Raw genomic sequence first — 144,179 nt, 5'->3', positions numbered from 1 at the left:
TTGCGAGCGATCGCAAAGTTTCTTGGCGGAACGCAAACATTTGTGAGAAAATGCAAAAGCATGGACAAATATTTTTTTTCCTTCACCATGTCATATACTGTATATAATAATAAAAAAATTAAATAAATAAACTAACAAGTGACAAACATCTTTATGCATACTGCATGCATACTCTTCTTTACTCTGCTGAAGGGCTGTGCTAATATGAGCATTTGATTGCAGGGTAAATTATGCCAGCTTTGACAGGACCCTTGCTGCTTGTCTCCCAGCAACCCTGCAAGGCCAGAGGGAGACTTTTAACCTCCTAGATTCTGTGTGGCCGGATTCAATGGCTGAGTACCATAGAGTCTTTCACACTCTTTTTACGTTGTCCTCTGTGTTCATATTTTAATTCCAGCCATTGTGTGGCAAACGTGGTGCATATTGTTCCTCGCAATCAACTGAAAAATCAAATGCTGTGTAAAATGATACTTGCTAACCACATTTTTTCTGTAAAACTGTCTGTATTTTAAGTATGTAAATGAACAATTTAGCATTCTGAAATAATTTTAAATTAATTAATATTGTATTCAAAGGTTTTGGTGGTAAAATAAAGCAATAGGCTGGCATTTGAGCTAAGGACTTATGAATACAAGGCAGCAGTCCAACTTAGAGCGTATTCAAAATGCACAACAAAGCACTTGGACCACATGGTTTCTTACTGTAGTGCAATAATATAAACTCTGGCATGGCCCCAATCTTAACACCACGCAGTGCTACTTCACACACACTTCATCTTTACTACACAAAAGATAAAACACTAAATAAACAATACTATATCAATACATGTCAAAAACGCTGCCCCACGTCCATTCGCCAAATGTTTTACTAATATCAACATGCTACAATGTCAGCTTGATGCTAGATATCCTCAGCTGTGCTTGATCACATATCATAAAATAATTTAGTTCTCCCTCATGCACCAGTTGCTGCATAGTATTTAATTCATGGTAATTTGCTCCGCTGGCATGCCTCTCTCTGCTCATAGAGCTAACACAAGAGTAAAACATGCAAAATTATTAAGGACAACATTGTCTGGGCTGCAAACCTGACATATGCTGCCCTATTTATCTTAGATGTCACACAGTAACCATTTCTGGAACAGGAAAAACAATATGTAATGGAAGTGAAAGGGGTCAATTATTTGAAGATTTAAAAGCAGAAATGTGAAGCTTACAATTTATAAAGCACTTACATTAATTATTCTGCTAAAACGTATTTAAAAAGTTGTACATTTGCATATAACTTTACACACAAAAAGTTAGCAAATTATTTTTTTTACACTAAAATCATGTGAACTTACTTCCATTGTATTATTATATTAGTGTAGTGTCTCACCAGAACATAACATATGCCACAAATGCTGCATTGAGTACTAACTATTGAATCCAGAATTTTCCTTCAACAAACAAAAAAAAAAAAAAAAACTCACCTTTTCTCTGCCACTTTCTCTCTCAAAGTTTAACTGCATTTTCAGTTGTCCTTGTTCATCTGTCAACTGAAATAAATGAAAGTGTTATAAATAAAACAAATGCAATAAATGTATTTTACACTTAAAAGTGTGTTTTTAACTTCTTTGTGTACTATATAATACCATTTGAAGGGCCTTTTTGCTGTCGTCCGCCTCTGATTTCAACTGTGCTAAATTCAGAAGTAAGAGAGAACATTTGTTTTTGTTTTTAAAAAAAGGACAATATCTAGGAGAGAAACAGAGGCTGATGTCAGGAGCACAACGACAGGACATCCACTTGTCTTTGTTCATCTTTTGCATCTTGGGTCAGTGGACTGAAGCCCAGTCTTGGCCTGCATGACCTGTTCTGGCTCAGGGTCCTGACAAGCTTCTGACCTGGTGCAATGCTGTTGACACGTCCACTCACATGCACTGACCAAACACAAACCACTAAGTTCAAGGGCCAAGTGTGTGTTAATGCCAAAGTGCTTTTATTTCCTTAGAGACTTAAGACCTGGACAGCTCTTATCTTTAGTCACAGCCAATGCAAAACATTTTAGCAGATGGTTCTTCACATTCTGAATGGAGATACATAAAAGGAGTTTATGTTCCAATAAAATAGATGATATGTTTGTTTTTTTGTAGCATTTGAAAAATAGGTGTTCATGCGTAATCAGAAAAAAACAGTGGCATAAAATATTCAGACGGTTACCAAAGTTACATAAGCAATGAATGAATATCAAACACTATAAGAGATAAAGGCCTGACCCTTGAGAATACACCTGTCTTGTGTTTGCTTTCTCCTCACAGACTCCCACAGAGTGTGAGATGATAGCTATGGTCTGACAAGTGTCCTCAAACATTGCGTTTTGAATGCTAACTACATAAAACGCCAGGACAGATAAGGGAAAGAGTCTATATTTCCCAAACAAGCATTTGTGACAAATGTTTGTTTTTGTCCCAAAACCCACTGAAAAAAAAAAATGATACATACTTTTTTGTGTGTGTGTGTGGTTCAGCAAAAACCGAGCTAAAACATGACATTACCCAGACTCTGCTCTTTGGATTCCAGGACTCTGTGAATTTCTTCCAGCTCGACGTGCAACAAGTCAATGTTATCTTTTAGCTTTTCATTCTCTGACTTCAGTCTGCTTTTTTCTAGGTCCTCCGCTCCCTCGGTGCCGATCTGAAAAATGACACAAGTCCTTTTTAACTTTCCCTTTACAGCGCCAAACAAAAGCCACGCCGCTCAAGCTGCGTGGCAAATATGAGTGCCATTCAGTCACAAAGCAATCGTACAACTTTCTGCCTCCTACCATTTCCCCCTGAATAATAAAAAGCGAGAAACAAAAACCAAACACACTTAGAAGAGGGCAATCTCTTTTTTTTCTCCTTTTCTCTCTTTCGGCCTTTTCTTCTTGCCCGGAAGAAAGACGGCAGTACATTACATACAAAGCCCATAATTCATGGGGACATTTTTATTGACAGGAATAATACATATCATACTGTTTGTGTGCCCCTGTCATTCAGGTCAATTTATTCTGGAAGTCAAGGAAGGCAGCTGGGGCCTATCCACCCACAGTCTGGGCTCTGCTTTCTAACAAGCTCGGCAGAGCCAGGGTTTGAGGGGGGCGATTGGAGGATGGCTGAGCAGCCCCAGGGGGTTCGCAGAGAGCACAGTTTCCCGGGGGGGCTTGTTGCCTTTGTGCTGTCCCTCAGTAGCAGCGCTGCCTGTGTCACCAGGATCACATCACATGTCAGCGCTCTGAAGTTTGCAGACTGGGAGCCGCATGGAGCCCATCAGGTTCCTGTGATATCCACGCAGTTGGCCCTCTACTTTGTACCGCAGCAACCATTCATGCCCCGAACATTAACAGGGCTTTTGCATGCCTGTCACACTTAAGATTGTGCAGGCGTTCAAAGGCTTTCAAAGGATTTTCTTCTTTCACTTTCTTCACTCTGTCTCTCTCACTCTCATTCATAAGGAATTGCGATCATAAAGAGTTTTTGATTTTTTACGTTTGATGATTTTACTTTTTTGATAATCTCAACATACAAGTCATGGTGCCATTTTAGTCACACAGAATTAACGAAACTGTTCCGATTTATGAAATCTTGCATGTGGTTTCTTTAAACAGATTTAATCCCAGAATAAAGAGCCATGTGTTATGAATGTGACTCCCCAAGTGTGACTGTCAGATGATGATGTACATGTCATGGACCAGAGGATTACTCTATCAATAATAGGAATGGACATTGATGCATCCAGCATGACATAAATATTACTCCATGCAGGGTGGTCACTTCAGCTTTCCCTCCCTGTTTCATTGTCATCATCTACTGTTGACTGTGAGGAAGTGGCGGAGATAGTAAACTTACTGTATGGATTCATTCATACTTACTGAATTTAATTTTTCATCATCAAAGAGGAAAAAAAATTGTACTCCAACGAACATCTTTCTGCCCTGTCTGAACAGTCTAACCTTTAACTCTGGCTCCACCATCTGCTGCAGTAACAGAACTACAGGTGATTAGCCATGCGTCTCTCCTGTGGGCGTGAGACTTCTCATTAGCACAATGAACAAAGCTCAACTCCGCCGGGCTGCACTCATTTGTTACACTTTGAGTGGCAGGTTTTGTATGGCCGTTCTCCCAGCCATCTGCCTACACAAGCAGCCGTTTTGGTTGGACAGAACTCAAACACTAAGGGTGAGAGATAACTCTCTCAGGCGGAGTGAGAGGGGCATCCTATTAAAAAGGCTAATAATAGACACCTCACTTATTGGCACCTGATAGCTCATTCATGTTGCATGTAAACCCCTTTTAAAGGGGCATAAAGGTAAGTAATTGATTTCACTTTGTGGAACGCAAGAACCTGCTTATTAGTGTATGGCAATGGGGCCAGGCCACTCCCAAGTACACTTCAGACCATAATAGAGCAGGCCACTAAACAATAATTACCATCCTGCTGGTCAATATCAACACACGCTGGATGACATTTAAGCAATCAAGAATCATATTGACATCATTAATGATAAATGCACTACTGGCTAAGTAATGCTTCAGTGCAAAAGCTACCCTCAAAAAAATGTTTTATATATATATATATAGAATATCTTATTATCAATTTCAACATTGAGAATAATATTTAATGTTAATAGAAATGTTTCTAGAGCGCCAAATCAGCATATTATAACGATTTCTGAAAGATCATGTGACGCTGCTTAAAATTCAGCTTTGCCATCACATGAATGAATTACATTTTAAAATGTATTTGAATAGAAAACAGCTATTTTTGATGGCAAATTGGCAATCATATTTCACAATATTAGTGTTTTTGCTGCATTTCAGCCTTTGTCAGCATTAGAAACTTATTTAAAAAAACTTTTTTTTTTAATCTTACTGACCCCAACCTTTTGAAAATTAGTATCCATTCTGGTCCTTCTCCATTACTTCGTGTTGATACAATATTTACACACAATACAGGCCTATAGTTCAAAAAATGAAACACTATTGTGTTTTTGTGATGAATGGCATTGTCTGTACCTCATATTTCTTTAGCTGTTCACTTATACACTCAATCTTCAGGTTCTTCTCCTGGAGCTCATTAAGAAGGTCCTTTACTCTTCCATCAGTAACATCACAAACCAGATCGGTGTCTTCCTTATTCTTTAAGAAATGTGATTGTGAGATTGTGAATTTTGTAACTATAAATAATATCAAATTAAAAACAAAATCTTTGTTGATGTTCCAAACTCATTAAAAGCTTACCTTATAGTTGGCTTTGATCACCTGCATAGCATCAGAGAGCTGCTGCTGATAGCTTCTCCGGAGAACAGATAATTTCTTAAAATAAACCAGACACCAAATTGAAGTCAAGTTCAATGCAGTAGTAAATGATCATTACAGAAGAAACACATGTATTGATGAAACTTGAATACATACCTCTTTGTAGCAGTTTTCTTGATTTTTGATTTTCTCATTCATTCTTGAATAAAGGGCATCAGATTCTTCCTGCAGTTTGGTCTCATACTGAAAACCTATCATTTTCAGTTTCTTTTCAGTGCCTTCTTTAAACAAGTGCATTTCCTGAGATAAAATCAAATATTTTAAAACATATCATTTAAGACAGAATATATTGCTTTAGGTAAGAAAAAAAAAAAAAAATCAAACTACCAACTACAAATACTAATTTATTATTGAGCTGCCATCACAATATTGTAGAGGATATCTTTACCATAGTTCACCGTGAGTGATGGAACTAGAACGCATTTAGTATAGCGTTTATTCGGCTGTAAGCCTGCTAATCAATATGTTTAACTCTGCAGGCTAGAGGATTCCTTGTGAAGGCACTGTTCTTCACCACAAAGCCACCATATGCCCTCTCAGCAGGTGACCTGGACAGCCCACAGTGACGCCACTCAGAGCTAAAGTAAGAATCTTGAACTAATAAGATGAAAAGCCAGCAGCATGAAAGAACTCACTGAGTGTATCTAGCGGAATGCACTGACACAGTATCAACTTTCGGTGGGTCTTTTTGAGGCAAGAAGACAAACTTGCATTTTTAGAGATGGCTGCAGATTGATTGATAGCTGACAGATTGCTTCCTATTAAGTGTTATGAATGAACAGACCAAGCTTAAGATAATAAGGGACTGACTATTCATCTAAAGGTAGCAGATACACACCTTCATAAGATCTGCAGTGTCGGCAGCAAGAATCTTTATATTTGGCAGCTCTGATTCGTCAGTTTGGACACAGGCATCTTGTCCAAAAAACCCTGCCCTCAACTGATTGGACAGAGAATACCTGAAGAGGGAGAAAAGATCGTGTGATGAAATCGGCATAACGTTAGTTCACCGGCAAAACTTAGCTGAAGTTGATCTTGGATACCTTCAGCAACTTTACAGCTTGTTTGCAATAGAGCAGAAAAAAACTCTTACCGACGTATTTCGTCGATCTCTTTTGAAATCAGCGCCTCCTCGGCTTCATTCGCAATGCTGTTTATTCTCTTTTCTTTAACGTCCATGACTCCAAACTACAGGGCATAAAATGCAATCGCACAATATTTTTGCTACAGATTTCTGGTGCGCAAAACGGTTGCCGTAGCAACAGAAACTTAACAAGAAACCAACGACTCAGATCACACTGCAACATGAGCCGGCAATGAATAAAAAACAAAAGGTAATTTCGACTTTTTATCTCACAATTCTGACTATTTTCTCGAAATCCTGACTTTTTTCCCTCAGAAGTGGACTTTATATCTCCCAATTGCTAGTTTGTATCTCACAGTTCTGAGTCCACATTGCGAGATGTGAGAAAAAAAGTAGCAACTTTTAAATTGTTATATTCCGTGGCGGAAACAAGCTTCCATAATATGATACAGTCGTTGCACATGATACATATATTATCACATATGTTGCACATAGATTATATTATTAAATAATAGAACGATATAGAAAATAAAATATACGTTAGCTTTTATAGCTATTAAAATGTTATAAATGTTGACGGAAATGTCCGTAAAATTGCTGGATAATGTCCGGGTAATAAGCTACCAGTAGGCTACAGATTTATTTGTAGTGTAACGTTAGGCTATTGAGCAGTAGCTAGGCTATATATTAAAAAAGCTTGACAACCATGCTCAAGTGTCGTGTAAAATGATTATTGTCTCAGAGTTGCACAGTAGGCTAGTTTAAAACAGTTCACGGTAAAAATAATAATAATAATAAAATAATAATAATAATAATAATAATCGAGCCAAGGGCTTGAGCCAAAAGCATTAAATTGCTTTAATCCTGCAGGGACTAAATGATTTAAATGGGACTGAACCTGCTCCGCTTAGTAGATATTGACAAATGAAATTCCAAGTGCAATTCTGAAGCCCTTGATTAGCTCTAAACGGCTATCCTAATTCACCATGACAGCAGACGACTCTGTGTTTATTAAGCATTTCTAGTCAATTCATAGCCTATCTCAGACTGAAGACAGACAATAGACTTTGCATGTGTTTACCTCCTTAATATATTTTAAGGAGGCTGTTGTGCACTTTCATGTCTCCAATCATAAAGCCCACTCTTCATTTTCAGACAAGGAAAAGTCCATTAAAATAGATTAGTCTGCCGTAGTCTGTCTAGATGGCATAATCTCTTTGAGTCTGCTTAAACAGCATAATCCCTGATACTGAAATATACTCCCCTGCATGGTGTAAGCCTACCCTCAGTGAAGCAGTCACAACAGCAGACTCTAGGTATGTCCCCTCCCCCTCAGAGACAGCGTTGCTTCTACTGTAAGAGTCTGCCCTGGGGCAAGCCAATATGGCCCTTTAATTAATCAGTGTAGTCCTCTCAGTGGCTAATAGTGGATATTTTTGGCTCTATTTTCACTGCATGGAGATTTCTCATCTTCATTTTGTATGCAGTCCAAAGCGGTTTGTTGTTTCATGCGGTTCTTGTAATGAAGATCAATAACGTATGCATCATTGAGTATCAGTCAGGCGTAAAGTGAGAGCAACTGTCTTGGACATGATTCTTTAACACACCTAAAATAAATGTTTTCAGTGTATTTTTTTGTCTGATTGTCATTTTCAGCTCACACAACATGGGTATGATTTTGTATTGAAATGCTTGTTTGTACACAACTTTAAACTATATTGATCATACTGTGCTATGTAAAAACAATTAAATCTGCAAAGATATACAATATCATATTTATTTGTTCAGAGGGTCTCAGTCAAGTGTGATAAAGTGTAAATTCTAATTTACTTCAAATTTATTTAAAAAATAAATGTTGTTTCTCCATTTTGAGCGCAATTTATTGAAAACAAACAAACACTGTTTTATTTGTAATAAGTAGCAAATATTCAATTTAGTTCTAACATGAAATGTACAATTTCACAACAAAATTCTAAATTTAAAGATGTAACATATTTTTACAATAGTATTTTTTTTACTTTAAACCACTCATATCTTTTAGCAGCTATTAAGAAACTGCTCTGTCTGCGTCATAATGATGAGGCAGGCATAACTTTACAGAAAATGGAGGGTATTTTTTAAAGCCAAGTCAAGCAACAAATTCCCTAAGACATGGCCCACCAGCTGACAATGAAAATCAGTCTTAATTCATTTATTCTGAACCAGCACTCTGCAGAAGCCTTGGGGCCCCAGTGCGAGCCTGAGGAGAGCTATGCTGAAAGGGGTGTTGTCACATGGACTCCATTCATGGGGACCATTCTGAGGAAGAATCAAATCTAACAGAATGACTGGGGAAATAGGTGCTCTCGGAAGGGACAACAAGATCATTATATTGCCTATTGACACTAATGTATGCAAATGATGAAAATGCTTCACAGATGTATTTATATATTGCACATTTATAGATGTCAACATGACACTCAGCAACATAAATGGATAAATGTTCCAGGCTCTCGTTAGTGTGCACGCAGGGGTTCAGTTTCATGGGGCTTCTATGGATTTGCCATGCCAACAAATGAAATTAGTGTCATTGCAAACAGTTCATTTTAAGATGATTTCAGCTCATTATCAAGTCAGGAATCAGATTTGACATTACTATTCTGGTTGATTCTACTCTAAAAGCAGGCACAATCACAAGGTTGCTTTTTGCTGCCCTCCACTGGTTAAAACGTCTGAACCTGCAAAGGAATTATTCTTGCAAATAAAATGAAGACAAATAAACAATAAAACAGTATTTTTAATTTAGCATACATTTATTTTTTACATTTATTAAAAAAAAATTACAACTTAAATGTTGGCTATTTCAGACACCTACAACTTTATAAAGAAAATAAAAATTGAAATTCATTTTTTTTTTAGCTTAATACATCATTCTGACTCTTCATTTACATACTTCCTAATTAAATTGTTATCAATATGGGCACAGAAGTAGTCACAGTAATCCCCATATTTACTAAACTGTAGAAAATAGGTCAGTGGGCAGTCAGGTTTTTTTTTTTTTTGCCCCAGCAGTCAGAAATAGGCAGGCTGCCAATTAATCATTTGTCATAATAAGAAATTTTCTCTAATTATTTAATTTGTTTAAACAGCAAAAAGAACATGAACATTGAAAAGAACATTGAACACTGAAAAGAAAAAAACTGTAAAACAAATGGAATGGAATAAATGAAGTGGAAAAAAATTATTGATTTTAAAAAGTGTTTTTCTATTATTGTTTAAAGATGTTTTATTTTTATTTAATTTTTTGGAGGGTAATCTAATAAATTAGCACATACTGTGATTGACCTAATACACAGCATGCAGACAGTGGAAAAGGAACACACTCAACACAGACTTGAATGAACCCCATGGGATCTAATCATGGCCAGATTGTTGAGGAAACCAAAACGAGACATGGCAGTCCCTAGAGAACACATCACTGGGAGGGGGAAACCGTGATATTAACAAATGGCCTCTGGTGACATAAGCTAAAGCTTCCCTTCTGAATAAACAGAGAAAATAATTAGTTAGAGTTGGCAGCATATGACAGAGGTTCAAAATGGCATATGGCATAAGTTTGATTATTGCTGATGGTTTAGTCTTACCCTGTAGAAAGTGAGAACAACTAGGCTGACACAGAAATTGACTGAATAGCAAATATCGCTTATTCGCTATTAATTTTGAAAAATGTATTGATTCATTTTGAAAAATGGAGCGATTCTTTTTCGAAAATGGAGCGATTCATTTTCGAAAATGGAGCGATTCATTTTAGGAAAAGTAGCTATTCTTTTTGAAAAAGTAGCAATTCTTTCAAGGAAAAGTAGCGATTAGTGATGGATTAGTTTTGAATAAACGTATTGATTCATGTCGGATGGATGACATTAGTTTTGAATACGTATAGATTTATTTTAAGAAAAGTGGTGAAAAGTTCTTTTTTGAAAAAATAGCGATTCCTTTTCAAAAAGTAGTGATTATTTTTTGAAAAAGTAGCGATTCAATTTGAAAAAGTAGCGATTCATTTTGGAAAAAGTAGCGATTCTTTTTTTTTTTAAAGTAGCTATTAGTGATGGATATAGATATTAGTTTTGAATAAACGTATTAATTCATGTCGCGATTCTTTTTTGAAAAAGTAGCGATTCATTTTGAAAAACTAGCGATTCTTTTTTTGAAAAGTAGCTATTAGTGATGGATGTAGATATTAGTTTTGAATATACGTATTGATTCATGTCGTGATTCTTTTTGAAAAAGTAGCCATTCATTTAAAAAAACTAGCGATTCTTTTTTTGAAAAAGTAGCTATTCATTTTGAAAAACTAGCGATTCTTTTTTTGAAAAGTAGCTATTAGTGATGGATGTAGATATTAGTTTTGAATAAACGTATTGATTCATGTTGCGATTCTTTTTGAAAAAGTAGAGATTCTTTTTTTTGAAAAAGTAGCGATTCATTTTGAAAAAGTAGCAATTATTTTTGAAAAAGTAGCAATTATTTTTGAAAATGTGATTGTATTGACTGATTGTATGTAATGATGTATTTTGAATAAGTGTAAAATGCATTATGAATAAATAGCGATTACTTTTTAGGAAAAAGTAGCGAGTCTTTGAAAAGAGTAGCGAGTCTTTGAAAAGAGTAGCGAGTCTTTTTGAAAAAGTGGTGATTTTATTGATTGATTGTATGTATTGATTTATTCTGAATAAATGTAAAAATGTATTATGAATAAATGTAGCGATTCTTTTTGAAAATGTATCGATTCATTTTCAAAATGTAGCGATTCATTTTCAAAATGTAGTGAGTCTTTTTGAAAAAGTAGCAAGTCTTTTTGAAAATGTGGTGATTGTATAGATTGATTATATATAATGGTGTATTTTGAAAAAATGTAAAAATGCATTATGAATAAATAGCGATTCTTTTTGAAAAAAGTAGTGATTCTTTTTGAAAAAGTATCGATTCATTTTGAAAATGTAGCAATTCTTTTTGAAAAAGTAGCAATTCTTTTTGAAAATGTGGTGATTGTATTGATTGATTGTATGTATTGATGTATTTTGAATAAATGTAAAATGCATTTTGAATAAATAGCGATTCTTTTTGAAAATGTAGCTATTTTTTTGAAAAAGTAGTGTTATTTAAAAAAAAAGTATTGATTCATTTAGAAAATGTAGCGATTCTTTTTTTGAAAAAGTAGCAAGTCTTTTTGAAAAAGCGGTGATTTTATTGATTGATTGTATGTATTGATTTATTTTGAATAAAAGTAAAAATGCATTATGAATAAATGTAGCGATTCTTTCTGAAAATGTAGCGATTCTTTTTGAAAAAGTAGTATTTTAAAAAAAGTATCGATTCATTTAGAAAATGTAGCGATTCTTTTTTGAAAAAGTAGCAAGTCTTTTTGAAAAAGCGGTGATTGCATTGATTGTAAGTATTGATGTATTTTGAATAAATGTAAAAATGCATTATGAATAAATAGCGATTCTTTTTGAAAAAGTAGCAATTCTTTTCGAAAAAGTAGCAATTCTTTTTGGAAAAGTATCGATTCATTTTGAAAATGTAGGGATTCTTTTCAAAAAAAGTAGCGATTCATTTTCAAAAATGTATCGATTCATTTTCAAAAAGTAGCAATTCTTTTTGAAAATGTGATTCTTTTTTTTATGTAGCGAATCTTTTTTTAAATGTAGCGATTCTTTTTTTAAAATGTAGCGATTCTTTTTGAAAAAGTATCAATTCATTTTGAAAATGTAGCGATTCTTTTTTTAAATGTAGCGATTCTTTTTTGAAAATGTAGCAATTCTTTTTGAAAAAATATCAATTCATTTTGAAAATGTATTGATTCTTTTTGAAAATGTGGTGATCCTTTTTTTAATGTGGCGATTCTTTTTTGAAAATGTAGCAATTTTTTTTTTAAAGTAGCGATTGTTTTTGGAAAAGTATCAAGTTTTTTTTTTTAAAGTATCGATTAATTTCGAAAATGTAGCGATTCTTTTTTTGAAAAAAGTAGTGAGTCTTTTTGAAAAAGTGGTGATTTTATTGATTGATTGTATGTATTGATGTATTTTGAATAAATGTAAAAATGTATTATGAATAAATGTAGCGTTCTTTTTTGGGCAACATTGGTTCTTTTTCAATTCTTTTTAGCTATTAGTTTTGAATATACGTATAGATTCTATTTGAGAATATTCTATTCTATTCCTCCCTCCGCCGACTCAGAAGTTGCGCCTTCTCGTGAGGAACTTTCATTAGTTCCTGTTGTCCTTTGTTTAGTTTCCAGCCATTTATTAGTTACTATGGAGATTCATTAATCATCACAAGTGTTTGTCATTATTTCCCTCATTTGCTTTGTATTTAAGTTGCAGTTTTTTCAGTGTTCATTTTTCATTTCACATTAATGCTTTGGTTGTGTGTATTCGCCTGTGTTATTTGGATTTGGTATCTGGGTGTTATTAAAGACTTTTAACCTGATCTTCCTCTTCATCGTCTGTTTGCTGCAACCCAGCGTGACATATGTCCATATTAGTATACCGACTGCATTTTTATCTGAAATAAACGAATAACATCACCATACCACAAAACATCACAGATTAATACTAATACTAATACCACCACAAATTATGTCACAGGATGATGCCATCAATGAACTGGCTTTTGTTTAAAGGGCATTTAAACGGTCTGGAAAGGGGTCAGGCTAATTAGCATGGTCCAGTCAGCCCCTGTTGGTAAATGTCATAATTACAACATTGGGCAAAAGTGCCTGTGCATTATGATGGGGGGAAAAAGTTTAAACAAAATATAACCAGAAAAAAAACTAATTCTAGATGTATGCCTACCAGTGACTGTTTTTAGAGGGCTCTGAAATTGTGCAACTGTCATTGATCAAACTGTGCAAAGAACCTGCTCAAAGAGCTGATATCTGCTAAAACTAATGGCTTTTATACAAAAGCTAATATTAATATTATTAGTATTATGCATTGTTTGAGTAATGACACTGACACAAGCATTGTCACATGTCAGCTTTACTTACTTGTTCACTATCCAGATGACACACTGAGTTGTTCTGCGCATGTACAATATAACAGGGAACCAGTACCGGGTGTCGTAAGGACAAAACATGCAACTTTTAGAATGCAATACACAACATACTTCTCCCCTTTTACTTTTAACGTCAACCTAAACAAATAAATGCTTTTGACATCATACATATGGTTGTCTTCAGTTTAGGAACATTATTTTTTTATAAACACTTTATAAAACTGTTCTAACACTCGGGAAAGAGGGTAGACTGCCTCATTTCCCTGGCTGAACCCTGGGGATTATTCTGCACCAACATCGTGGGTTAGCCACTAAACTAGAGGTCTAATCTCTGTGGTGGTTTCCACCCTCTAGTCAGATAACAATGAAGAACAGGCACAGGTGGTGTTTCTACTAGAGTGTCTGTAACAGTCACTGGAGGAGGAGATGTATTCTCAGAGGGAACGCTTACCCAAGGTTCACTTGAAAATGGTGTGGGTAAGATTTCTGGTACCACATCCCGACCAGAGTTGATGTGAGATGTGTGTTGTTGTGTCTCCAAATCACAGGGATCATCACTGGAGATTGTCGAGGACAACAACTGGTCAACATGTCTCAGATTTTCCTTCGTTTCAAACATGTACGAAACGGGGCCGGTTTGTGCAAGAACGGTTGTGGGTACCCATTTTCGTTTCAGCAATGCTGTAGCTGGGGAGACTTTTGTGACTGCATGAGGTGTGTTTCTATAAGACAATAGAAATGTGTTCAGTCTTTGGTTTAGGAAGCCCTTACCCTGAGATCTATTTAAAGCCTTCTTCAGGGTCTGAACGAATCGTTCCGCCAGGCCATTTGTGGATGGATGATAAGGAGCAGACCTGATGTGCTGAATTCTATTTACGCGCAGAAAAGAACTCTTCAGACACCAGCTGGGGGCCATTATCACTTAAAAGCTGTTGCGGTAGCCCAAAACGACTGAAAACAGTTCTAAGCTCCTCAATGGTTTTCTCAGAGGATATGTTATGCATGACTGCAAACTCAGGCCATTTGCTGTGAGCGCCCACAATGACCAGAAACATGTGGTTCTCCAGTGATCCTGCGAAGTTTATATGTATTCTTTGCCATGGCACCTCTGGAAAATCCCATGGATTTAAGGGAGCTGTCTGTGGCATGTTCCTTACATTCTGGCACTCTGAACAACCCTTTGCTTCCTCTTCAATCTCTGAATCTAAGCCAGGCCACCAGAAGTAGCTGTGTGTCATCTCTTTCATCCTCACTATTCCCGAATGACCAACGCAAAGTTCTTTCAGCAAAAGGCTCCTCAGGGGTTTTGTGTCTGGCAGAGGTAGCCTGGACAGTCCATCTGCATTGCAATGCTGCTCAGACCTCTTATATTTGATGTCGTATTGGTGAGTCGACAGCAACTGAGCCCAACGCTGCATGCGATTCGCTGCCAGAGAGGGAATGCCAGTTTGGGGACTAAAGATAGAGGTAAGTGGTCTGTGGTCTCTGAGCAGGGTAAATCTGCGCCTAAACAGGTACTGGTGAAATTTCTTTACACCAAATACGATTGCTAAAGCTTCTCGCTCAATTTGAGTGTAATTACTCTCTGCTGAGTTCAGAGTCCTTGACGCAAAGGCGATTGGCCTTTCTTCACTGGATGGCATTACATGTGAAAGTACCGCATCGATACCATATGGTGAAGCATCACATGCCAACTGTATCGGTAGTGCAGGATTGTAATGTGTGTGGACCTCCGATTGTGTTAATGTGCATTTCACATCCCTGAATGCGTTCTCACATTTGTCAGACCATTTCCATTGTTTGGACTTGTTTAACAGTTCATGTAGTGGACGAAGTCTACTGGAAAGGTTTGGCATGAACTTTGCATAGTATGTTAACAATCCTAGGAATGATCGCAGATGGCTTACATTATTTGGAGATGGCGCATCCACGATAGCTTTTACCTTTGATGATGCTTTGTGAAGACCAGCGCTGTCAATTACGTGTCCTAGATACTCGATGGTGGGCTAGAAGAAGTCACATTTGTCTTTCTTCACCCGAAGGCCATACTCTTTTAGTCTTTGTAGTGTTGCATTCAGGTTCCCGAGATGATCCTCATCATCGTTTCCTGTGATTAACAGATCATCGAGACAACACTGTACTCCATTCAGTCCACTCAGAATCTGGTCCATGGCACGCTGAAACAACGCTGGAGCCGAAGTTATGCCGAAAGGAAGCCTCTGATATCTGTACAGGCCCTTGTGTGTCACGATGGTCAGCAGCTCTTGGGAAACAGGATCGACCTGCATTTGGAGGTAAGCTTGACATAAGTCTTGCTGAATTTCTGGCCGCCTGCTAATCCAGCAAAAAGATCTTCAATTAGCGGCAAAGGGTATTGTTCTACAGTTAAAACAGGGTTGACAGTAACCTTGAAATCGCCACAAATTCTGACTGATCCATTCTTCTTCAGTACAGGAACAATTGGCGTGGCCCACTCGCTAACACTCTCTTTCTTCAGTACACCAGTTTCTTCCAGACGGTCTAGTTCAGTTTCTACCTTTATCGCAGGTTGTCTACAAACCGGAAGGTTGGTCCTTCAATCCCCGGTTCCATCTGACCAAGTGTCGAGGTGTCCATGAGCAAGACACCTAACCCCAGCTGCTCCCGACGAGCTGGATGGCGCCTTGCATGGCTGACACCGCCGTCGGTGTATGAATGAGTGAATGAATGGGTGAATGTGAGGCAACATGTAAAGCGCTTTGGTGGCCATTGGGTCTGTTGAAAGCGCTATATAAATGCAGTCCATTTACCATTTTACCGCATAAGGAACGGGGCAAGCTTTTAAGCACTTAGGTTTACAATCATACTTAATAGCCAGCTTTACAGTGATGTCTTTCATATTTCCCAATTCATCTCCAAACACCTCTGCATGCTTCCTCAGGATGTGTTGTAGGCTGGTAGACTCATGGTAGCCCATCAGAGCTGTGTGACTACTGCCTTTCACAATATACAGTGGTAAGTTTACCTTCTGTTTGTTTAGCTCTAGTCACATCCATGACTCCCGAAAGAGGTACAAGCTCACCTGTGTATGTTTTCAAGGTCAGCTTCGCTTAAGTTGACTCCACCATGAGCGATACAGCGGCTCCTGTGTCCACTTGCATGGGAACAACCTTTCCATCTAGCAGTGGTGTCACCCAGTAGCCATCAGAATTTGAAGACACAGACATTACATGTGAGTATTCATTTTCATCAGATTCATCCTCTTGTTGTTTCCCTGTATATTCCACCTGATTTATTTCTTTTTGAATTTTCTGACATATGACTTTTATTAAACTCCACAGGTTAAGTTGGATTTACTTTCTCATTTTGCTCTTTGTTTTGGCATACACGTTCAATATGCCCTTTTTTCCACAGTTTCTGCAGTCTTTGTCTTTGAACCATCATTCCTGTACCAGATGACCACTCTTTCCACAGTGGTGACATGCTTTCTTACCATCATGTTTCATTCTTTCACTGTACACTTTGTGGACTTGACTGGACGTGCTAAACTCTTGTGCATCTTTTGCAGCCATTTCCTTGGATACACCGATTTCCATCGCTTGTTCTAGAGTTAGATTACTTTCGCATAGGAGTTGCTTTTGAATGGTCTCACTACGGAATCCGCACACAAATCTGTCTCTTATAATGTCACTCATTGTTGTGCCGAACTCACAGTGTTCTGACAGACGCTTCAGTACAGCAACAAATTATGCGATCGATTCTCCCTCTAGCTGATTTCAGCAGTGATGAGGGGTTTTGGTGCATAATGTTCCTGGAGCATTGCTACAATGTCCTTGAATGAGCTATCACCAGGCTTATTAGGCTGGACCAGGCTACGCAGTAGATTATGGGCCCTATCTTGCACCCAGCGCAATTGACTTTGTACACCGACACATGTATCATTCGTATTTTGCACTCGCGCACAGCGGACTTTTCCCTCCACAGACGCATGTCTGGAAATTAGGAAATTAACTTGCGCTCCTCCCCGGGGGCAGTTCAGCGCAAAGACATGGCGTGTTCCGGCGCAAACGTTCCCTGGTGCTATTTTGCAGGCTTAGAAAACAATTCCGCCACTGACCAGGAAAAACCTAGTCTAAAGTCAGTGGCGCGTTGCGCATGTTATTCATATGCTATTTTAAGGGAGCATGCTTGGCCATAATCAATGTAGCGTGTGCACAACACGCATGCACTTTGCTTCTTTCATCTACACACAGACGCAGCAGTTCTCATTTTTATTAACACACGAGGGAAATCATTGTTGTGTCCATGAAGATGTGAAAAAATAGGCATAAATCTAGCTTACACATTTACCCAAATTTGTATACGCCTATTTAACCGAAGCTTATTTGGGTGGGTTTCTCCCATCCCCATACAATGTCACTAAATCTCTGTGTTTACGGCCCTGACGAGAACGTCGGTCTCCTCAGCTGTAAACCGCTCCTGGCGTGCGCCTGGCAAATCCGCCATTATAATAGCAATCCGCCATGGAACAAGCACGCCTGCTCTTAAAGGGAATGTGAGATGTCACTCTGATTGGTTTATTTCACGTTACGCCCAAACCACACCTATGAATATTGAAGCTACTTCAGACCAACCCATAGTAATTTATCCCGCCGGTATAATAGCAACAGCGCCCAAGACCCGCCCACAAAATTACTTGCATTTCGCGCTCGATACTTGCGTTATAGATCGTTAAAATAGGGCCCTATATGTCTTACTGCCCATTACACTGAGAAAAGTTGGTACTAGAACCTAATCTTTTATCCCATTAACTTTGAAAAAATATTCAAACCGCTCTGTATACGAGCTCCACTGCTCGACAGTTTCATCATGGTCCAATTTGCCCCACTAGACCCGCCATTTTGGTCTATTTGTCAGTGTACTTTACCATTCACTCTTCTTTTGTAGCTGTCTCTTTTCCCTCTCGTGCCGTTTTGCGTCGTCTTCGTGATGTGCAGCTGTCGTTTCTTTCTCTGTTTGCGCTATTTCCCCAGTGCAAGGAGCTTCGCACTGACGCGCATGCGTTTTGCATAGCTTCCGATGAATGCACGCCGCCGCGATTAACAAGCCATGTCAGCTGAATAGACCTTATTCACAGCAGCACCATCTTTGATTTTTAATGGGAATGAAAGCGAGGCTGTGAGGGACAGAGATGCTTCTCTTCAATGGGCAGTAGTGTTATTTAATGTGTTTTTGGATTGTTCTGCTCATGAAACACTGGAAAAAATATCTTTCCAAGAAATTTCAGTTGACAAAAAACCCCTGACAATATAAGCTGTGGAAAATTGTAAGTAATAGGAGCTTTATACAGCTTTTTACAGCGGATGCCATTGGAAACAAGGCAAGACTATCCCTCACAGCCTCACTTCCATACCTGTCATGGCGCTGCTCTGAATAAGGTCTATAGCACGTTATTTTACAAGTATCGCGGAGTGTTTATCCTCGTCGCCAGTTTAGTTACATCGTATGATGATCAAGCATTTTCACATGGCAGCTTTACTGACTCATTCCCTATGCAGATGACACTGAGTCAGTGTCATCTGCATAGGGAATGAGTCAGTAAAGCTGCCATGTGAAAATGCTTGATCATCATACGATGTAACTCACTGAGTTGTTCTGTGCATGTACAATACAGCAGGGAACCAGTAGCCTACGGGGTGTCGTAAGGACAAAACATGCAACTTTTAGAATGCAATACACAACACCAACCCCCCCAAGTTTGCTCTTACCGTAGCTTGTCTGTAATCACAGGTCAGTGGGAGAGAACATCAGACGAATGGATATTAATGCAATCTGAGTAGGAGTAGACTTCAAAGGAAGAAATTAGAGTGGGGGAGAGTGACCTAGACTTGGTATTAGGGTCCAGTTAATTTAAAATGGACTTCTTTGGCTACCTTCAGCACACAAGGCTCAACTCACTGACAGCCCACCTACAAACCAGCTCATACAGTCACCACTAGCAGTATCTATGAGATGATCGTGTAGATAAATCTTTTTTTAAATGTCCAGTGACATACTGCTAAAGGATAATGCACATTAACCGTACATCATAACGCTTATTAAAATAGGCCTATGCATCAAATAATTAGGCTAAATATGTGGACATGAAATAAGCCTTCTGCTGAAAAAAAATATATAAATTGTCCATGACAATGTACAAAACAATCAGCCTGCATATAAACTCCTTAGCCGGAATCTTTTTTCCAAGGCTTTAAAGTAATCAAAAATAAATAAATACGTACAATTCTTATTTTTTTATGGAATATTGTAGAATTTTTTGTAAATGATTAATCCATGCACATCATAATTTTTTTAATGTAATTAAAACCAACAATAGGGCAACAATATGCAAGTGCTGCGCTTGTCCCAGTTAAGCCTCGTGCACACCGGGACGATTATCTCACGCGCTTATCGCCAGCGTTTTTCGAGGCTTTCTGTTCATAACTAAGCGATTTTCTCTGGCGATGCGCCGAGTGAACGGGCAAATTCGTTCCCTGACAGTAGATGGTGCTTATTGAAAAACAGAAATATCCCGGTAGGCTACACAAAGTGGCGCTGCGCAACTTTACGCTTCTAACACTTGTCACACAAAAGAAGAAGAGAGCCAGTTTTTTACCTTCTTGCCAAAACCATTTACACTTTTTTCTAACTGGCAAACAGAACATGGATACAAGTTATTTGTGTTCAGACACCAAAGAGAACAGCAGCTCTACATTCATCTTGCCTCGTTGCATCTTCTTCTTCATCTACTTAGTCCTCGTCATCTTCTTCTATAAAGTGCTCTGCAAGACCTTTTTGTGGTTGAGCGCTACCAAGTACTGTAACTTCAGCAGCGCAGGAACGTGAAAAAAAGCGCCAATTTCATTGGTCGGCCAGTTTTTAACGCAGTGCGTCAAACAAAAAAAAACGAACCTGAGCCTTTAAAAAAAAAAAAAAAAAAATGCTTTTACGCCTGCCGGTGTTTTGGTGTCGGTGTGTATACTCACACTAATCACTTTGTTTAGTCACGAGGCGTTGAACATTGGCAATAAGCACGCCCGATAATCGTCCCGGTGTGCACAAGGCTTTAATCTAGCACAGTACATGTAGCAAGTTTTTTTTTTTTTTTTTTTACATAGATAGGCTACTATATATAGAATAGTAATTAGTATTAAAGGGCAAGTGTTGACGAAAAATATGCATCCGTTTCTTGAAAATGGCTAAAGACTCAGCAGCTTGGGTCAAGTTAGGCAGGTCATTCCACCAGCTTGGGACAGTCAAAGTAAAGGTACATGAAAGTGATTTTGTGCCTCTTTGGGATAGCACCGTTCACTTGCAGAACACAAGCTTCTGGAGAGTTTAGGTATAGGGGTGCAGAGCCAGTGGTTGTTCAGTAGGCAAACATTTGTGTCTCGGCAAGCATTGGCCAATCAATTCCCGATGGAGAAAAATCAAGCCCCGCTTACATTTTTTTCTTGTTCAAGAAGTCGTTTCACTCAGATATACGTCACAATTGTCATGACTCGGGTTTGATTGCTTATTTTGTTTTGTTTTCTCATTTTGTTTCTGTCTCTTCCACCCGCTCGTGATCGCTCACCTGTTTCTCTTTGTTTCTTGATTATGATATATTCTTGATATAGCCTTTGTTTCCCTCTGTTCTCTTCTAGTGTACTTTTTTCCTGTTATTTTGTTAAGTTTGGGATCCCTGCTTGTTTTGTTTAGTTTTTCTTTTGCTTACGTTTTTCTCTTCTTCTCAGTTGCGTTGCGGTTGACTGTTTGCCCCTAGAACTCTCTGATCTTGGATAGCTCTCCAGGATTTGAACATCTGACCTGGTTGGTTTTAGAGTCTGGATTCTGTCTCAGTACAATGCTTGCTTGCTTGAACTGTCTTGCCATTCTGATTATCAGCCTGATCAGGGTCTGCCCCTTTGTTTGATCTCTCAGTTCGTCTGACCTCGACTCTTCGTCACGACTGGGTATTATATGCTGATGGACAGACCTGGATTTCGACCCCAGCCTGTTTGACTTTCAGCGGCTCACACTGCTTTTTTGTTGTAAAGTGAAGTTGAGCATTTTCTGCATTTGGGTCCTTCCTTTCAGAGAACGTAACATAAATAACCTTAATAACCTAAAACATAACCTTAAACATAAAGTAAACATAAAAATAGAGAAGAAAAGACTATTGCAAATTCTGTCTCATGCTAACTTCAATAGTGATTTACCTCTCAACAATCATAATGAGTAAGTAATGCAGGTCATCACCTATTAATTGTTTAGCTGACTCGCTGCGAGTTAAGATTGGATTAGGAATGACGTTGTCCTTTGGCCCAAGATGCTTGGATAGGCTCCAAGAATCCATGCCACCCTAGGAAAAGCTGTTTGGAAAATAGATAGATTTATGGATAGATATAAGCACCTGGAATGGATCATTCCCAAAACTATCAACTTGTGCCCATCTTCCCCATTCCTAAAATTAGCGCAAAACTCTGGCTGCAAATGGCACTTTTGAGGATGTAGAAAAAAAAATGACATTATTGTTATTCCATTTATTGGAAATGATGAAAAAGTGGCGGATATGCAACATTTGTCCAATAGCATCTGGTTTTAGCATTGTAATATGCCTTGAACAGAACTTAACAGTCATATCTTATTACTTTTTGTCTCCTAAGTGGTGTCACAATAAGCAGCTTGAGGAAGGAGTATATTCTAAGCAAATCCAGTGTGCACTCTTCCCCTCTTACTCGGGGAAGTCAGAGTGGCCTATTTTTGACCATGACACAGCTATGGCATTTCATCCTGAGAGTAGATAATGAGGGCTCTATTTTATCTTGTCTCTGGGTAAGAAGGTGACATTTATATTACTGTGGCTAATGGAGAAGAAACACTATAGTGACACCGTCTCCTCCCTGATGAACTCTTGCACCCTTTCACAACATGACACTAGCTGGACTATACTCAGGTACCTGTACCTGGCTGAGCTTTGTAAAAAAATAAAATAAAATCAATAACCCATAAGTAGGTTTGTAGCCCATAGTTACTTACTTCCTTTCCCCATCATTGTGCCTCCTCCCCCTCTACACACACACACAAAGAAGTACAAAGATCAGTCAAGTGTGTATGTGTGTGTGTACGTACCCTTTGGCTCATAGCAAAGGCAAACTAAATTAAGAGGAGGAAAACTCATTTCCTGATAACTTACTTAGACAATCAGGGACGGAGAACTGCCCGTTCCCCTTAAACAGAGGAGAGGGAAAGAGCTCAAAGTCATCATGGTACACTGGTTCAGATGTAAAGACAGGAAATAAAATGTTGTGTAATTATGCATGTTTGCCTGAAATTGAATGATGTTGAATATATAGATAGGGTGGTCAGAAGTCTCTCACCTAGGTTTGCCAACTTATGGAAAGGAAAATAAGGGACAATCGTGGTTCTTTATAGGAAAATAAGGGACAGAATAAGGGACACTCAAAATATTTGTACTGTACCACACAGTGCATATCATTTTAGCATCTGCAGTTAAATATGTGTACAAAAGATGTATAAAAGGTTCTCAGACAAACACATTTGGGTCATTTTGTGGAAAAATTAACCAAATTTCAGAAACTTTCCCGGCTCAATTTTTTGATTTTGTTAAAAACAATATTCTGAAGAAAGACAAACGTAAATGAAGAAGAAAGCCAAAGTATTAGGCTACATGTGATGGATGTATATCAACGCATTCTCATCCCCAAATCGTCACTTTCAGACATTCTTCAATATCCGACGCACCCTTTAGCGTCCATATGAGACGCTTCGGTTATGGGTAGGTTTAGTTCTGTGGTAGGGTTATGCGTCTCATATGGACGCTAAAGGGTGCTTTGTGCGTCAGATATTGAAGAAATTTTGAAAGCGTCAGTATATGACGACTTGGGATGAGAACGGGCTGTGTATATTTACTGAGAAATTACAGTTTTGTAAAATGGGTCAGAATGATAATTTTCACCTGAGATTTGGAGTCAGATTACAGGGGGGTTAAAATGATTTTAGAACTGCATCATTATTTTACTTGCACAGATATTGTTAGGTCTATTTAGCTAAATCGGTTGACTTAAGCCATCTTTGTTTTATTATAGCTACTGTATGCCAACAGTGACATTTTAAAAATGGGAAAAAGCACTACTTTTTTTTGCCCAAAGTTTGCATGCCTGCAACTCATATTACAAATATCTTAATATCCTTTTAGATTATAATTCTTAACAAACTTTTTTTTTGGTTTCTTAATTTTTAAGGCCGAATATGGTTAATTTTAAGTCCCAATAGGGATGTTAATGTGGCTTCATGAGTAAATTAGTACACGTTTTCAATGGTCGCACATTTGAAGAACAAATAATGTTGAAACTAGAAATGTATCTTGTTTTTTGTTTGTTTTATATCAACACAATTGAAAATTACTGAGTGCCATAAATAGTATTTTTCCAAAGTTTGTGTGCCTGTAACTCTAAAAGTAATAAAGATATCTTAATATCCTTCTATATTTTCATTCTTAATAAACTTCATTTTAAAGGCCCTATATGGTTCAATCCCATAGATACGATGTGGCTCCATGTTCAAATTGTTGAATTTTACCCATTTTCAGTATATAGCTACACCAACGGATATTACTGTATCATCAACCTCTATTCAAAACAATAAACATAAAAGGTGTATTTTTTTTTTTGTCAGGAAGATACATATTATAGATGGCATAAAATTTAAAAGCACAATAACTGAACATCTTTGAAATTACTCAGGTAGATTGCATGTTTTCTTGCGTTACACAATAATCACGTTGTTTGTAGTCGCCCAAACTGATTAGCCGGAATAAATACGGGACGATTCCGTATTATACGGAATGGTTGGCAACCTCACCCCCCAAATGATTCAATAACTCTGTAATGTGCCTAACTGAACTTCAAAATTGTGATGATGCCATTATGGCCAATTGGCCATTTTTGTTTTGCCTAACCCACTCAGAATTGAAACATTACAAACTGAAAAATAGTGTCTTGACCCTTCTCCAGAGCTACCATAGAACCATTCTTCCTCTACACCTGCGCATACTTATTTCTTAGAACACAGGTGTGTCAAGATTTAATGGGAATTTTTAAATAATACTGACCAAAGATTATACAAACAGTTAATGTATAATATAATAATATTACTGACAGTTAAAGGTACACTATGTAACTTTTTTTTTTGTTCAAAATTAACATAATTTAAATAATGAATCAATATATCATCAGTCCTTCTTCCGAAACGTGTTTTTGTCTTACCCTGATTCACTATGGGAAGCCTATTAAGTGTTTATTATTTAGACCTGTTAGGATCTTTTTTGCAGGAAATTACATACATATATTAGCCTGGCAAGCCAGACCTACATCAAGATGTTAGGTCTGGCAACTCACCATAGACACGGCTCAATCCGAGGGGCGGGATAAACGGCTGTCTTTCAAATTCACTCTGCACGCAATAGGACAGCACTTCAATCAACCAGAGCGTTTTCCCAACAGCGGAGCTAACATTAGTTGATAGATTCAACTTTTGAATCTGGCCGGCAAAACTAAAAACACATCTTCCTTTTTTAAGAATGACTTAAGTGCCGTTCTTTGCTCTTTTCTCAAAGAAAAACTTAACTCCAAGTCCTCCAGAGTCGCGGCCAAAGCCGATTTGAAAGACTGTTCGCCAGCAGCAGCAGCCATTCTTTGTTTTCAAGTAGCAGGGAACCGTCACAACTCTGTCGTCATTATGTTAAGCCCGCCCCGCCTACTCTATACACGATGTGATTGGCCTGACCCAATTTAGGTTTTTACAGCTCCGAAAGTCAACGGAGAGTTGCTAGACTACCCTGGCTGCAAAATAAATTTTGCTGCCGCTAGGGTGCGTCTAGATTTCTAGGCTATACATATATCACTCGCCCGTGCATGTCTTGTCATTAAATAGAGATCTTGTCATCATCCGTAAATAGAGAAAAGATGTACAGGCTATTTTGACGCTTGTATGGTGCAGGAGTGGCTTAGGTTAGTTGTCACAACAACGAGCGAGAAAGGTGGCGTGGAGCAAACTAAATCTGATAGCAAAAATACTACAATTAAATCAACATTGGCTATTCGGAGAAGGCGACAACTGAGGGATTTTAAATGTTGTAAAAGTGACGCAGAGATGCCGTTTTTATTACTCAACAGGTGAGAAAGGTATTTTATTGAACAGAAAAATTGCCATTTGTAGCTCTCTAACAGAGTTCATTGTAAATCATTATCTGTTGTGAAGGGTCATTTCATTATGGGTTGTTGGGAAGTACTGTGTATACCTGAAGTAATGTCTTGAGCTAAGCTTGAGATCCTTTCCATCTAAACTGGTTATATCACTTAAGCCTGGTAGTTAATGTTTTATGAGCAGTAGGATCATTTCTCTCTTTTAATTATGAGAAAGAACCATTCATCCGCACAGTCATGCAGAACCGAAGCACAACCAAAACAATGTTCTTCTACAAAATGCATACAGTTTTGGTTTTTAACCGATAGAGGGCCAAAAGTTACAGTATGTAGTCTACCTTTAATATATAATTAATAAAATATATAATGATTACATTTTATATACATATATATAAAACAGTGTACAATAGTATACAGTATACAGTAACAGTATACAGTACAACAGTATACAGTAAACATACTTACAGTATAATACAATATAAATATATATTACAATATTATATATAATATTATAATATATTGTAAACTTAAATTTTAAATGATTCTACATTTTAGAATATAGTGCTTTTTTATATTTTGTTTTATAACAAAGCAGAATTAAATGCTCATCTCCGAGCAACTGCGTGTTGTAGTGTTTTTCAACAAACTGGTTGAGTGAATGATTCAACAACTCACTTATAAAGACAGTCACTTGTTGCCACCTACTGGGGTTACAATGTAACCTGAAAAAAACTAAATAAAATAATTTAGCCAAAGTAGGCTTTACAAAGAGGTGTTACAGATAAAATGTTTTAAAAGGAAAAATGCAGTGTGGTCAATGTCTCTGTGAACTCTTCCTAACCCACATGGTAAATAATAAAAATCAGACAACAATTTTTCTCTCAAGTGACAGCACTTGACAGCGGAGTTGATAGGTAGTCTGTTCAGGCAGGATTGCTGAATGTATAGTTTTGAATAAAATCAGCTCCAGACGCTTTTGACAGGCTGACAAGTCAAACTGTCATGAGATGAGGATACACATAACAGACTACATGTCTGTTAGCTTTCATTCTTTAGACCTCTTTAGGCCTTCTCTCATGTGAACTGAGGGTGGGCTGAAAATAAACACCTATTAAAGCCATTTTATTCCTGTTCTTCAGAGAACCATGACAGCATGAACTCCCTGGACTATGTGCTTGTGAGATATTTTTGGCACAGATTAGAGCATGGTAACCCATGACAGACACAAAAAATTGCCAGAGGGGGCAGGGAGACATGGGCATCACCTAATTGTTGTGACGACAAGATACTTCAGTGCATCTGTAAGTTGAGTTTAGCACATGTGTTATGGCTATCACAGAGGGGGAGCTCGATGGTGTTTTAAGCCCCCAATGGCTCCTTAGAGGCAGCTAACCCTACCCTCAACCTTAAACCTACCCATCCCCTCGCTGCCTGGAAGGCGCCGTTGGGGGCATAAAACACCAAACACCCAGAGGGGGATGTGGATTGTCTTCTTTTAATCTGAGAAACAAGACACTGCAGGCCGTGTTTGATGTGAAATGTCTATGATATGCTTGAGTTGCATGCCCTATTACACACCAGAAATGTTTGCTTTTGACCACAATGTCATTTTACAATAGGCGGTGTTTAAAAAAACAGCCAGATGAACAGCTGAACAACATCTTCAAATCCTTCTGCGGCTAGACTGAATCCAAAATCGTTGTGTTGCTGTTGGATTCTCAAAGTATGCATCCATATTTTTGAGCTAATACTATAGCCACAAAAAAGTGTAAAAAGGTAATAAATCATTTTAACCCTGAATTAATATTTTTTTTACCCTGAAAGTCAAAAAATAAATTAAAAGAGCGTTCCTGTAACTGGGTAAAAACTGACTTGCTATAAAAAGTCACCATCTTTATCTAAAAAGAAAAGTAGCAGCATGCTGTTTATAAGTATGCCTATATTTTGCATACAAAGTGTAAGACTGAAAGTAAAAGCAATATTTGGAGAAAAGAAATTGTATTATTTGAGTTCAAGTCATTGGAAAATGCAAAACATTTTACACTCAGAAATTACTAGCAAAATTAACCATTAATTACTAAGTAACACTGAATTAAACATGAATTAAGCAATACATTAATCTTCTTTAAGAATTTGTGTTTTCCCATTTTAAGGGTTAAGGTGAACTTAGCTTGAAGCTATACTGTACTTACATGGAAATACTGTTAGCATGCTAGAAGAATATGGTATACGGAAATGGCATTGGTACAGTAGAATAATCTAATACTGGTGAATTCTCTTACTATATGCTCAAAAGTACAAAAGTCTAAAAGACAAAGAATATATACTCTTATTGGTGCCATATATAGCAGCACAGTGGTTAGAAGAACACACCATTCAATGCACCCTAAGTTCAAATGCACAGTATGTTGATGACTGTAAATATTTCAGTGCATATGTAAAAACATCCATGCGAACAGCTATAGTTGAGCACTCATCCCAATTAAAAATATTGGCTCATGCCAAGATATTTTTGTTTTAAATAACTCTAAACATTCTTGATTATGAATTGGTTCTGCACTGTATTAGTATGCATGAAGAGCAGATAGTTATTGTTAAAGATCCTCTCTTCCCTTACAGGCTTTGAAGCACAATCAGTCTCATCACTCTTCTCCATCCCTTATTCTGGTTTATTTTAGTGTAACTCCAGAGGGGAATGGGAGAGACTTAGTAGGAGGACTGCCTTCTTTGCTGCAACATTTATTGTTTTGAGTAATTTTTTTTTATTTCTTATAGCTTCAGTTTTTTTTAGTTTTTTTATAAGTCTTTAATGACCTGAACTGTTCCATTATCGAATAGCGTGACAGTTACTCAGTTAACTTTAAAATAATATTGCTCCCTCAGCTCCAGATCCATAGTAACATGATCCAGATGGGGGCAGACTTACGTCAACATAACATGAGAAAATCATCTTGGATGTGTGAAATGATGTTATGCAAGTTCAACATGAGGTGTAAAACAGAGTCAGTGTAACATTACCTCCCAAAATTGCAAACCAGAAGCATTTTGAAAGCATGACAGACAGACAGACAGACAGATAAGTTCATTCAACATAGATAGTTTACCTGTGTGCTAATCATTCAAGAGCAGTATAACATACTCACTAAATGAGGATAAGGTGGGGAGGGAGCTCCTAGCCTATCACAACCATACATATGGGAGTAAATCTCTCTCCTCTCTATCCCCCCCTCTCTCTCTCTCTCTCTCTCTCTCTCTCTCTCTATGCCCGAATGTGACTTAGCTGTGGCTCTGGTCTGCATGCACAGCAATAGGAAAGCAACTGACACACAGTGATCATCTCTGCTGGCTCCTTGGTTTAATCTGCATGGCGACTTAACACAGAGATTACATCTGCATTAAGAGCACTGTGATTCACCAGCAACTACACAAGTCAAGTTGATTAGAGCCTGATGCTTGCCTGGTGAAGGATTATTAGGAGGATCATTTCTCCAAAGCGGGAGAAGTGATTAGACATCAGCATGCTGTGCGTTTCTACATAGCGAGAGAGTTTATCAACCTCAGCTCTTCCAATGATCCAGTTTTTCAAGCATTCAGTTGTGTCTTCACTGTGCTGCCTCAAGCTGAGCATATGGTCTCCAAGGACTCCTCAACTACTTCAACTGGTTTCACTCTCCAGTATTCATCAGAGAAAGAATTAATTTGAACAGAGAACAGCAGCAAATTAATTAGTTGGATGTCAGGTTATCGGCAAAGTTTGGACAGGTGAAGGTGAGTGCAGTTTCAGAATTTTGGAAAAATCCCTAACGAGAGTGCTTAAGGAGAACCTAGAGAGATGTCCAAACCTTCACGTCTGGTCAAACCCTCCAAGCAATCCCGAAAGGAACCTCAAGGGAACCGTTCACACATGCTGGTCGTCGGGGAGAGGTTGATGAGGGCTGGCAGTGAGGGCAACCTGGTGAGATCCAGACCAACCCAGAAGTCTTCTGCCACCAATCCAGTGGGATCCAATCCAGGTATTACTGCTTCATAAATCTAAATGTTAGCACTATAGCTTGTTATTATATTGATTAAATGTATTTGTATATGTCACGCTACAAAATATTACACATGACCATGTACACGCATACAGATGATTACATTTCCGCCATTAGTTTAGATAGCTCGTCTGAGGAGCTATTGTCCAGTAATTCCTGACTGCAGCACATGAGTGCGCTTGTATAGTTTGGCTGATACCCCCTCTATATGGGGAGATTAAGACAGGGCTTTAACCCTCACTGTTCACTCTGCTGATGAGTTACATTCCCCTCCTCATCATCAAATTCTTGATCAAATCACTTGATCTCATTGGTGCTATCAAACCAGCCACTCTCAGCTAGACTCACTGAGTTACTCATGTTTTTAGAAAGTGTTTGAATATTTAGATGAACACAGCTATATTTGTAAAGCTGATTTAAGATCTCTATGCAATTTCAGACTGATTTTAATGACAATTTATGTTGATTTTATAATCTCAGCTATATTTTAATAAATGAACAATGACATCTGTGTACTTATGTGCACTGATGTATCAACATTTGGGCCCAAAAAAGATTTGAGAAAACTATGTGATGTTCAGAGAGAACAGCAGTAATGAGAAGATCTCTGAGCTGATGTCAGAACAGTTGACTTGCAAGTTTGACAGTTCGGTTATATAGGCAAAAGTTTTGAAGAACTGTCACTGCTCTAATTAGGTCAGTTTAGCAGTTTAGTTTTGCTATACTTATATTATTATTTATTATTTCATTCAAATTTTGGCCAGTTATCAGCCACTACCTTCCTTGTAATCCAAAGTTCCACAATAATAACACACATATCAAACATGCCCTTTGGTAATTTAGCTGAGTAATTCAGTCCAAACTCAGTCAGTTTTGTTGTGCCTTTGGTTGTCAGAATCAGAATGCAAAAAAGATGGTCTTCATTCATACCTGTCAACATTTGGTTTTCAAAATCCGGGAGATTTGTGAGATTTGGGGGGGGGATTTTGCTCGCTTTCGGGTTAATGTTGAGGTGACAAACGGGTTGAAATTGTATATGGTGTGGATTGTGTGAATATAATGCATTTAATACAAGATCTGGCAACTGGTCAACATTAGACAAACATATTGGTCCGATTATTCATAAAGTAGTTTGGGCCATGCAAATTATGGGACTTTCCCGGGAGAAATAATAAACCGGGAGGGGTCTGGGAGATAGGGCTAAAAAACGGGAGAAACCTGGGAAAAACGGGAGTGTTGACAGGTATGTCTTGATTTTATAGAACACTGTCGTCGAAAACGCCCTTTGAAGCTAAACGTTATGTTTGCAAGCCATTAAATGGACAGACTGGAATGATGAAACCTGCAACAATTACCCTATAATTTTAAAGCATGAATTTGATGTAAGCAATAGATCTACACATAATATTCACATACAGTATTCAGTTCATAGGGGGCATAATGCCCTACAGTAACAGCATTAAATAATATTTATATCTACTGTATAACATATATTTAAACCTAAAAAAAAAAAATTTTCTTCTCAGAATTATGAGATATAAGCTCGGAATTACAAAAAAAAGGTCAGAATTGTGAGATATAAACTTGCAATAGAGTGCTACAACCATGAAGTCAAAATATGGAAGACTAATTTGCCCCTGGTTCCCTTGAGATTTTCCTATGGGGTTTAATAATTGGGTTTTTCAGTTTATGAGTAGGCCTAAAACAAAGCCTGTGGTAAACATGATTTGACAATACTTGGACATTTTTTTCAACAACAATACCATTACACCCACCCATACCGAAAACACAAATTCTGAGCCAGTTATGCTTATTTTTGAAAATGTAGGCCTATGCATGTTTCTAACGAGTAAATAAGACAGTTTGGGGTGTGAGCAGTTTACGCTGTAGAACAAAACGTCAAATTATCAAATTATCAAGTTATGTTTGGGCTTTATTTTAATCATAATTGAAAAACCACATTATAAAACGTCATAGGAAAATCTCGAGGGAACAAGTGGCGAAAGTCTTCCAGGCTTTAATGTCATCCCTGTATCACTCTATATATTTTTGAGTAAAATAAGTTCTGTGGTAAGCATAACTTGATGATACTTGGGCATTTTGTTCTACAATGTAAACTGCACACACTCGCACCAAAATGTTCTTATATTGTAAGTTATTAGAAAAATCTGATTTTTTTTTTTTTTTTAAATAAAGACAGCTTCAAAATGTGCTTTTTCAACATGGGTGTTTAGTGTGTGTAATTTACGTTGTAGATTAAAATGTCCAACACTCTTGAAAGGCTCCATGAAGAGCCTTTAACACCCATGGAACCTTTCCATTGCACAAAAGGTTCTATAGAGTGGAAAAGGGTTCTTTAGATTATTAAAATGTTACACTGAAACAAATATGGTTCTTTTCAAAACTGTTCACTTAAAGGTATGGAAGTTTTTTCCTAACATAATTCAAATTAAAATTCATAAATCAAATCATAAATCAAATGCTCAAATTATAAATCAAATTCTCAAACTCCGCCCACGCTACTTTATTGACATTCCTCATTTGCATTTGATTTATCATTTCCGGCTTCCGTTTGAGCATTTGATTTATAATTTGAGCATTTGTTTTATGATTTGAGCATTGACTTATAGATTTAATTATGACAGGTTTATACTGGGTTGATAATGAAAATTAAAAATCAAATCCGAATGAGGAAATGAAATTGCATTTGAGCATTTGAATTATCATTTGTGCAGCCATTTTGAGAGTTTGATTTATTATTTAATATTTTGACCATTTGATTTATCATTTAAACAGTTGTTTTGAGACTTTGATTTATTATTTGATCTTTTTAAGCATTTTAATTTTAATTTTAATTATGTTAGGAAAAAACCTCCATATAAAGGTTTATTGGGGAGCCAAAATGGTTATTATATGGCATCGCTATACGAACACCCCCTTTTGGAATCTTTATTTTTAAGAGTGAAGTATTGTCAAGTTATGCTTATTTTACTCATAAATTGAAAAACACCATTATAAAAACCCATAGGAACCATTTGTGAACTAGTCTTCTGGGTTTTGAAGTCACGGCTGCAGCACTCTACTTAAAATAAAAAAGATTTATTCTTCTTAAAATAAAAAACATTTATTTTTCCATAGACTGATACTGCAGAACTGTCATTATACCAGGTAGGCTCCGCCCGCAAAACATGTCACCAATATTTTTGCAGACTTATATGATTTATACTTATTCATGTATAGTGCCTATTTATTATATCAGTCTCCAGTGACTTTCAAATGCCAAAATACCTTTCTTTCACTTCAGTGATTTTCACTCACACTGCTTAGAGAGGTATGAGATTGAAGGCACAGCCTTAAAACCACTGCCCCTGCTGTCACCCATTCCCTCTGTCGGGTCTGTTAAAACATAGATTTATTCCAGAGACAGCACCAATCCTGCCATGCTGCTGAAGATACAGTACATGACATTTCCACAGGCACAGAATCCAACACAGCGTGGACTCTTAAGAGTTCTTTCTACCCTCAGAGGCTCCAAATGTGCTGAAAGAGATTCCTCTGAAAAACCTGCAGCACCAATTTCCCTCATGAGCTGCCACCTAATTTTAAAGCCTCTTTTCTTGTGGCTATCTGTGCACTGAACTGTAGCCCATGTTTATAAAAAGAATGTATTTTTTCCTATTCAGCTGATCTCCAAATTGCATTTTTAGCAAAAGTTGCACCTGAGATTTGAGGGTTTGTTCACTAACTAATTGTAGACTACTAACTTGTGTGACAGTAGATGAGTTAGTTTCATATTAATGCCGTTTTTCCAGTAGGTGGAACGTTTCCAACAAGAGAATAATCAAACACACTGGCCTAAATGGTCCTTTCTCTTTCTCTCCTAATGGGTTATGTGCAAAAAACCTCCATATTCTGTAAAACAGGTTGCATTGCATCCGATTCAGATCACTTCATAAATATAGAGCTCTTTTACTCAAGATGCCTTCAAAGGAGCTACCAAATATGAGCCTTGTCCATGATCCATGTCCAAAGATGTCCATTGCATATGTCGATTGATATCTTCTTTTCACTAACACTCGGATTTTAAAATTAAATAAAATGGCAACAATTAAAATAGGCCAGGTTAGCTGATTATTTAAAGTCCATATATATTGCCTTCAGTTCATACTGCTGTTAACACTTTCTCTGACAAGCGGATGCGATGAGACATTAAACATAAAGCCTATTAGCATGGGAAAGTCCGATTCAAACTTGTGAATCAGTTTATTTATTTCTCCCACATGTAGCATTAGAAAATCAGAATCATTCTAAGACGGCTCATTCAGACTGACTTAACTTATATTTTCAAACCATAGATTCACAAAATATTACTATATTTATGAAATTTGCATAGCTTTTAGAGGCTATTGCATGGATAACCCCCCACCCACAAATTACCAGCCCGGCCCTTAAGTAACTTCAAGCTAGCTACTTTTTATTTGTAACTGCTTTAAATTATGATTGCCTTTTTTGTGCTAGCTTGGGGAAAAGAATAAGAAATACATTTCAAAAGAAAGTGATGGCTACAGAAGAAATGGTGAAGAAATGCAAGGCTGGAGATCATTTGGGCCCCATATCTGCTAAATTGTGGGATTACATTTTCCTTCTCTGCAACTGTGTGGCAAAAATTAAAAGTTCTCAGAAAAAAAAAGTTCCTCTAGAGTTAATGCTCATCACACCATAAACCCTATAAGAGAGAAACAGGATGTTTACACTACCATTAGAAAACACTTTAGTGACTCCAAAATGTGTTTGTTTTATCATCAAAGCTTAAAATTTCACTAAATCAGCTTACTAGTCTGCTTATTGTACACAGAAAAATTAAGATGTCTTCATCTTGCTATAGTGAACTGAACTTTGATGCTCTGTAGTTATATAACCTCCCCACATCTGCCTCTGATGCACTAATGTAATACAGGAATTAGCCAGATCTTCATGTACCGTTACGTCAGCTTAATCAGCAGGAAGCGATATGGTTTGACATCAGTGTGATCTCACACAGGATGTGTGCATGTCTTGTCCCGTTCCTCTCTGCTGCCCTGTCCAACCTAATTTTTGTCCCTGCTGCCAGCTTAGCGCTGTAGCATTCTCAGTGTTTCCACAGCTTTGGAGCAAAACAGTACAGAAAACACAGAGAATGCAGAGCACAACAACCTCTTCTAAAAATAAAAATAAATCAAATAAAATTGATTTTTGAAATTATGAAGCTTATTTTTTCCCAAAGATTCAATCCTGTGCCACTGAATTAACATTCCTGCCATTCAGTGGCACGTTCTGCATGGAAGAACTGCAGAATGCGGGTTAATATACTGGCCACTTCTGTGCAATTTTCTGATAATGATTTCGATTTTAAAGCTGCTGTGAGCATGCATTCAGTCTAATCTCCAATCGAGTTCAGTTTGTCCGTTTATATAGTTGCTGAGCCCAGGAATATCAGTCCTCACTGTTGAACCACAGATACTTCAAAACTTGAGTGGGCCAAGATCCACACTGCAGAATGCTTAGCTTGGCGTCTTCAGACTGAGTTATTAAAGATACACATCCCCCCCACAACGAAATTGGGCAATAATGAGACTTAGAGGTGACTGGAGGGAGAAGACGGCAGTAGCTCTTCCTCAGGTTGCACTATACTTCTTCTCAGATAATTTATTTCCTACTCATTATAGTCAGGAAAGAAGATTAATTTCAGACCATTTGCCAGCAGAGGCTAGTCTGTGTAAAATAGTAATTCTGTAGAGCTGATTTCAAAGTTTATGTTCTATTTTCAGTTGTTTGACAAGCCACTGACTTTAAGTCGCTCATTTTATTTTGTTTATTTTGAAATAGCCTGACGTGAGTAAAGTCACACTAATCAGACATTCACAATGTTTCACACTATAAGTGTTGTAACTGGCAAGAGTGGTGTGTGGTATTGAATGGAGACAGTTTCCTGAGGTAACACATTAACAAAGGTGGAGGTCATGTTTAATTAAAAAAATAGTGTGGTTTGGTTTGCCTCTTCTCTTTCTCTGCCGTCGTGCCGTGTATGTTGTTTCTCGCTCTTCACACACACACTCAGACAAGGAATGAGATGCATTTGGTGGTTTTGTGGCTTTAGCACCAGATAGCTGGTTTTGCTATTTTAAGGGCATTTTTGTAAGTAACGGTCATGCCAGTTTAGTAAAAGTTACAGTGCAAATTTACAAAATAGGTGACAAGGGACCCAGCATTAGAAACTTTCAATAAGGAGAGAGACCTGACATTAAAAAGCAAAACTAAATACAATATTAACATTCCAAGCTCAAAACCCTAAAAAACTGCTTCAAGGTGCATAATGAGAACAAACTAATGTACATAACTTGAGCTCTTTATTACTGCCCATGCAAGAAAAAGCTCTGTCAGAGGTCTGTACACATGCATCGAGAACAGTTTATTATGTGCATCCTCATCTGAAGCTTTAACTTTTTTTAAATGGCTTTTATTGCACAGCAATGAAAACAGAATACGTCATCTTTATGCTTGGCTGCAACTGTCCTTTTAGATAACTACAACAGATGCTGTCAAATCACAGAAGCATCTTGTAGCTGTCATACAAGGACAACACTAAATTTCCCAATGCTTCAACTGCAGCCAAACAAGCCAGATCTAATTGATCAAAAGCCACTGTTTTTAACATGACACACTGTTCCTCTTTATAGCTAGATATTTGGGTTCATGTCTGAGCCCTTGTCTCGACAAATACTAATGTTTTGAGTGCTTTTTCATTTTCTTATATATCTTTGTAACCACCTGAATCAGAGAAGTATAGTCTGTAAAATTCCTTCTGTTTTAATGCAAGTCTTGTACGATGTAGGTGATTTTAAAAGAATTCATTTTGTAGCTGGATGCATTGCATTGTAGCCAAAAGTTATAATGGGCATTTTCAGCCGTTGATAAATTACAGATTTAGATTACATTTGTCACTGGTTAGTCTGCCCAGAAAGGCTGGTAATTTGGTACTGTACACTGCCTAGTCCACAGGATAGTATTATGTCTTGTTTAGGCACAGCATTAAAAAAAAGAGAGATTTCCTCAGAGTCCCTCATTCCTGCTCTTTTAACCACCTCACCATTGCTCCCTGTCAGAAGCTCTACACAGGAGCAAACAGCAGAGGAACGATCCTTCTCAGGACCATAATGAATTTCTCCTCCGCTCATCTGTGTTGTTTGTGATGTGTGCTGTACACGCTCACTGAGAGTGTAGTGAACCATTGCAGCATGGCAGTCCAGAGGACCCTGCTCCAGGGCACAAGTGAACTAGATCAATCAGCTTGGCTTTGTCAACCTAGGAAAACCCTCCACCACCACCATTACATCTGTGTCCCTCCCTGCACTGTGCTGCTTTAAGGTGTCACATTCTTTTGGCAGCCTTTTTTTTTTTTTAAATCAAAACACTGACTGAGACAGTTCTTCAAATACATCCTTTATGTCTCCTACAAATCAGTTCATGAGTGACTCAGGGGCGTTTCCTCCGAGGAGCCAAGGGAGACAGTGTCTCCTCAAAAAAACTGAATGAGAAAATAATCGATATTACAAAAATAAAACGCAAATATCACAATATGTATAAAGTAATAATTTATAAAGTAACACTGTCCAACAGCCCATTTAGTTTAAACCCTCAAAGGTGCAATTTTCATTTCATCAGTGCAGCTAATTTCATTGGTTAAGGTTACAGTGACAGGTAGGTTTAGTGATCAATGTTTGGTGTGGGCAATCAGTACTGTGATTGGCAGACATGACCAATAAAATCTTAAGAATCGGCTGCAGGGTGGAGTTTCAGCTGAACTGGTTTGGGGGAAGAAATCACGCCCCCCAAAGCATGCGGTGAGTTTGATGGGGGGGTAATTGAGAATGAATGGGGGAAAGTCACGTGAGAGGAGGCAATACCTCCATAGCGCTATGATTGGATATGATCAGTTATGACTGGCCACCGGTGTTTGCTAATAACAAGGGTTTCTGAATTCTACATAAAGGCCCTTTATATTAAAAGTTGTTTATATTTGTTTAAGTCTATTAGTTAAATGTTAAAAGTGATGGCTTCCAATTATTTAAAGGGGAACTAAGCAAGGTTTTTTAGCTTAATTTACCTCAACTGAACAGCTTCGGAGTCACTGGAATGGTTATATTACTTTTTTCGGGTTGAATGGTGGCCGTCTCGCTTCCCCCTAGCGCCTGTGAGCGGAAAAATACATCCTTGCAACTTTACCGCCGGCCTCAGCGTCAGGAAGTATCGCATGATATCAGGTCTCGCGATGTAACAAATTGCTTTACGGCACTGCACACATTTATATGCTAGCCTTCTGTGTATCATACCTCAGTGGACATGGCTCCGTGCGTTCACCGGCTTCTTTGAAAACAAATGCACATGACCAGAGTGAGAAGATTGGAGGAGGAGAGAGTCGCCAAAGTTTTTACGACAGTGTTGTCAAATATCTTTTCCGAAGCTGTAGGGGGAGCTCTACAGAGAAACCTGCGAGCAAAAAGCGAAGAAATGGCCAAACACTGCATAGCGCCGCTTTAATGTTGAATGGCTTTAGTTACTAATTTTATCCCCAGAAATTGATGAAATGAAAAATCCATTTGACATCAGTATCAGTATTGGTACCAGTGATACTGGCCTTCATTCATAGTATTTGATAAAATAAATATTTAAAATATACCGTCATTATTGTTTCTACAATGATTTTGACATTCAGTGTGAAAACATGCTTTACAATATAAAATATATTACAAATTGTAATGTTAGGTGTGATTAAAGGTACAGTATAGCATTTTTCTCCACTAGGGGTCGCTAATCTATTTACAATAACAAAGGCGTAGATTGATGACGCAACATTTGCTAAGAATTATGGATCTTGTCGTCAACGTCAAGCCGACCGATCTAATAATGTTTATGGATGACTGAATACATCGATGTTTTTATCATGACTGTGATATAAAGCAGTTCGGGATTGCTAAGAGACAGCTATCAGCTCCAAACGCGACGCGAGTCCCTCGGATATAAAAGGAATATGGACATTTCATTCTACCGAACTACATGCAGAATTACTACTCACAGGTCAGTTTATTAGACAAATTAAACTTGTGAGGTAACGCAGCGCTGTTTCACTTGGTCTAACATTACACTATCACACTAAACTGCATTTGAATGTGTTTAAATGTATGTGTTAGTCTGTCTGTATGAGACTAGCAGTAAGCTAGATCAACATTAGAATAACATACAGATCATATTCTGACATTTTATCATTGTTGAACTATAAAACATTGATTAGTTTTATGTAAATGTGCTCACCTGTTTAATAAAGTAAGTTACATGTGGGAGCAGTCGAAGTCTCGGACGTGGAGCTCTCGTTTATATACTGTCCATGGGAGCTCTAGGCATCTCGAAAACACCGCGCTGATATTGATTCTCGTTTTAGTTCTCCTTTTTTTATCCAAAGTCTGCTTGCCATGGTCCATAATGTTTGAACGAAACAACAACAGCGTGCAGATAGACATTGCGAACTACAAAGTTGTCCGCGTCAGTCGCTTTGGTTACTATCAGACGGCTCTGGTTCATAGCTCTGGTTGCCATGGCAGCACGAGCGGAAACCAGGGACAACGCGGATATGACGCCATTGGCGGCGACAAAACGGAAATAAAGAAACGGGACGTTTCTCGAATTAAATTACAAATTTCTCCTGGTTTGAAAGTTGTTGGAGACAGTCGGGATAATGTAAGTACACAACTAAAAATAATATATAACATAGATATAGTGATTTTTGCTATTTTTAAAGCAAAAAAGTTACATATTGTGCCTTTAATTGTGCAATTTATGTTAATTTCTTTTAATCAATTGGCATCACTAATACATTGTTTTAGACAGTCTAAAACAAAACCAGACATGTACATGAACACTGAACAAAGCTGAGTGGCGCTGATTTGCAGTCAATTCTCCTTTACTAAAACCTGAAGTCTGAAAGAGTTTCATGAGTGTGTCTTGTATCCTAGAGACCTGGTGTATTTATACCCTCCTCATGGGTTAGCTTGGAAACAGAATACCATTAGTGAAGAGCTTAGAGGTATAAACTTGGCTGTGGCAGCTCTTAAGTCTCTTATTGGTAGAATAAAGCTGACCTGCTCAGGGACTTTTATCTGTGTTGTTGGTGTCTATCTAATGGTGCTGAAAGAGGAATGACTAAAAATATGATGTCCTCTGGGCAGCCCTTCATATAAATGTCAGTTTTGCCCATTGGACTGTATAGTTGGACTGTTATCGCTTTGTTCTCAGTCTTTCTTTTAAATGTTAAAAGTGGGTGGGGAGAAAGTTACTTGATATAAAAAGTGCAGTTTTGAACATTAAAGCTGCTGGTAATTTTGAGACTCTTAACATGTAGATCATATGTGTTATGTCTATCAGCATATTAGAATGATTTCTGAAGGATCATGTGACACTGGAATAATGTCTGCTGAAAATTCAGCTTTGCCATCACAGAAATAAAGTACAGTTTAATAAATATATTAATTTTAAATTGTAATAATATTACAGTTTTTTATCTATCAATATTAAAGAGAATTGTTTAAAAACACTTTAAAACATCTTAACAACACCAACATTTTGAGTGTTAGTGTATAATACAGTATAAAAGTATGTTGCAAGTAGGCATTGTTGCTTTGGCTCAAAGCCTTGTTGATTCTTTCTTTCTCGCTCTATCTGGGGATGGACAGGAAGAGAGGGTGGAGGAACCAGCTACGGAAATTGGTGATTAACTAAAACAAGCAAAACTCTTTCCAATTCATGCAAACAATGGGCAGGTGTTGGAAATATGATATGAAAAACAATGAGGGATGGAATTTTTAGCATCTTCTGAGAAACATCTTGCTATCCCACTTTATTAAGGTGGCAGTGCAGAGATCAAAATAGCAGCTCTACTGCTTTAAACTTTGTTAAAAATGTTGTTGAAACCTCTGTTGTTGTCTGTTCAGGGTCACAGGTAGGGTTTGTTGCTGAAAAACGAACCCCTTGCTGACAGAATGAGAGCTGTGCTTTGAAACGTGAAGGAATGCTCTCATTGGCTTTATTGTGTTCTTTGTCTTAAACCCCTGATGCCTTAACCTGTGTCCAAACCCTCTGGAACCACAAACATAAACACTTCTTAAATGTCTTTGCCTTTTAGTCAGTGATCTCTCGGTCCTGTGTTTGCTGACAGTTTACAAAGGTTAGTCTTACAATAGACCCTCCTTTTTGCTGCATCTCTAATTCACACACTGTCTAACTTACATACATTTCAGCTCTGAAGGGCAGAGAGTAGAGCAGTGGTTTGAAAAGTGAGCGAGACACTCGTATATTTAATAGAGGGAGGCAGTGTGAGCCTCACACCGAGCAGGATGCACATGCAAACTTTCTCAGAGGACATTTACAGCTGGTGAGTTTTTGTAGGACTGAATTACCCCTATAAATGTCAATTTATTTATAGGCACACATTTCATAAACTGTAGTTTGGGATGCTTCGGTTTTATGTTTGTATTGCTGCTTAAGAACTCCTTTGCAGATATTGAACTTTGCCATTGAGATTTATATTGCACGTTTTAACAACCACAATCAGCCTGTAGTAAAAGTGCTACAATTATTTAGACTTCAGCATTTTTGCAAAGCTTTTTGAGTGTGACATTTCAGATTTTGAAAGTTCATTTTTACATGACAAGCATGTAATATATGTTTATGGCACTAAGCGCATGTTATCATACTTAATCTACCTCACTCTGTTGTACTGTTGTATTTAAGGTAAATCCATATTTATGCACCACCATGAGTGATGAAGTATGTGGTCATGTCATATAATTCATATTCAGGTTATTAATTTTCAGGAATTGGGAGCTTGTATCATTTCAGCTGATTAATTTAATAGAATGATCGTGGAATGAAAAATTGGCAGTTGCTAAAAAGGTATCAGCATGGAGCCAAAAGTTTTCACTTTTCTTGTTCCTCTACTCAAAAAAAGTTTGAGTAGTGCTTTATTTTGGCGAACCACACATGTGCTTGTATGATTTAGTAACAGGAACAGTGTTTTGGCTCTGTCTACCTCGCTTTCAATAGATTGACATTGGCATAACGAGAGTGTGAAATGTGCAAGTGGAGTGGTGCTCACCTCATTTGCAGTAAAGATGTTATTTGTGTCATATACTTTCACACATTCTGGCCAAGTGATCGTTTCTTGCATTAGAGAGAGCAATAAAGCAGTCATCTCTGTTTAATCTAAAGTTCTGTCCTTTAGTAAGAAATAAGATGTCTGATAGCTTTATGGTCTGTTGAAAACACTGCAACTAGATGCAGCAAAGCCCTTAAAATGAGAAAACTCTTGGTGATAATATTATAACAATGAGTTTTCTTAATTATGAGTTGTTGTTTTGTTTTTGTTTTGTTTTTTGTATTAAACCAGTTCAGCACAAACTATGGTCTGTTACGGTCTGTTAAAAACACTGCATTGCAACAAATCAAGTGCTGGGAACGGTCATAGCAAAGTATCCTTCCACCAGTATTCCTACAATACTTCACTTTTGTACCTCTAGTGGTTGAAGTATAAAAAAATCTGCAAATTATTTGCGGATGAACATTATTTAGGTAATTATGTGGGTTGGGCTTTGTAGCTTTAACAACTTTACAGCCTCATTAAAGTTGCGATGTAATGTAAGTACCGACAGATCTTTTCTAATTGTGACGTACATCCAAGTTTAATGGATTATCGAAAAAGTGAAAAAGTTGAACTTTGTTCTATCTAACTGTTGTGAATAGATTTTGAAAGGGTCGGTGAAGGGGCGGGGTTTAAGCAGACGAAATTATTGGAGAAATCCAGCATAGGACACCAGAGAGAAGTTTGTCGTTTCACATGGTCTACATTTTGATTAAACATTAGGAGGTTCATTTCTGAAAATTTCTATAGTCAAATAAGATTTTCAATATATAAAAAAATGTATTGTTTCAGAATAATGCAGGATGCCATTTAACATGCTCTGCATATGAGCCATGCTATCAGTAATGAGTTGGCTATGCGCAGACGGTGTCACAGTATTGAAATCAGGGTTCAACTTCAGATATTTGTAGATTAACAGAGATTTGAGTCCTAATGGGGTAGAATGCAGGGCTCTACTGTGAGCCAGCTAAATGGTCTATGAAATAGCACTGGTTGATGAGGCTTAATTGTTGTTGAGGTTTGCTGAAATGCTGATGGCCATGCATCAGCCCAAATCTTTTGAGCCGAGGCATTTGTGTGAGTGAGTGCTGGATGGGTTGCATTCCGATGCTTTGCTGACTTAGGGAGGATTTGTATTTGACGCGAATGTGCCACCAGCGCTGAGTTAGAGAGCAGGAAAGGCTCATTCAATATGTCTAACAACAGCATCAAATGTTTGTTTAATACATTTGATGTCATTTGAAGTAGCAGATATTCATGCAACAGGCACTTGTTTTTACAGGAAGTATACATTTATTGGTACATTGTATTGTGTTTCTACATTTTATTAAAGTGCCCCTATTATGCTATTTCAAAGGTTCCTAATTTTGTTTTGGAGGTTTCCTACAACAGGTTTACATGCATCAAAGGTCAAAAAACACTTTAATTTTCTCATAATATATATTGCACATCACCTAATTTTTCAATGATTCTCAAACGACTCGTCAGATGAATCAGTCTCTCTAAATCCCTCCTTTCCGAGAGCCTACTCTGCTCTGATTGGCCATACAGCCCAGTCTGTTACGATTGATCTACCGCTTACAGCGAGTGTTGGAAACTAAACGCCCATTACCATAACTGAACTTCAGCTCAGGAGGCTTCCTCAGCTCAGTCCTAAGCGATTGTACACACTGTAAAGACAGTAACGATGACGTCGATTTTACCATATCAATCCAAACACGAGTCCGATGATGAAACATTGGAAGAACTAGTTATTCAACCCGAACCTCCATTGCAAGGATGACTTGAGCAGGACGTTTTTCAGTGACTTCTCGTTGTGAGGTACATTATGAGATGTTGCAACTAATTCCTCACCATCAGCATTAACAAGTGTATGTCCATCAACAAACTGATGTGTATATTTCTAAATTATTGTGGTGCACATGCGGGAACTGTATTAACCGTTTCAATAACGGCATGCGTATGCGTAGCTGAGCACTAATGTGAATGACTGATGTAACATTAAAATTTGCAAAACAAATCTTGCTTCCTTTATCTCAAAATAGTAAGAACAGCAGACAATCTGCATTAATCGACACAGTAGGTAAATAGTGGGCCTACAGCAGATTAGCAGAACTATTTCAGTAAGACAGTAATAATGTGAGTTAGCCGGAAACTTGCACAATATAAAACACAAAATTGCTTATTTTGAACACCCGTTAAAATATACACATCAATAATTATTCATACTTACAGGTTGTGATTCTGAGGAGCAAGATGGTCCAAATAAACTGGGTAAATAAAAAGGGTTTTGCAATCCTGCGATGAACTCTGAGATTCGAGAAGCAGTCGTCAGTAAAATGACGTGTTTGAGGGCTGGTGAAGTTGTTCGCGGACAACATACAACATAGAAGGGCATTATACAAATGTAGATTGTATATAGTGACGTAGAACTGTAACGCAGTGGGATTCGAATTACAGGCGACTCGTTTAGATGGTTCAGAGTCGGGAGACAATAACTTATTTATCGTCCACTTTCGACTTTACAACTTTGTAGAATGGTTACATTCACAAACAGCTATTACACACTGCATGAAAGGGAATATTCAAAAAAACATAATAGGGGCACTTTAAAGTTACATACAGTGAGGAAAATAAGTATTTGAACACCCTGCTATTTTGCAAGTTCTCCCACTTGGAAATCATGGAGGGGTCTGAAATTGTCATCGTAGGTGCATGTCCACTGTGAGAGACATAATCTAAAAAAAAAAATCCAGAAATCACAATGTATGATTTTTTAACTATTTATTTGTATGATACATCTGCAAATAAGTATTTGAACACCTGAGAAAATCAATGTTAATATTTGGTACAGTAGCCTTTGTTTGCAATTACAGAGGTCAAACGTTTCCTGTAGTTTTTCACCAGGTTTGCACACACTGCAGGAGGGATTTTGGCCCACTCCTCCACACAGATCTTCTCTAGATCAGTCAGGTTTCTGGGCTGTCGCTGAGAAACACGGAGTTTGAGCTCCCTCCAAAGATTCTCTATTGGGTTTAGGTCTGGAGACTGGCTAGGCCACGCCAGAACCTTGATATGCTTCTTACAGAGCCACTCCTTGATTATCCTGGCTGTGTGCTTCGGGTCATTGTCATGTTGGAAGACCCAGCCTCGACCCATCTTCAATGCTCTAACTGAGGGAAGGAGGTTGTTCCCCAAAATCTCGCAATACATGGCCCCGGTCATCCTCTCCTTAATACAGTGCAGTCGCCCTGTCCCATGTGCAGAAAAACACCCCCAAAGCATGATGCTACCACCCCCATGCTTCACAGTAGGGATGGTGTTCTTGGGATGGTACTCATCATTCTTCTTCTTCCAAACACGTTTAGTGGAATTATGACCAAAAAGTTCTATTTTGGTCTCATCTGACCACATGACTTTCTCCCATGACTCCTCTGGATCATCCAAATGGTCATTGGCAAACTTAAGACGGGCCTTGACATGTGCTGGTTTAAGCAGGGGAACCTTCCGTGCCATGCATGATTTCAAACCATGACGTCTTAGTGTATTACCAAAAGTAACCTTGGAAATGGTGGTCCCAGCTCTTTTCAGGTCATTGACCAGCTCCTCCCGTGTAGTTCTGGGCTGATTTCTCACCTTTCTTAGGATCATTGAGACCCCACGAGGTGAGATCTTGCATGGAGCCCCAGTCCGAGGGAGATTGACAGTCATGTTTAGCTTCTTCCATTTTCTAATGATTGCTCCAACAGTGGACCTTTTTTCACCAAGCTGCTTGGCAATTTCCCCGTAGCCCTTTCCAGCCTTGTGGAGGTGTACAATTTTGTCTCTAGTGTCTTTGGACAGCTCTTTGGTCTTGGCCATGTTAGTAGTTGGATTCTTACTGATTGTATGGGGTGGACAGGTGTCTTTATGCAGCTAACGACCTCAAACAGGTGCATCTAATTTAGGATAATAAATGGAGTGGAGGTGGACATTTTAAAGGCAGACTAACAGGTCTTTGAGGGTCAGAATTCTAGCTGATAGACAGGTGTTCAAATACTTATTTGCAGCTGTATCATACAAATAAATAGTTAAAAAATCATATATTGTGATTTCTGGATTTTTTTTTTTTTTAGATTATGTCTCTCACAGTGGACATGCACCTACGATGACAATTTCAGACCCCTCCATGATTTCCAAGTGGGAGAACTTGCAAAATAGCAGGGTGTTCAAATACTTATTTTCCTCACTGTATATAATTATGAAGAACTAGATTACTGGATCACAAGTCCGTGGCCCCCCTTGGTAGAGATCGTGTTCCAGGTGGGTGGGGGGAGTAGCATTTATCGACATGCAGGGCCCACTCTGCATTGCGTGCCCTGCGGGCCTGTCCGCCACTGGGTCTTTGTACATGCTAAGGATAGAAAGACGGAGCACGCATCAGGTCGAGTGTTGCATATTATTAAATGGCCTATAATAAAATGTGTATAGTGCCATTTTAATGTATTTACCTATTTATGATGTTTACACTGCAATGCCATTAAAATATTCATTATTGATGTAAAGAGTTTTATACTTCTACATTACATTTTAATTTTACTTAATACATTTTAATGCAGGAAAGACAATGAAACATTTTGCTGAGCTATTTCTTAACTTAGTTGAGGATAACAATGTATTTTTGTCTAACCCATATTTTATTTTTATTTTTTCACAAAATTTGCTGTGATATCAAACAACAATTGCTTGACCCCTACCGCCCTATTGGGTCACAGACCTCATGTTGAAGACTGTATAGGTCGAGAAAACCACTTTCTCAAAAAGGGAATGAATTCAACTCCCGTCCTTGAGTTAAAAGTTTGTATCGCCTTTATTATCATCTGTGTAAATGGACATTCACTGTCTGGACAGAAATTTGGGCAGTGATGTGCAGATTTCTTCTTTTTTTTGGAAAAAAGAAAGAATAAAACTATAGGCTATATTTTAAATGTTTACCTGTGCACAACACTAATATATTGGTGTTTATATTACTAATATACAGATGGCCAAGCTAACACACATCGACTCCAATTTTGATTTCATTGGGTCTTTAAAGGATTTGTCACTGCAAACCATGTCTGCTTCAAGGAGGAAATGACTTGAACTATGCTTTTAGTGTATCTTAGCACTCTTGAAAAAAACAAACATTGTAACTTCAAGAGTTGTGTTTGGGCCTTTAACTCAATGCTATAGGGACGATGAATTCAGCCCAGTTTACTGCTCAAAAAACAATGAAGCGATGATCACCAAAACCCAAAGCATTTCACCCAGTGCATCACGTGCAGATTCTGCACTAGCCTGCTAAAGTCTCTGTGTGTGATGTACTTTAATGAGCTCTCCCTGTGCACATGTCCATTTATATTCTGTCCTGCTCTAGAACCCTGGTTAAGCTCAGCTGAAGTTATTCATATTTACACTCCTTTGACAATCTAATGCAAGTTCGCCTCATGAATCATGCTTTTCAGAGAAGACTGCAATTTGTTCTGTGCTTGGAGAGAACAAGATTTTTTTATTATTTTTTAAATCAACTTCACCATCTCCTCAGCACAGCAGAAGTACTGGTAAAACGATGAGTTTGCTGGAACAGTCTGAAGTCATCCACGTCGAGTTTCTGTGTAACATCTCCCCTCACAAGACAGTGCCATTAACAGTTCAAAGGGGGTGCTAAGAATAAACAATTCAAATCAAATCAAATCAAGTATATTTGTATAGCGCTTTTCACAATACAGATTGTATCAAAGCAGCTTCACAGTATTAAAATAAAATAATACAACAAAGTTTGTTTCTAGTGGAATTTATTGATTGATAGAATAAAATTAAATATCCCCAAAATATCCCCAACTGAGCAAGCCAAAGGCAACAGTGGCAAGGAACCGAAAAAACTCCATTCATTCATTGCATCAATGACTTCAGTACCCTGCATTTATTGAATTTTACTTATTTAATTTTCCATTTTATCTTAAGGTCACATTATAAAGTCTACAAAGAACTAAGCACAGTATAAATTTTGCTTAAAACCTTTATTGTTACCGTATCAGCTCTTAGAATAAATTAAGAAACGCGCTTTGGGCTTTTCAAAAGTTGTGACGAGGTATTTTAAAACATGGCGCGAGAAACTGACAAAGCAGATGCAATAACGGTCAAAGACGCCTGTTCAACACATTGATCTATATGTTTAGATCTAAAACAACCTTTTCCCTTTATTTTTTTCATCACCAGGCTAGCTAGGGCGAACAAAGTGCAATCATTTATATTAAAATCTACGTTATTTGACGTTTATAACGAGAGTGAATCTTCAAAAAGATCAGTGTAGCTTACCAATAGCAGATTAATGTTACAAGAGGACATGTCTGTTATCTTCTGAACTATTCCCGAGATGTGTCTAAAGTCTGCAGTCTTTTTCTTCATATTTAATAGCTCTCCAATATGATGATCGTTTGTTGATGAGGAGCTTAAATTCTCTAATGCGCTATTTGCTAATTTCGCTATGCTAATTCAATTGACTCCTCCCCCATTGTAGGTACATTTACAACATGTAGCCTATTAACCCCCTTTTTTAGGTTTTTATTTATTTATTTTTTCATCATCTAAACATTCAAAAGGAAATATAAATAATTTAAATAAAATTACAATTTAAATTAGGCTATATAGTGTATAGACCCCTTTTCAGTTAACAGTTAGTAGCCTAAACATGGTGACGTTTTGGTGGTGGCAGAACGATCCCTCTGGCCGCTTCCCTAGCGTTAGTTTGCAAGTTTTGTTAACTTGTTTTTTAACAATGACTGGAGAAAATCCGATTTTATCTTAATGTGCAAGGTCACTCACTGTCCAGGACTGCGATTGTTATTTGCAAGTTAATTTTAACGGACAGAACCAGATTGGCTGACCCGTACACGCTCAGTCAATGGATGGACGATCTGACAGGATTAACGTTAACGCTACCTCGGTTGAGTGGCCTGACTTCTACACCTAACGTTACCGGATAGATATGCAAGGGTAAAGAGGGCATAAATCTTTAGATACCTATAACTATGTGCTGAATGGCCATGTACAAGACTTGTGTGGTACGATCCGAGGTTATGCCTAGTCAGAGCCAAGGCCAGAAGACGATGTAAAGAGTGACATTACGGTGCAATTTTAATGATTTTCTAGAAATAAAAATTCCAGAAACAGCATATTAATTTTTCATAGATTCTTGCACCCAACAACACAACAAGATGACATTTAATAATAATAATAATAATTTAAGATCCTTATTATGTAGACGAATCTGTGCTGGTTTGTATTGGCCGCCTCCAGTTTTCCCTTTGTTTTGCCACCAGCTAACGCCGTGACGTAACTGTGACGTCGGCTCGAAATTGGTCTATAAGTGGGTGGGCTGAAGCTACAACTTGTCAGCCCAGCAAAGTTGTCACAATCACCAGTGAGAGTGCCCGTCATTATCACCAGAGGGCACTGCACCCCAGACTATTGTCATTCCCTTATGAAACTACATTTCCCATAATCTTTTGCCCAGACCATCATCCATTATCACATTCACCTGTGTCTCATTATCTTGTTTACTCACCCTATAGCCTATAAGCCAGGTTCTTTCTATCATTCCCTGTGAAGTATTGTATGTGTAACACTGCATTTTTGAGTTTCCACTGGTTTCCATGTTTCTGGTTTTTGATATTTGATATTTGACTGTCCTGGTTTTCCCATTCCTGTCTCACCCTCTGGATTTGTTTTTTTTATTGGACTGATTTACTATGCTCTGACCTTTTGCCTGTCTTTTACTATGATTGTGGATTACCCTTTCATTAAAACTGCATTTGGATCCTCAACCTTCGTGTTTAGGAGCAGTTCCTTACAAAAGTGTTGCTGCCATAGTTTATACCGTGTTTTAGTTTTAGGTGAGGAGGAGAGTTGGGTTTGGCTTATTGTTAGTCTGTGTGAAATACATGGGGGCAGGAAAAACAGCCAAGGTCGAATGAATGGAAAAGCCTGTGCAAGGGGGATCTAAGTGATAGCCTATTTCCTGACTGTGTTGATGCTGGTGTCCAAGTGCATTGCCAGGTTAATGGAAGATTCCTACGCACTTCACTATAGTTCTCTAACAATACGCTCTGATCCTTGATGGAAAGCAGAGTTGAACAGCCTGAAGTTGAGTTTTAACCATTTTTTCTTTTCTTTTTTGGCTTGCTAAATTTTGGTTTAAATATGTTGTTGCTACACTGAGAGATTGATACTCTTGGCTAATAAAGCACTTTACAGGTTTCTATGGACACGGTCTACTTTAGACTGCGAGAGGCTACCAAAATAATTGCAAGGTCATGGAATTAGTTTTTCAGGAGAGGTGCATTCCTCTCAGTGTGTGAAGCTCAAAGACAGCCACATTACATTACAGACTCCTATCATTTTATTGGACACTGTTTTTTAGAAAGCTGTGCTGGCTCGATATTATCAAATATTTGTGAAGTTAATAATCAAATTTCAATTGGTGTTTCTTGTAACATAAAAAATCATTTTAATTTTAAAGTATTTCCATATTTTAGTTCCAGGTTTAACCATTCAAATTGTCATATTGAGAACTGTCAGTCTTATTAAATATTAGATGGCACTGATAGTTTTTTTGAAAATCAAAGACATTTAATTAACCAAACTGAATATACTCAAGTCATCTAACTCCTGGGCCCAGTTGTTCAAAAAGTTAAATCTGGATCAGAATTATTTGGAAATCCCATGTTTTGCTATCCAGGATCAGCTAATCCATATTTATTTGGTGCTGTTTCAAAGCAAAATTGGATCACCCTGATCCAGATACACACTTTTTCAGATTATAAGTGTCTCTCGTGATGCTTTTCTTTGCTCCCTACTGTACTTGTTCATGTGTTTTTGAAGGAGGCGTGGCTTTGGAGATGCTCTGAAGGGATCTTATGCTTTCAAAGCTAGCTCATTATTGCTAGCCTCTCCATTGCCTACCTTTAATTTGCAAAAACTCAGTTTCTTGGGAGAAACTTTTAGAACACTAAAACATTACAATACATTTTTTGTCCTGTAAAGGCCACCCATCGGCCAAACGACGGAATCCAATGGTGTGGGCGAAGGTATAATGCGTGTATGTCTCAGTGCTCCAGTGAAGTTCACCTAATTTATTAGAATTTAGTTTCAATATTACTTTAGCTCTACGCTTAATCTGACTCCAATTTCAAATGATTATCAAATTTAGATCGTGTTTCTTAGAAAATAATCATAAATATTGATTATGACTTAATTTAGATCCGATACTTTCAATTATTCATTCATTAAAGGACCCGGTATCACTTTGAGACATCACGTCGCGAATGTGCACTCACGATCACAAACTAGCCAGTTCTGAAATAGTCAGAGGATGCAGTGCTATCTATTTTACCCTTAAGATGCCGCTCAATGCTGACTCATAACAAAAGGTGTAATTTTTTAATAGTCGCAAGATGCAACGTGCTAAGTCAGTGATAGACAGAAATCAGAAGGTCTCCTTAATGATGTGCTCCATGCTCCATTCATTAGTGCCTTCAGTGTGATCTATCCTGGAAGAGATTTGGGGAAACACCAGACTACACATTAATCCATACTAGAAAAATTATTTCAGAATAATGCAGAATAAATCAAATATAACATTTTATTTGTCAGGTAAAATTGTATTATGCCACTTACACAAGTAAATGATTAAAATACATGACATCAATTGCTCAAATATGACTCAAGAGTAAGAAATCTGATGGGAAAACACTGACACTGCATGGAGGTTTTCCTGGTTACAGGTTCCCAAAGACTGCTCTGCCACTTACCCATATATACACAGACCAGAACAAAAGACTTGTACAAATATTTTTTAGAGTTGTTTTGGGTCTATTCATGTACCCCAGGGGGTAACACCTGGTTTCGGGGGAGAGGGGAGAATTATCAGATATCTTGAAGAGACACCAGCCATAGAGGAGAACAGGATTCTTCTAAGTGTTCAATTTTTCTTCTGTTCAATGACTGCAGTGAAATTAAGACCATTTTACCAATCACACTGTGGCATTTAAAATGATACCAAACATAAAAGGGAAACAACAATAGATTCAAAAGATACATAATATGTATGTAGATCTTCTTAGTGAACTTTTAGCGACTTGAATCAGGGGCAAAGGAAGGGAGGAGGGAGAGGGGGGTGCACAGATAAGGAAGGAGAAAAGTTTGGACAAGACAATGGCCTGTGCTCTTTCTTTAAGGTCTTATCTCCAGGGTGCGTTTTATTGCATGGTGAGTTTTATCTCAGGTTTTGTCTTAGCAGGAAAATCAAGTCTTACACTCCCATCTCATATTGTTCCATCACCATGTCCGTAGCCCCTCAAGTGTCCCAAAACAAAAACAAACAAATATACATGCAATAAGGTATGCAACTGTTAGGATTTTGTGATCTAATCCGATTTCAGAATCCCTTTTTTTCTTTTGAACAACCCATTTTGAAGATTTGATCCAATCCGATAGCTGAGATCCGACCAGAACTGGGCCCTGATTTCAGGGACTGTATTATTTTGAATGCTTTGAAATTTGCACTTTGTATAACTGAAGATGTGTTCAAACAGGTCAAGGAATCATAAAGTCAGTTGACGAGAATGATGGATGTGTTGGTTTTATTTTATTCACACAGTGTCCCTGGAGTTATGTAACACTTAAGACTCAGAGCATTTATTGCTAGACTATAAACAAGTGCCAAACACAGTTTAGGATTTGGAAGATAAAGCAATTCTCCCATAACAGGACAGGGAGGTAAGTATGCAAAGCTGCTTATCATGGTTAGCACAGGCGCCAACACCTATAATGCAAGTGCTGTAGCGAAAACCGATTGAAAGCAAGTCATTAAAAAGTCCCACATTTTATGACCATTTAGTTTTAGCCTACATAATACTTTCTCAACTGAAGATACCACACTGAATACTAATCACAATACACAGCAACCTGAACATACACAAAACACTCTAACCATGCCAGTTATGTCAAATGCCATAGGATGTTCACAATGCCAGTTAGAAGTTTGCAGTGAGGTAAAGTCATTTTCCTTTTCACATAAAAAAAAACCCCTTTACCCTCAGAATGGGAAGACACATAATGACCTAGCCTGAGAAATCATTGTCTCACTGTGGATCTGTAGATTTTCTTTAATCATTATTATTTAATTAAAAAATAATAATAAATAAACAATTATATATATTATTTTCTGTCAAATTTTTGGAGTCTTATGCTCACCAAGGCTGCATTTAGTTGACCAAAAATACAGTAAAAACAGCAATATAAAACCGTTTATTTTGCCTGATTACATTAGATGCTTACATTAGGGATTTCCTCGTTTTTTTCTCACATCATAGCTGTGCATCTATGGCTGATTATTCTCTCAGGAAGAAGCACACAATAAATTTCTTGTGTGGCCCTTTATATAGTAGATTTTGTGTGTCTATGGCATGTGACTGCTACCTAATTATCTCACGAAAGAAGCAACATTTACTTGCAGAGGAAAGCAAATACTTGTGAAGCCAGACCAGCAAATCCCTCAACCTCTTGAAATCATCCACACTTATAGCTTAGTGGAGTGATGAGACATTAGTCAAACACAGTTTGGAGTCCTGCGTGCAATGTGTTTAATGGGAAACTTCAGATGAAATGTCAGAGCGAGAATTTCGAATGTGTTGACAATGGCTAATGCTGTCTGTGCCTCAGCATGCCCACACCATAATGCTTAAGTTTAGTTTTGGAGATACCGTTTTGTCATCCAGTCCCATGTGCATATGCAACATCTGTGAGTGGAGAGAGGAAATCCTCTCCATAAAGTGACCTTACATGCTTGCAAAATGACAGACAATGCCTGGATTTTCTCCAGTGATTGCCTGTTTTACTGAGGAGAGTTTTCCGAGGAAGTGAAAGGATAGGGGAAGTTTTTTATTAATCCATACACTTGGAACTGGATAACATTAAAAGACCATTAAGTGGCAAGTTTTACACTGGGAGAAATTGGATGTAAACATAGAAAGTTACCCAGAGGGGCTTTTCAAGGCCACTGAAGATAATGTTAGTTAATTCTTTCTTCATCTGAAGTAATTAAAAGACAATAAAAAAAAATAATGGAGATGATAAATGGAGAGATGCTTCAACATTGACAGATTTAATAAACAAAACGGCTCACTGCGACACTAACACAAAATATGCCATTTATTCATTATCATATCTTATGGCACTTTGAGCATCACAATTGTTTTTCCGAATTTTTTTTCCATAAAATAACTACTGTTCAATAGGATTTAAAAAAAAAAAAAAAAAAAACTTTTATTCATCAAGGATGCATTAATTTGATCAAAAGTGTAGCTGATTAAAACATAATCATAACATAAACATTTAATCAATCATAGCATAAACATTTAATCAAATTAATGTTTTAATTTGATTAAAACATTCGTTAAAATTCATTTTCACAAAAGATTCATACTTCAAAGAATCCTGACAAAAAGTATCACAGTTTCTACGAAAAATCTTAAGCAGTGCAACTGTTTTAAACATTGCTGATAGTAGCTAATAAGAAATGTTTCTTGAGCAGCAAATCAACATATAATGATTTCTGAAGGATCATGTGATACTGAAGACTGAATGAATGATGCTGAAAAATCAGCTTTGCCATCACAGGAATAAATTACACTTTAAAATATTAAAATTGAAAACTGTTCATTTTAATATTCATAATATATCTTAGATCACGTAACAATTTTACAAATAAAACTAAAATAAAGTAATACAAAATCTCAACCTTACACTAAAGATCATCTGCAAATCAATTGTTAAGGATGTGCATGACAACATGTTCTCCATGTTCCTCAGATATTGTAACGTTGAGGCAGGAACAAAGCGGAGAGAGAATCCACATGCAAGCATGACTTTAATAAAACAAACAGGTAATCCAGGACGGGCAAACAACCAACAGGGCAGGAACGTGGGGCAGGAACGTGGGGCAGGAACGTGGGGCAGGAACGTGGGGCAGGAACGTGGGGCAGGAACGTGGGGCAGGAACGTGGGGCAGGAACGTGGGGCAGGAACGTGGGGCAGGAACGTGGGGCAGGAACGCAACAACAACCGACAACCAACAACTGAAGCACAGAGGTTTAAATACACAGGCAAACAAGCTAAACAAGATAACAAGGGGGCGTGGTTAACCAGAAACACCTGGGGAGACAAGAAACAAGAAACACTACAAAGGACTACAAAACATGGCACAGAACAGGAAATAACAAAAGTCCACACAAGACAAGGGGAACACAAGACAGGAATCATGACAGATATACTAATAATACTGCAGTTATTCTATGTATATATTATAGCTTTCAGAGGAGTGCAATTTTTAGGCCAGCAACAATCAGGCATTCATACATAATCACCACAGGAACAGCTGGCTATCATCAGTTATCTATGACCACTCAGCAGCATTAACCGTGGCCTTCCTCTCGGGGGCTGTCCAGATGCCTGATGTTGATCACACACCAAGCATGTTTTTTTTTTTCCTCAAATGGGTTGTGAAAATGTAGGGAACATCTCTCTTCTGGTCGGAGGCGGGAAGCGCCCTATAAAAATGTTTCATTTTTCCTCTAGTACAATTTATCACTCCTCCTCAACATACCTCATTCACAATATGTGACACTTTCTGCACAAAAATGAGAAAAATGATTTATATTCTCTCGTGCAATATATTTTACGGGGAATAAGTGCATAGGCATGCAAACAGGAAACATTTTCATCTTCATCGGTCTGACCCTCTTCAGTCTTGTTGACAGTTGACTCTGTGAAGAAACAAGTCATTTTAAAGTGTCAATTTTTTTCATATAAGAGAGCAATGGGCTGTGGATAGCTAAGGTCAGGAAAGTCATTGGACTCCTGCTAAAGAGATTTTCACATGCCTTAGTTGGCATGTTAGAGTCTGACAAAGAAAGACCAACAAAACCACAAATCTCACCATATATTGTCTTTGAGTGGATCATCTCAGGCCCTATATTTAGTCTTGTACTACAAACAGGTCACTTAAGTACATCAAGTTTGTCTTCTTTTCTCCTCAGTGAAGCTTATCCAGAAAGGGAGGACACTGGCAAAAAATGAGTAATTTGCTCTCCAATCTCTTGATGAAACTTTCTTAGATGTCATCATTAAGCATTAAACTCTTTCCTTAACAAGAAGCTTGAGACGCCAAATGGCTACCATGAGAGAGGAAATTAGATGGGTTTACTGCCTGTCTCCCATTAGCTTCCCATGATGGAATGTGTCTGTCATAGCCAATAATGAGGCAATAATTCTTTATAGTAAACCTGTTGACACATTCACCAGAACAAAAATGTAATATTGAAGATCCATGAAAAAGTCTGTTTATTAAGAATGGTTGTTTATAGTCAAGCTGATGTTTTGGGGGAGTCAGCACACGCCTGTCTTGTTGCATTTCGAACTCTGTGCCATTTCTCACTCCCCTACAGTTTCCATGAACGATGGAAATTTAATTTGCAGAGAACTTTTTACTGAGTTTTGTGCATTGCTTGCAATATATAAAGTATCATGGTACAGTATCTAAAATGTTTTTTAAAGACTTGTTAAGCTGTTTTATTGTATAAGAAAATTAATAAATAGCTCCCCTACACATCCACAACATAAGAGCATTTTTTTATCCACATGTGTATATCCAAACTGTGCCCATATAGTGGTATTTTAGTATATCTATACAATTATATTCCTAAAATAATATTTTGAATTTTTTGTTTCGGTTCAATTTCAGCAAATATTTTATGTGCTTTTATCTTTTTTATTACTTTTTTAAAAATATATTTTTCTTTAGCTTTTTTTTTCTTTTCTTTTTTTCTTCAGTTTCAGTGATTCAACTTATTTATTTCATTTACTTGCCAAGGCAACATTCCTAATTTTCATTTAACTTTAAGCTTGTCATCCAATATTTATATTTTGTTTTATTAAATGGTTTTTAATAGTTTTAGTTTTAGTTACTGACAACAACTGCATGTCATATGCAACTGTTGAATGGAATTGGCATTCTGACTCATTGCTTTGTAGAAAGTCCCCACTGGAGGGCCTCAATGCTATGCAGTCAGCCCGGGATAATAATGAGCCATCACACTGAGTGCTCAGAGACCTCTTTTGGCAAGGTGCAAGCTGATAGTGGGAAACAAATAGCCTGTTTGTAGCTTTGCTCAATAATTGCTCTCTTGGCCAACAGCTGTCTGACTCTAAGCCGGTCATTGCCTTGACTATGTTGCTTATCACACTAATTAATTGCAGGTCTCAAGCCAAGTACAGCCGCCCACTGAGTGTCCCTATCTAATCTGTATTCCTATGTTTTCTTATGCCTTTAATCAAAGAGCCAGCAAGAAGCAACCAGAGGCTGTGCTCCCATGAGGATGTGGACAGCCACAGCAGAAAACAAAGCAGCGCAGATGAGAGCGAGCAGTCAGAACCCTGGTCCCCCCGCACCGTGCCAAGGAGACACACAGTAGGAGGGCCTCGCACTGCCGGGGACGTGATCATCATGCAGTCCTACAACATGGACCATAAGAAAGAGGCCTTTCTTGAGCATCTGAAACAGAAGTATCCCCATCATGCTTCTGTTATCATGGGGCACCAGGAAAGACTCAGAGACCAGGTAAGCTTAGCTCTGAAATAATAAAAATTTTACTCTGGTTGGATTTCGAAAAATCAAGCGTATAGCGTTAGTTCTGGCAGGTCACGTTAGTCAAGCTCACATCAGCTGACTCTAAGCTGATCCACATCTACCTATAGGAATACGATGCCTATCACTGTATTCATATAAGCTCCTTCAGTATTATCAGCATCTATCGCGTTTCTCAGGAGCTAATACCCTCCTCCATCCTCAGCTCCTCCAGTCAGGATTTGGCATTCTGATTCCCCTTGAATCAGAATAAATTCTCAAATTATGTTGTACTTTAAAATCTTGAATTAAATATATTTGCAAACATTCATGTTGGTTCTGTTCTGTTTACCCCAAGAGGGGTTATTGCTGCTCTCATCCATGCTAGGCTGCATGGATGCGCAGGGAGTTCTCGCCCAGAACGGAACCATACCGCCAATCCAAACTGTATGCTAATTGTCAATCGTATTTGACGGTAGTGGTCCTGACAGAACTCCACTAAATGCTAAATTAGGTTTTCAACTTGGTCTTAATTACAAGAATATCAAAGTCAAATCAAAGAAGAAACATCTAAAAGAGATGGAAGCTATGATAAAATAATATGGCAGCAGGGAAGCACAAAAACAAAGGGTTGTCAATTATGTGAATTATTGTGGATAAATATTTTCTTTAAATTTCCATTATTTTCTCTGTTAATCATTACATTTAGTAATGTAGTAAATTCCATGACATTATATATTTCAATGAGCCAATGTATCATGCCTTGCAAGAACCTTTACAGTTGGTCCCTGAACACACATGCTCATATGATTCCATATTTCATCTACATAGCACACTGACTGATCTACACGTGTATCGCCTTACTCTTGACAGATTAAAGGCGCACTGACATTTTTATTTCTGCTAGTTTCCGCTTGACATTTTCATTGTATCTTTGATGGTTGGATAAGCTTGAGTGGTGTATAGTCATATAGCCTAGCTTAAACGCTTGCAAGGGTTATCTGAATATAGACCTACGCTTGAATAAACAATAGCTTAGTCTAATTAAGAAAAATAAATACATGTGTTTAAAACTTTTAAAAGGTTTACAATAAATAATAAAATAAATTATAAATTATAGCATATTTACTGTCTCTGTGTGTGTGTGTGTGTGTGTGTGTCACGTGAACATAAGATTATATCAGATGCACAGAGGAAATGCAATACCTTGCCATCAATTAGGCCTAGGCCTACTTCAGCTGATATCAAATTCTCTAGTATTTTTTAGTACAGAATTTCTAGTATCAGTAGTTGCTTTCAAACGCCAAGTACAACAAATAAAGCAGCACATAGGGTACAAAGAGAAACTCCCACGTGCAGTGTGTACGCAGAATTTAAAATAAAGCGCGTTACAAACCTGTGAGCGATCCTGCAATGTCACTGATGGCCAAAACGTTACTTGCCGTTGGTCAATTGCTGCCGCATAGGATTTGATTTAGAATTACATTTACATTTAATTAAATCAATATTTATTATTACTTTAATTATTATTATTAGGCTACTATATCCTAATAGCCTACACACGTTTACATCGACATGAAATTTTGAATTGAGCTGAAATGTTACATTTAGGCTATATTGTTAGTTTACTAGAGACAATAATACAGAACACAACTAAAATGGGTTTCTCGAAAAACGTTTAGTGATGTTTGTCCCTATAGGCTACCGCGATTCACCAATCAGAATTTTAAGCAGCCTATTCCAGAGAGGGTTGTGATACATTTTTATATTTAACAATAAATACCCCCACCAATAGGCTATTTCAGAACTAACCGTCGCTAGGTCGGCTAAACAACAAGGCGCATTTCGCAACCTCTTTCATTGTAGCCCAACAAGTCTTTCAGGTAGGCTAAGTTGATGTGGGTGTGTCTCTGTGTAGACGCTGATGTCACGGCTTTCAAAGATCACCTCACACTGCAGAAACTTCTGCTGCTTCTGCTACTCTCAGTCAGGAAACCAGACTTATTGCTATTGACATTTACTGTTTATTATCTGGAATATGTCCTGCTCCATTGTCTGAAGATTCAAGGTGGAAGTTTTGCATCAAGGTATTGTGAATCAAGCTAAAATGACAATTGTTTTACTGTGTCAGCAAATCAGTCTGTGTAAACTGTAGCCTAGGCTACTTGTCTCAACTTGTTCTGTTGTTAAGGATATTTGATTTTACTTATTTTGTATAGGTTTTAAGTAGTTAAATAACGCGTTAGGGGCATTAAACGAAATTATGAGCGTTTTACCTAATGAATGAACGCTTTGTCTTGCAAGTCATCGGAGTAATGCATGTGAAAACTGAACATGTAAGCAGAGAAGTCGACATACTGGTTCTCATTTGGATCAAAATATCATGGCAGTTATCATATTATGAGATAAAAAATAAATAAAAAACTACTGTCATTTCTACCCTAAAGAAATATGGTAATATCACAGTGTTTTGAACATGTACTGCACCATGGTGTTCTTTTTGAAGGACTCTTGAGTACCATGCAAATACCATGATAAAAAGTATACTGTACCATCTGATACTATCACTTTACCATGTGCCTCCAGAGTATTTTTTGGAAGGGTTTCTTGGGATTTTTTCTTCATCTTTTAACTTAAAAGTATCACTTATGCTCCCAATAACTGGTTTCTCTCAGTGCAAAGTATCTCTCTCTCTCTCTCTCTCTCTCTCTCTCTCTCTCTCTCTCTCTCTCTCTCTATATATATATATATATATATATATATATATATATATATATATATATATATATATTGCTTTTCAGCATAGTTTTGGTAAGTTTTCTTTTTGGCTGGGCACAGCCATGAGTAATATCATATCACGCCGCTGGCACTGAATAAAACTGAAGCCCATCCAGCAGGAGGGAGTGTGTCTTTCATCCCCCTTTCACTCTTTCGTTCTTTCTTTCTTCAATATTCTCCAGACCCAGAGAGAATGAGGTATGATTTATCTGACCCTGCCAGTGCTTTCAAAGACCTGGCATTAGACCAGCTCAGATGAAGCATGGTCTGTGGCCATTCATCTGCCTGTGATTAAAGGAGAGTGCAGTGAACCGTGCAACCTGCCCCCCTCAAGCCCACCCTTATGCTTTAAACTGCTGTTTTCAGGCCTCCTTCAGTTTCCTGGCATTCTGCAGGTAACGCATTCTGACAATGCCCAAGTGCCAGCGTATGTCGGCACGACTTGCTTATGCATGTGGAATAGGTAAGCAATCTTAAGAATGCGCCCATATTTATTTGATTTAATCCACACAATAAAATGTTTAACGTACAGTTGCATTATGCATGTATGAAATGATCCTAGCTGTCATGCACCATTAATCTGGGCACTTTTTTTTCCAAGTCAACATAAAAGCCTATTATTTGCTCCTGTCTCGTCTGTGCACACCGGAGCGATTGTTAGTCGACTCACAATGCAACACCTGTGCAAAGATAAGATCAAACTCATATTCATCACTTTCAAGTCTCAGCCTGGACCTTCAGAATGAACATTTTTTGGATATGCCTCCTAGTGAATTGCCAGAGGACTGTTTTCTGTCAGTCATCATAGTTTTTGACTTTGAAAACTTGTGCATTAATGTACTTCAATTTGGTGAATCTGGTGTCAGTGCAGCAGTTTAATGAAAAAAAAAGAGTGAAGATGACTTCTTGGATTCTTAGGGGCCGTTCCGGTTTGCATTTCACTGTACTGTTTTTTCCATTGGTTTTCTATGTAAACATGCTAGACAGACATCTTTGACCGTCTTTTACAGCATCTCGCTAATGACACGATGTTCTAAAAATGCAGCACTCAAGTTAAAAGAAATTTAACTTTAGAAATCCATCTCTAGAATGCCCTCTTTTATTGCCCTTTGTCTTGCATTTTTGCATTCCATTGTACTGCTTTTCCATTGTGTTTGTAAACATGCGCTAGATGGAAATATTTGAACATTGCACTTGCATCTTGCTTCTTTTGCAGTTTCTTGATCATTACAGGCAATTCTTAAAACGGGGCGCTCAGTTAAAATAAGTTTTTGGGAGAAAATTGTGTCTCTCTAGACCTTGTCCTTTTTGATTACACTCTCCTGCATTTTGCTTTTTCGCATAAACATGTTTGACTGTTACGCTCGCACTTTGCAGAATCTCTCACATGACACACCATTCTAAAAACATGGCACTCAATTTAAAACTAGACCTTGCATTTTCTTCTGTTGAAGTGCCCTGTGTCTTGGGTTTTTAAACATGAGACCTTTTTTAACCATTTTGAAACTTTAAGGGGATGTTCACACAAAGTTTTTTTATATTCCACTGCGCGACTTTTCCATTGTTTTATATAAATGTGCTAGACATACGTGTTTGAGCAATTATAACCATTACTCTTAGTATCAACTTGCATACAGAGTGTCATGGAGAGTTTTGGATCTCTAATACAGACTACCTCCTCCCAAAAGTACAGCAGTATTTTAAAAAAAATTGCACGACACAAGACCTTTAAAGTGTCTTTGCAGATTTGTTCAGTCAAAACATGTTAAGAGCACAAACTAATCTGTGGGGATGTGCAAAATAACGGTCTGATTTAAATATAGTTCTGAAAAGGTGTTTACCGTTCCGAGGCGCTTTCGGAAATGCCTGCGTCAAACGCAGAGTCTAAGGTGTAATTGTGTGCTTCTCCTCTGACCTCATAATTGCGTTGTCACCAAAACCACAGTCAAAAATGAAGCAGTGCAGTATATAAGGATTAAGTTCCTTCGGGTCATGCAGGGTGGTAATCTGACAGGCGTGCATGTCATAGCAGGTCAGGTGTGCGTGCTGACATTGTGATGAGACGCTCTCTGACTCAGTATATATGGCCTCCTGCCTGTCGCTTCTTCCTATTGCCGAGAAGGAAGCAATGACTTCCAGCCTCAGGGTGAAAACCCATCCTCTGTGAATTCAGCATATCCATCGTCCTACGTCTGCTGTCCGTGTGTCCAAAAGGTGTTATTGCGAGGACAACCACGTAGATGCACTTTGGTCTGTGAATAGAAATAGACTACAAAGGATAATGCCTGTGCCAGAGCACACTAATTGGGCTTTGTGTGTTTACTGCTTTTGTGTCACTGGAGATTAATCAATCCATTTTTCTTTTAATGCAAGCTAAATTACATGACTTAGCCGTAATTGACTTGTTGACGGTTGTATATCCCTGTGCCACGCAAAAAAAAGGAGTCTGCTAATGTGCCTTTTTTTTATTTGGTAGTCATCCTTGTCATTAGCAGTTGATTGTTTTAATTTAATCTCTTTTAAGCACATACATTAAAAGTGTGGTTGAATAATATTAAATGAAGGATTGTAATGTTATATTTTGCCTTTTTGTTCTCTCAGATGATTATTATTTTACTGATAGATCTTTGTCTGTCCATTTAGCATTTCTCCACCATCCTCTCTGACCTTTCGATGGCCTTTCATTGAGCATTAAAGTTAATGACTGTACCTCTGCTCAATTCTTGACATTTAGAATACCCCACACTGTTAATGAACGTAAAAACTGTTTCCAAATGTTTACCAGTGCAGAATAGATACTATCCAACAGTGTTGTTCTTGTTAACTAAAACTAAAATCGTCAATTGAAATAAAGCTGAAATAAAATGAAATTTAGATAAATTAGATTAAAAAAAAAAAAAAACATAAACAGAAATCTCAAATGAAAATTAGAAATGTTGCCTTGGCAACTAACTGAAATAAAATAAGCTGAAGTTGAAGTACTAAAATTACTACAAGTGAAATAAAAATATATTAAAGCGAAATAGAAATGTATAAAAAATGACAAAAGCACATTCAAAAGGCTAAAACTTAATCTACTGAAACTGAAAATATATATAAAAAATATACAGAACCTGTCAAAAGTTTGGAAACATTTTTATTTAATTTTTTAATGTTTTTAATGTCTCTTATGCTCTTATTATCATCAATGTTGAAAACAAGTTTTGTTTCTTACCATTTTTGTTGAAACAATGATACATTTCAAACATTTGTGGTAAGATTAAAAAAAAGAGATAAATTAATAATTTTATTCATCAAGGATGCATTCAATTGATCAAAAGTGACAGTGAAGATTAAAAATTATTTACATTTAATAAATGCAAATAAATGCAGTTCTTTTGAACTTTCTATAAATCAAAGAATCCTAAAAAAAAGTATCACAGTTTCCACGAAAATATTAAGCAGCACAACTGTTTTCAACGTTGATAATAAGAAAAGTTTAGAATGGTTTCTGAAGGATCATGTGACACTAAAGACTGGAATAATGGAATAATGCAATATATGGAATAATGCAGAAAATTCAGCTTTGCCATCACAGGGATACATTAAATTTTAAAATAGGCCAATATATATACAGTGAGGAAAATAAGTATTTGAACACCCTGCTATTTTGCAAGTTCTCCCACTTGGAAATCATGGAGGGGTCTGAAATTGTCATCGTAGGTGCATGTCCACTGTGAGAGACATAATCTAAAAAAAAAAATCCAGAAATCACAATATATGATTTTTTAACTATTTATTTGTATGATACAGCTGCAAATAAGTATTTGAACACCTGTCTATCAGCTAGAATTCTGACCCTCAAAGACCTGTTAGTCTGCCTTTAAAATGTCCACCTCCACTCCATTTATTTATCCTAAATTAGATGCACCTGTTTGAGGTCGTTAGCTGCATAAAGACACCTGTCCACCCCATACAATCAGTAAGAATCCAACTACTAACATGGCCAAAACCAAAGAGCTGTCCAAAGACACTAGAGACAAAATTGTACACCTCCACAAGGCTGGAAAGGGCTACGGGGAAATTGCCAAGCAGCTTGGTGAAAAAAGGTCCACTGTTGGAGCAATCATTAGAAAATGGAAGAAGCTAAACATGACTGTCAATCTCCCTCGGACTGGGGCTCCATGCAAGATCTCACCTCGTGGGGTCTCAATGATCCTAAGAAAGGTGAGAAATCAGCCCAGAACTACACGGGAGGAGCTGGTCAATGACCTGAAAAGAGCTGGGACCACCATTTCCAAGGTTACTGTTGGTAATACACTAAGACGTCATGGTTTGAAATCATACATGGCACGGAAGGTTCCCCTGCTTAAACCAGCACATGTCAAGGCCCGTCTTAAGTTTGCCAATGACCATTTGGATGATCCAGAGGAGTCATGGGAGAAAGTCATGTGGTCAGATGAGACCAAAATAGAACTTTTTGGTCATAATTCCACTAAACGTGTTTGGAGGAAGAAGAATGATGAGTACCATCCCAAGAACACCATCCCTACTGTGAAGCATGGGGGTGGTAGCATCATGCTTTGGGGGTGTTTTTCTGCACATGGGACAGGGCGACTGCACTGTATTAAGGAGAGGATGACCGGGGCCATGTATTGCGAGATTTTGGGGAACAACCTCCTTCCCTCAGTTAGAGCATTGAAGATGGGTCGAGGCTGGGTCTTCCAACATGACAATGACCCGAAGCACACAGCCAGGATAACCAAGGAGTGGCTCTGTAAGAAGCATATCAAGGTTCTGGCGTGGCCTAGCCAGTCTCCAGACCTAAACCCAATAGAGAATCTTTGGAGGAAGCTCAAACTCCGTGTTTCTCAGCGACAGCCCAGAAACCTGACTGATCTAGAGAAGATCTGTGTGGAGGAGTGGGCCAAAATCCCTCCTGCAGTGTGTGCAAACCTGGTGAAAAACTACAGGAAACGTTTGACCTCTGTAATTGCAAACAAAGGCTACTGTACCAAATATTAACATTGATTTTCTCAGGTGTTCAAATACTTATTTGCAGCTGTATCATACAAATAAATAGTTAAAAAATCATACATTGTGATTTCTGGATTTTTTTTTTAGATTATGTCTCTCACAGTGGACATGCACCTACGATGACAATTTCAGACCCCTCCATGATTTCTAAGTGGGAGAACTTGCAAAATAGCAGGGTGTTCAAATACTTATTTTCCTCACTGTATATATATATATATATATATATATATATATATATATATATATATATATATATATATATATACAGTTCTTTTAATGTGTAATAATATTTCGCAATATTACTGGTTTTACTGTATTTTTGATTAAATAAATGCAGTCTTGGTGAGCATAAGAGACTTCTTTTTTAAAAACATTTTAAAAAAAGTGTAATGTTTCCAAACTTTTGACAGGTACTGTAAAAGCTAATTCAAAATATTAATAAATATTATAATAGTACAGAAATGATGCTTAAATAACACCGACCAAATCTTAAGGGTTGAATTATTCACACAAAAATATTGTCTTTTGTGAAGTGTTTGATGTTAGATCCAAATCTAAATGCTCTGTCTAACCTTTGATCATTTTGTGTTGTCTTGTAGATCAGGAGTTCTGGGCACAGTGTAACCCCTCAGTCTGCTGTAGGGGAGCCAGGGGAGCATCTCTCTTTGGCCTCCCTTGAGTCTTTGGAGGCCATGTCAGAGGCAGAAGCCCCCTCCGCCTTCACCCGAGGCACCCGCTCCCGAGCGAGCCTCCCCGTGGTCAAGTCATCTTACCAGACAAAGGACAGGTCATTAGGTACAGTACTGACTCAGTGTTTTCACTTGTGGGAGTGTCTTTGATTTATTTCTTCTTTCTTCGTTGTTGTGAATAGATATTTTTGAAGTAATACTGATTAAGTTACAAATCAAGTTTGTCAAGATTTAAGGTTGATGCCAGTCAGGTATTAGAAGATTAAGAGAATTGTTGAACCTATCTTGCACAATATAGTGGATGATCAATAAGTTTGAGTGGCTGTTGTTATTTTAACACAATGTTTGAATACTGTGAATTAAGTCTTACTGAAACCATTTCAATAGCATCATTATTAAAGAAATAGTGTGTAATATAAATTCCAACACATTGTGACAAATTGCCTACCTTTGGGCATGTCATAAGGCTACCAATTATATATATATATATATAATTGGTAGCCTTATTAGTCTATATGCATTTAGGGCAACTTTTAGTGTTATACAGCTTTACTCATTCATAAGAGTACATATTATGCTGATTTCAATCTCTTATTTTGTTTATTCGTAGGTGTCCTCTACCTGCAGTATGGAGAAGAGACAAAACAGATCCGAATGCCCAACGAGGTAACCAGTGCAGACACCCTCAGGGCTCTGTTTGTCAGTTCCTTCCCCCAGCATCTCACCATGAAGACACTGGAATCCCCCAGCGTGGCTATATACATCAAAGATGACATGAGGAATATGTACTATGAGTTGACTGATGTCAGGTGTGTGTCTTGCACTATATGAGGTGTATACCAGGGTGCTTTTTTTGTTGCATGAATTATACCATGAATCTTAAAAGTGTCACATGCAATACTCAGCACGTTAGATTGTGTTGAATACGATACTGCGAAAATTATCACAGACATTCCATTTTACAGTGTGGTTGGTTCTTAAGTGCAGAAAATTGCAGGCAGTTTTTGATTTTAAGTAAGTTCAAACTGTTGGGTGACTCCCTTTTCCACACCCTACTCTTCACTGGCCTGCGGCTTCCTAATAAGTTAGCAAGAATAGAAAGAGTGTGTGTGTGTGTTAGTTATTTGGCGCAGGATGGGCTTGGTTTCTTAACAGGCTTTATAGTTATGAGGAGGGAGCTTGTGTTGACATGCTTCTTACCTTTCTGTCAAAGTGATAATGCTCTGTTATTTGCACCAAAACACTTTTGACTAAAATATATATATATACACCACTATTCAAATGTTTGGGGTTAGTAAGATTTTTTTTTTGGAAGAAATGAATACGTTTATTCATCAAGGATTCATTGAATTGGTCAAAAGTGACAATAAATACTTTTGCTTTGCTACAAAAAAATCTATTTCAAATAAATTATGTTCTTTTGAGCTTACTATTCATCAGAAAATCAGAAAAAAGTATCATGCTTTCCAGAAAAAATATTAAACAGCACAACTTTTTTTAAAATTGATAATAATAAGAAATGTTTCTTGTGCATTAAATCAACAAATAGTAATGATTTCTGAAGGATCATGTGACACGGAAGACTGAAATAATGTCTTCTGAAAATTCAGCTTTGCCATCACATTAATTAATGACTTTTTAAAATGTATTAAAATAGAAAACTAGTTATTTTTAACTGTAAAAAATAGTTATTTGAAATTAATAATATTTCACAATATTACCGTTTTTATTTTAGACCACATAAATGCAGCCTAAGAGATTTTTTTTTACAATTTTACTGAACCCAACCTTTTGAATAGTTGTATATTAAATACAACAATAATAATATTCTAAAATATTTTTTCTTTACAGGAACATTACATCACAGTCTTGCCTGAAAGTGTATCATAAAGACCCAGCCCATGCCTTCAATCACAATGCAAGAGCCAATAATGGAGATATTAGGGTGAGTGACAGAGTGTGACCCCAGCCCCACAGAACTGTCCAATTATTATTACTCTTCATGTTCAACTCAAAAAATCATCATCCACTCAAAAAGCTCTTTTCCTTTTCAACACCGTTTGCATCTGGTGTTGACAGGAGCGTGAAGGATACGTTTCTGATCTGTTCTTTAGAGCTCAGATTTTGAAGCAAATACTTGCCACACCCATTAATGTTGGCAGGGGACCCACTGATTGGTCTCTCCACTGCTGCACAATTAAAATGGGCAATTACCTTTAGCAAAACAGGTCGACTCTGCTGAGATCTTTACTGTATGTCAAAGGCACAATAGTGTTGCCACGCTGCGTTAAAGTGATTTGTCTGACATCAGGAATGTAGATAATGCAAAATGTTGCCAGAGACCAATGAAGCTAAACAGTGAACACATTTTAAAAAGCCAAACAATGTCTGTTCCTTATCTTATTATGCAACAAATGGAATTTGATTTGAGTAACGGATTTAATTGGAACCATGCTCTAAGCATCTTGCTCTCTAATCAAACCCATCTGCTTTCCATGAATCATTGTGTCAGTTTATTATATTGACCTACACATGTACAGTAGGATGATTTTGTATCTTAATCATATTGAATATTGCTTTAGCTGCTAGATCTAGTTTTGGAATGCATAAAAATATATTTAAAAGTGTAGTGTGATTATTTCAGGCCAGAACGTAGCTGGATTAATTAAACATTTTGAATGTTGTTGTGCTGTGGTGTAATTTGCTTTATCTAATTATAAGCACTTCTGGGAAAAGAGTGCAGTGTCTCCAGCTATCTCATCCATATCTTAAGTTCAGCAGGCCATGGAGGATTGGGAAGAGCATAATTCAAAGCCAAGGCTGAAATTCCTGGGCAGGGTGTAGGGATGAGCTGAGGTCAAGCTCTCAGGAGAGCACAGCCGCGGATGCGTCTGACCTAGCATTTCTCAGCTCTAATGAGAGTGCAGAAGGGACTAGCTCCTGTCTGCATCACCACACCACCCATAACGCAAGCAGCCTGCTGTTTACTGAGGCTTATGCATCTTTTATAACCACGTCTAGTGTGAAGAACGGTGGCTAGATGATACACAGCTGTATCAATAGAACAGACCTGCTTCCAACCCAATGCAATTAACTGGATTTTGATCGTTTCCTTGAGCATAGTTTGTTCAGAAGAATTGTTCTAGACTAGGGATGTGCAAAAGTGCATATTTGCAAAATCAACTAGATAGCGTGTGTTGTCAGAACAACTAGTCCACTAGTAAGCCCTCTATAATTTGGCTGGCTTAGAGTTATGTCCACCTGACTCCAGTCAAACGTGGTTCTTGAATAAGGTGATGGATACCATGTTGTTATTATTAACTAAACTATTAAAAATATTTTTTGTTAATAGAAATAAAGTTTAAATAAAATAATATATGTATTAGATGAAAAACTTACAACTAACTGAAATAAAGTAGAAGCTGAACTACTAAAATTACTAAAACTTTAATAAAAATAAATCGAAGCTAAATAGAATAATTTAGAAAATGAAAAATAACAAAAACCCATAACAAAATGACTAAAACAGAAATGAAAATGAAAACTGATAATGTAAAAAATAAAAGTTATTTAGTAATAAATAACTTTTAATAAATACTATAAACAGTAACATAAATAACTATACATACAGGGTTACCAGTCATGGGAAACCTGGAAATATCAGGGCGTTTTAAATATAATTTAAGGGATGGAATAATAGCTTCAATCTTTAAAAAGTCATTGAAGTTTCTATAGCAAATATATATAATTTTTAGAGGAGTTTACTCTCTGTGAAATTATTTTGAAAATCAACTATTTGAGGGAAAAGTTATGGAAAGAATTGGTCCAAAAGAGTGGGAAGCCTGTGCATAATTACAGGAATTTTGCTCACAGCAGGCAATTTGAAAATCGATATAAATGCATTACATTTTATTGAATTTGTTGTTAGGAGTGATGCTTTGATGGCTGGAGCAGCAGTACTTTAATGGGGATGAATTTATAAACATAACATCTTTCAGATGGTTTTAGCATTATGACAGTTTGCACACCAAAGCGAAAGTTTGGTGTCTCTAAATTTAGTCCCTAATCAACGACTGGTTAGTTGACCAACTAGTCTTTCACAGAAGGATGTGCCTATGCATTAGTGTTAATGTTCCACATTTCCTGTCCTTCACAGCTGGAATGGCCAACCATCTACTCCCATTTTATCTCTACGCAGTGTGCTTTGCACATCTGTCAATTTGTGTTTATGGGACAATAACCTGCATAAGGTCTCCAACCTGTGACCTCACAGTAGCTTCACTGGCACAGCTGTGCAAAAACACTGAGCTCTGCCCAAATGGTGTGGTATTGGGAAACCCTTTTCCCACCTAAACCAAATGTAAGATTAGTGGGATGATAGGAACTAGAAAAACAATTGGATGTGTAAAACAGGTCCTCCGAGAGTGTGAGAAAGCAAACATGCATGGACAGGTTTGTTGATGTAATGCACTTACTTTGAAGGATTGTAAAAATGGACCCATTTTCTGTAATGCCTGGGCTTGATGATATATTGGCCTTTCATTTTAGCTGTTTATCAACGCTCTAAATCTCTGGAAAGTTGAAGCTTGTCCTTCATATACATTATTTATAGACCCATGTACACTAGTGCTCTCTGAATTTGCTTTCCAAGGTGCTTTGCATCACTTCTGGCATGTGACGAACTAAAGGTCCCAAAGACCTTTATGTTTAGATGTGAATGTTTGTAGTGAATTTGTTTTCTGTTGTCACGTGAGAAATATTAAGCCAATTTTATGGAGGTCTTTATGTACTTATTGAAAGAAGACACCTATTTTGAGCTTAGATAATACAATAATGAAACGATGGTTGCACCTGTTTAAACATGCCTGACTCAGTTTGGTTGTCCTTCGTGAGAACTTAGTCTATTTCTAACAGAAAGCCTCTTTAAAGAAGTCTTTAAGAAGCAATGACAGACAGACTTAACTCTGAGGTATTTTATTTGAAGCAGCTTGTATTGTCTTGTCATTCATTTGATACAGTTTTCAGGACATAAGCATTCAGCCAAATCATCAAATAACTACATTAAGTGCGATTATATTTTCCTGGTTCCTATTATGAATGTGGTCTGAAACTAGACCTAAAGTTATAAGGACAGGTTTGGAGAATTTTGTTCATCTTTAGGCTATTGCAGAGAGTGTTGTTGCTCTGAATGGCGGATAATACACCTACACGCACACTCTTTATTACTGCACGCTTAAGCATGACCACTGTACGAAGACAGGTCTGGGCAGGGCTATTGTCTGTCCTTTTGCACTGGTTCAGTCTTTTGTTCATATCTGTACACTAAAGCATATCAACACAGTCACACAATACAGTTTTTGTTTTTAGTTTCCTGCTTTGAAAAATTCTCTGTAAAGGTTAATCTTTTTTTTTGTGACAAATATGTAATAAAAAGTTCCTTTTCATTAAATTCAAAGATCCTTTTCATATCCATTGACTTTCTTTGTCATAGAGTTGTTTACCAGCAGTTTTTAACTAGTGGGATGGTGTTCTGAATCAGTGTCACGGACAGCTGGAGAGAGAAAAAATGCAATCTAAAAAGCAAAATGCAACTAACCATATATTCATGCATAGTTATTGTAAAATAAATAGGCTTATCAACTTTAAAAAGGGAGGGAAAAAAACAATTCCATATCTTTTTTATTTTTATTTTTTTACTGACATCTAAGATTATACTTGTAGTCAAACGTACAGAATTTTGACACCAAAAATGATCTGTCACTTGGTAGAAACTAGCCAAATTAGACCAATACCAAAACCATGCCAAAAACTATGAACAGTAGCACAAATCTAAGAGAAAATAAACCAGAATACATTAAATGCATTACTACATTACTTGCAAACAAGGATAAACATGAAAAAAAAAATTGGCCTGAAACCAATGATCCAATGACACTTTTTGACCGAGTCTATTTTAGGCACGCTACGCTAGATAAGCTAAAACATGTCAGCAGTCACAGTGTGGAAGCATTTCACCGTAACCAAAAAGGATGCTAGAGTAGAAATATATAATTTGTTTGGCTTAAATATCAAGAGGTGGCTCCTTGCTGAAGAACTTTACTATGACTGGTTTAATTTATCACCCGAGAACACAACACCCAGAACAGCATACCTAGTTCAATTACCCAATTAGCCAAATTTAATTGCCTAGAGTGCATCTCAATCAGCTCCCTAGGTTGTGAATCAGTATATCGTGTACATGAATTCAGGCACTGGTAAGGTGAGTAAGGACCCTGGATAACTACACATTGGGACACTGATGGTGACATGACAAGCTCCTTGTTGTACTATCACTATTGGTATTTATGAACAACAGCAGAATTGATTTTTCTGACATGTATTTATTTATTTGTTTTTTAAAGTACATTATGGTAAATCATTTGATTGCTACATATACCTGCAAAATTTCAGCCGAGTAATTATAAATGTTAGCTAGATTATGTTCATGACCTGTCTAGCGATGTATGTTTATGCTGAAATATAATTAAATAACGGTTTGTTTTTTTCATCGCGTGTCATGATATGTATTGAGTTGGCTCGCGCAATTTATGTATTGCACAGAATTTCTGCTAAGGGTACATATTGAGGTGCATTGTGGGACTTTTTAGGGAGTGAACGTTTCAGTGCCCTGGAAGGATTTTGTGATTGAGACGGCCCTTAAAATAGCTATTCAAAATAGCTGTCCTAACTACTGAACTAGGGAGATGATTGAGATGCATCCCCAGTTTGCAGTTTATTTTCGGTTTTTGGCTAAATTAAAATTTAGATTTAGATTTTTGTGTTTTTGTAAAAAATGAATTATGGTGCATCACGATATGATGGTATAATAAACAAATTTGGTGATGTGTTGGGTTGCCACATGGTGTAGCATTACCAGCTGATGACCACCGTTTTACACCTGTTGTTTCTGACAACAAAGTGTTACATACCCCCCGAAAACTTGCTTTGTGGGGCTTGTTACCCAAATTCCCTCTAATGTGCTTTTTTGGTCTATCTCTAGATCACAAGAGAGAGACTCTACAGCAGCAGACAGCAGCCGGGAGGCCAAAGCCCAGTGCACACTTTGCCTCACAGTCCCATTCATTCAGTCCAGGGCTCCATGTCTCCTCCTACACCTCGCTCCATGCCCTCCTCCCCTTCCAGGATGCCTTTAGTTCACACTGTTGCCATGTCCGGTGGCACCACCTTACCCAGGGACCGTCTATCCAGCGTGCCCTCCAGTCGCTCCATCACACCTTGTTCCAGTGCCATTCTGGAGCGACGGGACGTAAAACCAGATGAGGATTTGAGCAGCAAGAGCGTTCCTATGTATTCAGAAGCATACGGTTCGCCTGAGGCCAGACACAGCGTCGCCTCATCACAAGGCAGCCATACTGGAGACATCCCAGATGGGGCAGCTTACATCCAGCACCGCTCCTCCATCAAGTCTGTCGGCGCGTACGCTGATGGCCAGGATCTGCAGCACTCCCTCTACAGACAGAAATCTCGCAAGTACAGCGAGAGTCAGCTCGCCTCGTTGGGCACCAAAACCCCACCTGCTTCCCCTCATAGGGTCAATGAGGTCAGAATGATTGACATGCTCCCAGGCCAGAACTCCCACATGCCCTCACAGGGTGTGGCAGCGGAAAGGGTGTCACCTGTTCGAAGATCTTTCCGTAAGGACAGTAATGGAGCCGTGGAGGTGGCGACTAGGGTGAGAAGCAATGTGGCCTCCCCTGTTTTCGCCGACCTTCCGCCCGGTCATGGAGAGAGGACGTTTCAAGGTCATGTGGCTGCTGGAGATCCTCAGAGGTGAGAGTGAATTTGGCTTTTTAAACTTTCTGCAGCTCATTGTGCATATGCTCCAGAGACTTTGTGCTCATGTCAGGGATACAGGTTACAATATTGTTGCACAAAAATATTAAGCAGCACAAGTGTTTTCAACATTGATAGTAATAATAAATGTTTCTTGAGCACCAATATTAGAATGATATCTGAAGGATCATGTGACTGGAGAAATGGCTACTGATAATTCAGTATTGCCATCACAGGAATAAATTACATTTGAAAATATATTTAAATAGGAGAGAGTAATAATAAATAAATTGTAATAATATTACTGTTTTGCTGTATTTTTTGATCAAATAAATAGCATAAGAGACTTATTTCATGTAAAAACTCTTGCAACTTTTGAATGGTAGAGTATATACTATGCTTTTCCCTCTGATGTTGTTATTTGTTCAAATAGTGCTTGAGTAATCAAGGGCTGATGGGGGAAAATATCAGATAAGTCATGTTGTGGTGAAGTGAAATTGAGAAGAGGACAAAAGTTCCTCAGAGCAAAGCCCAACATTCATATATATGCTGTTATTCATGCCTCCAAAATCAAAGGTTGACAGAGTTTTGCCCTCAGAAACAGAGAAAGGCATTAAGTCAATATAATTCCCCTGCTGGTGCCCCTTTGAGCATTGTTTACCATTGTTAGCATTGTTTAATACTCCTTAGATCCACAGTTGAATGGCCTGCGATAAATTATGGAATTGTCTTTATTGACCGTTAGACTCATGTCTAACAAGTCTAACAAACACATGTGACCTGTGTTTTGCAGTGAAAGAATAAAGGCTATGGAGCAGCAGATAGCCAGTCTTACTGGTCTTGTTCAACATGCTCTATTGAAAGGGCCAAGTACAAATGCCAAAGAGACTTCTGGGTAAATGTTCACAGACACATTTAATCTGATTCATAAATGGCTTTAATTTAATTTGAATTGATATAATATGAAGATAAAAACAATATAATTAACTCATGCAAAATTATTCTAAAACTCACAGTTTTGTCTTTCTCTATAGTGACAAACCAGTAAAGGTGGGTTTTCTGGCACAGAATGATGGTGAGTAAACATAATTGAGAATGATGCTTTCTTTATTATTCCTTCGTGTTCCTGTGAATCATGAATTTGAATTTAATCTTAATTGAACTCAGACAGAATATGCCATATGTTACCAGGGCAATATTTTGTTTTATATGTATATAATATAATATATGTTTTTCTCTAGGTGTCTATACTGTAACATCATATAAGGACCCAGCTGTGCAGACAAACAGTCCTTCAGCACAGTTTCAACCTCCTGTCAGAGACCCTGCTTTATGCTCAATCCTCTCCAACTTCAGGAGAAACGTCACTGACCTCAGACTGCAGCTCCACCAACTCAAACAGATGCAGGTACATAGGAAATTCAAATGGAGGGCATCTGCTCTTTCTATAGATGAGTTTCTGATTTATGATAAATGTTTGTCCTGTGCTTTCAGTCAAATAAAAAAATGTATTAGAATAGTTATGCAACAATTCAATAGTTAAGCAACTATCTTCACATATTTCGCTTTTAAATATAACACAATACCATGCAAAAGTTTGGGGTCAGTAAGATTTTTTTAAAGAAATTAGTACCTTTATTTAGCAAGGATGCATTGATCAAAAATGACAGTAAAGACACTTTTCTAATGTTACAAAATGTATCTAATTCTGATAAATTCTGTGCTTTAGAACATTCTGTTCATCAAAGTATCCTGGAAAAAAAAATGATCGCACTTTCCACAAAAATATTAATCAGCATAACTGTTTTCAACATTGATAATAATGAGAAATGTTTCTTGAGCACCAAATCAGCATAGTGATATCTGAAGGATCATGTGACACTGAAGACTAAAGTAAAGATGCTAAAAATTCTGCTTTGCCATCATAGGAATAAATAACCTTTTTATTTTAATACATTTTTAAAATGTAATTTAAAATTGTAATAACATTTCACAATATTACTGTTACTAGATTTTTGATCAAATAAATGCAGCCTCTGAATCTTACAGACCCCAAACCTTTGAACAATAGTGTGTATATATATGCAAACATATGATTATAGTAATGTGATGTAGTATTATAATAAATACATGGGTTATAATAAACATTGGGTCAGAAAACAATTGTTGATAGAGCTTTGCTTTGCATATACAGCTGCAAAACCAGGATGACATGAAGCTGATGCTGCGACAGGCGGAGCAGGAGATCTCAGAGAAGGTTTCAGGCACTGTGCTGCACCTCGAGGACACTGTTCATAGACAAAGAGTCCAGGTGGAAGAAGAAAGACACAGATATCTGGGCATGGAGGAGAGGGTTCTCGTGCAGCTCGGGTAAGACAACAGTGACTGGTGTGCTAATACTGATCCTGTTAAGACCTTGACATTAATAATTACCCATGAAGAATTCATCATGAATTGGTCATCTGTGAGAGACAGCTGTGGATGAACAGAACAAATGCTGCGATCTAGAGGGGGAAATCAGAGCAAAGCTGCTGCAAATGAGTCAGATTTGATGATGATTAACTGCTCACTTCTATTCTCCTCACTAATTAATTATAATCCCATGTCTCCATTCAATGCTGAACGCATACTTTAATAAACAAAGATCAGTGTTGGTTTTAAATAGATGTGAGCAGAGGGGATTTTTTTTTTTCTTTACATCATTAGTGCTGTACTAAATTACAAAATTTCTGTACTATTATTCTAAAACCCATTTGGTGTTGTAAACCTTGATAAAGTGAAATTAATCATGCCTTCCTTGGGTGGTGTTTGTGATTGCATGAAATGACGCATTGAATAATCCACTGTCCCAACCTGTCTCTGAAGAATAAGGCTTGTGAAACGTTCTTCTTGTTTCCTATCACGATGAATGCCTGTTGTTCTCATGGGGAAATATAAGTCAGATTGCTTCAGAGGGTGTTTAGCCACATGTGTTTTTTAACTAAAACTATTCAAAATTATTGATGTTAATTGAAATAAAGATTAAATAAAATATACATTTTGGTTCAGAACCTTAAACTTAAAAGCTTAAATGAAAATTTGAAACTGTGCCTTGGCAACTAACTCGAATAAAATAAGTACTAAAATGACTAAAAAAAGAAATAAATATAAAGTAAATTAAAGCTAGAAAGAAAAATGTAAGAGTATAAAAACTAACAATGACAATAGCTCATAACAAAATGACTAAAACTTAAATCAAAATTAAAACTGAAAATATAAAAATAAAAGTGTGTGTAAAAGTGTAAAATATGAATAAATACTATACTAAATAACACTGCATGAAACAAACAAAAATGTATTATTATTTATTAAACAATTTATTCTAGTGAACCAACATCTATTAGTTCATCATACGCATAATAATACTGGCTTATATTAGATTGTGTTATAGTGAGAAAGATAACCAAAAGCAGAACATTGTGCATGGGAAAACCCTTAAGGCACCCCTCAGGTAAATTACAGAAAACACAAACCATTTCCCACAGAGACGGTGCTAAACTATGATCTCAGAGCATTTGTACTGGCTTGCAGATTCCTGCATATCTGGTCATGCTAAAGGCATCTAAATGCAGGTACAGCTCATGATATCCAGCTTCAAAAATTCACACTTAACCATTTCAAGAGGGAAGAAGTCAGAGAATCTGAGAAAGATGTAGGTTGTGATGATCCACTGAAGGTATTTGGCTGAGGGCAGACTTTTGTTGCCATCTTAGCTTACACAGCCAAACTTCTCTGCATGTGAACTGTCAGTCAACAAACAAGCCTAAATCACGTTAAACAGGTTTCAGCCTTCAGCAGAACTCACAGTCAAGACTTGCTCATTACACAGTATTAAGTGTCGCTAAAAGTTGCAAATCCTGGATTAAATGCATTTGAAATAAATATAAACTGTGGCGTCCAAATGTCGGAGACTACATTGGAAATATGGGATTTTTGTTCACTTAAACCAGGAAATGAACAGAAACTTTTGAGCACAAGATGCTTTTATCAAATCATGCTGGATATCATGATCATTAGGTTTCACACAAACTTGTGCAGCTCGAGCAAAAAAGCAAAGACAGATACGTAAAGATTCTTAAATAAATGTCAATCATTCAGTTTAATTTTCACCCATTTTTTTATACAGATAATATATTTGTAATAAAATGTTAATAATAAAATAGAACAGAAGCATTTTCACTAGTGGTCTCAGACTTTTAGACCCCATTGTATATTCTGTAATTATGTTGTACTGTACCTCTGTATGATATTGTAAGGTAGTCACTGATTTCTCAACTTGCAATTTAAGTGACAGTTGTGCTGATAAATGACACATCCTCTGTTGTAACAATGTAACAGAGAGCTGGAGAACTACGTGGAGATGCTCAAGAAAGAATCCACGTCTGTCATGAACCATCGGCCAGTCACTCTGAAGGATGTGGAGGAAGGGGCAGTCAACTTACGGAAAGTAGGAGAAGCTTTGGCCACACTCAAAGGTGATTACATTTATATTTGTCCTGCCTGTGGACTTTCCTTTTTTAAAAGAAGGTACACTACTGTTGGGGTCAGTAAGATTTATATATATTAATTATATTTTATAATCATTAGTCATTTATGTAGTTGTTATTCATTTATTCATAATATTTTTATTATTTGATTTATATAATTTATAATTTAATTATTTTATTATTATTATTTTTCATTTATGTCATTTATATTATATATTACTTATTTCTTTTCTATTGTTGTTAAATCTTATGATTGTGTGGTTTAAAGGGATATTTGCTTCACAAGTTGGAGATAAGAGAATGTCTCCATTTCAAGGTTTTTAACGTCACATGACGATGTTGTGAAGCAGTAGTTTAACCCTTGTGCATCAATTTAAAAAAGTTACTCATAGGTCCAAAGAGGACAAAAATGTCCATGTCATAAAACTGTCATAAAAAGTTGAAGCTTGGGAGCACAGACTTAACTTTGGTATCATTTTAAAGAATACCCATGGCAGATTATTGCTGAAGTTAAATTTTTTATAAGTAAATCCAAAAAAAAGTTATATAGGTTTAAGTTTATGAAAATGATTTATGAATATTATTTTATATAAAACATATATTTTATGAGACAAGTTGAACTCTAAAACGGCTAGAAAATCAAAGCCATAAATCTAAATAAGTTGTGTTCCAAATTTGAGGTTGATATCTCAAAAAATGAGCTTTCAGTAAGATTTTGTTTGGGCGCAGTACCAAACTTTCCCCATTGGATGCCAGCAAAACTCCACTGGTGAACACAGTGATTGGCTTTGTTATTTGCAGTTGAGTTTTTCTCTCTCAATACTACAAACACACACATGCACACAAACACTTTTTTTTTTTTTATAACACACATACCAACCACACTCTGACATCCATACCAACACACGGACACAATTATCATTGCATAATTTATCCAACTGGCTCTATAATAGCTCAAAATTCATGCAGTTAACATTAACAAAAAAAAAAAAAACTTACTCATACTGTAGGTCCAAAAGGGACAAAAATGTCCAAAGTATTTTGTGTAACTAGTGCAACATTTATTTTTTATTTTTTTAATGAAATGGGGGTGAAATAGTAAAATTACAATAAAAATAGACACCTGTGCCAAAATTAATGCAGTTAACATTAAAAAATAATAATAATTACACATAGGTCCAAAATGGACAAAAATGTCCAAGTCAAAAAACTTTCATAAAAATGTTATGCTTGGGAGCAAATACTTAAGTTTGGTCTCATTTTAAAGAAGACCCTTGGCAGATTGTTGTTGAAGTGAAAAAAGTGAAAAAACTGCAACCAAAAAAATGTTATAGAAGTTTAAGTTTATGAAAAATATTTATGAACATTATAATCAATATTTTATATAAAATATATATTTTATGAAACATTTGGAACTCTAAAACTGATATAAATTCAAAGCCAAAAATCTAAACAGGTTGTGTTCCGAATTTGAGGATGATATCTCAAAAAATGAGCTTTCAGTAAGATTTTGTTTGGGCGCAGTACCAGACTTTCCCCATTGGATGCCAGCAAAACTCCACTGGTGAACACAGTGATTGGATTTTCGATTTGCAGTTAAGTTTTTCTCTCTCAAATATTACAAGCACACAAACACACTTTTTATTTTATTACACACATACAAACCACACTTAGACATCCATACCAACAAACCCACACAATTATCGTTGCATAATTTATCCAGTTGGCTCTATAATATGCCGAAGCAGAAAACAGGAATAAAGCAAGTATTTGCTTTATAGGCCTAACCTGAAAAAAATGGCACCATCTGATAAAAAATTGTAAAAATGTCAATTTTGAAGCCTTGCCAACAGAATGAAACCCTATTAAAAAAGATTGCATCATTTTATAGTTAAACGGCACAGGGATTAAAAAATGCAGTTTTAATGGGTTTCAATGGGGCCATTTTTGTCCAAAAGGTCCTGAGAGGAAGTATTTTGTGTAACTAGTGCAAAATAGATTTTTTTTAAAGGAAATGGTGATGAAATAGTAAAATTCCAATAAAAATACACACCCGTGCCAAATTTTATGCAGTTAGCATTAACACAGGCAAAGTGATAAAAAAAAAAAAACTGAAACTGCTCTTTTTATTATCATCACTTCTGCTTCTGCTCTTCCCTGGCTTTCTCAGTTAAAAAAGACTTATATCTTCTGGCAGGGATTCGGCATCCGGGGTCAGATCTAATATATTTGATATTTCTGACGTGGAGATCCATCCGATCTAACATTGTGGCACGATTTAACAAGAGGAACGAGAGCGAGTAGGATCTAGATGCAGCAAATATTTATTCAAACAAACATAATAAAAGTAAATTCAGGCAAAACTGATAAATCAAACACGAGAACCAGGGAACAGAATGAGCACACCAAACACACTGTCATGAAGGACAAGACTTGACAAGGAACACAAGAAACATACAGTTTAAATATATGGTGTAATTGGCTCACCTGGGAATAATCAAAGAACTTATCAACAAAAAAAACCCTACAAAACATGGCAAAGAACAGGAAATAACATACAAGTCCACACAAGACCAGGGTAACACAGGCTGAGATCATGACAGGTTTCCACAAAAATATTATGCAGCATAACCGTTAATTTCTGAAGGATCATGTGACACTGAAGATTAAAGTAATGGCTGTTATATACTGTCTATGTAAAATTCAGCTTTGCCATCACAGGAATGAATTATATTTTAAAATATATTAAAATAGAAAACAGTTATTTTAAATTGTAACAATATTTCAAAAAACAAAAAATTCTGTATTTTTGGTCAAATAAATGCAGCCCTGGTGAGCATAAGAGACTTCTTTGAAAAACATTTAAAAAATCTTACAGACCCCAAACTTTTGAACACCAGTGTAGATCTTTCTCTTGTAAACTAATGAATTGCATCATTTTAGGAGAGTTCCCAGCCCTGCAGATGAAAATGCGTGGCGTGTTGCGGGTGGAGGTGGAGGCGGTGCGCTTCCTGAAGGAGGAGCCTCACAAAATGGACAGCATGCTGAAGAGAGTCAAAGCTCTGACTGACACACTCAGTGGACTGAGAAGGTGCAACTCGTGAACCACTTTGAATATTAAATCCCTTTAGAGCTTTGTAGTTGTTTGAAGGGTTCATTGTTAGGGTTTCTGTTTCCTGTAGATATGCCACCGAGAGCCACAACCACACTTCTGACCCAGTCCAAGTGAAGGCATTACCTACTGATTCAGTTTCCTTTGTGGAGGCGTACAGATCTCCAAAACCTGTTCATGAGTCCCCCACCCCTCAACCAAGATCACCTGCCAAAATCAGCTGCTCGGAACCCGTGCCATCTTCTCCTCCTGCTACTGTGCACCGCATTCAGACGGCTCCCGTCAGCGCACACCACTCCAGTCCCCCCCTCACACCCACCCATGGCAGGGACTCCCCCACTGTGGCGAAGGTCAGTCCCAGGAGCAGAGAAAACAGCCCTGCCCTGCGAAAAAGAGCGGCTCCGCAGGGCCAGGAAGCTGTGCTTGTAATCAGCACAACTGGATCCTCCTCATCTCCACTGCAAGCGGAGGAGATCACTGTCAACACAAGCAGGCCCATGCCTGAAGAGGTGCGGCTCAACTGTGCCTTTCACTTTTGATTGATTAAGATTGGTAGACTGGCACAAACACAAGAATTATTTCTGTAACTATGTATTTATCTGCAGTGAACTTTCTCCAAATATACTTTTTTGCAACAAACAACGACTTATTTTGGGCTCTCCACAGGTTTCAAAACAGGAGGACACGGTTCACTCTGCTGGAACAGAAGCAGAAAGGGAAATGGAAAGGATCCTCCAGCAGACCCAGGCCAGCCTTATGAAGGCCATACCTGACCTGGAGCTGAGCAGCCAGGTGGACAGCGCCCTCTCTCAAACACCCATCTTGCCAGATGAGGTGGACTCTCCACTTCCTGTGTCTCCGCTCCCTGGTATGTCTGTCCACTCATGTGTATCTGCATATAAACCATTCATTCAGATTGTAGGACATATATAACACAAAACTGGGATCTGGGTAAATTACATAAGTGTCCATGATAAAGGAAAGGATACACAGACATCTGCCAATTTCTTCGAGAATTTAGTTTAAATTTAAAGAATTAATTTGATTTCTAAATGTAGGTCTGCAAATTTGTCACCTTTCTGCAAAAATCACCACTTTGAATCCAAAATAAGTCATTTGTGTGATTCATGAAGAGGGGGGTTGCATCTTTGCCACCGTTTTAACACCTCATAATTTAAAAAATCACATTATTTTCAAAAAGATTTAAACTGTCTGACCAGGGCCCTTAGAATCATCCTAATCTTATCCTAATTAATCCTAATTAGTTATTAATTCATAAATATTTTTACGTTTTGCAGATTCATACCAAATGACATTTTACCTGAACTGCCTTGTCATTAAAAGGTCAAATTATATAATATTTCAAAACATTTATTCACCTTGACTTGTCTTGTCTTGGGACTTGTCTTAAGAGTCTGCAGGGGTTCTCTCTATGATATAATTTCCTGTTTTATGTTGTTGTTGTTTTCTGCATGTGTGTTGGACCACTAATTTTTGTTTTGTTTTTTGGCTGACAAAAGTTTTTTTTTTTTTTTTTTTTTCTTACATTGCATTGCACCTCCCAGTTGTTTTAATGAGTTTTTAAATAATCTTTGTTTTAGCTGATTCAGGTGTGTTTGATTCGAGTTCAATCTAAACTGCAGGATTAATGAGGCGCTTTTTATCTTCAAACAGAAGCCGCACCACAGGATGGACCCAAAGCAGATAAACCAGTCCAGACCAGTTTGGAGAGGCCACAGAAGCCGACCATAGAAAAGCCCCACAGGGCCAGTGTTGACAAAGTGAAGCCCAACACTGAGACGACCAGCAAATCGCCTCCCCCTCCCCCTCCACGCAGATTCTACCCCTCTGGAACTGGACTCACCACTGGACGTTCAGGAGAGGTTATCTACACCAGCCGGAAAGAGTCCACTAGTGCTCAGGTGCGTGTGGTATTTCAGCTTCCTCTAATTAAGATCCATGCGACTCAGGCCTTGCTGAGCCGCATTCCCAGTCAACATGACAATTTTCATAATTATTATTTGAAAACAGCACATCTAACATGCAACGTACCTACTACGTGTTGAAATCACACTGTGCTATATTTTGCATGGGTGTGCCGTGCGCTGCACATTGCGTCCTGTTTTTGTGAATAATAATGACGGAAAATCACAGTAGAGATTCCAGCTGCTTTTGTTGTTTTGAGAGACATAATGGAGGGTGAGGGTCGGTCACACTCGACTGGTTGTTTTGGCTATAGGAGGGTGAAGAGGAGGCCCCGCAGCCCAAACCCTTGCGTGTGCCCCCAGAGGTCAAGCCCAAGCCCCGCACCCCTCCTGTCAACACCTCCACCTTACAAGATGAAGAGGATGAAGGAGATAAGATCATGGCTGAGCTACAGGTGAGCAAACCACAATCGTCCTCACAGGAGCCACTCACACAAAGACATAAACGTACACTTATTCTTTTACAAACACACGTATAGAAGAACCAAACACACAGGAAGTTGAGACATGTTAGAGGTGCTAAGAGACAAATATAGAGACCATACAAACATTAATGGTTGCCCCACCAATGTCAACATTTACACAAAAGCTTCAAAATGAGGGCACTATGGTGTGTTGGCTCTCTCAGAAGTTTGAAGTGTGCTGCCCTCTATTGCTGAGAATGGGTAAGATTTCCTATGAATCTGATGTCATCATGAATCCATGACTTTATTTTAATTAGCAATAAAAAGTAACAGTGTAAAAACTATATATAGCAATAAAAAGTAAGACTATGTAAATACACTATATATATTCTGTTTGACATATAATTACACAAACGCAGGATGGAAAACTCCACCAGACATGGCACCTAATACCCGTAACCCTTACCCCTCCTCAGGTGTTTCAGAAGTACACTATTAAAGATTTACAGCCCAAATACATTGTCGATCTCACAACCCGTGAGCCCTCTGACAGTGACATGGAGCCAGGGCTTTCCCTGTCTTACCACACAAAGGTAACGGATGTGATGAGTGCTAACTCCCCGTGGCAGTCTCATGGCAGTACTCACATGTGCAATCGTGTCCCATAACCTCCCGCTCTGCTGACACTAATACAAAAAACCCATTCTGATATACTGACATACTGACGAACGTCAATGCCTGACCGTGGCCCCTCATCAAGAGAGGGTGTAATATGTTTGAATGTGTGTCTAACACTGGTCTGTCACTCACACTCTCCTGCTGAATGCTAATAGATACAGCTGTATAAGATTGTGTGGGTCAGAGTGACTGGGGCGGTGGAAAGGCCATTCAGAACACTCTGACTTCTGACCTTTTCCTTTTTTTAGCATTCAGAGTCCACTTTCAAAAAGAATGGCCAGAATAGCCATTCTAAAGAGATATAAAGATATAATAAACAATATGTAGATACCAAATATTTTATTTTGTATTTGTGTGTTTAACTTTAGTTTTTAGAATACTTTTTGTCCTACAGGCCAACAGTGTCAGGGTTTTCAAAACAGGAGAAGCATTTCTATGTTCTGGATCTTGGAGTGTCTATACAAAGACTAGATGCAAGTCACTTTCTCCACTAATATATTAAAAAAAAAAAAAAAAAAAAAAAACTCAAATTCAAGCATGTATTTCTCAGCAACCTCTATCACCATCAAACATCTTTGCATGGAAAATGCTATGTATTACATTTCACTACTCCTTGTCTAGTCACAATAAAAACATTATTTTTAAGCAATGCTTGACAGCATATTGTAGTTTGCAAACTATGGATGAGACTTAATGTTTAGATTCTTTATGAAAATTAAACAACTCTAGATGGCGCCATTGATCTGTTTTTTTTTTATGTGTCTCTCTGCATTGTACTGACTAGCTGGGTATTAATTTGAGAATGTAAATAAAGGTCTGTCACAGTGTAATGCAATGACTCTGTACTAACCAATTGTCCTAGCAGACCACCACTCATCTATCTGAAGAAGGAGCACTATCTGAAAGTAGGGAGAATACTGCATCACCTGGTTCACCTGGGGTAAATATAATTTGTTTTACTATTTGCATTAGTTTTATGTGAGATTTAAGTGTTAGAAATTGTGCTCACTCTGTCTTTAATGTGTTGTTTGAAGTCCAAAGAATTCTTGATTTCTTTGTCAGGTCATGTATTATATCACCGGAACGTCAAAGACATCAAATGAGGGCACCTATAGGCCAGATGACCTAAAGGAGCCCAAGGAAGCAACATTTTCTACTTCAAAGGTTGCACCTGAGAATGCTTCAGACCTTTCGCAGCAAAAATTGTTAACATCAGATGATTTATCTGTAATTTCACTTCAGTCAAGCCAATCAGTCAAGGAGGTCCAAAGCAAGCTAAACTATATTCATCAGGTGTCTTCTGGTCCACATAACTCTTTAAAGAACAGCCCTGTAGTTGGAAAAGAGCTTAAGACTGAATTGGTTCTGAAGTCCCTAAAGCAGGTAGTTCCCTCTGAGGCTTCACCTGTTGAGAAGTTAGAGCAGCAGATACTGTGTACGTCCTCTGACCAAGTCCCACCTGTTCTGGAAAAGTCAATAAAGCATGGATATCGCGCAACCACAGTTGAGGTTACACTTGTTAGCAAAAGTCCTCAGAGTGCTGAACCTCAAAATCACTCACCGATCCATCAGCCAAAAACTAATGCCTCATGTTCAACACAGCTGAATGACCATGAGAATGGGCAGGAAGTGACAAAGAGAGCATCTAGAAGTCAGGTCATATACACTGAGGAGGCCAGTCTAAGTCCAGACCTCCCAGGAGAAGAAGGTCCCCCTCCACCAAATAACATTGCCTTTAGGATAACTAAAAACAAGGTTCAGGCTCTGTCGACAGGAGAGTACCAACAGCTGGTAGACAGCAAGGGCACGGATGTCCAGACTCTTAAAGTGGGCTCAGAACCAACCCTATCTGGCCCAGAGGACTCTGGATATGACAAGAAGCCGGTTATCATAATTTTTGACGAGCCAATGGATATCTGTCAGGCCTACAAACGACTGTCCACTGTCTTTGAGTGTGAAGAAGAGCTGGAGAGGGTGCTGTCAGAGGAGAGGATCGATGAAGAGAATGAGGAGGAGGTGGAAGCAGAAGCCAACTCAGAGAGTCAGGTTGGTCAGGTTACACCTAAAAATAACGTTCTAGATCAGTGCAGAACTGAGAACAGTGTGAACAGTCAGAGAAATAGTAGTGCTTCGGGGGCTCTACAACAGCAGAGTTCCTTCGAGAGTTCTGCTCTTGACGTTGAGGAAGGAGACAAGACAGAATCTTCTAAAGATGTGAAAAAGAAATTCAAGTTTAAGTTCCCCAAGAAGCAGCTTGCAGCTATTGGCCAGGCCCTTCGTACAGGTAAAAAAACTGGCAAAAAGACGCTGCAGGTCGTTGTCTACGAGGATGAAGAGGAACCAGATGGAACCGTGACCGTGCTCAAAGAAGCTAAAAGGTTTGAGATCAAGTCCCACGCAGACTCTGATTCTACCAGCCTTAGGTCTTCATCACAAAACCAGACTGGCACATCACAGAGCACCACAGACAGAACCAAGGAACTCCGTAAGACTACGTATGAAACGTTAGACAGCCTTGACCAGACTATTAAGCAGCTAGAAAGTACCATAAGTGGCATTGGACCTACAGTGGTTTCCGAAGTCTCCCGCAAAAAAGAATCAAAAGCAAAGAGAACTGCCAGTCATGCAGAACCGGAGGAGGGCAGTCCCACAAAAAGGCCGGCACCTCTAAAGCCCAAACCCCACACGTCATCACTGCAAAAGAGATCCAAAACACAGTCTCGATCCTCCTCAAGCACGTCCACCTCCAGTTCCTCCAGCAGTAAACAGGTCTTTCTCAACTCCTCTTCACCCTTCTGCTGGTGGCTTGGGTTTGCTTTAAGAGCCCGACTTTCTAACCACTGACTTTATTCAACTGTAAATGTGTTTCACAGGTGTCTTCTGGTGAACTCACTTGGGAATACTCTGTTTTGAGGGCTCTGTGTGATTTCAGTGGACATGATTATGTACTTGATGTCCTTCTTTTTCAAACCACTCTTGTCTACTTTCACTGTTAAGACTTTCATTGAGGTTGAACCCATGAACCGTTTCTGTCTGATCTTTGCCGACTTTCCCTGATTTATTGTGGGATTAATAATGTGCATGTACTGTGGTTGGGAAATTGGTTGTACATTTGAGCATGCTTCCTGTACTTTTCTGTCCCCAATCATGTCTACAAATAAGAAATCTTTAAAAGCTCTGTCCTCATTCTGATGTGTAGTAGTCATTCGCCTCAGTCCGTCTCTGACGTTGTTTCCTTGTCGATCTTTGCAGAACTCTGATGACTCTCCTGTTTCGAGTCGGATTTCTTCGCCCAAGTCCCGCCAGCAGCCAGGGAGTGCAGAAAAACCCGGAAAGCCCCAAAAGCTCCAGGACTCCCAGAGGCAATTCCGACAGGTAGTTTTACTGTAGGGCAGCCAGTGTAAGGCATGAAGACACAGACGGGAAATGTGTTTGAGTAATTTTATTGTGGACACACATGGATCCAATATGACTCTTCCCCTATGCTTCATCACAACCAATTCCTTGTGCATGGTCATCATTTAAACATAGACACTTTTAAGATATGCTTCTTTTTTCTTTTTTTTTTACCAACCCATGCATTCCCTGGGAATCTAACCCATTGTTAGCACCATGCTCTACCAATTAAGATATACAGGAAAACTGACTGTTGTCATCTAACAATCACCCATAAAAACAAACACAAAGGATCTTAGATTGTAATCCCACTGTGTTGTTTGGGGAGTGATGGTTTATATTTCCATTTCTTTGGATTATGAAGACATTTTGAAGAACCTCTGGCCTCTTCGGTCTGGTGGCCAAATTCATCATTTTATTCCCTCTTTTCTCTCTTTATTGTTTAATGTGTGAATCAAACTGTGAGAGAAAAGAGACAAGACAAACGCCTTTTGTTACAAGAGTAATATTTTTGTTGGTGTTGTATTGTAATCTAGACTATTTTTAGGGAATATAGAGCTCTATATTTTCACGTATGTGTCATCATCCTACTTGACTTTCCATGTCTTCCGGCATCTTTGTTTGCAGGCTAACGGGAGTGCTATGAAAGCTGGTGGGAATAGTAAACATGCTTTCCTTGCTTTGCCTGCTTCTAAGATCCCAGCTTTTATACCTAGCTCATGGAAACATAGCTCAACCCATGCTCCTCGTTCAAATACGTCTAAGCTTACTAACCAAACCTCTTCCTCTTCTTCCAAGTCCTCAATCCCATGTCTCAGTCTGAGCTGGCCCAGCTGTAGACCCGTCTCGCCCTCACAGTCTCCCGGGCCTTCTCTGTGTTCTGAAGGTCAAAACCTAACCCTCCCTCCGCAGACTCAAAATGGCCAGTCCTGCTCTTATTCCTACTCATCCTCATCCCCCTCTAGCTCATACTCTTCCTCCTCCGCTGTCTCTCCAAACTCTACTTCTTCCTCCTCGTCCCCTTCCTCTCCCTCCCTCCTGTCTCCCACTGCCATGTGCCGGGGAAGTCGAGCTGTACACGTGTCCAGCTTCAGCAGCCGCAGGTCTCTGAAGGCCCGCAGTGGCCAAGCCGCTATCACACCAGCATCCTTTACCGGGGACATGGCATGAGCTGTCCATTTCTCTTTTTTGCTCTTATTGTTTGCACTCATTCTGGTGGGATTTAAGGTGTTCTTCTGCAGGCCATGTACTTCTGTAACAAACAGAAACACTGATTTAGTTATGCCTGTTTGTTTGGGGTGATGTTATTGTCGTTCTGCACTTCCTCTGAAATCCAGAAGTGGTTCAGAATCTAGAGCCACATATGGTGCTTCTGAATAATGAACTTTGTTTATTGTTTATGTGAGGGATTAAACTTGACAGTGTTGGCTTTATATTTTATAGATGTGCATTTGTTTACTTACATGAACTATGTAAAATATACATTGCTTTTTTAGGGAAAGGAAATTAGATGAATACATTATATTTCTGTGTTTTTAGTTTTATCTAGCCATATATTCATATATATAGTTCCAGAAGTCTGAGAGCACATTGATTATTTTTAAACTGTCATAATTTTTATAACAAAAAATTAATAAGGAATCCTTATATATATATATATATATAATATATATATAATGCTCATAATATAATTTTAAATGAAACATGTTGTATTAAATATTAAAAATGCAAAATAGAAGTAATTTCACTTGAAGTCTCAGACTTTTGGAGCCCAATGTATGTCTATAAGAATTGGTTTAACAAGTCTGTGGTGATTGATTTGACAGTTTGAAAAGGGATTTAACCAAATGTTTGCCTCTTTGCCCCCAGTGCACTGCCAGTTTTAACTAACAGTATGCAGTTTATAGTGTTTTGCCATAAGGTTTTGTTCATTTAAAGACTAAAACATAAGTGTATATAGCGTGAGTGGATGTTGTGCAACCATTGTGGTGGTTCTGTAGCCTAGCTTTGTGTTACACCATTATTGTACTCCTTCAAATAGCTCATGTCAAATGCCAAAAATAACAGTGCTTTACATGCTGAAATGTTAAATATTTGACTAAAAAAATATTGGCTATGAATAATTTCCAAATTTTACTCCTATGCATGCTTTTCAGACATTTAAACATGGATGATGCAAAGGTAAATGCTGTAAATATTACCTCTGATTTTGTAATACTGTATAAATTGTACAAAGAAATTGTTTGGAAGATGCTTGCCAGAGATGATTATCAAATAAAGGGCTTCCAGTGTATTGTCATTTCGTTTCACTTGAGGCTTTTTTTTTTTTTTTCATTCTGTTCATAATAACAAAACAATGTTTTAGAATATTTATTTGTCAATACAGAAAAATGGAAGGATGAAGAGCAGAATTCAAAGCAAATGTAAAAACATCACACTTGTCTATATATATGTATATATATATATATAATGTGTTCACATGTGACATGCCTCACTGTAAGCAGGCACTTTGGACGTGATACTAGAGTTGCCCTTTAATGTTTCAGACCTTTAAGTAACAATTTAAGAAAGGCTATATTGAGATATCAGATGAACTGAAGTGGGGATCTTAAACAAAAGTCTTTAAAAATGGGTTTCAAAAGCCATTTTAGAACTATGCCTATGCCCTTTAGCAGTCATTTCATTATATGAGACGTGAAAGCAATTAATACCTGATTGATGTAAGAGTCATATCTATTATGTGGACAGCAAAACTCCTCTGAGACAAATGATTGGCACATCTATTAATTTGGACTTCTTTGTGCTTAGATATGCATTACTTTTAATGCCAAGTTCAATTCAGTCTTCAAGAATTAATTTAGCATACCTGTTCAGACACATGGTGCAGTTGATCATCAGCTGAGTTGACTGTTTTATTGTTGCCATTCACATACTAAGCACCATGAAATTCACTCAAGGGCATTTGTAATGAATATTAAAAATGAAATTTTAATTTGTATAAATGAATTTTCCGATTTGAGCACGGTTTCTCCAAATGGTCATATAGGCACAAACAATCCAATGTCTAAGTAGATATGAAAACACTGTCTGGACAAAAGGAGCACTGCATTTTCTTTCTTGGTCCTCCTCAAATTTGTAATTAGCCAGCTTTAATGAAAGATAATTAGTTCATATGCAAATTTTAGAATGACTGAATCCCTAAGCTTTGCACCATCTAATTAGCATGTAATTTGTATATTATAATACATTTACCATTAAGAAGTGAGGAGACCAAATGCTACAATGCTACAGAGAGGAGGAGAACAAGAGTAATTAAAGCGCAAGTCCTTTTAGCATTTAAGATTAATTATTGTGTCTCCTGATGTTTTATGGTACAAGAGCATCAACATCATAAATCTTTGAGGACATTAACAAACCAACAAGGAACTTGTGTAAGTTAATCAAAGATCTGGTCACTAATTTGCATTTTTAATTCATCGCAATTAACGAGTGTCAATTGGATAGGAAATTAAGGCGGCTGCAATAGCAGTTCACTTTCTTTAATGTGCCTCTAGAAAAGGAAGCTCATATTTATGCTTCTCAGTATTCTGCTAGAGCTGAATTTACTGCAACATAAGCAGATATTAAGCATCTTACCGATAGTTTAATAAACATTTTGTCACCATGGAAACATGAATGATGAATGTTGAGCTAAACAGATAAAAAATATTTCACAACACTCAGTTAAAGGCTAAAGAACCATTTCATGAATTGATTCATGAATGAAACAATTTAGTACAAGTTTGCAAAAGAATATATATTGTATGCATTCCCCGATGCAGTATATTAGATGCCAAAACAAAAGCATTTTGAAGACACTTCGTGTACAGGTATCGATCTATATTTCCAGACTCGAGGGAGGGTGATCCCCAGCTCTGAGCGAACCACCTATTGTTTCCCCTATTGCATTTCTGGCACATGACCTTGGCTGGTAAGTTTTAATTTATCCCATTTTAGAGGGCATTACTGCCAACTCCTCTCCACAACCCAGCTCAGGAGCTAGGGGATCACCCCAGGCGAACTGTCTGACAGCACACAATTGCCTTCCACCGGTAAGTACTCTAACACTTCATTAGCATTTAATTGAATTTCGTCTATCAGGAATAATGCTTTTAAGAGCAGAATGCCTCAATGAGAACAGAGCACCCTGTGTACTCTCAAAAGCATCGGTCAGGAGAGATGATTGGAAGCCATTGTGTAAATATGTATTGTGTAAATATGTTTTGTGACCTGCTAAACCTGGTAGTATTAATTTTTTTTTTTAGTTTAGATAGAATAAAAGATCTGTGATTTAGGAAACTTTGTTTTAACCTAGGGTATCTTTTAGACTCGACATTAACAAATATTAGTCAATGTTCAAGAAGGCTCCAGAAAAGTGTGTAAGAATCAAAACTCATTAGTTAGACAGACTCATTAGTTAAAAATCACAATCAAATTCAGATTTTATTCCAAAACCATAAAAGGGGCAAACATATATCACAGTAAAAACAGCTTTGCCTTGATTTAAACAATCATTACAAATAACAGTAATTTATTTAGATTCACTGTTACTTTGTTTACAAAATTGGTAACAAATTATTTATTAATCAAGTAATAAAATACAAACATTGAAATATAACATAACTGTACACTAAAATTTAACAAGTAACCTTTAGCATCAATCCAGAGCAGGGCACCAGCAGTCAAATAATTTTCATGTCCTAACAAGGACATCATGTGAATTTATATGTGAGACTGTTAAGGAGCAAAACATACATCCATAGTTCTTTATGAAAAAAAAAAAAGATGTTGCAAATTAGCCTACTAAATTAAATGCCATCATATAACATCAGAAATGATGAGTTTCACAAAGTTTAATAGCACAAATTCCAATTCATTGAGAGACGTCCGACATGAATCGCAGTGAATCGCAAGAAACCGCTCAAAAGTGATTGTTGCTTATTTGTCTGTTAAATTTTGCTTCTATTTTAAAAGGATATGATTCATAATCCAAGGTTTGAGTCAACACCCCTGTCAATATAAGCTCAGCAGTGTACACATCTGAAATAAAGAAAATAAATCATTAGATTCTGCTTGATGACTCATGAACAGTCTTTTAAATCTATACGCATACTGTAGCATGTTATTTTCATACTACAGTGGTTTTATACTCTACAGTGATAAATGTAAATACTAAGATGGGAACTGGACATGAAGGATATTATGCACTCTTACCAATGTTCTTCAGGAAGTACTCTCGACACATATGCCAGTCATTTTCACAGGTTATCAGAATGATCTCCGGTAAATTCTAGATCAAACATGGATGCAATGGTCAGTTACTATTTTACACATACACATTTATCACATAAACCGAACAAACTTATTTTAAATATTGTCTTACATGCACTTACACGCACTTCCAGCTTGCTTATTTAAAGTTATATAGCAGGCCATAGTTATGAGCCATGTCAAAAACCTTTGGTAACACCTTACAATAATTAATAATTATGACATTTAATAATTATTGTATATACTACTGTTCAAAAGTTTGGGCTGGGTAAAATGTTGTAAATGTTTCTGAAAGTCTCTTAAACTCACAAAGGCTGCTTTTGTTTGATCAAACATATAGTAAAATATTACAATTTATAAGACTTTTCTATTTTAATACATTTTAAACTTGTTTATTTCTGTGATGGTAAAGCAAAATTTTCAGCATCATTACTCCAGCCTTCAGTGTCACATGATCCTTCAGAAATCATTCTAATATGCTGATTTGCTGCTCAAGAAACATTTATTATTGTCAATGTTGAAAACAGTTGTGCTTAATGTTTTTATGGTGAATTTCTTCAGGATTCTTTTATAAATAGAAAGTTCAAAAGAACTTTAGTAAAATGATAGATGAATAAACGTATTAATTTCTTTCAAAAAAGGAAAATCTTTTGGAAGTGTATATTAAGTGCTGCCATAATCCTGGATACTCCTCTTAAATATACGTAGTACGTACTTTCAATTTCACATTGTGAGCAATTATTTCAAACACCAAACAAAACAAAAAGAGCACAAAATCTAGAAAACAGCTCTGTTGTGTAGGCTGTAAATAGATGTTCATTAAGTCTGACACAGCATCCTCATCAATACAACAGCCCCGTACACCCCTGTATTGAGGATCTGATTAGTGTACCTTGTTTTGCTTGTGCTCCATGATCTTGCGGAAGGAGGGCTGCTTGGAGAGCACTTTCCCTCCGGCACTCTCCACTATAACTTTCATTGTGCTGAGGCTTGGACAGATTCCTGGAGTTATATAGAAATACTTCCCCTGTTAAAAGAAGAGTGAGACGACTGAACACGCACCCATCAGTGAAACACATTCAACGTCAGTGCTGAAATGAATAGTTGTTTGGCTTATTGTTCTGCACAGTCATAAACAAGTGAACCTGCACAGAATACAGTGGGGATGTGACAGTGGATGGACTTTGTGTCCTCAAAGCACCTCACCTTGAACAGCGGAGCTGAGTGAGCTCTCTTCAGTGACTCCTCCAGACTAAAACTGAACAACACCTCTGCCTCTGCATCTCGCAGCATGTAGCTCTGCTCATCTGCAAACAAATCAAATGATCACTAGGGATGCACAATACATCTATGCCTGCTAATATAATGTTCTTAAAGGCATAGTTCACCCAAAAATTCAAATTCTGTAAATTACTCAACCACGTTGTTTGAAGAATGTTGAAAACCAAACAGTTTTGGTGACCATTTACTTCAAATGTATGGACAAAAACACTGAGACATTTCTCAAAATACAAGAAATAAAGTCATACAGGTTTGGAACCACATGCGGGTGAGTAAATGATGACACGCTGTCATTTTTTGTGAACTATACTTTTAAATTACAGCCACTGGTGTGACTGAAACAATATTGTAGGCAGATCATATCAGGCCTTATTTTTAAAGTACTAAATAAAGGTGTAAACCTAAAAGGTAACAGTATATTCAAAGCATTTCAATGTTTTAATGCATTTGTTGTAACATTCTAGATTGGAGCTTATGGAAAAAAAACATTACAAGACTGATGATTCCAATATTCATTTGCAAAAAAAACTTTTTTGGTGTCAAAGTTGGCAGTAATACCAAAAATGATAGATGCCAAACAAAATTTCCAGCACATTTCTGATGGACTTTACTTTAACAAGAAGCTGAGTTGAGATTATCATCCATTTCTATGGAAACTGCTTGTGAACTCAAGAACCAACTTTTTCCAATCTATGTTTTCATTACATACCATTAATTTTTGATTTTTTAATCCAAAACCTTTCTTGCTGGGATATGAAGCAAGGCTCCTCAGAGCATCTACACATCAGTAATAATCGATTGAAACGTAAATTAGACTCCACACAGACTCACCCACAAATTTCTGGCTTTTCCAGCTTTCCTCCAGCCATTCTGGAGTGACTATGTGCTTGACTACAGATACGGCAGTGAGGAACTTCACCGTTCTTGTCACTTTGTTAGCAACCAGATGAGTGCACTTCTGAGTGCTGTCAGCCACTTCCCCTCCAAGATCATATAATTTCTGCAGCCAAGGCAAGAGAGCGAGAGCGAGAGAGAGAGAGAGAGATCAAAAAAGAAAGGATAAAAGGATGCAGGGGAGGGTGAACAGAACACCATGAGGGTTACTTAATGAAGCGCATCTGAATGGAGCAATTTTCAGTGCTCTCGAACAGTTCAAATGGAATTAGTTCATGACCATTTTACAAACATCATTTTCAGACCTTTCCAGCAGCCCAGAAATGTTATGGTACTTCAAATTAGGCCATTGTCATTAATTTGACTAAATGTATCCGCTATCTGCAGGAAGTGAGCATGTGTTTAGATACCTTTATGTACTGCTGAGCTTGCAGAGGTTCAAAGCCTGTGAAAAGCACGTAAGGTGTGGACTCAGGTGGAAGCTTTTTAGTAGGTGTTGGCAACTCCTCTAGCCTGCAAAATAAGAGAGACAATGTTATTTTGTCAAAAATTCAGCTCAGAAAGTTCTCCATGTTTTTTGAATTTCTTGTACTTAATGGAACTTACTTTTAATATGTTATTTATTTATTTGAGCTTTTTTGTCACCTACTCCCTAAGTATATGTCTGTCTTTAGGCGTACGCTAGCCAGAGTTTCCACTAGAAAAAAATGGTGCCGGTCAAAGTGACCGGCAGAAGTTTTCGTTTTCCGGACATTTTGATGATATGCCGGTCAAATATCGCCTCTTAATTAGTCAAGTTGAGGAAAACTGGAGGCAGGCTATGTAACTTAAAAAATGACATAATCAGGCCGAATGCAACATGTTTATTAGCCTAACTTTCAAATAGACGGAAAAAACATGAACGTGAACGTGAACATGAACATGAACGAAAAAACAATTGGCGTTAATCAACGCCAATTGTTTTTACTATGGTTTCACATTCATAGTTTAACAAACCAATCCCCCTTCCCCACATAGAATGTCTGAAGCCTATTGTTTTTACTCAAGCGAACTTCCCAGTGTCTCTCCACAACTTGCAATGCGCATAAGCCGCGTAACCTTGTTCTCCGCAAGGCGACTTCGCTGCTTCGCCTTGATCCGATTCTGCAGTGAGAACCCCCTCTCTGCAGGAACACTCGAGACCCATTTTCTACTATGGTTTTGTACGTTTCTTCATTCAGATCTATTTGCGATCCATTCCATTCTAAACGAAACAACGCAGTTTATGCTTCGTCCTTGTTTCATTATTCATTAAGATAATAATTAATAAATGTGCGCATTATTATCAGTGAACTTGATAAATGTTGCAGATATGTTTTGCTATGCATGCACAAACAAATGCCTTTCAACTTATGTGTGCAAAATTCAGAATAAAATGAATGTGCAGCAATTTGTACAAATAGAGAGTCTAGGTCTACTATACGTGTTGTAGCCATTAAATAAGCTCATTTAGTTTAATATTTGTTAAAATATTATAATGTTATTTTTTAATTTATGTTGATTATGAAAAGTAAACCGCACGAGTATACAGGATGCGCAATATCGAGAGACATGGAGCGGGTCAGACATGATTTTGACCACTTAATTAAGTTCTTAATTAAGTTTGTAGAAAGACTTTTTTGAATTGAATTTCGTTTTGTATAAATTGTATCTTAATTTTAATATTTTTTTTATCAACCAATTGCCTGGATTTAAGGATGCCTGGATAATATAGCAGACGATAGGCCTAATCATGCAGGCGCCCGCGCGGTCACTTGCGTTGCTTGTGAACTGGAGCACATCTCATTCTAATTTAACGAAAATCAGCGTAGGCCTCACCCTCACAGACATGAAATATATCTTAAGAAAGCTTGAAATGTATTTTTAACCATTTAAAACGAAAAGAAATAGGCTACTCTCTGATTATGTAATCCATGATGTGCATTTCTCTCTATAGGCGCGTTCATACGGAGATGGCGATCGACAACTTCATCTATACAGCTGTTGTTGCTGTTAATAAACTAAAGATAATAGGCCTATAATTTTGCCTATAAATTGTAATTTTATTAAAAAGGCAAAAAAAAAAAATCCTGTTTAAGTTTTTTTTTTTTTTTACCTATGCTAATACAGGGTGTCTACAGATATAAACAAGTTAAATTTAAGACTTTTTAAGACCTTTTTAATGCCACTTTGAATGAAATTTAAGACCAAACCTGTGATGGAAATACACATTATATTACATATGCGTACATGCGTATATATTAGGGGTGTAACGGTTCACAAAATTCACGGTTCAGTTCGATACGATACACTTGTGTCACGGTTCAGTTCGGTACGTTTTTGATACAGCATAAAGAAATAAATGCCAGAGAAATTTCCTTGATTTAATTTTTTTTCTTTTTTATATTAAAACTAACATCATAAAGTATGATATTTTTTTTTACTTTGAGCAATTCTAGAGCTATAATTGACTCTTCTTAAGAGCATATAAAACAAAACAGCTCCTTGAAAAAAATGAAATGTCATATTGTAGTAGTTATAAACAAAGGTTTATTTTAGTTCAGATTAACATTTGAGGGCAGCAATTGTATTCATAATGTCAAAATAAAACCGACGTGTTACTTGAAGGCATTATAGCCTACTATTCCTGCCAAACTTCCATGGTTGCAGTTAGTGTTACTACAGTAAATCCATGGTGAATGTTGCAGATCTGTGGACACTGATAGTTCATTCATCATGGCACAATGTTTCTTCCAGGTTTCCACGTCAGCGCTGTTTGATCCGTTAATAACGGAGAAATGTGAATGTTTCTCACTAGATCTCGCAGCGATGTTATTACTTCTGTGGCGAATTCAAATGCTTTCTTTACTGCATATCTTATTAGCGCTGTGTAGTAACATTGTTGCATGATCACGATCGGCTCGCGCTGCACTGGTCCAAACTGATAAACGGTCCTTCAACCACACAATAACGAGCAGTTTCGTTCCGCTTGCATTTTACGTTTGCCATTTGATGTTGGGCACTGTTGTGGTCGCTCCGGCGTCTCTTACATTATGAGTGCGCTTGCCACACGCAACACGCCTACATTTGAAATAACGAAACAGCGTTACCAGAAAAAGCCTACATTATCATTATCAATAGCTGTTTATGTAATAAAATCTGAATCATTCTCGCGATTCGATGCTTCACTGGTTATTTGACGGACATTAGGTCCGTCAGACTGAAGAAATTTTAGCGGTAACGTGACCAGAAATATTTAAGACCTATCGAATCTGAATTTAAGACATTTTAATACTTTTTAAGGCCTTTTATTAGGAAAACTTTATTTAAGACATTTTAAGACTTTTTAAGGACCCGTGGCCACCCTGTAATATACACATTAAATTCAGGTAGGCTACTGAGTCGCTGTCCTCAGTGCCCAGAAAAGCGCTGAAACGGAGATGAAGGGGAACCCGTTTTTATTTTTTTATTTTTTGGCTTATTTTAACTGGCCCATGCAGTTTCCTGGAGGCCCACCTACAATCAAAATCCTGGCGCCGTTAGTGCTTCGCAGCGGTCTGATATCAAGAAATAACAGACCGCATTCCACATTGGAATTCAACCAAGCCATGTAATAATGTTTGATAACTTTCAAAAGGTAGAGCCTGTTCCTTTATAACATAGCCAAAGGTCGGTGTATTTTTGCTTTATACATTTTAGGCTTATTCTCAAATTCAGATTGTGTTAGGGGGGCGGGATTATTAGGCAATTTTAAGATTTAATTTTGTCTGACATTTCATTTTTTTTCCGGCCAATGTCCGGTAATTACCGGACAATGGAAACCCTGACGCTAGCGTATATGTACCATGCGCACGGTGCAAATTTCATCATCATTATGGTATGCGTGTACTGTACACACACAGCTCTGTACGCTCAGCTAGCACAAGCACCTTGCACATGCAACTTGTCTAGCTCTTGGGTGACTGGGTTAAGAGATACGCATAACTCCAGTTTAAATAAAGAATTTCTTATTGGTCATAACTCCTGGAGAGAAATGGGGAAGACACTGGACAAAGATGAATATTTTGATCATTCATGCGTCGAGTGCCTGTGTTCACATATGCTACCACATTGAGTTTATTGTAAAGGCTATGAATTTGGCTGTACTCATGCACTAAGCATTCACAATAAAACTGAAGTACACTTTGGGTTTTACAGGAACATTGAGAGATACAACAGAAAATTATAGGAAAAACGGAATCACCACAATCCAGATTCTGCTATACAGCTCTACCTACAGTTACAGCAATCTTTCACTGTTTGTACTCACTTGGGCCTCTTGTTGGGCGGCTGCAAGCCGATGTCAGCCTGTTTCTGTTTCAGCTGCAGTCGCAAGGTCTGCGTGAAGAGACAACAAAAAAAGATGACTGAGTCTGCACACATACACCTCTGCCCAGACATGCGGTTACATGTGTATCCACTGAGGACCTTCACTGCAAGACTCAAGCATCTCAAACGAGAGAGAGAGAGCAATCAGAGTGTGTCCGTGTGAGAGCCCACTCACCGCCAACGCCTCCGATGAGATCTTCACAGGAATGCGCCAAGCACCTGACCACAAAAATGAGAGCATGTTATATTCTACCTCCTCGATAGCCTGGAAATCTGCCAGCTATAGTGTCAAAATAACTTACAATTACATTGCTGAAATTTGAAATAAAACTTACTCAGAAGATTGTGCACAAGATGTGGGTTGGGTGCCAGTGGTTCGGGCAAATTGAACTGAGAATATCTACTGTGCTGGATTTGCCTCAAAGCTTCAAAGTGCCCCAGAAGTATGTCACACAGCCACTGGGCGTTCACACATGGGATCCTCCACTCCTTTGCCTTCTCGTATTTCAGCCCACTCGGCCTGATGGCATTGACAGGCATATTAACAATAATTACTAAAAACAGACAGATTGAGTTTCCAGAGAGATATAAAACAATTACTTTTGGTTTAGTTTATATAAAAAAACACTCTACTTTAGATTTTCTACACAAAGAAACTTTTAACAGTTGCTAGAAGAAAAAAGTGAGCAATAAGTTGGAAGCAGGCAACAACAGGAGACTGCATTGGTTCTTACTCTTTACAGATGAGCACAGTGTTGCTTCGACACAGATAGCCTGTGTATCTTGCTCCTGCTAGATAGGCCATGAGCTTCAAATCATCACGGTCACTGTCCACGAATCCAGTCACAGAAATAACCTGAGTTACGACAAAAAACACAAAATCAGATAATGACACTGAAGTTCATGTAAAAGCCACTCAAATGCATGATAAACTGGATAATGGTATATGATTAACATAGGACTGGGTATTTGATTATATTTTATTTGTTTTTTGTATTGATTCAATATCAATGAGTATGGTTCACACACTAAAATGTGTGAACGTTCATGCCCTGGATTAGTATTTTATTATTATTTGCAATAACACAAGTATTTTTATTTAAAATACTAGGATTGTTTAAAATCAGGACATTATTGTTATGGATGTATTGGCCAATAATCAATATTGGCTGATTTTTTTTTTTTTTTTTAAACAGCTGATGATCAGGGCCAATTGCATCCTGCCAATCAAAAGGGGGCAGTAAAACAAATAGTACTACAACTCATACTGAGTGTGAAGAAATGTCTTGTGTAGAATTTAAGGCTGTCGAAGTTAAAGCGATAATGTAATAACACAATCTCACTTTAGCACAGTTTTAAAAAACAATTGCCGGCATTAGCTCCGGATCTATTTGACCCTATGAATCACAAGTAGTTCAAGTGAGGGTTGCCCACTCCATGGTTTCAAATTCTGTCAATTTCACCACAAAATTCAAGCAATAAATGCCACTTTGACGGTCTTAAATGCAGTGTGAAAAGATCGGTATATGAAAAGATCATCTCTTATGCAACTGTCCAGTGTTTTAGTCACAAAACGTTTACATAGATATGTTATTTGAGTGTGTGAATTATATCTGAAAACAAATAGCAGTTAAATATAATAGTTTGGGTTTTGCTATTAATTTTAACCTTTCATATAATATAAATGTACTAAATGAGAAGGTTCCCTGTAAAGTTTACAGCATTAGTTGGGAAATATGTACTACCTAAAATATATACAAATTAATCAATATTGAATTGAACTCTGTAATACCATTTACTGTGATATTTTCAGAGATGGTTATCACAGCATTCGACAGCATAATAAAATTCAAACAGTAGAGCATAAAAGCCGGAGACATAATCACCAAACTATCAGCATCAGCAGACGTAATTTTGAATAATCGGATATCAGTATAGAGCAGATATTTTGTATCGTGTATCCCTAATTATCAATTATTATTAATAATAACAACAACAACAACAACAATAAGATAGAGGGATTATTTAAAAAAACATGCACATATTTTAATTAACCCCAATATATAAATATGATTCATTACTTTAATTAACCCAAATATCTTAATATTATTAATAATAACAATAACAATTACTTCCAAGTAATGACAGTCAGGTATAGTTTAAAAGACTGATGTAATGAATACTGAAATTAATCTATAATTTTGATATTTTTATCCAGGCCTAATTTAATATGATGCTGAACCCTTGAATAGAAAGGGCTGGTTCTTACATGTTGCGAGCAGGGCTTGGCCCCTGGAGGGAAGCTGAAGGGAAGATGAAGAGTCCTGTGGGGGGGGACCATCTTCTTCTTCTTGAGGACAGTGTTAAGCCAGTGAGCAGTCACACAACGCTTTCCCTCTCTCAGAGCCTGGCGCAGGAAAAACAGTTTAATAACAGATCATTAGTAAATGTCACGACTGAGTAGCCTAAAAAAGCACACATAACATTCAGGGTGTATTCCCACCAATTAAACCATGCAGTATAAAAGATGGTGGGGATGATGTATAATGTATGTTTCTTTTCAAAGCAAGCTTTTGTGTTTACCTGGAGATAGGTGTTGCTGACTTGACTCTCACAAAGTAAATGAGTGCAGCGGCTAAGAGCAGAGTCTACAGTGCCTCCATTTGCCTGAATGATCTGTTTGCAAAATAACAAATGTCTTAATTAGATTCTGCCAGAAAAACAAAAACAAAAATATGTAAAAGGGTGTTAAGCGATGGGTCGATGCACCTTCTTACAGATGTTCTAAAATACAATTTCGTCATGTGCTACTCACATTCAGAATCTAAGAATTTAAGAAACCGATTAATTTTAATAAATTTACTGACACTTGAAAACATCCAACTTTAATTAATTCCTCCCACTAAATGAAGTTTGTTGCACTGTCTGGAACTGGGTTGCTTCATCACCTGTTCTCTGTTATTTTCTGTATATTTAGAAGCACTTTACGTTAGGGTTGTGCCGATAGTCGATAGTATCGTGTATCAAGATGCCTTTGACGATATCAGTACGATAACTGGCTCGTTTTCTCATTACTGTTTAAAATTATTATTATTATTATTATAAAGCTAGTATTGTTATTAAATTAACATTAGGAACTACAATTAATTTGCCTTGCATAAATAACGACATCACCACATAGCTTAACACATCACCGACACGCGCGTATGAGGACTCCTCTAAGGAAATGTTTTTAAAACAGACTAAAAAAACTACATCCAACATCAAAATTGAATTGCAAGGTGATCCATTCACAAATTGTCAAGAGTGCTTGTTTTAACAGACGCATCATTCTTATACAGATCCGAGATGAAAACGGCATCGTTGTTCGTCAGTATTTTGTTTCCATAGCACATTAACAAAACATTTAATGGTAAATGGACTGCATTTATATAGCGCTTTCACAGACCTATGGCCACCAAAGCACTTTACATATAGCCTCACATTCACCCATTCACTCACTCATTCATACACTATTCATAAAAACAATAAAATTTCAAAATATTAATAATAATAATAATATCACTAAAATGATATAGGCCTAATAACAGTCTTTAGTTCACGAACACAGCACAACTCTGCCATCTGTGAAAATCAAAAGCAGCTTCAAATACTTGTTTAACGAGAAATATTATTCTAATTTTTTCACTGTCATTAATGTAGGTCCACAAGAGAAATATTAAGCCAGTAAATTAAGATAGTTGCTATACCATTATATCCACTGTTGTCTCTGAGAGAATGCGCTGTTAAATGCAGCGACAGATGCCGAAAGCTCAGTCCGTTTCTGCTTTCACTTTCAGGGAATGAGCGCATTTACTTGCACGTTCTTAACCCGATTATGCTGAATAAACTGACAATGCATGAGGTCATGTAAACGCATTAACCCGCATTAAGTCATAAGCTGAAGTATAAACCGATCGACTCAGCTAGATTTTTGCCCCTTACTCTCATTTCTCCTGGCATTTAAAACACATTAACCGGTGTTCTTTGGGCTTATTGAAGTGTGCATAATGTGAAGTGCATCCTGACAGAGAGAGAACTGGTAGGAGGACATATATCACAAACTCCGACTCTTTCTTGACCCAAGAAATTATTAAAACATGTTCCCATCTCGTGCAGAAGTACAGTCAAAATGCTGCATCTGTAACAGCATGAGAGGATAATGTGTGTCCGTAAATTTCCCGCTGACATGTTGAAATACTCATGTACAATATTCTCAATACAAAAATGATTAGGATCTTTTTTTACCTCACTATACCAGGAAATAACCTGATTTAGCCTATTAATAAACACTCCACCTTTGCTAACAAAATAGAAAAAAGATTCTCATAAAACAAGCAAATGAATGAGTAAATAAGCAAGTTAATAATCAAATAAGTAAGCCCCACCCCCCTCATGATAATATTGTGTATCACCAATCTCACAGGCGATAGGACGATAGGACAATATGAAAATGGAGCATATCGTCCAACACTTTACATATCACTCTAAACTGTTTTCTAAACAAAAAACAAAACAAAAGTTTACAGTTTGGTGTAACTAATTTAGTATTAGCTGAGGTGTGGTGGAGTCACTTGCCCTTTTCCATGTGGCCAGTAACTGTTTATCAGCCATCTGTTCTGGATAGTCAGCAATAGCAAAGATACAGCCAACCAGGAATCCCTCTTCAGGGACTGAAAAAAAAAAAAATGCATGAAGCTAAATTTATCTGCCATGTTCTCAGTTCATTCAGAAAAAATGTTTAGGATAGCTAAAATTTGCTGAGACATACATCTCAATAGCATATGTATTATATGTATTTTGTTCACAAAAAAACCACTGTACTTACTGTCTTGGCCTGGCTCATGCCCAAAGAGTTGGTGCAGCTGTGTAGGCATCACTGGAGGTTGCAGCATGGTCTGGGTCTGATGTGGAGTAACCTGCTGGTTCTGATGCTGCAGAGGCTGCTGGTTCTGCAGATGCTGCTGTTGCATTTGCTGCTGTTGTTGCAGCTGTTGCATGTGCTGCTGTTGGAGTTGTTGTTGTAGGAAATGTTGTTGTTGCTGCTGCTGCTGCAAATGCTGTTGGTGCATCTGCTGCTGGTTTTGCTGCTGCTGCTGCTGTTGTTGTTGTTGTTGCTTCTGCTGCTGCTGTTGTTGTTGTAACTGCAACTGGAGTCTATGCTGCTGTTGCAACTGCTGCAATTGCTGCTGCAATACATGTTGCTGCTGCTGCTGCTGCTGCAAGGGTGGCCTCTGGAGCTGCTGTGGTCGCATTTGTTGCTGTGGGAATGTGTGTTGCTGCTGCTGCTGCTGCTGTTGTTGTGCATACATCTGCTGATGCATCTGTTGCTGTAAGAACTGATGGGATTGCTGAGGCATTTGAGGAAAGCCCTGCTGCTGCTGCGACTGCGGTTGCTGCTGCTGCTGCGGTTGCTGCTGCTGTTGTTGTTGCGGTTGCTGTTGCTGATGGTGGTGCATCTGCATGACCTGCGGCAGCATTATAGGATGCTGTTGTGCCATCTGTTGTGGGTGCTGTTGTTGATGTTGTGGTAGCTGATGTGACTGCTGCTGCTGCATTAACTGTTGTGCTTCAGGTGGTAGTTGCTGCTGGGTCGTACCTGGATTAAACAGAATCTGGTTGGGAACACCAGACTGGCCTTGATTTCCCAGGTGCTCCACCACACCTTTAGAGGAGGATGAAAGACCCTGGAGGATCTAAAATTACACACAATTAATTACACACAGAAAATATAAATCATACCAGCTTCATAAATGTAAAGAAAAGAATCAAACTGAAGAAAAAAAAAAACCCTTCTTTACATTATTTAATAAAAGTTTTATTACTGAATTAATATTTAATTAAGTAATAAAATAAGCACAAATATTTATAAATACAATAGAACAAAGTTACAAATAAAGTAAGGTCTAATTGTAGTACTCAGGTTCAGAAATGTATTAAGTGTAAAATAACACTACACACTGTTCACCGTATAAAATAAATATAGATTTATCTTTCTTAAAGCTGTGATTTGTTGTTTGATTAATGTCACAGACAGCACGCATTCAATATACTGGCACACATCCGTTTTTTTTTCTCAACTGTTTACGTACACTTAAGACATAACCGACTGTGTTTAATAGAATGCTTGCAGAGGCGGGTATTTTGAGATAATTTTGTGTCCATTCAAGCACAAGGAGACGTGAAAGAACTCAATTCTGTGTTCACGCACTGTCGGTGTGCACGATTTGTGCGCACAGAAAACAGCGTGTGAGTACCGAATTGAGTTCTCTTTCTCCTCTTCTTGTGCTTAAAAGGTTTAAAAAACTACGATCCGTTACACCCCATTGCCAGCAAATAAATAAGTGTGCTGGTTTCAGAGTAAGGTCATTTACATGCGTGCCGATCACCAAGCCACTCTGAGACTCTGAAACACTGTATTTTGAACTTTATGTGTAAATGGCACACTTCAGTCTGAAACCGGTAGCACATACATTTACTTAAATAGGGTAAGTAAGCCTGCGTGATTTGCCAATTGTACTAAGCCATTTCAAAATCTCTACCAATGGATACATCTTTACTGTCACAGAGTACATACGGTCATAGTGCTCAAAACTATTTCTTACATTGGAGGGTCGCGAGGCTTGTTGCGTATCTGCATTGTTAGTAATGTTCCTCAGCGTCCTGGGAGTTGGATTCCATCCACCCATGACCTCAGATCTCTCCACCCCTAGAGGCACACCTCCACCTGTGCCGACCAGCCGAGCATCTGGCGGCCCAAAGCCTCCAGGTACAGGTGGGACATTGGCACACAGATTGATCAAACCCGTTTCTTTGCCAGGCTGTAGTCGACGCTTGGCAGGGCCAGGCTGTGGCACCTCAGCTGGGGTCCAGTTCAGGTTGCGGTCTTCCTTCTCTGGGGACGAGTCATCAGAGTCATCGAACATCAACTCTGATTTGTGCTCATGCTTTGGTGAGGTTGAACGACTACGCCTGCCTACTGGGGAAGCATCACGAGATGATGTAGGGCTGGACCTTCGGCTGTGAGGTGAGCGTCTGTCACTGTAGCTGCCTTCAGAACCTGAGCTTCTCTCATTTTCATACTCACTGCCATCCTCTTCCGGTGCCTCATATAATGTAAGCCGTGGGTGATATAAAGTCTCATCTTTCCTGCTCTTTTCTTTTACAGAGTCCAAAATCCATTCTGGGGTTACTATCTTAATGTTGCTATGCCGCAAAGCACACTCATACTTGGCCTGGAAAAGACAGAAAAAAAACAAATGAAGAGCCAATTTCAGTTGTACTGTAAAATATATTATATTATTTTTTTAAATATTCAATTTTATTTTACAGTGAAATATTACAATAGTAATATTGTTCATTTTGTTTAACCCTTTTCTCTGCACCCCCATTTTGGCAAGTGGGCCATAAATGACATACCCAAAATAAAAAAAAGTTGCTGCTCATAAGTTATTCTGAATAGACACATAACTAACTTTTTAAAATAAGCCAACAGTTTCCAGTTTAAGATTTAGAATTAGTCAGACTGTTATTAATATGGAGATATATAAGCTCAAACATAAAAACAAATATAAAAATATTTAGAATGTTTTTTAAATGTATAAAAAAATATTATGTGGCTGTGGTGTAGCAACTTAGAAATACAATAAAGTTGAAGTCACAAGTCTGCTCATGCTTCATTTCAAATCTAAGGATGTTATCTCTAAAAATATAATTTTTATGGACAGTACCTAGTACCTGATATTTTTTTTAGTACCACCTCAGTTGAGGTTCCAAGCGAGCCGTACTGATACTAAAATTTGATGTATAAACACTGCAGATCACTGATTGGCCAGAGATAATCGTCACTACCAGCGTCATTGGATGTGAGTCATTTGAATTTGGCACAACTATAACGATCAGTCTATGATCCAACCCACTTTAAAGCGGTACTAAACTGCAGTGGAAAAGCAAACTAAGCCAAAGAAAAGCGAGTCAAGGCGAGCCATACCATCCAATGGAAAAGCTCCATATGCCTGCTCTGGAGATAACTGCCCCGGAAATATTCATGTTTCTATTGTTCTCACTCGAGAACTCTTTCATACCTCTGCCGGGTATGAAACCTAATCTTCATTACTCTTCTCATTATTCTTTTGCTTTTTATTCAGAGGCTATTAGCTGTTATTCTGGTATTATGGCTTCCCATTCACACTGCTTTGATCCCAATATACAGGGTTCGACATTAAGCCTTTTCATGTGCTTGTCCAAATCTGTCATTCACTTTTCTGAGAAAAAAAGTTTTCATCAGTGTTCAATCAGCTTTGATATATTATCAGGCATTTGCCCCCTAATCTTATTAAATGTATGCTTCATCATTCATTTTAAATTCTTAAATTTGATCAATAAATTAAATTAGAATAATAAGACACCATAGGGATGTTACTCTAGGTAGGGCTGATCAAATTAAAGAATTTATGTTACATTATTTAATGTAATAGAATCAGAATCATTCTCTCATTTTATTGATTCCCTAGTTCTTTTTTTTTGTTTTAATCAGGCTATTTGTCCAGTTGGGCAAGTAAAATTCTCTTCTAATTGTCCCTTCAAAAAAAATCCACTTGTCACGGACAAGCGGACAACCGTTAATGTCGAGCCCAGATTTATCCACCTATTATAAAACAACTTTTTTTACGAACTTGCATGAAATTATTTTGACAAAATACATCATGAGCATCAAGCTACATAAGACAATTTATACGATTAATTCAAAACTCCCTTTAAAACACCAACAAGTATTTGCAAAAATTCCAACTGCAATTTATTTAATATGGGTTTTGGTCATATGTTGTTGAAACTTGAAATATGTTATTTATAGCCTTTTATAAGCTGTAATAATAGAATATTGGTGAAACGGATTTGGCAAATGCTCCACAAGTGTTTGTGTTCCATACAGGTTTCGAACAACTCGAGGGTAAGTAAATGATGGCAGAATTAACATTTTTGGGTGAACTATCCCTTTAATAAAGGTTATAGATCCAATTTAACCATCGGCGTCACAGAAAAAGTGGCAACCCCTAATCTGCAGTGAAGGAATCTCAGATGTGATATTTCAAAGAATGGATCTGACCTCTAGGTATTTTCTCATCATTCAATAAAATATGCGTTATATTTGTTGGCGAATATATCGTTTCCCAGGTTACCATCGACAATGGCATTTTCTTCCATCTCTTTGTGTTGTCTCTTTATTTCTAAAGGCTGAAGAATATGAACATTATGAAAAGTTAATTTCTGAATTCTAAGGAAATTCATACAGGTTCGGAACAACTTGAGGGTGAGTAAATGATGACAGAATTGTCATTTTCACCCAAACTATCCCTTTAAGGCTAGAGCACCCAGGAACCAGGCATGGGCTCTGTAACCCATTATTTGCATTTTCGGTTCATTGCCAGTTTATTTAAAAAAAGACTGTTAACAATCTCCGTTTCCAAGTCCTCATTAACCAATGCGACAAAGTCAGGTTTGTTAAAATTCTTGCAGTGGGCGGTGGAAACTTGCGGGTTTGGTTGTGTGGGCCATGAGATGGAAGATGATGGGAATCACTGGCTATGGCTAACAGTCGACAGAAAACAGGCTATAGTCTGAGGCAGCGCTAAAAAATAACAATAATTATTATTATTATTTTTATTAAACATTATTATATAGTCATATAGATATAAAAACAAAATGAATAACAACAACAACTTAAATAGCCGTTTTCTGAAATAATTTTATGATAAATTACAGCATGATAATGATAAAATTTTGTGTTTGACAGATACACTAATGCCTACTGAATCCACAACCCCAAAATTCAAAGAAAACAAAGAGATCACATCACTGCAATTACAATATTTTCATGATACTTATCAAAGTACACAGAATATTTCTCAATATTATGAGTTTAATCAAAAAGGTTTCAGCATTGCTCACCAGATATATCCTTTTATAGTTTCCTATAAAGGGCAGGCTTTGAAAACCTAGACAGTGAAGATAATAAAACTGACCCTTTTTGAATACACCACTCAGACCTCAAAAACAGAGCCAATAAAACCAGACCAGCAATCCAGTCCCATCCCTCAGTTGATCCAAGAGAAAACAACCCACAGATGTAAACCTAGACAGTGTCTTGCAGATAGCAGCTGTTAAAGGCACTCTATTAGTCGTAAACTTTAACTGAGCTGCTGAATCTCACACACCTCCCCCACTTTACTATGGAGAGTGTGGACCATAAGACTGTTGATGCACAATGCCTTACTGTGCCCTATATATTTAGTATTAGTAAACACACACCCTCAATCTGAGTGACATCTAACTAATAATAGCAAACATTAATTATACGCATTAAGACAAGATGACAGACATGCGCTTACCCCCTTTGGTTCAGGCACAACAAGATGGGTGCACTTCTTGTTGAAGTGGAGCTGACAGTCACCTCCATAGAACGTGATAAAGGCCCAAAGTGTGTTGAGATCCTCTGCCAGCTATAAACAAAGACAAGATTAGTAAACACTAAAATCAACCCTGCAGCCTGATAATGGCAGACAATAATATGTAGATTTTAATGAATATGCATGCATTACTTACATGTGGCAGACAAGCTGTGACACCAAAGAACACTTGTCCTGACTCTGGAGAAAATCCTGTAACTCTGATTTATTAACCGTCAAGATAAAAAAATTAAATGGTATGATATTCCTCTTTAACTCATTATCAGTTCCAAGGCTGCATGAAGTTGATGGTGACATGTGAACATGGGTGCAAAAACAACAGTAGAACTGAAGTTCTTCAAACCAGTGAATCTTTAAAGGATACGGTAGCAGGTCTCCACATTTGACAGACAGGATCACCCAGCTTGGCTGAAACAGAAATTAATATGCATGTTAAACATTGCAGCACAATTGTATTAGCAACAGTAAGTGATCACATACAATTATAGGCAGGAGATCTGTCTAGAATGTTGCCAACTAAAAATGTCTGACTTCTAAACCCTTCAGTGCAATATTATGTCTGTTTACCTTCACAACAGGCAAGTCAAAGACCTCTCTGGACTCCCCGACCTCTGGATTGTCCCCATCTTCTGCTATAATGTGGGTGGCGAGGGCATTGTAAGACACTTCTTTTCCTTTCCCAGCTTTCAGAAGTTGCACAACCTATAAGCAAATGTCAACAGGCGATCATCACCATGTCAGTCATAAAACAGATAATTCATAAAAACAAACTTATAATCTGCTTGCTGCAACTCTTAATATATGGACCAGGAACCGTACATAAAATCGTGCAAAAATGTAAGCAAAAACTACACATAATGCCAAAAAGATGAGACACTATGATAAACACAGAAGAGGGCTACAGATGCTAGCGTTATAGCGTTTCCTTGACCTCCCATTTAAGATACAAGCTAGCCTTGACAAATACTGTATACACACAGTTCAGGGGCATGATTATTAATTCACTTGCAAATAAATCGCTGATACAACTAAAAGATTAGTTCAACGTGGGAAGTGTCGCATTGTTGTCACTGATGATGGCTAACATGCTGAAGAAAGGACTTTCGCTAACAGCAGATAAAGGAGTACACCATACATACAAAAGAGGGAGTCCTGAATAAATAAACCCTAATATACTCAAGAGTTACATTAAATACAGTTTGTCCAAATGTATCCTCTACTTTTCGCCATGTTATGAGTGTTTATGTGGGTTAGCCTTTATGCTAACACCAGTCAGTAAGCCACTATTAGCCAAAAGGCTAAATGAATGTCTTATTACAGTTAAATATACCTTCTGATCAATGTCTCCCACCACATAGAATTTCACGTCCTTGAAAAGCTCTTCCGGTACTTTTAAGTCGTCTTCCGACATTGTTTTAACTGCTTTAAATTATTTTACAGCGGAAAGTAAGCATTGTGTGGCTGTCAGATTAGCGTACAACTGGCCTCATAGGAAAGAGGAACAGAAGCGCCAAAGAGGATTCGGCGGGCTCTGGGCGCTTACATGTCTTTCATGGGGGGAGATCAATCACTTTACGCAATTACGTCTGGTAAATATATAAAATGCAAGAATAAATTGTACAAATTCCATTATTAACTTACTTATCTTGTTTCGAAAATTGTTTGGTAGACTTAAAATATTTAGTTTTATAAAATCAAATGTTCTGTAAATTTCATAACACCCCTTATATTTGTCACATTTGTGGCCGGCGCGTCATTTCCTAGGCGCTTATTTACATCAATAAAAGCGCCAAATATGAAACACTTGTGTATCTGTATTGTGAGCGTTTCATTTTGTTGCACCAAAACATTTTATTTTGGAAGAAATGTAACTTAATGACCGATTTAAATATAAAAGTATCAGTGTGTTGCTACACAGTTCTACACTTTCCTGTATCTGTTTGTTTAACTTGATGTAACTAATATTTTATCATTCTAGATCTAACTTTAAACATTTTTAAAGGGCTGTTAATAAGACCTAATATGATGTAACAAGGATGACACATAACCCAATGAAACTTCAAATCGAGTAAAATATTATGTCCACAAAAATAAAATAAAGAGAGAATAAGTTAAGCATTAAACCTTTTATTTCAATTTATATGCACTGGCTGGCTCCTGGACATGTCAGTCAGAAGACATATTTATGGATAAAGAAAATTAAAAGAAAAATATCTATTAAAAATAAATGTATGTTAAGAAAAATAGCTTATGTTACTATAATGTGTAAATAGCCTAAATAAGGTTACAATAGTTGCAAGGAAAAATTTTGTCCTTTTTCTGCTCCCAGTTTCTTTGTGAGTCCAAAACCAAAAAGTCAGCTAAGAGCTACTTTTTCATTCATTCTCCCTTTCTGTAGGCCTACTGTTATGGCTTTGTGAGGACACTTTTGTTAAAAAAACATTTTCTAAATTTGAAATGCTCGAAAAGCAGCAAAATTATACATTAATGTAGCCTAGATATAACAACAATGTGAGGGTTAGGTTTAGAGACAGCGTAAATGATGAAGCTTATAAGAAAAACATGTAGCCTATTGGTGCTTTACTAATATACAGTAGCTTCAGCTTCAAGTCTGTGTGCTTGTTTGTTTGCCTTTCACGTGTTGAAATAGCTGCCTCGGTGAATGTGATTTCCCCTGCGTAAAGACTGCAGAAGTCTGCAATCATGAAAAATTAAGGAACAGGGTACAATCAAAAAATGTAAACGAGAAAACATATCAGTTGTCTATGTCATTGGGATGTGATATGGTAACCCATTGTATCAATGTGGTCTGCGCCGAGGTGGCGACTTGAGAAACTGCAGTAGTGCGGTCAGTCACTCCTCTCTTGCACGAGATCCTGACACTCAGGATATTGTTTTCTACCGATTGGTGTGACACTGCCGTCGCTGAAGCAAAATTGTTGTTTCCTAAGGTAAGTGGGAAGGGGAGAATAAACGGATCTGGAGAGATGCCGCTTGTGTAAATCTGACAGAGCAACGTAATATAGGCTATATGCTACCAATGAATGATGCTGAATTGGCTGAGAAATAACAGTTGAAGTAGGCTAGCCTAATATGAATGTCACGTGGAAGTTAGTCTTTCTAATTCATTAGTGGGCTAAGTTGAATTGCATTACGAAATTATAGTGCGAACCATTTACGACTTTATTTAAACACTTTGTGGAACTTAATTGTAGGCTAATCTTAAATGTCTTAAAAATAATTTAAGCTTCTACCAATGAAAAGACAGCGCCAGTGGTCAAGTAAAAAATGATAGCCTATATTTTAATGACCTATTTTTATGTTTATGGCAAGGTCCCATTTCATAGTCGTAATTTCTTTGCACGAACCAATTTTGTGAATGACATGAAATATTTTTACAAATGCTTCTGTGAGTCGCGCGATCAGAATTCACATTTTTTTTGCATGCGCATGTACTTAACTTGCATCTGCATATGTTAATTGCTGGGCTCCTTGACAAGTAACATTGATGCTTAGCAGCATATGTAAATCAATGCACAAAAGTAGCCCACCTTCACCGAGCAGTTCAGTGCTGTACCTTTTGATGCAGCTACTTTGGCTAGATCACATATTTAAAGTGTATGATCATGCACTCATATTGCAAATTAAAACGTTTTTTTCAAATGAACAGTACAACAAATAATGGTTCTTTATTGGCATTGATAGTACATGAACCTTCCTTGGAACCTTACCAGTCCACAAAAGGTTCTTTATAGTGGGAAAAGTATCTTTAAAAATATTTAGTGTTATTCACACTATAAAACCATGTTTATTTTCAGAACTGTTCACTGGAAGGTTGTTTTGGAAACCAAAAATTGTTCTTCTATTGCATTGCTATACCTTTATTGGAACCTTTATTTTTAAGAGTGTACACTCAGAAAAAGCTGTTTCATTCTACATGGAGTAGGTCATCTCCTCATGGTCACTGCCATATTGAGATCATGGCAACTTGGCAAGCAGTGTCATGCGTTAAAAATAATAATAAATAATAATAATATCAGTAATATTGTTTTCTTTAGTGCTTTCACCCAGTGCTCATGGCTGATGGTTTATGAAGAATAAACTTAAAAGTACACCAAACTCAAAAATAACCAGTCTGTGAGACTATGACAGTCATTAGGCACATAAACAACACATGCTCAGACAGGAGCTAATACCCTTTTCAATGTTCTCGGTGTCTTTTCAATGTTCAAAGCAGTCTGGTGAAATGATTCGCACAAACATGAAAGTATTGACGCTGATCGTGGGGAATATTCCCTTCGAAAACAAAACTCAGCCACTGCGTCTTCAGCGGTTCGGATTTAGGAACATCAAAATGACTGCTGTGTTCGTTATTACACCCAAAAACAGAACACCACAATCGCTTAGACGCCATTCTGCTCATAGACAGTGCTCCAGCGTATCAACAATGACACGCGGACTATGATTGACAGCTCACTCACGAGCGAGGGCGGGTCTGTGTTGAAACGCTGCTGTCAATCAACAATCGTGGGAGGGGCGTCGATTTTGTGACGTCACAAAATCGAACGGCTTGATTTGAGAAAGGGGAAAACATATAAGGAGATTAAAAAAAAAAACACTGGATGGATTTTTATCATTTTATGATGGTTGTGTACAGGCACTGCCAACACACATTTCAGTACAATCAACTTGTAAAAGTGCATGTACCATTATATGACCCCTTTAAAATTGTCACTTTTTGAGGGTGAGCAAGAACACACCGTTTTTGTGTCTGTCCCTTTAAATGCAAATGCAAATCCCTTCACAGAGGGCGGTGCTTCGATTACCTCCTCACACAGACATGCACTGAAAATTTAAAAAACTTTTAGCCTTTTATGTTCAAACCCGAGTCAGTCAATGATGGAGAGACTCAAGAAGAAGTGACAACATGTAGAATGCAACAGGACATTTCTGAATGGTTTGTTGATGAATTTATGTAGCTTATGTGTCTATCTTCTAGTCATTGATTAGCATATTCAGTCATGATAATCTATAAATCACATTCCCGGGGGTTAATTTTAGGGTTGGTGATGTCACTAACCAGGGAGGAATGTCCTGTAGTCCCTACCAGCCATTTGTTGTTGTCCTTAAAAAGCCATTTCTTTAAAAGAAAATATATCCCTTTGCTTTGAACTTTGAGCGTTGTAACTTTGCAGATGTTGTTTTTGCTCAAACATCAACATTACACACTAACTAAAGTTGGAAAAGTGAAATCATAATCAACCACCCCTTTAAAACTTACTGAGTGCACCTTGAAAAGTGAGAACTATAAGGAAGTGCAATTGGTCATGTTACATATGCACACAACAACAACAACAAAGTGTGATTTCTGTGTGGTTTACAAGTACTTGCCAAAACAGTGTAAAGGAGCACTGTGTTACTGAGCAAGTCTGTAAAAGCAGTTAAAAGAACCCTTGTCACCTATTTGAAGGAATCCGCTGTGAAGAGAAGTACCAGTGTGATTAGGATGAGCCCTCTGACGCTGCTCTGTTTTAACTGCCATTAAAGTAATGATTCAAAGAAGAGGACATTAGCTATGTGAGAGCGGATGACACATTTAGATGTCTCATATTTGATTATAGGAAATTATGTGGTTTATGAAAGTCCTAACTTCCCACACATGCATATCATTTCTAAAAGACTGTCTAATAGAGCAGTGTGACACTAAAGGCCAATTCACACCACACCGACAGACAGCAACAGACCCTTCAATTGTGACACTGGACCACAAAACCAGTCACATGGGTTGTTTTTTTGAAATTGAGATTTATACATCATATGAAAGCTGAATAAATAAGATTTCCAATGATGTATGGTTTGCTAGGATAGGACGATATTTGGCTGAGATACAAAAAAAATCTAAACATTGAGAAAATCGCCTTTAAAGTTGTCCATTTATGTTCACGATTGTGCTGCATTCACTCACAAAAATAAATGATTTATATATTTATGGTAGGAAATTTACTAAATATCTTCATGGAACATGATCTTCACTTAATATCCTAATGATTTTTGGCATAAAAGAAAATTTGATAATTTTGACCCATGCAATGTATTGTTGGCTATTGCCACAAATATGCCTGTGCAACAAGTGACTGGTTTTGTGATCCAGGGTCACAATTGTCTGATCAGTGTGTTACCCCTGTCGCGGTTGGTCGGCTTTCGTTTTCGACGATTCAAAATTTTTCGGGTCTTGGAATGTTTGAGAAGTGATGTACTGTAATTGGCTATTGGTAATCGCCTGTCAGTGCAGTGTTGAGCTGGTGTTTGATTTAGGCCACAGACCAAAAAAAAAAAAATTGTATGCACACTTTCAAGCTTGAGGTTTTCTGAATATTTTAATGTTTCACATACATCTAGCATAGCCTATATTATCCATACTTACCCTTAAGGCATGGGAAGACTGAAGCTATTTTGGTCACCAATCTGCATGTATTTCACCTTTTCTGTTTGAAATGTTTATTGTTTCTGCTTATGAATTTCCCCAAGCCATACATAAATGCTTAATCAGTTTGGCCAGCATTCACACAGACATTGTTCAAAAACTCAATTATGTTTTCGAACAGATTTGATACAGATACTTGAACAGATTCCAGTGGCAGATTCATTATGGAGTCACAAAGCATGATTAAACTAGTGTCATGAAGGAATACTTGTTTTAAAATATTGATGTAAGCACCTGTAGTAAAATATGGATTTAAGCTTTTCGCTCACATTAAATATGAATAAATTATCAAAGACTTCATTAGATTTTGCTCCCAGCAAGATATCAAAATGCAAATACTTTGATCATTAAAACAGAGCAGTTGAAGTAGAGATCAGTTAAGAGTCCACACAATCCACCCAGAATCCAATTTGTGAAGAAGTGTTACAAGCAGTGCTATTTTAAATTGAATTATCAGCACAAATGGTTGCACAAAATACTATGTTTCTGAAGCTTCAGACTCAAGAGTATTTGACACTTCTTATACTGATCATGGGCAGATGGGGAAAAAGATCTTCCTTCATTGAGAAAATAACTACAGCAACATGTTTGTACCTCTCTGCCATTGGGCTATAATGTTTTTACCAAGTTGTTACACAAAATTTGCATGTCAGCAACTTTGACAATGTTTTCAGATATGTATTATACAATGTCAACTGACACGAAACTGTGGAATACACAGCTCTCTGGAATATTCTGATTGGACAATCGTGGTCAGATTCAAGATGTCCTCCCTGCAGCCTGTAGTGCGATGATGAAGACTACTGTTTTAAAGGTGCGTTCGTGCCATGTTGTAATTGCCGTAATTATGTTATTTCAACTTGTAAAAAGCATTCATGTCCTTGTAGAGTTCGTAATTACAGCTTGTAAGATGGGAATTTTCGGAGAGCCCCTATTTGTACACATGACCACTGCAGATTCATTTAGGCGTTGATAGTGTTGCCATAGAAATGCATAATTTCAGCTCAGAATAGAATGTCACCTGTTGTAATCTCAAAACTGTGGTAATTATGCTGCTTTCATGTGCTATCGAAATGTCCTACTTCCCACTTCTGAAATTGTGATTACGAGCTCATTGCATTCAAGCGCTCTGTTGTCGGAAAGAACAGGAATCATGGAGGACACCAGGTTTATTCTTGCATATTTATTGGGAAAATCTCATTAAAGCCTAAATTATATTTAGCTTCTCATTAATTGACAACCGTATGAACATTCACCGTATCTAGATCAGTAATGAGCAACTTCAATCCTGGAGGGGCCGGGCCATTGTCCTGCAGAGTTTAGCTCCTCCAACCCTGACAAAAAATCACCTGCCTGTAGCTTTTTAGCAATTCTGAAGACATTGTTCATGTGTTTTTGATTTGGGTTGGAACTCTGCTGGACAGTGGCCCTCCAACACTGAAGTTGCCCATCCCTGATCTATATAGTCAGCTTGCTGGCAACTCTGGAATTTTGAGTCAAATACAGGCTATTTTTGCTGTGTATAAAACATATAATACGCTTCAAATTATGTTTCATATATGTAAATATGCACTACTTTAAAGACACGACAAGGCGATGTAACTGTTGTGGAAAAATCTAATAAAGAATACCAGTCACAGCAGCAATCGTTCTTTCCTCCGCCATGTTTATGGCCCGCCCAACTCTGGAACTTGAGTATCAAAATTATCTCTGAGCTTCCCAGTGGTAAATACGACTTGAGAGGGGGTCCATGTGCAATTTTTAACTAGAAAACTCATATTTACAAATGTAAGGGGATTTACAGTCAAAGAGCCAGAACCAGATATGATGAATGAAGACCCAGAGTCAGAATTATAATAAATTGAAGAAAAGTTTTACTGAAGATAGTTTGCAGTTTCATCAGCAGAAGTCAGCTTCAAGACTCACATGGAGTTCGTAGGTCGCCCCGCTTACAGTTACAAAGATCACAGCAGTTATACCCTTCACTAAGGTCTAAGCTATGTCCTTGCTTCAGGTTGAATGATTCTCAATGGCTAAGAAATAGATAAACAATAATTTTCCACACATAAACAGATAGACTGAAGCATATCTCCATCGATTTTGCAGCTGACACTCTGACCCTGAAGTAAGGCACGTCGTGACCTTTCAGGTCGCAGATTTGGGTTGCTGGGCGCCAACATGTTGAAGAAAACAAGTCAGTCAATCCTTTACCCTGTAACCAAAAAGATTAACACACACACCGACACACAGCTTCTTCAAGGTTGGATTTGGCCAGGCTCTAACTATAAACAGGAGAGTCTTCTCACAACATCAAGATAATGCGTTCTTCCTCTCAAGGACACTTTAATCTAACGCAGCAAAGTACAGCTTTTAGCTAAGAAATGGTCAAACTATTGGTTCCATTGACCCTTGTGACCTACTGTAGTTGTCAGGGTACCCCAGAAAACAGATGTATGTATTGACGTTGAAGATGCTGAAGACCTTTCTCAAACAAAACAAGTCCATATTTCATTTCTAGAAGCCAGGCTAAATAAGCAAGCACTGTTACTGTATTCAGATATCAAATACAGACATTAGATAATACATGAAAAGAACATTTCAGTAATCACACTGGTAACGTTTATAACAAAATAAAATTGCATAAGCTTAGAGAAGTCATTCAACTCATTTGATATTTAGAAGGAAAAATATTGATTAATACCTTGATTATAATCACTCATCACATACACTGAAGCAGCAGTGGATACCAGAATCCACCCCCTTCACAATAATTCTGATAGCACATGAAGAGAGCATTAGGCCATGGCGTGGACACAGCATAAATCCAATACTGTTAGGGTTATGTCTTGTTTTTCCTGTGTTCTAATTTTACCCTGAGTTGGTTTTGCTCTGGACCATACCATGATGGTTGAACAAACTCATGGTTATTAGTTTCAGGTTGACAAAGCTAAACCAATTAAATCAGGCTTTGTTGATACCATGACAATGATCATCAACTTTCTCTGTCAACTCTCTGTCAACAGTAGTGAACAGCAAATCACTTGCCTTGAAACATATAGAAACTCCAAATCAATACTCGCAAGAGAATCATTCATCGCAAGAGATTTTCTCTCTTCTCCCGAAGATTACGAGATTGAAGATTATGAAATACATAAATGCATTTCCACAAAAAGAAGAAAATATCTTGCTATTATATGCAAGTGAAATTTGTGAAGTTAATTTATATACTTGATGATATATATATATATATGTATGTATGTATGTAAACGATTCCAAATCTTATTTATATTGCATATCTATATATTTATGTTCATTTAAACTACATATTTAATAATAGCCTAGTTGTTAAACTAAAATTACTCATGTGTATTTGGGTATACCATGTGTATTAGGGGTATAATTATTATTCATATAAAATAATTATAATAAATAATCATCTTTTTTCATCTTTTCAATTTTGTATTTAAAAATCTTTTATGTATGTAGTGACCTTTAATTTGGAGCAAGAGAAACTGGGGAGTGACTTTATTTCATCAGAGATGTGTCACTTTGCTCACAGCTGATTAGTCCAGTTTTGGTTTGAGATTTCTTACCTAGAACATAACATAACATGCCCCGGAGCAGGTTAGCCGCGGAACGTAAGTTACTATGGTGATGAACACTGCTAAAAGCTGAGCCACTTTCATGGTGCCTAAAAAAACAGGTTCAGCGCAAACTAAAGTGAAACATACCTTGCTATCCACCACCTAAACCTGCTTCATGGTATAGGCCTCTGTTTTCTGTTTCCTTAGTTCCTTGTTCCCGCTTCTGGTTAGTCTACTTGGTTACTCATTGTTTGATTAGTGTTCACACCTTCACTGCATTGATTGGTTTGGTCTATGTATTTTAGTTTTCCTCAGTTCATTCTTTGTCTGTCTATGTTAGATATATTGGGTTGTTCTGTTCAAGTATTTGCCAGTTCTAGTATCCTGAGTGTCTTGTTATTTTGATTTTCTGTTTTATTAAAGAATTATATAATAATTATATGTTATGTTCACAGTCAAAGTTTATACTATTGATTTTTATTTTATTTATTTTTTTGTGTTTGTGTAAGTTTATTTTTCTCCAACAGCTCATATACCTATAGGATTTTAAATATTTTATCCAACAACTTATAAAAACTAGAAAAAATTGTTGCACTCTAAATTGAAAAAAAATAAATAATAATAAATCCTCGGGTGCATAGAGCCAAGGGAATATGGAAAACGAGCAAGAAGGTGGCTGGCCGCGCACTGGATTCAGTACAGACTACAGAAGTCTATAAAAAAGAAAAAATTATATATATATCCATAATATATATATATATATATATATATATATATATATATATATATATATATATATATATATATATATATATATATATATATTATGGATTGCATTGTGCAAAAATATGTCATGTATGCTAGCTTCTGTAGTCTGTAGCCTACTGAATCCAGTGTGCGGCCAGCCACCTTCTTGCTCGTTCTCCAACAACTTATATGCATATAGAATGGTGCATAAAACCAATTCATAAGTAAAAAGGTTTAAATAATAAATCTGCTCCATAGTGAATTCCAAATGATCAAGAGCTCAGTGCATTCCATTTAAACTTTATGCACGGATGGAAGGAAGTTAGCGAGTGATTCACTGCCTATGTTCAGTTCCTGTGTTAGGTTTTGTAATTCTTTTGTAGTCCTTTTGCTGATTGGTTCCCCCTGTTCACTAGTCTTGATTTCTCCCAGGTGTGTCTTGTTGTATTGTTAGCCTTGTGTATCTATACCCCTGTGTTTCCTGTGTTTGTCAGGTCTTGTCCTTTTATGGCTTCATGTTGGTGGTTGTCTCTGTTCTGTTCCCTGTGGATTATCTCTGTTCCGTTCCATTCCGTTCACAGGAAACGTGAATTTTTGTAACTTTTTATTAATAAAACTTGCATACTGCACATGGATCCAGCTCTACCTTATTTCTGAGTTCTCCCAGCAGGACAATTGTAGCCTACGTTTTATGAACAGTACCTGTTCTGGCTGGTGCAATCTCTTTTAAAGTCACCAAGAAATTAAAATTGACAATTGCTCTTTTTTTATGGAATGTTGCAGTATTTATTATAAATGATTTCACATCATTATTTTTTTTTTTTTTTTACAAATTCATGTGCCCTTATATTTTTAATCAAAATAATTTTCCTCTTGCAGCGACATCTCTTCTCTGATGACGTGTTTACTGGTGCAAAGGCAGGAACCTGTCACTCACTTGACATCACAGAAATAACAAATGACAACTATCCAATCAATTCCAGAGGTACAAATTCAAGTCCCACCCTAAAAATGTTTTTACGTTACAAAATGGAAGAAAAGACTGTTGCAACTTCCGTTTCATGCTGACTTTAAGCTTTAATATTTATCACTTTAATTAAAAAAAGGTCAAATGTATATTAAAAAATATTGCAAATAACAGCTTTATGGTGATTTTGACTGGCTGACTGTACATTACCCCTACATGTCTAAATGGTAAATTGTATAATTTCATAGCAGATTCTACAAGCAAACATTCAGTTTCCGATGTTGATTAAGTATCACAACAGTATCAGTATCAGTATTAAGTATCAGTATTTTTTTCACAACACAGAATATGTGTAGAAGCTGATTTTTTTACAATCTCTGTTTTCTTACTTTTTCTACAGCTGTTGCAGTCCAGTGAAGTTCTTTCTCGCTATTTTGTAAGTGGTGTAAAGTGGACAAAAGCGCACTCAATAACATGGCTGATGTCACCCATAACAGCTCCTTTAATCAAAGCTCAGAATATGGAAATGTCTACTGCCCACAGACTGTGTTCAGCGTCTTGACATTCACACTGCTGGCAATGCTTGTGGTGGCTACATTTTTCTGGAACATGCTCGTCCTAGTCACAATTCTCAGAGTCAGAACATTCCACCGTGTGCCCCACAACCTGGTGGCATCCATGGCCATATCTGATGTTATGGTGGCTGCTTTGGTGATGCCTCTCAGTCTGGTCCATGAGCTCAACGGTCGGAGATGGAAGTTGGGCCGAGCTCTCTGCCAAGTCTGGATATCTTTCGACGTCCTGTGCTGTACGGCCAGCATTTGGAACGTGACCGCAATAGCCCTTGACCGTTACTGGTCCATAACGCGCCACCTGGAATACACGCTGAAGACCCGAAAGAAGATCTCTAATGGGATGATTGGCTTGACCTGGCTGCTCTCGTCTGTTATTTCCCTCTCCCCTCTGTTTGGCTGGGGTGAGACCTATTCAGAGATGGACATGGAGTGCCAGGTGAGCCAGGAGCCATCTTACACCATCTTTTCCACATTCGGGGCCTTCTATCTGCCTCTCTGTGTTGTGCTGTTTGTCTACTGGAAGATATACAAAGCTGCTAAGTTCCGTATTGGATCAAAGAGGACCAACACCATCACTCCAGTTGCAGAGGCTGGAGAGGTATAAATGATACTGTGTGTTGTGAAATGCTTTTTCTTAATGCAGCAATATTTTATGATCTTTATCTGCACACACCAATGTTTTAATTTTGTACAGACTGTACTGCACATAGAACTTCTTTCTCAATGTTTTAAAATTCCAGAACATATTCTATTGATTCAGATCAGATCATTATTCGACAGAACATCACTAGACAGCAATTCAATAGGCAATTGAACCTGAATGTCCCATTAGCTTGCTCTATTACTTTGAAAAGCATGGTATAATCTCTGAGCATGTCACAACACTGTGGCGAATAGTAATCCTGACACCTTTCTTAGATAAATTCCACATTATTTTCCATTCCATTACAATCCTGTTCTACTTCATTGGGTTTAGGAGTGATTGTCTAAGTTTTGACACAGAAACTGTAAGGGTTTAAAAGCTTATGCTTAAATGGCTATTTTCATGGCCATTCTAATACTGCAGAAGTCCTATGCAATTTCGCATTATGTTATCTAGACCCTAGAAGAAATGGCACACAAAACCTACATGAATGCATGAGTGAGGTCAGCATGTCATGCATTGGATTCATTGGATTGGTTTTCTTTGAAGACTGTTTTTATATCTATATTCTCACTGTAATTAAATCATTTAAGAATTGAACACTATTCAAATATCTGGGATCGGTGCAGTTAATACTTTTATTCAGTATTCAGATGGATTTCTTTTATTAATAAAAAAAAAAATTCTTACAGACCCCAAACTTTTGAACATTAGTGTAAATATTTAAAATGTAATATGTAAATTACGTTCATATTCAATTAAATTCACATATATGCTGTATGAGGACACATGGAATATTGAGGAATTGAATGATTTTATAGAAAGAAATTGTTTTAATAAAATAAATCTAGGTTGAAATCTACGTACTGTGGTTTATTTGATCATAATCTATGCTCCTGACTGATCCACTCAAGACACATGTGTTCCCTCAGGTAAAAGAGGCCTCCAGGCAACATCCTCAGATGGTGTTCACGGTCCGCCATGCAACTGTGACATTTCAGACTGACAGTGAGACGTGGCGAGAACAGAAGGAGAAGCGAGCGGCTCTGATGGTGGGCATCCTCATCGGAGTGTTCGTCCTGTGCTGGATCCCTTTCTTCCTCACCGAGCTCATCACTCCGCTGTGCTCCTGTCACATTCCACCGATATGGAAGAGTGTCTTCCTCTGGCTGGGCTACTCCAACTCCTTCTTCAACCCGCTCATTTACACAGCCTTCAACAAGAACTATAATAACGCTTTCAGGAATCTATTCTCCCGCCAGCGCTGAGAGATAGCAAAAATATTGGCCTCGCCACAAATGCCAGTTTAAACCACCCATTTGGGGAAGTGTGGTTATCTGAGCTCTTCAAAAAGCACAGATTTATAAACGGAATGATGTCTGGGGCTGGGCTTTTAATGCCAGGAAAAGTGACCAATGGACCCAGTGTCTAACAGTGAAGAACACTCATCAGAAATGTCAGTCTGTTCCCTGCATTAAATGAATATAGACTGCTTCTGGCTTTTGACAGTCAGTTTACATTTACAGTATGACATTACATTCATTAGTTTCAACTGAACTAATTTTAAAACATTATGTGACTTCAGTAGAATGAGTATAAATTGAGTATCTTCATAACACTTTTTTTTTTTTTTTATGTATACTTTTATTCAGCAAGGGTGCTTTAAATCAAAAGTGACAGTAAAGGCATTTAAATATTTAAATCTATTTCAAATAAATGCTGGTCTTTTGATACCCTGGTAATCCAGTTCTCGCGAGAGCACAAGTTGAATTTGCTCAGCGAGTTACTCTGGTGTCGAGTAATGATGCTCATTAAAGGAGAAGTTCACTTTCAAAAAAACTTTTGCTGATAATTTACTCACCCCCATGTCATCCAAGATGTCCATGTCTTTCTTTCTTCAGTCGCAAAGAAATTAAGGTTTTTGATGAAAACATTCCAGGATTTCCCCCCATGTAATGGATTCTATTGGGACCCAAACGGTAGAAGGTCCAAATGACAGTTTAAGTGCAGCTTCAAAGGGCTTTAAACGATACCAGACGATGAATAAGGGTCTTATCTAGCGAAACGATCGGTCATTTCCAAAATAAATAAAAAAGTTTAAGTTTTATAAGCACAAACGCTCGCCTTGCTCTGTTCTGTGATGCGCGTTGAAGACGTCACGTAATACGCAATTACGTTGAAAAGGTCACGCTTGACGTGTTTACAAATGTGCGGAAGGAGGACCATATACACATTTTCAAATGTATTTGTGTCAGTTTATCGTTTAAAATGCCCATTTCGTGTGCGTATCCTGGGTGTTTTAATATTAAAAAGCCAAAAAGAACATTTTCTTCAGGACAGAAATTTTTCAAGCGTGACCTTTTCAACGTAATTGCGTATTACGTGACGTCACGAACGCGCATCACAGAACAGAGCAAGGCGAACATTTGTGCTTATAAAACTTAAACTTTTTTATTTATTTTGGAAATGACCGATCGTTTCGCTAGATAAGACCCTTATTCATCGTCTGGTATCGTTTAAAGCCCTTTGAAGCTGCACTTAAACTGTCATTTGGACCTTCTACCGTTTGGGTCCCAATAGAATCCATTACATGGGGGGAAATCCTGGAATGTTTTCATCAAAAACCTTAATTTCTTTGCGACTGAAGAAAGAAAGACATGGACATCTTGGATGACATGGGGGTGAGTAAATTATCAGCAAAAGTTTTTTTGAAAGTGAACTTCTCCTTTAAATATGCCCCTCGATCTGAGCTGCACCAATCACATCGGGTTATCTGATGTAGGCGGGCCAGAGGCGAGCTAAACAGATGACGACAGCGCTGTGATGTCGAAGTCATTAGTAAACATTGCAAGATGGCTATGGATGAATACCAGTTGTTTGAAACGGCTTTGGCCGCTACAATGAACGAGTTAGACTTGGGTTTTTATCTAAAACAGGAACAGAAGACGCCGCTCGAATCGTTCCTTTGCAAGAAGGACGTTTTTGCTGTTTTGCCGACCGGATACGGTAAGAATATAATCTACCAGTTAGCTCCGCTGGTAGCTAAGCGTATGGGGCTTGTTGTGATTGGTCGTAGTGTTATCCAGTTGCGTGCAGTGAGATTTTCAAATGCATGCTTGGTGCCGCCCCTCGAGCTGGCCGATTTTCATTAGTCGATGCCAGACCATTAATCTTTTAGATTTAGGTCTGGATTTCCAGGCAAGTAACAGTTTAAGCTGTAAGTAAAATATTAAGCTGCACAACTGTTTTCTACATTAATAATCAAGAAATTATTCTTGAGCTGCAAATCAGTGATTTCTGAAGGATCATTTGACACTGGAGACTGGAGTAATGATGCTGAAAATTCAACTTTGCCATCACAGGAATAAATTACATTTTAAAATACAGTGAGGAAAATAAGTATTTGAACACCCTGCTATTTTGCAAGTTCTCCCACTTGGAAATCATGGAGGGGTCTGAAATTGTCATCGTAGGTGCATGTCCACTGTGAGAGACATAATCTAAAAAAAAAAATCCAGAAATCACAATATATAATTTTTTAACTATCTATTTGTATGATACAGCTGCAAATAAGTATTTGAACACCTGTCTATCAGCTAGAATTCTGACCCTCAAAGACCTGTTAGTCTGCCTTTAAAATGTCCACCTCCACTCCATTTATTATCCTAAATTAGATGCACCTGTTTGAGGTCGTTAGCTGCATAAAGACACCTGTCCACCCCATACAATCAGTAAGAATCCAACTACCAACATGGCCAAGACCAAAGAGCTGTCCAAAGACACTAGAGACAAAATTGTACACCTCCACAAGGCTGGAAAGGGCTACGGGGAAATTGCCAAGCAGCTTGGTGAAAAAAGGTCCACTGTTGGAGCAATCATTAGAAAATGGAAGAAGCTAAACATGACTGTCAATCTCCCTCGGACTGGGGCTCCATGCAAGATCTCACCTCGTGGGGTCTCAATGATCCTAAGAAAGGTGAGAAATCAGCCCAGAACTACACGGGAGAAGCTGGTCAATGACCTGAAAAGAGCTGGGACCACCGTTTTCAAGGTTACTGTTGGTAATACACTAAGACGTCATGGTTTGAAATCATGCATGGCACGGAAGGTTCCCCTGCTTAAACCAGCACATGTCAAGGCCCGTCTTAAGTTTGCCAATGACCATTTGGATGATCCAGAGGAGTCATGGGAGAAAGTCATGTGGTCAGATGAGACCAAAATAGAACTTTTTGGTCATAATTCCACTAAATGTGTTTGGAGGAAGAAGAATGATGAGTACCATCCCAAGAACACCATCCCTACTGTGAAGCATGGGGGTGGTAGCATCATGCTTTGGGGGTGTTTTTCTGCACATGGGACAGGGCGACTGCACTGTATTAAGGAGAGGATGACCGGGGCCATGTATTGCGAGATTTTGGGGAACAACCTCCTTCCCTCAGTTAGAGCATTGAAGATGGGTTGAGGCTGGGTCTTCCAACATGACAATGACCCGAAGCACACAGCCAGGATAACCAAGGAGTGGCTCTGTAAGAAGCATATCAAGGTTCTGCCGTGGCCTAGCCAGTCTCCAGACCTAAACCCAATAGAGAATCTTTGGAGGGAGCTCAAACTCCGTGTTTCTCAGCGACAGCCCAGAAACCTGACTGATCTAGAGAAGATCTGTGTGGAGGAGTGGGCCAAAATCCCTCCTGCAGTGTGTGCAAACCTGGTGAAAAACTACAGGAAACGTTTGACCTCTGTAATTGCAAACAAAGGCTACTGTACCAAATATTAACATTGATTTTCTCAGGTGTTCAAATACTTATTTGCAGCTGTATCATACAAATAAATAGTTAAAAAATCATATATTGTGATTTCTGGATTTTTTTTTTTAGATTATGTCTCTCACAGTGGACATGCACCTACGATGACAATTTCAGACCCCTCCATGATTTATAAGTGGGAGAACTTGCAAAATAGCAGGGTGTCCAAATACTTATTTTCCTCACTGTATTATGTAAATATATAATAAAAAAGAAAATGTTTATTTCAAAATTTGAATAATATTTCACAATATTACTGTTTTTACTGTATTTTTGATCCAATAAATGCCCCCTTGAATTAAAAACATTTTGTACAGACCCCAAACTTTTGAACAGTATATATAAAACTGTTAAAATAGACATACTGTATATAATTTAAGACAGCGATTGAGAACTATATTTATGTTTTTATATTAACTTGAATAAAAACATGTATTTATTTTGGGGTATGGAATTCTTACTTCAAACTTTCCATTGAATTATTAGGTTTTATGGGATTTAATGAGAAAAAATGACCCAGAATGTGGTAATTGGCATCCCTTTGGTAATTGATGATTTTAACTAAGATCTGTTTTAGGATTTGGTTACATTTTAATTTACAAGCACATTGCACCTTTTGTTTAGGCTATATCATTTTGGACACATTAACCTTTTATGTTATTCATTGTAGATTATTATTGTTCCCGATTACAATGCAGCCATATTCAGACACAAATGAGTGGTACAGATGTTTTTTGTTACCGTTGTAAGATATAGCTTGTTAAAATTAATAAAATAAGTTTGACATACTGTCTCTGTTTTGATTGAATATGGAAATTATTTTACAGCTCCACTGATAATATTTATGAGCTGTTATTTGATTCTCATGTTCTCATCAATTTTAGCTGATGACCAAGCCAGAACCTTTCCAACTGTGAAGTGAGTAGCGATGTAATTTAGACTTTGACTGAAGTCATCTCTGCTTTTAGAATTTTAAAATGGTGGATCAGCAGCACTTATTTCCCATGTAATGTCTGTGCAAATGATATTGGGCCACTTGACATCTGTAAAGAGCCTGGATTTTCATTCAGTCCCATCCATGTCTGAAGCTCCCACTTGTAAATGAAGTGCTCATCATTACGAGCGGAAATAGCAATGTAAATAGGAGCAATCTTGATCAAAATACTAAAGAACAGATGAAGGGCTGTAGATATTGTCTAATATTTGGGCCTTAAAGAAAATAATTCAGCCATTGAAAGGTATTCAGATCTAATACTATGACCTCATTCACCTTCAATAAAGATGCTTCTGGCTGTGAGTATTCATATTAAGATATGTGCATGGGAATCAACTGTATCTTATTTAGCTGTTCGTTCTATCTTGCTGCACTTACACATTAGAGAATGTGTTTTGAAATCCATGAGACAAGAGATTGACAGACCAAAGGCTCAGATGGCTGCAAATGGAGCTTTGTGGAGAGCTTTTGAGATTGTAACACACTGCGACAAAAAAAGAGACGTTTTTAGGGCTAATTGAAGTGAAGTGTCAGGTAAGAAAATTGTTGGTGGCGTGGGAGACATGAATAATGGATGTGACACCTGCCTAAATGGCACCTTCCCCTTTAGCAGAGATGGAAGGGATGGTAAAACATCTGACTCACTGAGGAAATAAACAGATACATGATCCTTTTTTTGCAGGTATTCAGGTATGAAATAATAATTTGATCAGTGTGTGGCTCAAATATTCGAATGCCCTCATTATTTTCTACCTGAGGAGGGAAAAAACAGGCAGATCAGAATGAAATGAGCTGCATGTAAAATACGGATCTATTTTTGAACCACTGGTGTGGGATATTATTTATTGGCAAAATCTTGTTCCTTTACCAAGGACAGATGCATCTAAACAATTTGTCTTTTAGTGGATGACAGAACACACCTTTTTTATTTTTTTGCTTTTCAGAGAGCTCTGTCGTGATTTCAGATCAGTGAGCTGGGACTCAGAAATGAACTTTTTTCATAACGTTCAGATTCTTCAGCCTTTAGAAAGAGACAACACAAAGAGATGGAAGAAAATAGCATTGTTGATGGTAACCTGGGAAACGATATATTCGGCAACAAATATAATGCATATTTTATTGAATGATGAGAAAAAAGCTAGAGGTCAGATCCATTCTTTGAAATATCACATCTGAGATTCCTTCACTGAAGATTATGGGTCGCCACTTTTTCTGTGACGCCTATGGCTAAATGTTAATGGAATCTATAACCTTTATTAAAGGGATAGTTCACCCAAAAATGAAAATGCTGCCATCATTTACTCACCCTCGAAGAATGTAGGTAACCAAAGAGTTGATGGGACCCAACTGACTTTCAGAAATTCATACAGGTTTGGAACAACTTGAGGGTGTTGAAATGATGGAAGAATTGTCCTTTTAGGGTGAACTATCCCTTTTAGTGAAAGTCAATAAATTCAGGTATTGCACATATTTTCTGTGATTTGCATTGAATTATTTTTTATTTTTTTTACAATATAATCTGACTGCATAAAAATCTTGAAACAGACCACAACTGAATGGTTTATTGCTATATAAAGACATTCAATAATACAGTTTAGTCATGCATAAACATTTGAGACTTTTTATTGTCACACAGCAAGGCATGTTTTACACGATGCTCAATAAAAATATCACACACTGTAAAAAAAAAAAAAAAAAGATCAATAAGTTATGACAAGATATGTTTTTACATTACTTTAACTCATCAAAATATGTTAAGCAATTTTCAACTTTTTGTATTTATTTATACAAGATTCAACTATTTTTTTTAAGTCAGTTTGATGAATTCAAGTTGTAATGAATTAAACATCCAAGTTGATTGATGTAAAAAAATTAAGGACACAACAAAAAATGTTTTACAGTGCAGGAATCATAAAGAGCAGAACTGGAAGTAGTGCAAAAAGTAGTGCATAATATAATTTTGTTTCTGACTCATATTCTATTGTGTTCTATGAGGTTTATTAATCTGGATCTGGTTTGAATATATTGTTCCCAATAATGACAGATGCATCAGCTGAATGTGTTTTTTGTGAAATTTCTGCACTTAAATTGCTGTTCAATTATATTCTGATTTGGCTGTGTTTATGTATTATTTAAAATGGCATGAAAATATAAGATTGGTGCAAAGATAAATGCAAAACGAGACATACTGCCAGATTTTCTCATTTTCTCAATTACATGTGTATGAGATGGAAAATATCAGTAAGAAACTATATCATAAAACAGATTACACAAAAAAGCATTTCGGTCGAGAGGATTCAAGCAATGCAGACCTTTTTTTGTTCTCAATCTAACTGCAATGTCATTAATATTTTGCAAAGTGTTATCTCCCTGCAGATATTAAGCAATTAATTTTTCAATTATTATCAAAGCATTCTTTCACAATACTTTTTGATATTATATAGCTTGATTAATGAGAAAGATTGTCTAGGTTTTAAATTCAAACAAGAACAATGTAATTGATATTTTTTTTACTCCCATCTATTGCTCAACTGCCACTTGATTGAATTTTTAACTACTCTGCAGAACTTTAATAAGTAAATGATGTATAATTGTGTGACAATCACAAAATTGATTCCCTGTGAATGTACCCATAAATACAACATTAATCGACTCTCTATCAATAACTTTGACTGGAACATGACTGTAAATGTGCAATGGACACATTCTGACTATTAATGTATGTATCTTTGATTGTTTTTTATTTGCAAGGCCTTTATTACAACTTTGTTTGGCTGCTGTGTTATGCAAACCTGCCCCCTGGTGTACATACATGGGAAACACATTGCCTGAGGATTAAAGAGTCTCTCTATTCGTCAAGAATACAGCACAGCCAGCAAAGTGGTTATGTGCAGTTCAATACATATTATTAAAGAAAAACATAGCCTACATATATGTACTATGATGTTGAAAACCGATTTTGCTGCTTCATATTTTTGTTATAGCCTATATTTTTTTCAGGATTCCTAGATAAATAGAAAGATCAAAAGAACAGCATTTCTTTGAAATCTAAATCTTTTGTAACGTCTTGAATATATATATATATATATATATATATATATATATATATATATATATATATATATATATATATATTTAAAAAAAAATCTGTTTTACAGACTATTGAATGGTAGGCCTATCATGTTTTCCACAAAAAGGATCATGTGTAACCGAAGAGTGGAGAAATGCCTTGTAAAATATCTAGGTGTTCAATATACAAAATCGTATTACTGAGATATTATAAGCCTTGTGACAACTTACCCATAGGACAATCAGCCCTGGTCACACCTACGGTAGAATTTTTTTCTGTGGAAACTATTCTAGACTTTGAATAGAGATAGGCCTAACTCTGAGCATGGTGAGCTTCATACACTGAAGGTGGAATATACCAGCATGTTCTGTAAATGTTAATCAGCCTGATGCCCCAAAGCTGTTGTGTAATTATCACCTGTTGTCTCCTTTTTGTCCAGGTGAGGGCACACTAGACAGCAAAACACACTCCCTCCATTACGTGAAACAATAAGCCTATTACAGACTTGATCAACTGCTTACGGTAATATTATAAGTGCACATACATGGCATAGCCTACCGTTTATGTTTGGTAGAGGTATATTTCCTATTTTTATCTCAACGAGTCCATATAATCATACGAATAGTTGTCACATGATCAAAGACATCAACATTAACAGACCTTGACAAACTCTGAAACGCATCCAATCGGAAGCATAATTAGATCATTTAATTGACAGCTAGATTCAGTGCAGGGATGGGACCTTGTGACCTGAGAGAATTAGGTTTTGACATCCCTTTACCTGACTGTCTGACACAGCGTGACAGACTGATTAAGACCAATTTTACCCATGTGGTCACATTTTGCCACTTGCTTTTCAGGTGTAGCCATCACATCTGTGAACAAGCTTTGATTTCTGGAATACAGGCCACATTTTACAATTGGTGTGAAGGTTTTCATTAATTTATAGGCAAACATCCTGAGAAAAATTCAGAATCTTTCATTTTATATCGTGAAACGGGCAGTTGATGTCATATTCCACTTAAACAGGATCCTTGGGAAATCGAATCTAGCTCCAGAGCCTCCATCAGCACAAATTAGTCATGATTAAAGTTTAACATCTAACGAAGGACAGATCAAATCACTTGGCAACACAGCAGAATATAACACACTATGACATGATGAATTAATTCTGATTCAGATTAGGCTATAGGCCTACTCATTGAGAGGTGTTATGCTATACAACTCTGACGGCCAATAATAGGCCTATGCTGACATTTCAAGCAGAATAGTAGCCTATATGATGAAATCATTAGCCTACTGCCAAAAGCCATTTGCTCACACTTTCCATGACAGAGTTTATCTGTTTTGGGTTGTGAAGCAAAGTTGTTAATTCAATATATTTTGATTTCAATGACGACATTCATATAACAGAATTTGGAAGCATATCCTTGCTCGGTTCAGCTGCTTTGGTATTGAAATAGGCCTATGTAAATGTTTAATAAGTAGGCTATAGCCTTATTATTAAGGTGCGGTCACATTGGCGATATTTCAGCGAACTTTCGCGGGCAAAATAGGCCCATGATTGTCAATGCCGGGTGTAGCCTAGTAGTGACGTATTGTAGCCTATAAAACACTGCGCATACAGAAGTCACTTTCAACCCAAATTCTCGCGGGACCCATTTAAACATGAACGAAATCTTCATGGAGAACTTTTTCGTCCTCAAGCAAAACTCTTGAATGCGCGGATTCCTTTTGAAATGACTGGATTTCGCTCGATAAACTTCGCAGACCACCTCTGGAATACTCGGTTCTGGGGTGCGTTTCCCGAAAGCATCGTTGGCCAACTATGGTCGCAAGTTCATCGCAATGTCCATTGAACTCTATTGGTAACGACGGAACTTGCGACCATAGTTGGCCAACGATGCTTTCGGGAAACGCACCCCTGATTGGTCAATCGCGCAATCCCACGTTATGACATTTCCTAATATTAATGGTCGTCAAAGCGACGGCGTATAGACGTTAGGCGCTAGCCTACTCTCTCCTATCACAAGAAGAGAGGGAATCATTAAGAAACCATACATTTAAAAAAAAATATTAAAAAAATAATAATCAATAATTCACAACTTTACTATTTATTTGGCAAAAAATAAAGTTATTTCAGAGATGTTTCTTCAAAGTAACGTACAAATATTCCTATACAAAACAAAATCAAAGTATTGTCTACAGTTTCACAGAGGATGACCAACTAGCCCTTGACTGCATTTCACCTTCTCACTTAGGCGACTTCTTTACAGGCTTACCTTATTAAATTACTGTGGATTCCTCCTGCCAGAAAGTATATATGTAATCAATACAGATATATTGTCATTGGTCTCTCTCCCCCTCACTTAAGTTACTCACATTCTATTTTTCTCCCTCCCTCCTTTTCTCTATCTTGTTAGAGCACATACAGAGAAGCTGGCATACATCCAGCTCTCTTAGTGTGCCCAGACTTGCTGCTGGGATGAGCGCAGTAACCTTCAAGGAAATGTATTCCGGTGTCATTGGCCGGACTCCGTGCTTCTGTTTGCAGATAGAATACAGAGGTTCCCATTCTCCGGCATCATGGGAACTCCTTCCATCCCTTGCATCTGTGCCTGCACCCACCACCAACCAATTATGAGCGAAAACAAAAAGCATGGGGAAGAAATGAGGCACTGCACCCTCTGAGGAATGAGTCTCTTCATTTCAATATCAGAGCCAGAGGATGAGCAAGTTGGCACATTCAGACCAGGAGGCCAGCATTCAGTATTCTGCCTATTATCGAATATTATCTCGGTCAACCAGATCACTAAACGTTGATTTAAACTCTTGATATGCTGCCATCAGCTTTATGTTGAAAGTGTGACAAGCTGGACATGATATTAATATTTATGATAATTAAAAAAGATCTTAAATAATTAACATTTTGGAATCTTTACCATCATCCTGTATTACTTAATTACTTTGCTTTTGGCATCACCAATTGCTAAACAGAAGAGAGATTTATGATATTCTGACATCATTTAAATCAGAAAGGAATGCAGCAAAATTGGACTTGGAATGAAACCACTTTCATCCCTAAAGCATTTATGCATAAAATATTCATTTCTTGGCATTCATGTGATATTGCTATGAATAACTAGACACAAAGCAATAAAAACAAGTGGCATATCAGGGGATTTGACAAACAACAATTACATCAAATTGACTTTAATTAAAAACTGATGAAAATATCATGTGATGTATAACCTCTGGTTCAAATGTGTGTGTGTGTGTCTGTTGATTTTCCTTGAACAGAAGTGAAAGCTATCTTACCCAAAGAAGAATTGCACATATTAAAATGCTAAAAAGGCTCAGTATTTATTTATCCATTACTCCATTACTTTATTGTTTAAAAATGCCAAATTCTGTAGTGCTGACCTAATGTTTTGTAGAACGTTTACATCTGTGCATTTCATTGTGCAAACATCATGCTTGTCAATAAATTTGAATAATATTTTATTCAGGAACTGTGGTGCTATGGAAATGACATGTGTGCCTGATTGTCATTGCTGTGAAACACCATCGCCCACATACCTCCCATTTTCCCTGTCCCGTCCCTCACAGGCCAGACACTGTTCTATCTATTTGCACACTGTCAGTCTCAAAAGCAAGTGGCCCTCTCCTTCTCCTTCTGGGCAAGTCCCTCCTGAGAGGCGGCCATTCCTGCCTGCTGGGATACTGACAGTTAACCTTTCGCTCAGAGATTTCTGGGAGCTCTGCCAGATTTTCCCACCCTGAATAGCTTTTTAAGAAAAAGCTGCAAACTTAACAGATCCTACATCCCATTAGCTTATACCTACAGAGCCTGTTACAAACCTCTGGTGGAGTGAACAAAGCTCATGACCTCTCCATGTGCAGCATCTTGTTGTTCTTTAAACTTCTAAATACCCCACGCAAGGTATTCCATATTTGAGGTCATCATAGTTGCCGTCACTGGCAAATTATACAGTTGCATGAAACAAGACTGAACATTGCACATGGTATTGAGGTAATGAAAAAATATAAGTGAGCTCTCTTTTCTCCTACACACAGAATCAGTACAATAGCATTACAATGTCAATGGACACAAATGAATATCCTGTCATTTATGGCATACATCATAAGACATCTCTGAACTTTTGATCCTCTCCAAGTCTTGAGAGATCTATTGTTAACCCAAAGACTTAGTGAACAATAGTGTTTGACACAGGGAATCTGGGGTACAGTATGGGTGTCTCTCGTCCAATCTGGTAATTAAGTGGGGTGAGAGCCAGGAGGGGCTCAGCAGGGGCGATGCCTGGATGGTAGGGGTGCTTAAGTCACTGCAGGGTATGTAGGAGATCACAGAGAGCCAGAGACAGACACCCCACCAGGATACCAGGCTGCCTTTTGACATGCCAGGAGTGCGGAGGTGTCACCATGCTTGTGTGCAGATTTGGGATTGTGTCTCTAATTCATGGAGCCGAATGAAATGAGTTCCACCACTATATACTTTACTATACTATACTATACTATACTATACTATACTATACTATACTATAATGGGGCAAAGGAGTGAGAATAGTTTGGTCTTACCGTTGTAAAATTCTCAAATTTTGTTATATATTGTTAGCTGAAAGGCTCTTATATAGCAAAACACAGGATAATGAATCTGTACTAATTACCAATGCTTGCAGAGTTGTCTTAAATTTCTCACAATACAGCTGTGAAAAAGTACACAGCATGAGCTACAAACTAATTAATTAAAATAATATTACAGAGATTACTATCCACAGCAATTATGAGCCATTAGGTCAGTTTAGCAATGAAATTCTCAGTCTGCCCTAATGATAGCAAACCATTAAGTCCATTGTTCATAAGTATATATATATATATTCCTCTTTTTTTTTTTTTTTTGTAAGACTCTGTAACGCAAGTTTACATTTGCCACAACAAAGAGCTTATAAAAATCTGATGCCATTTTTAATGAACCCCTGTCCTGCACATAAATATAAAAAACTGTCCAATTGGATATGAAAACATTCTCCCTTTGTATAAAATGAAAACGAATTTATTAAACATCATTTAGGGAAAAATTATACAGGGTCTTTAGGTTCAACAGTTTTTGAAAATTAAATCAAGGGCTTGCTCCCCAAAGAAATTGAGATCATATCATTACGACTATTATACTTTAATAATATGACATTAATTGAAAACCAAAGAGTGACCTGCTGGAACACACTTTTTCTCAGCAGTGCCTCTTACAAAAAATGCCCCTTGGGTTCATTTACAGTAGTACTTACATTGGGAGCTAATAAGTAGAGTTAAATGAAAAAACGGGACAACGTTTTTAATTAGGGCAGTCATCCCTAAGAACAACATACTTCAAGTTGATGAGTGAGATTTTCATACCCATACTGCAAGGTATTATGCTGGTTTTGACCTACAAAAATGACTCAATATAAGGTCAAGGTCGAGAATCATCATGTCCTGCTGTGTGTCAAAATTAGAATGATTTGGAAGAACATAGAGCAAGTTGTCCTAATTTGACTCACAATTACAATCAAAAGCCATTTAATCAATCTAAAACTATTTTAAACAGCATTTTGCTAATTATTATGCATGTAAGCTTTAATTAGTTCATATTAATTGAGAGGCTACTTGTAAAAATCCATTTGCCACAATGAAGGATCATTTCAAATGAACAATTAAAAGAAAAAGAAGATGAGGAATGGTAAAAGGACCTAAGATATAGGCACACTTTAAAGTGTTGGGATTGATTAAACACACACACAAACACACACACACACACACACACACACACACACACAGTATACCAATAACAACACTTTCTACACTTAAATCAGTTGAACAGCGGGCAACTTTTTGTCACTAAAACATTTGCAGAGGGCCATTACCCAAATCCTCAATTGAGAGGGTTCTTAAGGAGCTTAAGGGTCTTGAATCTCATAAGAGAGCAGTCTAAAGAGGCGCGTTCAGCTCCGCTGAGCCTTTAATAAGTGAGATACATCCCTGTCCCTCTGTGCACCTCTCTTTAGCTCACATTTCAGTCAGGACTTCAGCGGATGGCACTACTGAAAGTAGGGTGAAAAGGTCTCCTTTTCTTTGTACACAGATGATTTTTTGGTCAGTTCAGTGTCATTCCAACTGCATAAAACAAAGTAAATGTAGTTGCTGTACACACAGCTGAGGTCACTGCTATAAAGACGCGATTATATTCAACCGTTTAGGCTACGTTTAAATTTTACTTAGTTCAAATTTTCCAAAACCTTCTACATTCGTATTACAGAATGGAACTAATCTAGCAGCAATTTACCCAAGTTTGACATGTTTTGACATCATGTTAATCTAACAGGTGAAATTAATAGAAATGGGTCTGTCTTTATAATTTCACGAGGATTACAGGCAGAGAATTTACATTAATTGCCTATTAGTGCTTTCACAAGTTTCTTTTTTTTTTCTCCCGGACGGCAAAAACAGCCATGCACGAGTTCAGAACACGGCGTAATTTGAGATTTGGGGTTTACAGATGAGAACATCGACACATATGGTCTTGAACCACCAATGAACATGGCTACATCCCTAAATGCATAATGTCATTTTACAACAAAGGAAAATGAAGCCGACGCACCGCTGATGCGTTTCCCTGCAGCTGGCAAATATCATGCTTACTGAAGTCACCGAAGTTACGCTGTGTAATCACGCTAATTAGGCTGAAAAGCAAAATTTTACATTTGTCCTCTTTTAAAACTAAATGAAACTTTATATCAAAAGTTAAAAATGATAAACATTCAATTAAATTATTTAAAATGTGGAGTATTTAGCTGAAATAGGCTATTACAAATAACTTAGGGAAGAGATGATGTGGATTGGAAAGACTTTTTTTGAAGATTTTTATTTAACCTATAGAGTTAAAAAAAAAAAATAACAATAAAGATTACAACTAGAACAAAAAAAGAAAGAAGAAAAGAACTTTGATTCCATATGAGACCATTTTTTATATAGCCTATAGGCCTATATGGGGGGGGGGCCTATATTTCCTATTCCTATAAATATAGCCTATATTTCCATATAATAGGCAGAATTCGATAAGTTGATCGCAAGAAACATTAAGCAAGAACATTTTAAATATAAAGAACCAGGAAAATCAAGAACTCAACAATAGTTACTGGTTTGAAGATGGTTCCTTGAACACAAAGCGCAGGGGAAAAAACACTGAACAACTTTACATAAATATTTTTTGTTGATTTAATGAGACGATTCACTTAAAAAAAAGACAAAGTCTGTTCCACAAGTAGGCTAGATCATTCTCTTATGGATTCCCACCATAAAAACAAACATAGCAGAATCTAGCTGTCAACTTTTGGATGAATAAATCAGCGATGTGGAACTTTTGCTCCAAAACCTGTCATCAACATTGTTTTACAGGGTTATTTTACATCTGAGTGATAAGTTTAATTTCATTCGCAAGCTTAATATCCAATTTAAATGCATATGGTATTACAAGTGACACCGTTTTGCATACACTTTAAACATTAGGTTGTAATGAGGTTTGGTGATCTCGGAAAATTTGATAAAAGTTTAAATAAAGATTAATCGTGAATTAGATGAAAATGTATTTCCTATAGGCTAATTTTGGCACTTTGGCGACAGGTAGGCCTTATCAAACGGCTTCATATCTTTGAGGAATTATATATATATATATAAAAAAAGAGAATCAGACGTAATTATTAAGCTCACCCCAAAAAAACAAATAGCCTGTTGTCGCTCTTTGTTTTGCCTGTTGTAGGTGCAAGAATCCTTCCCAAGAGATGCCCAATGAGTTTTTTATTTCATTTTATTTTTTTATTAAAACTTGAAAATCAAATAGACACAAAAAGACATAACTGAAGACAAGGCCAGCGTTGTCATAATGCAAAATCACAACTAAAAATCATTTCCTATTTAATACGATTTTATCCTCATGATGCAGTTCTATCCTGACTACTTACAGTATGTGTGTTTGCTGGTTTGTTCTCAGCCTCAGCTCTTTGTAGGCTATTACTTCACTCGTAGCACAAGGGTCTTTTACAGTACAGCAGTTTATCTGTCAAAGTTTGAAAATTTCAGACTAAAACGGCTGAATAGAGCTCTTCCAGCCATGCAGCAGAGTTTTACGGAGACATGTTAGACTACTGGGATTACTTTAATGGTGGTTTGTGATGTCACAGTGCAACATCCAATTAAAGCTCGTCCCCAATGACATTCTGACAGTGCCAAACCTTGCATGGCATCCTAGGTAAATTAGGTGAAATGTGGTTAATTTACCATTTTTTTATATACGGTATAAAATAATTATAAGCCTCTATATTACAACACATTATTTTGCTCGATATAATGATTATGTGGGTTCTGTCAGCAACGTTAACGACGAGCAAAAGAGCTGCATATTAACCATTATCAAAAAGCATTGAATAACTAAACTTGCATCAAAAGTTTAACAGAAGAAAAACCACAATATATTATGCCACATCAGGAGAATTATCATTACGTCAAACATGAGAGGACATCATGAATAATGTAATTTACAGTTCAAGTATAGCCAGCTGACCCCAACGACATGACCTCTCTATTCTCAAAGTTTCTCTTGCATAATGATATTTTGCCAATTGTTTACAAATAAGAAGAAAAAAAATCATTTTTATATGGGTTATAAGCTATACAACTTTTAGTTGATGTAACAACCATAAAAAAACAATAAAAAAAAACATGATAAACAGAAAATAAAAACTTACGAACTTTTGAAGCAACTCAGTCGGTTTGTATGGTGGTCACAGATGAAATCGAAATGTTTGTCAGAGGCTTCGTGTCATAGAATGACACTGGTGTGATGTTGTATGAATGACATGACCATGTCATTTCCTCCCCATTGAGACTCGCTGAGTCCTTTCACCAATATTATTAGCATCTGGGTCAGTCATTATTGTAGTCTATACAGAACAAAACGAACGAGGGGGTGAAGGAGACAGAGCATTTCCTCTCCTTGTGAGCTTTTCTGAATATTGATCTGAAATACATTAATATAGATGTTCGAGTTGTAGTCTAAGATGCATTTGTATCCCGCTTCAAGATCAAATGACTGTCAAGGCGTCTAGTGGAAATCCGAAAACGTCTGTAATAATATAGCTTCATAAATGTCACATATTTTTTTGACTTTAAACTTGGGTAATAGAGAACGTAACAAAAACACAGCTTTTGACTGGCTGGAACTTTCTATTTTATGTGCTCACAAAGCGTTACCGCTATTGTGCAGCAGTCAGTTATGCCTGACCTCAGATTCACAATGACAAACTTTTACAAAACAATAACGAGAAAGGATTTCGAGGCGCCCAGTTTTACTCTTACGGTCTTTTCACGCTGCCCTTTCTCTCCGTCGTGCTCTTTATTTCTCCAAAATAGGCTACATGCACACGAGGGGGGAAGAAAAATAAAAAATAAAAATCGAAAAGATTCTGAGGGAAAACAAAGGGCAATACTTGCACGGATAATGGTGTAGTGAAAGAAACATTTCAGTTTCAAAAAACTATACAATACTATTTTACGTTTGTTATGTTGCGCTATTCTTTATTCGTTATGATGTTTTCATAAATTCAAGGGTGGCGCGCAAGACTTTAAACTTTTAGGAAAAACTAAAATATTTAGAACAAGATCATAAAAACTCAATAGCCTATGTCAATATATATATATATATATATATATATATATATATATATATATATATATATATATATATATATATATATGAGTTTTATGGGAAAAAAATCATAAATTGTTTTTTTTCTTCATAAAACTCAATATATAGGCTATATATATTTCACATAGCCTATTGAGTTTATTATGATATCTTTTTCTCAAAAATGTTTATACATATTATGCAGACCCACATACTGTGTAGCCTACCATTTAGATTTCTATACAAAGCACATGCCTAAAACATTGTACCGGAGGTCTAAAGTAGGCTGTTTCGTTTTGTTATTGCAGAATTACAATTTATGAATGCGGTTTATTAACAGAAGTTAGACACAAAGCTCATTTTGAAATGATATTTCATTTTTTATTCAGCCCAATTTTCTTGACGTGCATATGTCAAACCCCAATATGAAATTATTTCTTGAAAAAAATCAATGTAGCCTAAATCATTCTCAGCTTGTTTTAACTGACCTCTTAAACTACGGTCTGACGAACAATTAGCAAAACAGTGTCTTTCAATTTCATCTGTGATTGGCGGCTCAGGCAAGTCCAAGTATGCTGCAACAAACAGCATATTGAAGAGATTTTATTTCGTTTTCATGTCTATTGCAAACTAACCTGAAATTGATCTCAGGATATTTGTGGATCTTTAAGGCATGCAAATGTTCAGTATAGGTCACTTGAGGATGAGGAATAAATATAGCTTATGCAATGTTAGCATATCCTATAAACTAAGATTATTAGGTAGAAAGTTTGACACGGCATAACCTTTCATTGCTGAAAATAAATAGCCTAAACCAAAACAGCATTGAGAACTGTGCGCAAAGTGATCGTTTTCGACATTGGTGATGTGAGATTTGGAGAACTGAATGAACAGCATCCGATGTAGCCTACACCTGTTGCACAAGTCGCTTATATCTGAGGGACCCGAACAGCTGTCCTCTTCCACGTCATCCCGCGAGGTTTAAACATCTGAAGTTGGCCAGCTAACTGAGAATCGACTGTGCTTCCATTTGGGATTTGTTATTTAATGTGAGTTGCCTATAAAGTGCTTTGTAAGTTATTGGTTTACAACAAAGTTGTAATCGCTTTTTCATAAATTCAGACTTATCCCAAGAGCCCGGAACATGTGAAAACAAGTTATTAGTTCATTAATTTGTTAAGTATGATACAGTTTGATCTATATGATGCAGGCCAACTAATGAAGCGTCATACGTCTAACTATGGGACATCCGATATTCGATGTGCTATTAATCATCAATAGCAATCGATTTGGTAATATTTCAAAACACAAAATTATTCACATGAAAATAAACACTCACTTAAACTTGTTAATTTGATGAGCCACTTTTTTGTTTGTTTCACACACACACACACACACACACACACACACACACATATATATATATATATATATATATATATATATATATATATATATATATATATATATATATATATATATATATATATATAAGGTCATTACATTGTTTGGAGCATAAAAAACACACTGAAGACATTTTTGGAAAAATATATTTTATTTAATATTGTATTCCTAAGGACACCAGGACCCATTTATTAATAAAACTAAAAGACATGAAACATTAAAAGACATGAATAGGCAAAAACATTGAAACATGAATAGGTTTGTTTTTTCATTCAATCAATCAATTTTTAGGTTTCAAGTTTTTTTTTAAATCCAAACTGTGAATAAAGATGATTCTCAGCTGTTATAAAATATATAACATAATGATTTGATATACAATTTTACTTTATGCAATATGCGTGTAAACATTGTCATAAATGCCATTCCCATTCTATGCAATGCTAACTGTATCTAATTTGCATAGTTTTCTCTTGGGGCAATAATGAAAAAAAAATACTGTAATAATGGGAGTAATTTGGAATATTTTCATATATCTCATATTTCATAAGAATATTGATATTTATTTCCCTATTCACTTGCTTCACCCAAAATGCCTTATAAACACAAGTCTAAGGTCATGGATGAAATGATGCCCTGTTTCGTATAGCCTAACAGAATCTGATTTAAAACCCCATAACGTTTTCCTGAGATGTTGATTTCTGACAAACAAGTTGAAAATAAGTCAGATTTAAAT

The 144,179-nt window shown here is 37.3% G+C and overlaps 4 protein-coding genes across 7 annotated transcripts in view; 2 read left to right on the top strand and 2 right to left on the bottom strand.

Moving 5' to 3' along the window:
• The window catches only part of cUnh10orf67 (chromosome Un C10orf67 homolog), an 18,462-nt gene extending 11,929 nt beyond the window's left edge, over positions 1-6,533 (bottom strand). For 2 of the 3 annotated variants that reach the window (XM_084119582.1, XM_084119581.1), the window contains exons 1-7: positions 5,727-5,840; positions 5,435-5,578; positions 5,261-5,335; positions 5,036-5,158; positions 2,537-2,675; positions 1,634-1,680; positions 1,472-1,537 (exon numbers count right to left, since the gene is read on the bottom strand). In XM_084119582.1, coding sequence (XP_083975708.1) covers positions 1,472-1,537; positions 1,634-1,680; positions 2,537-2,675; positions 5,036-5,158; positions 5,261-5,335; positions 5,435-5,578; positions 5,727-5,729 — 597 coding nt within the window. In that variant the 5' untranslated portion in view covers positions 5,730-5,840. Of the gene's footprint in view, positions 1-1,471; positions 1,538-1,633; positions 1,681-2,536; positions 2,676-5,035; positions 5,159-5,260; positions 5,336-5,434; positions 5,579-5,726; positions 5,841-6,176; positions 6,298-6,431 lie in introns of those variants that run through there. The other variant, XM_084119583.1, reaches the window with a different exon arrangement.
• Positions 6,534-28,993: 22,460 nt separating this feature from the next.
• On the top strand, positions 28,994-89,679 carry LOC311086337 (sickle tail protein homolog). The gene is made up of 21 exons (XM_084119155.1): positions 28,994-29,697; positions 57,361-57,641; positions 66,041-66,236; positions 66,741-66,939; positions 67,982-68,075; positions 73,170-73,960; positions 74,757-74,858; positions 74,998-75,038; positions 75,205-75,371; positions 76,158-76,333; positions 78,341-78,477; positions 81,433-81,580; positions 81,672-82,110; positions 82,268-82,469; positions 83,276-83,523; positions 83,841-83,981; positions 84,467-84,583; positions 85,534-85,608; positions 85,731-87,437; positions 87,921-88,043; positions 88,692-89,679. The coding sequence occupies exons 1-21, from the start codon at positions 29,517-29,519 to the stop codon at positions 89,232-89,234; spliced, it is 6,108 nt and encodes a 2,035-aa protein (XP_083975281.1). The 5' UTR covers positions 28,994-29,516; the 3' UTR covers positions 89,235-89,679.
• Positions 89,680-92,520: 2,841 nt separating this feature from the next.
• On the bottom strand, positions 92,521-111,925 carry paxip1 (PAX interacting (with transcription-activation domain) protein 1). 2 transcript variants are annotated; one of them, XM_084119533.1, is made up of 21 exons: positions 111,771-111,925; positions 111,008-111,142; positions 110,805-110,848; positions 110,577-110,640; positions 110,363-110,473; positions 106,580-107,209; positions 104,803-105,670; positions 104,553-104,647; positions 102,519-102,611; positions 102,205-102,342; positions 100,670-100,791; positions 100,271-100,455; positions 100,111-100,154; positions 99,877-99,944; positions 95,960-96,062; positions 95,487-95,655; positions 94,581-94,681; positions 94,267-94,401; positions 93,318-93,393; positions 93,083-93,143; positions 92,521-92,831 (listed from the first exon to the last, which is right to left on the bottom strand). In XM_084119533.1, the coding sequence occupies exons 1-21, from the start codon at positions 111,849-111,851 to the stop codon at positions 92,816-92,818; spliced, it is 3,339 nt and encodes a 1,112-aa protein (XP_083975659.1). In that variant the 5' UTR covers positions 111,852-111,925; the 3' UTR covers positions 92,521-92,815. The 2 variants fall into 2 exon arrangements, with proteins under 2 accessions (XP_083975659.1, XP_083975658.1); XM_084119532.1 differs by having other exon boundaries at positions 92,521-93,143.
• A 10,771-nt stretch (positions 111,926-122,696) lies between these two features.
• Positions 122,697-124,708, top strand: htr5aa (5-hydroxytryptamine (serotonin) receptor 5A-a; the record flags this gene model as incomplete). Its single annotated transcript, XM_084118588.1, has 2 exons — positions 122,697-123,395; positions 124,373-124,708. 2 exons carry the CDS (start codon positions 122,697-122,699, stop codon positions 124,706-124,708), a joined length of 1,035 nt encoding a protein of 344 aa, XP_083974714.1.
• Positions 124,709-144,179: the final 19,471 nt, after the last annotated feature.

The sequence above is a fragment of the Abramis brama genome (assembly GCF_963993115.1).
Source record: "Abramis brama genome assembly, chromosome: 7".
NCBI classification, from domain to species: Eukaryota; Metazoa; Chordata; class Actinopteri; order Cypriniformes; family Leuciscidae; genus Abramis; species Abramis brama.
The sequence above is the reverse complement of the archived record's forward strand: the minus strand, read 5'-3'. Positions and strand labels throughout refer to the sequence as shown.

Excerpts from the sequence above, each read along its gene's own strand:
- LOC311086337 (XM_084119155.1), top strand. The coding sequence starts at position 29,517 with ATGTCCAAACCTTCACGTCTGGTCAAACCCTCCAAGCAATCCCGAAAG. Across the intron at positions 82,111-82,267 it reads GCAGGCCCATGCCTGAAGAG|GTTTCAAAACAGGAGGACAC; the intron begins GTGCGGCTCAAC and ends GGCTCTCCACAG. Across the intron at positions 82,470-83,275 it reads TCCTGTGTCTCCGCTCCCTG|AAGCCGCACCACAGGATGGA; the intron begins GTATGTCTGTCC and ends ATCTTCAAACAG.
- paxip1 (XM_084119532.1), bottom strand. The coding sequence starts at position 111,851 with ATGTCGGAAGACGACTTAAAAGTACCGGAAGAGCTTTTCAAGGACGTG. Across the intron at positions 107,210-110,362 it reads TTGTGCCTGAACCAAAGGGG|GCCAAGTATGAGTGTGCTTT; the intron begins GTAAGCGCATGT and ends TGTCTTTTCCAG. Across the intron at positions 94,682-95,486 it reads GAAAAGCCAGAAATTTGTGG|ATGAGCAGAGCTACATGCTG; the intron begins GTGAGTCTGTGT and ends ATTTGTTTGCAG.